This window comes from Myxocyprinus asiaticus, chromosome 29 (genome assembly GCF_019703515.2).
Source record: "Myxocyprinus asiaticus isolate MX2 ecotype Aquarium Trade chromosome 29, UBuf_Myxa_2, whole genome shotgun sequence".
NCBI lineage: Eukaryota > Metazoa > Chordata > Actinopteri > Cypriniformes > Catostomidae > Myxocyprinus > Myxocyprinus asiaticus.
In genome coordinates, this window is record NC_059372.1 from 7,788,943 (window position 1) to 7,913,168 (window position 124,226).

A 124,226-nucleotide genomic window follows, 5' to 3' on the forward strand; every position below is an offset into this window, starting at 1 on the left:
AGGCAACTTTGGGGGCGTGTTGAAGTGAGTTTCGCCCAGGACGCCCTACAAGCTAGAACCGCTACTGCCTCCATTCATATGTATCTGCATAACCTCTGATGGTGCCTTTATTTATTTCCCAAGGCGATATTTCATTAGCCATGCTGAATGCCTGATCTGTTTGTCTATTTACTATATGCTGTAAAGAAAGAGAAAATGCTCTCTGGCAAGAAATTATCATTCATTAATAGTTCCCACAGTCATCTGCCTGTGCAACACTGGCTATGTTAACATGCACTAATTTTCTTAAATCCAAATATATTAAATCCGATTGCAGATTCTGAAAATTCGATTGCAGATTATGGAGAAAGGCTGAGAAAGTGAGAATGGCACCCAAAGTCCGTAACTGATGTTTTTGCTTTGTTGCGATATCTAAAAAAACATCCCAGAAAAGCTTTCTTCTTATGTTACTCACTCTACTCGGCAAACGAAGAATTAGAGGCAGTGTCTAATACCCTGCCTGACTTTTCCATATATTGCCTCATGCCCATTCCTCCTCCAGTCTAACCGCAGGCATCTCTAGATGCAGGTATTTAAGACAGGTGGGTGAGAGATGTCCTTAAAGAAGTTTATAGATGTGGAATGGAAACAAAATAATAGGGACTTTAAGCAACAGCTGTGGATGGGACACTATGCAAGAAATCACTAAGCAATAATGACGGCGGAACAGAGCATTTAATCAATCAAGAAAAAGAAAAAAGGTAGGCTATTTAAAACAGCAAGAGAAGTGAGGCTCGCAGTGTTAAATAACTGTCAGAAGAAGAGTTTTACTCTTGTACGATATAAATTTCCTACGTCTAAAACCTAGATATTATTATTAACAGGGCCGGTCAACCCATTAGGCAATATAGGCGAGCGCCTATGGCATAGCTTCGGGGGCACTGATCTACCGAGCACTTATTGGCTCAATCTGTGTCAAACAAAATGCACCCTGTATTTTTCGATGATGTGTTGTGGCGATATGCTACTAATACTGACTGCAGTCTCACAATCTCAATCAATTAATCTCTGAAATCCTCTTCCCTAGCAGTGCAGAATGATAATAGCAAAATTATTTTTTGTCACAAAATAACAGAATACTTAAAGTAAATGAATACAGATGCAACAGCACGACACGGTACGAAAATAATGGGACTTTACAGCTCTCAAAAGATTAAACTCAACGAAACAAACTGCACAGAGTGCCTTCAATGTTGTATAATGGGATTAAACATTCTTAAAGAGACAGTAAGCATTTTGCCTTTGTTCTGAACATTTACAGTCCAAGTAAAAGAAAAGTACAAATGTGTTATTTTTAGTCTTTTATTTCACTCTTATCATTGTAAATTGGCTCGTTTTTGAATGGCGTGTAAAAAAGTAAAAACAATCACTCAACCTTAATTGTTTCACTGGATCTGTTGCTATTTTAATTATCTAAAATATAAAGCACTGACCATTTAAAGTGTGAGCCTGTACATCTTGAAAGAGTTATAAACATTTACAGTTCTATAGTGTTATTATGTGCCTAGATAGTCTTTAAAATAAACTTAGTTTACCCAAAAATTTAATTTCTCTCATCATTTACTCACCCTCATGCCATCCTAGATGTGTATGATTTTCTGTCTTCTGCTGAACACAAATTAAGCTTTTTAGAAGAATTTCTCAGTTCTGTTGGTCCTTTCAGTGCAAGTGAATGGTGATCAGAACTCAGAAGGTACAAAAATCTCATAAATGCAGCATAAAAGTAATCCATACAACTCCAGTGGTTTAATCTATGTCTTCAGAAGCGATATGATAGGTGTGGGTGAGAAACAGATCAATATTTAAGTTTTTTTTTTTTTTACTATAAATTCTCCTCCCTGCCCAGTAGGGGGCGATATGCTTATGTAAATCACCATAAACAGAAGAAGAACTCTTAAGAGAGAAGATTTATAGTAAAAAAAAATATTTAATTATTGATCTGATTCTCACCGCTTCTCATTTACTTGCATTGAATGGACCAACAGTTCTTCTAAACATCTTCATTCATGTTCTGCAAAAGAAAGTCATACACATCTGGGATGGCATGAGGGTGAGGAAATGATCAGATATCCCTTTAACATTCACTTATTTTTACAACACATACAATATTGTCTTATGACAAAGTGAAAATCTTAGTGAATGCCGTATGTGGTATAATGACATGGAGAGCTTAAATAATTTTCAAGTAATTACATATATTGCATATTTTTGCTGTGATCTTGTTTTATTGTTATCATCTTCACCTCCAACCCCCCTTTTGGGTGTGGGCTGACTTGGACATGACATCCCGGGCTGAATATAAATCCCACTCTGGCCCTGGTGCAGGCTGAATTGTTTGAAGCTCTTTGTTACACAGTAAAACAGTAAATGGGATGCTTTAGAAGACAGAGAACAAAAACAATGCTGAATAAAGTGAATACAGTATTTACTTACAATTAATTGAAACAAAAGCTGCAGCTGCATTCAATCATTTGCCAGTGATGAAGATCATGTGCGAGTGCAGCCTGTGAACGATTGTCTACTGCAGGTAAAGATACTTTCTAAATAAAAGTGTATCAAAATATGTACATTACATGAAAGCGCTTAAAAGTACCAAAACCAAACCAATAGCATGTTTTTGGACATGTTCTTTGGAGTAGCCTTCCATATAAATACCATGATATAGGCCTACTGTACATAATAAAAATACCAAGGTTTTACCATATTGTACCATCACTGCACCATGATACTGCCACAGCAGGCATTAGAGAAAGGTATCTTTGATAAACTTTATCTTATGCTGTGTAATGTGCTACTGAAGAAAATGTTCAAATGATGCTCCTAAAATCACCAGAAATGAATGCTTAGGTGCTGTTTTTGCTAAATGAATAAATAAAATATAATTTTAAACCACCCTACAACATCATAGTACAATAGATTGTGTACTTGATGGTCCCCAGTAATGATGAAAGCCTATAAATGTGCCTGTACACAAAGTACTGGAGGGTCTCGCCTAGGGTGCCAAATGGGGTAGGACAGACACTGATTTTTAATAGTCTACCGATATTTTTGAGGTTTTTTATTCAAAGCCTATAACCGTTTATAATTTACCATAAGTTTTCAGGAGGATGATTAGGCTATTTACTGTGTTCACTTTGCATCATCTCTTGTAAAACATATTCTAACATTTACTTTCCTAATCTGCAATGTACGATTGACTGTCACAATGGCAAAGAAGAAATGCTTTAGAAATTATAATTTGTCAGGAAGTGAGTGAAGTCGCATACACGCAATGGAACACAGAACGCCTTAACCGCACCTGCTGCTTAAAGTCCCTATAAAGAATGACACAGCGTTTTTTTTTTGCTTTATGTGATGTCATGAAAGAACATAAGTGCCCTGCAGAATATTCAGTGGGAACCTACATACCCTTAATAATGTTTTGTCATTGCTTTGTAGGTTCCAACGAAGAGTATCATGTATAAGATATGCACAGGGTTGGGAGGATTACTTTTGAAATGTATTCCACTACATATTACAGAATACATGCTGTAAAATGTAATTTGTAACATATTCCGTTAGATTACTCAAGGTCAGTAATGTAATCTAAATACTTTGGATTACTTTTAGATTTTTTCACTTGTTTTGCCTATAATAACTCTGCCAGTACAGTAAGACAAAATACACATGTTAAAAATACATTCTCTGAAAAAACTAAATATCTTACTGTATGCAGTGTTGTTTCTAAAACAAGATGAATCAAATTGATCTTGTTTTAAGGATTTTTTATATATATTTTTACAGGAAAACAATACAAAAATAATTATCAAGAATACGATTTTTGCCCTAATAACAGAGGTTATTATGATCCAACGTGAATTTTCTTGATTAAAAAAATATGATCGTGCCTGGTAACGTGCATGTAAAATGGCTAGAAACAGCATTTTAGCTTAGCGTGAAGCTGACAATTTATACAAGGTTTATTTCTATTTATCTACTTCAAACTCACTTCTTTGTCTGCTCGCATGAATGTAACACATCATAAGAAAGTGTTTCACCGCTGTTCAAATGCACTTTGGATCACATCATTTATAAACTCAGCAAAAAAGAAACGTCCCTTTTTCAGGACACTGTATTTTAGAGATAATTTTGTAAAAATCCAAATAACTTTACAGATCTTTATTGTAAAGGGCTTAAACAATGTTTTCAATGCTTGTTCAATGAACCATAAACAATTAATGAACATGCACTTGTGGAACGGTCGTTAAGACACTAACAGCTTACAGACGGTAGGCAATTAATGTCACAGTTATAAAAACTAAGGACACTAAAGAGACCTTTATACTGACTCTGAAAAACACCAAAAGAAAGATGCCCAGGGTCCCTGCTCATCTGCGTGAACATGCCTTAGACATGCTGCATGGAGGCATGAGGACTGCAGATGTCGCCAGGGCAATAAATTGCGATGTCCTTACTGTGAGACGCCTAAGACAGCACTACAGGGAGACAGGAAGGACAGCTGATCGTCCTCGCAGTGGCAGATCATGTGAAAAAACACCTGCACAGGATCGGTACATCCGAATATCACACCTGCGGGACAGGTACAGGATGGCAACAACAACTGCCCGAGTTACACCAGGAACGCACAATCCCTCCATCAGTGCTCAGACTGTCCGCAATAGGCCGAGAGAGGCTGGACTGAGGGCTTGTAGGCCTGCTGTAAGGCAGGTCCTTACCAGACATCACCGGCAACAACGTCGCCTATGGGCACAAACCCACCTTTGCTGGACCAGACAGGACTGGCAAAAAGTGCTCTTCACTGACGAGTCATGGTTTTGTCTCACCAGGGGTGATGGTTGGACTCATGTTTATCGCCGAAGGAATGAGCGTTACACCGAGGCCTGTACTCTGGAGCGGGATCGATTTGGAGGTGGAGGGTTCGTCATGGTCTGGGGCGGTGTGTCACAGCATCATCAGACTGAGCTTGTTGTCATTGCAGGCAATCTCATCGCTGTGCGTTACAGGGAAGACATCCTCCTCCCTCATCTGGTACCCTGGTATTTGAATACGACTGAGAAAGCAGTGGGATTCAAACGTTTACATAGCTAATATTTTTATTTTAATCTGATTATTTTAGGTCTACACCACTCCCTTCAATCGAATGGAAATTTAATTCGGATCCAGCTCAGTAGGATCAATTTTGTGTTTACATGAAGGCTTTTCAATCCAACTGAGCTATCAGTCAGATTCAAAACGGATTATTTGGTTGCATGTAAACGTCGCCACTGTGTGAGGAAAAGTTTGCAAAGAGTAATAAACGGTAAAACTATATTGGGTCTGAACCATGTGCTTATGAATATAATAATGAACGATAATTATAAGATGACATATTTTTCCAGCCTGCAGTATAAAGCAGCATCATTTTGTATTTTTGTATGGCTAAAATAGCTGAAAGTGCAATATACCCGAAGAAGTCCACATTCAAGGTTGATAATGGCTGCACCCAAGATAGGTTGAAAAATAAGGTGGACATTACAATGAAGTGAAGAGTCAGCTTCAGTGTCTGTTCTCGTCTGTTTGTAATCTTGCATTTTGTGTAGTCAGTACAACACAAAACATTGGATGAGGGGCTTTCAACAGAGATAGAGAGAGAGAGAGAGAGAGAGAGAGAGAGAGAGAGAGAGAGAGAGAGAGAGAGCTCCACACATTCATCCACAACAGTCTGACTTGAATAACTCACAGTAGACTGTTGAATAACTCAGAGTAGACTGATGAAACTCCAGAGGATGTTAGAAGCTTCTTAGTGCTTTAACAGGTGGCGGGTTGAGGGTTTCAGTCTCGGGCAGCATGAGCGCTGACTGCGAGGCATATTATAACGCGGAGAATGTGTTTGTTAGTGCCTTCACGTGCCCGAAACCCGACAACGATGTGCACGCGATCTATTGCTGCGGGTTCAATGATGTCAAATACTGCTGCGACGATCCCAATAGCTTTTTCCCTTACGAGTATGGATACATGTGGTGGCTCAGGTAAATAAAACAATATACTGCATATTTGTGATTTATGCTTCACGAAAACTTACCATGGTCCAGATCAGTTTTACAGACTGTCATCAAAATATTAAATAAATTGATATTAAAATAAACACAATGACAGGAAAACATGTATTTCATTGCATTATTTTTATACTGTAGTAACTGAAGTAAATAGTATTTTGGAACTACCATAGTAGAGTTTCCAATAAGGAGAACTGTTAAAAACCTGTACCATTTGATTGATTGATTATATCATTAAACAGATCAATAACTTGAAGAAATTCATATACTTACTTTCATGTTTATCCAAACCTATGATTTTCATTTTCTGTGGAAGAAAATGAGATATTTTGCATAAGATGTTTTTTTGTTTGTTTGTTTGTTTGTTTGTTTTTCTGATTGGATGGTGATTTATACTGTCTTGCTCCAAAATGGACAAAAGGTAGCCCATATGACTTGTGCACTTTCTCAAGTCTTGCTAAAACCATATGATAGAAATTTGAGTTGATATTCGCAAAAACTCTCAGCTGTAGCTATCAAATCTCATTCGTAATGTGTAAAACATAAAACATTCAAATGCACCTAGTAGTGAACAGTGATGTTTGTTGTCAAACTTAGCACAACGTGTCTCAAGTTGCCATGCTTGATGCATGATTTTCAGTAAAAACAACTTGAATTTTCATCTGCTCCTATTATTGTATGACTTTAGAAGACATAGGCTCCGAATGTAGTGCGAGTCAAGAGAAGTTCAGACAATCTACCTAACATTTGCTATTGTATTACACTGAAGAAAAAAAATGATACAGGTTTGGAATGACATCACGTTTATCACGTGTGAAACCAGCAAAAATATAATTGTCAAACAGCCTCTTTTAAATGCTGAACTTTATACTATGTGAGGCTTAAGTTAAAATGAAAATCACTGCTAAAATTATATCCATGTCCATTGTGAATTTTCAGTGTAGCTGTGTACCAAGCACCGCCCAAACATAGGTCACTGCCAAACCAAACATCTTCTAATTGGTCAACGCAATGAATTCAAAAGTTTAGCACACTTGAACTCCACGTGAAATCCGTGAAGGGAAATTATTTTCACAACTGTGCGGATTCCCATTAAATTGACTGTATTTCGCCTGTGGAATGTGTGACCATGCCTTTATGCCATTTGAACGATTCCCACAAATTTAGTCATGTATCATCTAGAGACCTTCCTGACCAAAAGATGTTTTCAGATTTTTGATTTGTCAGTCCGTTTGGCAGATATGAGCTGATAACATTTTTGGGTGTGGCCCATTTTAACCAAATGGCCTATATCTCCTGAACCAGAAGTCCAATTTGCATGAAACTTGGTGCGTATTAACAACAGGACATTCTGAGGACGCACACAAAATTTCGCAGAATTCCGCTAATAGGTATTGCTTTAGCTAAAAAATGCTTTTAAATCTGCAACTGTTTGATTGAGGAAGTTGAAATGTGGTGTGTTGCTTCTTTGGTACAAGAGCTGCCATATCCTAAAATATCAAGTGGACAAATCAACAAACATGGCAGCAAACAGACAATCAAATTTCAGCTGCCATTAATTTCAATTGTGAATGCCAATCATAATGTATCATCTAGAAACCCCCATGACAAAATTAGTTTTTTGATTTATCAATTCGTTTAGCAGATATAAGCCAATACAATTTTCGGGGGTGTCCCATAAAAACTTCACAAATTCTTACACTGATTATGCTTAAGCCGACAATGTTTGTGGTCAAGGAAACAGTGACGAGTGGTCAAGTGGCTTTCCTTTATTTGTGTAAGGTCATAAACGGCTTGAGAATAAACCGATCGACATTTATGCCATTTGAACGATTCCCACAAATGTAGTCATGTATCATCTAGAGACCTTCCTGACCAAAAGATGTTTTCAGATTTTTGATTTGTCAGTCCGTTTGGCAGATATGAGCGGATAACATTTTCTTGCCCATTACGCCGATTTTGCGTTGCATGTAAACACTTTAATTTAGTTTAATGGCTAATCCAATGTTCGCATGTGTTGTGCACAAGCCTCTTCATGGTTTGACGTCAAAAGCAGAGAATAATGTGACTATTTCAAATGTCATTTAAACACGGATATCTAGATTTGTCAGATTTTTTAAAAACTAGCTGATTTTTGGGAGTAATCTGCGTATTTGTGTGCATGTAATCGCGCTTATTGTCACCAGGACAGTCAAAGGATGCATGCCAAATTTAATCCATTTATGATAGTAGGGGGTGCTAAAATTAAATAAAATCAAATTAGGGTTGGTTTTGGGTTTAGTGCTAGGACTAACTGGCCCATGTCTTGAAATGTCTAAATGTCTAAACTTCACAAAACTTGGAACACAAAGGAACCAGGGCAATCCGTATCAAATGTAATTAATTTACAATGTTAGGGAATGCTATAACTTAAGACAATCTTCCAAACTGCTCCAACAATTATATTCAAATGTATCTAAAGCATTCAAGGATCTTTTCTTTTAAACTTGGCAATTTAGGTCAAATTTAACCATAAATTTCCACTTTTACTTCCACATTCTTCTCCTTTTGTTTTTGGCTATTCACATTCTTCATGCATATTGCCACCTACTGGGCAGGGAGAAGAATTTATAGTAAAAAGGACTTAAATATTGATCTGTTTCTCACCCACAGGTTATGTGCTTTTTGACCTTCAAAGTTCTGGCCACTATCCACTTGCATTGTATGGACCTACAGAGCTGAGATATTCTTCTAAAAATCTTAGATTGTGTTTAGCAGAAGAAAGTAACACATCTAGGATAGCATGAGGGTGAATAAATCACGAGATAATTTTCATTGTTGGGTGAACTATGCATTTAATTTGAACCTTATTGGTGCAACCCACCCTATGTTCAAAGTCATAGTAGTATATTGTCATCCAGCAAGTCGAGTCAAGTAATCCTTATTGCTGCAACCCACCCTTAAAGGGATAATTCACCCAAAAATGAAAATTTGCTGACAATTTACTCACCCTCATGCCATCTGAGGTGTGTATGACTTTCTTTCTACTGCAAAACACTTTTGAAGATTTGTAGAAAAATATCCAGGCTCAGCAGGTCCTTAGAATGTGAGAGGATGGTGATTAGAAATGTGCAGGTCCAAAAAGCACAGATAGTCAGCATGAGAGTAATCCATCCTATCTCCAGCATTGACATTAATGTCTTCTAAAGTGAATCAATCACCTTGTGTGCGAAAAAGAATGATATTAAAGCACTTTTTAACAATAAAAGATCGCTTCCAGTCAGGAAGCGATCTTTTATAGTGTTTTGCAGAAGAAATAAAGTCATACACATTTCAGATGGCATGAGGGTGAGTAAATTATCAGAGAATTTTCATTTTTTGATAAACTATTCCTTTAATGTTTTTGTCTTTATACCCCAGTGAGCAAGCCCAGGCTGACTGTGGCAAGGAAAGAAAAACCCCATAATATGATAGTGGAGGAAAAAAAAAAAACTTTGAGAAACCAAGCCTGTCCCCTCTACAGCATGAATATATTTTCCAATATCAGTTAGCTATATGTAATACAAGTCGTATAATAATTGTGTAAACAGTAGTGTTTTTGGTAGGCAATGTTTAAAACTAAACAATATTGATTGAATTGTAACATTTATGAAAATGTGTCTTTTTTTTATTAAGTCCTTCCTGAATTGACTGCTGAGGTGCACATAGATGTAGTGTCCTTTGCTGTTTGGATGGTAGATGCTTTTTTTTTTTTTGCATTAGTAATTTATTGTCTATGCATTCCATTTTAAGAGAGAATGAAGTGATGCAAGCAGTGGTCAGTAAAGTTACTCGCTGGCAAGTACTGTGGTTGATAGCAGATTATTCTCTGTGAAGTCTATCCAAAGACCGAGATGATGCAATCAGTGGCCAGTGAAGTATCCCTTGCTGCCTGGCTGGAAGTTGACAGCAGTTCATCCTCTGTAATTTAAATCTCCAGCATGTTTGGAAAATAAATAAATTAATGCTACAGTGTCTTCAGGAACCACCTAACAAAAGACAACAGATTTTTAAAAGACATTTGTACTAATATATATATATATATATATATATATATATATATATATATATATATATATATATATATATATATATACAAATTTCTATCGGATTGAGGTCAGGGCTTTGTGATGGCCACTCCAATTCCTTGCCTTTGTTGTCCTTAAACCATTTTGCCACAATTTTGGAGGTGTGCTTGGGGTCATTGTCCATTTGGAAGACCCATTTGCGACCAAGCTTTAACTTCCTAGCTGATGTCTTGAGATGTTGCTTCAATATATCCACATAATTTTCCTTCCTCATGATGCCATCTATTTTGTGAAGTGCACCAGTCCCTCCTGAAGCAAAACATCACCACAACATGATGCTGCCACACCCATGCTTTACAGTTGGGATGGTGTTTTTTGGCTTGCTAGCCTCACCCTTTTTCCTCCAAACATAACGATGGTCATTATGGCAAAACAGTTTTTTTCATCAGACCAGAGGACATTTCTCCAAAAAGTAAGATCGTTGTCCCCATGTGCACTTGCAAACTGTAGTCTGGCTTTTTTATGGCAGTTTTGGAGCAGTGGCTTCTTCCTTGCTTAGCAGCCTTTCAGGTTATGTTGATATGGGACTCATTTTACTGTTTATAAAGATACTTTACTTACAAAGGTCCTTTGCTGTTCTTCTGGGATTGATTAGCACTTTTCGCACCAAACTATGTTAATCTCTTGGAGACAGAAGGCTTCTCCTTTCTGAGCTGTATGATGGCTGCGTGGTCCCTTGGTTTTTATACTTGCGTACTATTGTTTGTACAGATGAATGTGGTACCTTCAGGCGTTGGAAATTGCTCCCAAGGATGAACCAGACTTGTGGATGTCCCACTTTTTTTTCTCCTCTCTCTCTCTCTCTCTCTCTCTCTCTCTCTCTCTCTCTCTCTCTCTCTCTCTCTCTGAAGTCTTGGCTGATTTCTTTTGATTTTCCCATGATGTCAAGCAAAGAGGCACTGAGTGTGGCACTGAAGGTAGGCCTTAAAATACATCCACAGGTGCACCTCCAGTTGACTCAGATTAGCCAATTAGCCTATCAGAAGGTAATTTTCCAAGCTGCTTAAAGGCATAGTTAATTTAGTGTATGTAAACTTCTGACCCACCGGAATTGTGGTATAGTCAATTAAAAGTGAAACAATCTGTCTGTAAACAATTGTTGGAAAAAATACTCATGTAATGCACATACACTACCGGTCAAAAGTTTTGAAACACTTACTCATTCTTTATTTTATATATATATATATATATATATATATATATATATATATATATATATATATATATATATATATATATATATATTTTTTTTTTTTTTTTTTTTTTCACATTTAGAATAATAGTAAAGTCATCAAAACTATGAAATAACATAAATGGAAAGACTATGGGAATTATGTTGTGACTAAACAAAATCCAAAATAAATCAAAACTGTGTTATATTTTAGCATCTTCAAAGTAGTCACCCTTTGCCTAGAATTTACAGACATGTACTCTTGACATTTTCTCAACCAACTTCTTGAGGTATCACCCTGGGATGCTTTTTAAACAGTATTGAAGGAGTTCCCATCTATGTTGGGCACTTATTGGCTGCTTTTCTTTATTATTTGGTACAAGTCATCAATTTCAAAAAGTTTTTTTTTTTTAATTAAATTTTAGTTTTATAATGAAATAAATTAATATGGTGGCACAATTATATTTTTGTCTACAAAACTAATTTCAAACATTTAAGCATACGCCTTCAGATCAAAAGATTTTTAAGATCATGAGAAACATTTCAGTCAAGTGTTTCAAAACTTTTGACCGGTAGTGTATATATACACTGGCAGCCCAAGGTTTGGATTAATATAAAGATTTTGCTCTTATGGAAAGAAATTGGTACTTTTATTCACCAAAGTGGCATTCAGCTAATCACAATGTATAGTCAGGACATTAATAACGTGAAAAATTACTATTACAATTTGAAAAAAAAATTCAGAACTTCTTAAACAACTTCAAAGAGTTCTCATAAAAAAACAATAAATAAAAAAAAATCCTCCACGTGCAGCAATGACAGATTTGCAGATCCTTGACATTCCAGCTGTCAGTTTGTCCAGATACTCAGGTGACATTTCACCCCACACTTCCTGTAGCACTTGCCATAGATGTGGCTGTCTTGTCGGGCACTTCTCACGTACCTTACAGTCTAGCTGATCCCACAAAAACTCAATAGTGTTAAGATCCATAACACTCTTTTCCAATTATCTGTTGTCCAGTGTCTGTGTTTCTTTGCCCACTCTAACCTTTTCTTTTTGTTTTTCTGTTTCAAAAGTGGCTTTTTCTTTGCAATTCTTCCCATAAGGCCTGCACCCCTGAGTCTTCTCTTTACTGTTGTACATGAAACTGGTGTTGAGCGGGTAGAATTCAATGAAGCTGTCAGCTGAGGACATGTGAGGTGTCTATTTCTCAAACTAAAGACTCTGATGTACTTCTCCTTTTTAGTTGTACATCTGGCCTTCCACATCTCTTTCTGTCCTTGTTAGTGCCAGTTGTCCTTTGTCTTTGAAGACTGTAGTGTACACCTTTGTATGAAATCTTCAGTTTGTTTGGCAGTTTCAAGCATTGTATAGCCTTCATTTCTCAAAACAATGATTGACTGATGAGTTTCTAGAGAAAGCTGTTTCTTTTTTTTGCCATTTTTGACCTAATATTGACCTTAAGACATGCCAGTCTTGCATACTGTGGCAACTCAAAAACAAACACAAAGACAATTTTAAGCTTCATTTAATGAACCAAAAAGCTTTCAGCAGTGTTTGATATAATGACAAGTGATTTTCTAGTACCAAATTAGCAATTTATCATGATTACTCAAGGATAAGGTGTTGGAGTGATGGCTGCTGGAAATGGGGCCTGTCGAGGTTTGATCAAAAATGACTTTTTTCAAGTAGTGATGGTGCTGTTTTTACATCAGTAATGTCCTGACTATACTTTGTGATCAGTTGAATGCTACATTGTTGAATTAAAGTACCAATTTCCTTCCGAAACAGCTAAATCTGTACATTATTCCAAACTTTTGACCGCCAGTGTATATATATATATATATATATATATATATATATATATATATATATATATATACACATATACAGTAAATACAAACACTTTTTTTTACAAATTAACATATAGTGACAGAGCAATGTTGCACAGAGGTACTGTAGAAACATGCTAATACAGCGGTTCTTAACCTTGCAAGTGCGACCCCTTTTTAAGAATGACAATGTCCCCACCCCACAACTCTGTGAACCTCTGCTTCAGGACCATTTCTGTTGCCATGTCAACCAGTGACTTTTCCAATTCAACTGACATTCCTGTCAGTGGTCTTTGCCAAAGGGTTTCTAATCCATTCTTCTGTTACAGACACGGCTTGATTTTCAGGGAAATACTCACGGAAATGCATTAGCATTTTTTTGACACGGTGCTCTCATTCAGAAAATCGTACAGTAAGGGGAAGCATCAAAGTTATCAATGTTTTCTGATCTATTCCTCAATTTCTTTCAGAAAGAGTGAAGGGCGACGTATTTTTACCCTGAAGTCCTACGTTCAGATCATTAAGTCAGCTGAAAATGTCAACTAGGTAGGCCTGAAGGGCAAGCCAGTTTTCATCGGAAAATGTTGGAGCTAGCGGGGAGTTTTTCTCCAAAAGAAAGATCCTCACCTCCTCTCGGAGCTCATAGAGTCGACTGAGAACTTTTCCTCTGGAAAGCCACCGTACTTCACTATGAAGCAGCAGCTGCTGGTGTTCTCTTGACAAAGAACTTTGAAAAGTTGCTGTGCGTTGACTGTGCGGACAGCTTCATCCATCACTTGTTTTAGATCAGGTGGCATTTTCTTTGCCGCAAGGGCTTGTCTTTGTATCAAGCAGTGTATCCACACTGCAAGTGGAGCAACGGCCTGTTCTTTTGTCACCAATTCACTGTGTTTACCTGTCATTGCCCGTGCACCGTCGGAGCAAATTCCCACACAGTTCTTCCATTCAATGTCATGTTCACATACAAATTAATCCAGTGTGGCAAAAAGTTGATCACCTGTTGCATGTTCAAGACGAGAGCGACAGAACAAAAAATCCTCCTTAAATTTTCCTTATTCAACAAATCTGACAATACGTGCGCTTCTCCGGCAATATCAGTGCTCTCATCAAGTTGGAGAGAAAAAAAATGTGCTTGATTTAATTTTCATGATTATCTGCTCTTTCACATCTGTTGCCATTCGCCCAATACGATTAGCCACAGTATCGTTTGACACTGGAATCAATGCTAATTGATAAGCATCACTTTGTCCACACATAACAGAAACAGTCTCTTTAGCACAGGGTAAGAAAAAAATCTCACCTAAATTGTATGGCTTCCCAGTTTTGGCAAGAGCCCTCTCATTCACTGTAACAGCTTTCTGCAGGAGTGATTTTTGACCACGTAGCTCCAGTAGTTTTTGCTGGAGAAACTCAAGTGGCTTTGTCTGCAGCGATTCAAGTGTAGTTTTCAAGTGCCTTAGCATCTTGGAAGGTTTGAGGCTCTCCTTCACTAACACGTTGCCACAAATCACACACTGTGGTTGAGGATCCCCCCATCGCTGGTCTGAATGAAGCCATATTCCAAGTACTTATCATCATATTTCCTGCATTTGGCCTTCTTTCCTTTTGACTCATTCTCGGCTGGACACTTTTTTAGTGTCAGCACCAATTAGAAATCGCTCCATGTCTAATCAGCAGTCCAACTATGATGGGAATGAACCACAAATTGCTAAGCCCATGTGACTTCTTCCAATCAGCAGTTAGCTTATTTCATGTCGCCAGTAGGTGGTGCCATTAGGCGCGTATTTTATCCTTCAAAATAAAAGATTTCCCGCGACCCCCCTGCAACTGCTTTGTGACCCCCAGGTTAAGAACCGCTGTGCTAGTGCAAATTGTAGGTTTAGAAAAAGCAGCAATACAGGACACAATATGTAGGTTGCCACAGCTCAGTGAATGTCTAAATATTGTGCGGTGTATAGTTGTGTAAGATCTTAATCACAAAGTTGTTCTTGCTTTCTAGTAAAACATCCTAAAACAAGATAAATGTACTCAATAAGCAAAATTGTACAATATATTTAGAGCAGTTGTGTTTTGTCTTGTTCTATTTTGCTTCACAAATGAATTTATCTTGTTTTAAGGATGTTTAAATTATTATTATTGTTTGTTTGTTTGTTTGTTTGTTTTTGTACTTCACAACCATTCACACAAAGATATTCATTAAGAATCAGAGTTTCTAATGTAGAACAGACAATATGAACACAAACATTACGACAGAATTGAAACTGAACATTGATGTCTGTTGTCCGCCAAGGGAACAGGCTTGATGGATCTGTTCTTAACCTTGCATTATAATTGATTGGAAAGGAGGATCACAGGGGAAAAGGATAATTCTTCATTACGGTTCTTCATTATGGTTCTTCGTTGATTATTTAAGTGTGCCATTACCACAGTAAATAGTTTCAGTTCAGTAGTATAATTATGCTCTCTGTTCTTAATCAAGTCTTAAATGGATGAACACCATCTGCACAGTGACTTGAATTAACATGAGTCAATGATTGAGAAAATAGTGGCAGAAGATCTGCTTTGGAAACACATCGTGTTGCCACCAGTTGTTTTGATTAAAATGTCCTGCAGGTTGTCGTAGCCAATTTTTTGCATTTAAGTGGCAACATTCTTGTATATATCCTGCTTGATTAAGAAATAATTAAGAAAAATGTTTTGCTAAAAGAAAAAAGAAGCCTACTTTAGGACCTTTAAGATTGTATATGCATTTTTTAATGACGTAAAATGACTGTTGTGGGGTCATTTTGTAATTTATTTTCAAATTGTCACAGTGTCAATTAAAATCTTTCCCGGTGTTCACCGTAATATCCACTTCTTGTTCTAACAGGGAAGTCAATGGTGATTGTATTCTGAACCAGCCACCATAACATGACATTTTAGAGAGCTCTGTGGACAATCTAATAATAGTGAGTCAGACACACCGTGGGTTAAATTCTGAGATTGTCTGCTTTCTTCTAAAGCTGGGCGATATGGCCAAAAATATTATCAGGACATTATTTTTCATATCGGTTGATATGAATATTTATCACAATATACATTCACATTTGCAAATTGCACATTCTTTGGAATTTCCAAGTTGGCAGAAGAAAAGAAGAAGAAAAAAAATCCTAAACAATCATAATAGTCTATACAAAACTGCATTGGGGGCCCAGAGACAGCCAAAGCAGTGGTGTCTGAGGGATCTTCTACCAAATTATTTAAATATTTTATAGAGTTTATCAATCGAGTGCAGTTGGATATGAATGTTAAAAGATCATCTGTTTGTTTTGAAGCATAATGACAGCATATAATTTTCACATTCAAATTATTTTTATATTTCATTACAATCAGATACCCAAGTATGGGGGCATAGAAGCCCTTGTAACTGAGGAATGATACTGTATGGGGGGGTTCAGGCATATCCTCTGAGAGAATTTTTTTTTTTAGAAAATGTAAAGATTTACCATTTTTATATTTTCATTAAAGTGAGAAAGACTAGGCTACAAACTAGTAACTAGTAGTCTTTCCATGTCATGCCAGAAATGATGACATCTGATTAATTTCACAAAATTAGAACAGAAATCTATTTGTTTATTATTAAAGGCTTGTAACATGCTGATTAATAAAGCTACATTTAGAAGGAAAAAAACGTTATGGTCTAAAGGCGCTCTGGAACTGTTTTTACTTATGCGGCACCTCATGTCTACTTACACACAAGGAAAAGAGACAAAGCGTGCAGAGCGGGACAGGGCATAAATGAAGCGTGTTCGATGTTAGGGAAAAATATTCAAGAATACAGTGCAGAAAGATCAGGCATACACAGCACTGTTGTTTTGTCGCACTGCTCACTAGAGACGATGAGAGAGCGCAACCGTCGTCATGATGTTTTGCGCTAGTCACCACGGTCTGGGTCCGGACCCTGGATTGATTCCACCCTGACCGCGGTGACTGGCGTAGCCTAATCGTTAGCAAGGCAGTTTGCGTTAGCATTTTCATACAGTCTGAGAAACCCAAACTGCTTGTGTTTTCAGAGACACGCACCTGATCGTTTAGATGTAGAACAGATATAGAAAATTACTCCAAAGCTTATCATCGATATCGTGGATTTTTTTAATCGTGATAAATATCAAGATCGTTTAGGTGTTTTAGAACCTTCAGTGTAAAACTTTGCATCTCCACAATATCAGATGCTTCTCACATTTAGATGAGATCTGCATGTCACATTCTGTGAGGCATGGCTGATACTGGTGGTTAGTTTTGAAGAGAGATTTGTAAATATCTAGTTCATGTATTTTTTGCTATTCTGTTTTGCGCTGTTAGTGGCGGAGAAATTACACACTTCATCTTCAATGAGAGAAGTGCTATTAGTTTGTCACTTAACATATACTTGTAAAGTACTAAACTACAATAACCCATGATGGCTATTCAAATGCATTTCTCTATTGATGGTCCACTGCTTTTAGTGCCTCTTGAAACTCGCAGTCTTACATTCGAAACTAGAATGAGAATTCATCAATTAACATTGATTTATATAAGAACTCATTTTCTTTTTCAAAGCTGGTTTGAATTTGTTTTTTTCTTAGAAGTATGAAGGCATCCTTTGATCTTCTGAAACAAAGTCATTTGAGCTTTCATTAATGATCATGTTGGGCAGGCGAAGTACATTTTAAATGAGATTGGCATTAAATAAACCAAAACAATATCTAACTAAATAATTGAATTATGAAAGTGATAGTCCAATTATCCTTATCACATAATGAATTTCATGGACTGTAAGAACACCATTTGAATATAGATATATATTCAAATATGTGGGTTTTCTTGCAAATCTACTTGCCTTCTGAAAGTCCCAATGGAATTCAAAGGAGAAGTTTTATGGCATTTGGTCACTGTTTCTTAGCCATGAAGCCATCTAAATGCTAGAGTACTCTCTAAAAGTTGACAAAAGTAACTCTTAGAAAACATTTCAAATTTACAGTCTTTCTCTTCCAGGAAAAAGGGTCAAAAATATGAATGACTTATCTTGTTCTCTAAAATGAGAATGACCCCTTCATCTTTATTATACTGTGAATACCACCTCCCTCTGACTACCAATAGCCAGTACCAAATTGTGCTTCATTGGTGTGTCTTTAGTTGCATAAAAACACTCATACCTTATGTCCTTTCCCAACCATCAACAGGTCATTTCTAGAATTTGAGCACAACTTTCGTGTATGGTACAAGCGGTCAAATGTGTTTTTGATGGGCTGTGATGTAATTAAAGGCTATTGGCTTTTTAAGGATATAGAGAGAAGCCCATGTTTACTGTTTCAAAAGGAAATATGTTAACACAGGAACAAAAATAGGAAGTGTGCCTCAATCTTGGAAAGTCTCACGTGAGTCTTATTTACTCTGGGATGGGAATTGTAAGGAATTTAACAATTCAGATTCCTCTTAACAATTCCAGTTCCTTAATGGTTCCTGTAATGATTATTTTAGTACTTTTAAGGAAGAATTATTAAAAAAATAAGAAATGTCATTTTTATTGCATGCCTGTTGCCAAATTATTCAGATTTCTACAAAGGAGATATAAAAAATACATTGAATTCTTGTAGGCATGTTTTCACTGATTAAAAACAAAACTTATATGTATCTTTAACTGCACATTGTCCTTTGAACAAACAGTCAGTAACTCCACTGCCTGAGTCTCTTAGGTCTGAAGTACATTACATAACAGTTAAATTTCTAGAGACAGTTTAGACTGTGTTTTGTAGCCAAATGTTAATGTTTGTGAGACTTCAACATTTCTTATTTCATTACGAGTTGGACATTCATAATTGCACATTAGTACAATATGAATTCAGTAACCGCTCCGACTGATGAATTAGTGTTTTTGATTAACTAAAAAGAGGCAGTTCCTACGAGTCTTTGTTCGAAAATCGAACACACTGGAAGCAAAACATGTTTCATCCTGTACTCTAATTGCATATTAACAGAACCGAAAGTCACAAAAATCATACGGTTCTGGCATTTAAAAAAATAAAAATAACTGGTTCTGAACAAGAACTGGTTCTCGGTTACCAACCCTACTGCTACCAAGGTTAGATTTAGGATTAGGGGTAAGGTTAGAGATTTTAGAGTAAGGGTAAAATTTAGAAGTAGGTGTAGATTTTCTAATAAATCTCATAAAGACTCCAAATAAACAGTGTCGCATACGACTCTCATGAGACTTTGCGATAAGCAAGGGATGCCTTTAAGACACCACCAAAAAACAGTGCTCATCATATCATTTTATGGGGTGTTTAATATTGCTTTAAGACAACATACATGCAAAACTGTTTAATCTCTCTCTGCTCTCTCTCTCTCTCTTTAGTTTGGGGGCTCTAGTTGGTTTGTCTATAGCTGCTGTGGTGTTATTAGCCTTCATCATCACACTATGTGTGCTATGCTACCTGTTTATTGCCACTAAACCCCGGGGTTTGGACAACGGACTGCCTCTACAAGCGGCAGGTAAGGGTTTAAACCAGGAATACACGCACCTAAATAACACCCCCGTGTTTGCTCATGCACAAACCAACTGTCAGGATCGTGTCACCATTGTCAGTCAAGTTTATTGTGGTGACAGGATCCTGACACGTATGTTCTACATCTCTGTATGAGCGCACGGCTCTGGTTGTTTTCCTGGCCGTGTGCTCTTCTGTCTAGTCTGTGTCTTATGTTCAGAGCATGGTGTCCGAATCCTGACACTTCGGCCTGGTTCGGTCTTGTTTCTGAGTCAGGATCCGGACACTCATGATCCATGTCTTGTCTTTTTGTTTGAGCACATGGCTAATGATGGCTTCATTGCCATGTGCTCTTTCTGTCTGGTTTGTTGTGAGCACATGGTTCTTGTTAGTCGTTTGCCATGTTTTCTCCTGTCTCTCGTCCTGACCCTGCCCTCTTGTTACCTCATTATTATTCATTTGCTTCACCTGATTTCCTGATTTCCCTCCTCGTTTTCTTTTACTATTTAACCCCATTGTGTTTTTTGTTTTGTGCCAGTTTGTTGTGGTTTATCACTCTGTTAGGTTCCTGTCCTCTCCTGTCCTGCCCTGCCCTGCCCTGCCCTGCCCTTTCCTGTGTGACCGTTCCAGCCCTGAGCATTGAACCCAGTCTGTCCTGTAGTGTTCTGCCTTAGACCTTGGAGTTTTCCACTTTGGGGTTGTTTCGGTTTGTTTTATTTTTTGAATTAAATAAAGCCCATCATCTCACCTCGCTACGAGTTCTCACCCTCTTTTCAACTGAACCTTGACACCAACGCTTAATTTATTAATTTAATATCTTCTTAATCTAAATCTACTGGCTAAAATTAGGTTTTTTTTGTTTTTTGTTTTTAAATACTGAACAATAAATTCTACCAATAGACATGAGCTGAACTCACTACTGTGTGCATAAATGTTAACGATGCAAACAAATGCATTTGTTAAATATTGTTCTTTTGTGAGTAATCTTTCCATGTGGGGATGTGATCAATTCATTTACAATAATTTGCTAGATTTTCTTTCTAAAGTGCAAAAACAATTTAGTCTGATGGAATATAGGTTAATATGAAGCTTACCAATTTATGCAAAAATTTAACAACATCACTAATTTTAGCCTTTAACCTAAAGCGGTTCAAAACCCGAAGAGTTTAAAACCCTTGTTTCGGCACAATGGTTGATTGACCAATGAGTAGGCAGTCTTTCACTCTTGTCCATTAAAGGGGACATGATATATTCTCTTTTTATTTATTTTTATTTGTGTTATTATTATTATTATTTTATAATCTTCCCTGACGTCCACTTATAATGTTAGTAAAGTCTATTTGTACCAAACAGTCATAATTTAGTCATATATAATACTTTTCTGGCCCTCTGTCTGAAACACTTAGTTTTAAAGGGGCATTCAGTAGTTCTCTAGCTAGCGTTAGCATTGCTCTTCTTCGTGTACTTTAAGTACCGATACGACAGTGGTGTTAGACGCTGTACTGCCATCTATCGATGTGGATCAGCATGCTCGTCTCTGCTGCCCCCGCCAGCTCTGGAATAACATTTGCATCTGGAAAATATCGGGAGTTTGAGGTAATTTCTAAAGTTATTACTACTATAATATAATTGCTTTGCCTAAAAACAACGTTAGAATTCAAGGAAACAGACAACTACAGTTAAGGACAGATTATCATTGTCCATCATATCAATAGTCTTTGGAGACCGTCTACATTTCACGTTATTTCTAAAGACAGTTGTTACCTTTATTAGAGAACTGCTTAGCATAAAATAAACCTAAGCTATCTAACGATACAGAATGACATGGAAAATGAAAGATTAGAATTGTTTTTGATGATCAAATTTAGCATGTCCATGAATATTGTATTTGATGAACTTGTTTTGTTTCCAAGCAACCAAAGTCATGGTTTACCCAAAATCCACAACAATCGCTACTGAATCTCCTGTTGTCTCTGCTTCTAAAGCACGATAATTAATATGTTCCATTGTGTTCTTTTCGCATCGCCAAACAACACTGTTCTAAGCATAGCCAAGCGTATCTACATAGGCGGCAGCCAATGAGCGCGAGGATTCTCTTCTTTGACGTTTAGTGAAACAGCGGGTCATGTGATTTCACCCCACCATGTATGATAAAAACACTTTTTATAGAAAACTATTATGAGTAAAGTCTTTATCTCAAGTGAGTGTACACCATTCAGATTACTCTTCACAAAAACACAATTCATTCGTTAATGTGTAAAACTTTTTAAATTAGCCCCAAATTACTGAATGCACCTTTAAGCTGTCTAGCTGTCAATGTTAACACCCACTGTTGTGATTGTCTAACTTTATGCAGCCCTTCCAATACAGCCATATATGAAATTGAATCTGAAGAAAATTAACAAACTCCACACAACATTGTGAAACTACATTTCAGGGTTAGCACATAACGTACACCCAACAAATTTCATCTGAATGTATCAAACTGTTCACTCAAGCACAGCATAAACGATCAAACAGTCATGACATTTAAAAAGCATTCGTGAATAAAATTGGTTACTTATGGTTATTCGTCCAATAGTCCAATTTTAATCACCAAATCTTTCCATAAACGTTCCTTTACGAAGCTTGAAACATACTGTGACTGTTTCACAAGCAATCCACACTGAAATCTTCTGAATACGCAAACGTTATAAAATCCTCGGTGATGTTGGGTGTTTTTGTCTCACATTTTCCCATTTTTTTTACACACAGGACTGCATGTGTTTCTCCCAGTCAGTGGCAGCAGCAGAATAAGACGCATTTTTTAAACTTTTGTTGAGCTTGTACTGCTCTTAAAATGCAGCGCACATCGCCGGAAGCACATAAAAATGATCAAAGACGTCCATTGAATGCATGTTTACAAAATACCAACAGCTAAAAATAGCACAGATGGGTGCAAATATGGTCTAGGACACCTTAAAAACAGCACAACAGCAAGACAGCGCAGCTGAATGAAACACAATGGGGGATCCTTTTTAGAGTTATAACTTGACGTCGCATCTTTTAAAAGTGGTGCAAGATGTATGATAACGGTCACGTTTATGTTGAAAGACATTTAAACCCAGACAGGCACATGAAGGTGTCCTGTGTAAGTCCACTTTGGATGAATTTCCCACGACAGACCCATCTCTCTCCCCTTCACCTGTGTGACTGACTGAGCACCAGTGGGCGGGGCCAAGGGTGCAATGACGAAAAATAGACATTGATGTCTTGGCAGGGGCACCGGAACCGCCTCTTTTAGCCTACACCTCAACTGAACTTCGGCTGACATAAAAATATGCACGTTTTTCGTGCACACGCAGGGTCCGAAATTAACACCCCCCCCAAGTGCCAAATGTGGGTAAATTTTCTATTTGGCTGGTGAATTTCACAGTGTCACATGCCATTCTGGCAGGTGCTTGCAAAATAATGTAACATGTTCCAGTTTTGTCCTTAAGGGGGCTCTGTAGGCCTACAACCAGTAATGTTGCAGGCGTTGACATAAATGGCTCTCATTAGATAGTACCGCTGTTCATCGATAGTCACAGTTAGCTGTAAATCTAGAAGCAAGATAATGGCAATGTTCAGGAGCGTTCGTGCCATCGGGGTGAAGGGAAGACCATTTTTGGATTTCCAGTGGGTTAGTTTTAATAACCCAACACCACACATAAAAATTATCTGGTAATGATTGCATTATAATACAGGAACCGAACGATTTTCATTACATTCGGTTTCATTAATGGTTCTGGAACGTGCATTCTTCTGGCGATGCGGACAGAAAACCGGAATAAAGTACTCACAGTGTTTCTTGTACTATCATTAAGCGCCGCAGCAACCCTAACTGCTTTCTGTTTATCTTCAGCACGAGACATAAAGCTCATACTAGAGTAGACCGATTTCTAACCAAATGCCTCGTTTGAGCAGATTATTTTGAATCTACAGCATGAGACATAACATGCGACAGTAGTCTGATTCCCAAAGAAAGTATTCCTTTGAGCAGGTTCTTTTTAGTGAATCAACAACTACAGCGCTACCAGTGTTGATGAAATGAACGACTCTATGAGCCGGCTGTTTTTAGTGAATCAAAGAATCAGTTGGAGCTGACTGAATTAATACACTCCAAATAAACGTGTATCAAACTGATCAAGTCACGTGATTTCACTAGTGGACGATTTGTAAAAAAAAAAAAAATCAAGGGGGGTGGTGGTGTCAAACATTTTTATTTTATTTATTTTTTGGGGGGTAATGCTTATGGGTCATTGACAAATAAGGCTGTTCGATGTGTTAAAAATAAGAAGTCTTTTCAAAATCCAGTTTAAAACACTTGTGCAGTGCTCCAGACAAAAAAAAAAAAAAAAAAAAAAAATGACTTAGGAGCCATTGGCTCCTAAACTGATACATTAAGGAGCCAAATGGCTGTTTTAGTCACCAAATCATATAATTGCTCTATTTAGAATGTTGTTCAGAAACAAGATAGTAAGCAGAAGAAAAGGAAGACAGCTGATAACCCATTAATCAGAAGTTTAATAAACAGTATATATAGTTGAGAAGATACATAAGTTTGCATTCACCTTTTGTCTCATCAATGTTCACACCCCTTTCATAATTTATACAAATATAAGAGATAAAAGATATTTTGTATTTAGTACTGCCCTTCAGAATCTACATAACAGATATTTACATAAAGCATAGTATGCATATAGTAGTGTTTCCTTCTTGAGCATCAATGAATGTTTGCTCCTTGTGTAATAGTTGTGTATGAGTCCATCAAGTGTCAAAAGCTGGATCTCATATATATGTACACCGATCAGCCACAACATTAAAACCACCTGCCTAATACTGTGTAGGTCCCCCTCATGCCGCCATTTTGGCCACCATTCTGAGTAAATCGTTGTGCGTCCGAGGCAATCAGCAGTAACAGAAATACTCAAACCAGCCCATCTGGCACCAGCAATCATGCCATGGTCCAAATCACTGAGATCACATTTGTTCCCCATTCTGATGGTTGATGTGAACATTAACTGAAGCTCCTGACCCATATCTGAATGATTGGGTAGTGAGGGGCAGTCCTGCAGATGGAAAACCCTTGTTGAAGAGAGAGGTCAACAGAGAATGGCCAGACTGGTTCAAACTGACAAAGTCTACGGTAACTCAGATAACCGCTCTGTACAATTGTGGTGAGAAGAATATCAGTGCTATTCTGAGATGCGGGCTGGTGCTGTTTTGGTGGCACAAGGGGGACATACACATTATTAGGCAGGTTTTAATGTTGTGGCTGATCGGTGTATATATACACTTCTAATATATATATATGTCAATAAATAACTAGTCAGTCACCGTGATTTTGACAATCTTGGAACTGGTCTGGTATAAACTGTTTGAGAAACAAACCGAAATCTGATGTATTATTAAGTGAAACTCTTCACTGTCCGTTGATCTCCTGTGTGCATTTATGAGACGGACTGCTTTAGAGCTACTGGCACGAGAGTAAACCCTTTAATATGGTGTGTTGCTTTATCTATGATTAATGACTGTTTGTGTAATAATTGTTCAAGAGTCCCTGCTTTGTCCTGAGCTGTGAAGCTGCCCACTTTTCTTAAGAAAAATACTATACATTATTTGGTTTCCCAGCATCTTCTGCACATTTGAGTTCTTCCCAACAGTGGCTAAATGATATAGACATCCAACTTTTGACATTTAGGTCAACTGATGGATACATACACAACTATTATAAAAGGTGCAAACATTCATTGATGTTCAAGAAGGCAACACAAGAACCAAGGGGATGCAAACTTTTGAACAGGATGACTTGTGTAAATTACAGTACATTTTGTGTAATGTAGCTTTTGAAGGGTAGTACTACATAAAATACATAATCTTTTATCTCTTATATTTGCATTCATTCTGAAAGGGGTGTGAAAACATATGGGCCTAAAACAAAAGGGGTATGCAAACTTCTGCAATATATAGTTTGTGAAAATGTATATTTTATTTTTTTTAATTTTGTTCACTAATGTATAAAAAGCACATTTTAGCTTTTTTAATTTACAAATTCCATGTAGTCTGTTCTATCCATATAATTTCATATTGCATGTGTAATTATGAGTAGACTTGTCATGTCAGGTACACATTTTAACACAAAATTCACAACATTGGAACCTAAAATAATTGACATTATATCATCATGGCAAAGCAGTTGTAATATTGGATATAACATTACACAGGAAAGGTTAGTAAGTGATTTTATCACGCTAAAATCATGTTTACACGCATATCCTTTATGTCTTGTGGCTAAACTTTTGAAACAGTGAGTATTTTAACGTTACATATTTGCCACATTCACTTCCATTTTAAGTGCCTCACTGGAACCAAGATTTTTGCTCTTTTTAAAGAAAAGGAGGGACAAGTCAAAATAATGTTTTGTTGTCGTCAACATTATGCCACAAATGCTGTTGATTGAGCTTAACTTGTACTGAACCCGGAATATTCCTTTAAGTGCTTGCACTATGTAAAAAGTGCAATGTAGCTGTCTGAACGTGACACTTGTCTGATTTACCTCCTACATTTTCACATGTTGCGCGACTACATGGAACGTCTGCTTTTAGCTCGTCGTTGAAAACGCATTTTTGCATTATTTTGGCCATTTGCGCTGACTGATAGGATGACATAGAGCGCAAAGCGCATGACGTCATTGCCATGGAAACTAGATACATTTACAGCTGATTTGCTGAAGACTAGAATGAGTGACAGACAGACAGACAGATAGATGACAGACAGACAGGCAGACAGACAGATAGATAGACAGACAGACAGTCAGCGAACGATACCAGAGACAATAGCGAGAAGGACAATGAAGAGATTTAATTTAGAAGAAAAAAATCAGAGACCCTACCAAAAACCGGGACTGTCCTGTGTAATAAACCGGCACGTCTGGTCACCCAATCTATAATTAAATTATAAACAAAACATTTCACTGCCCAAAATAACTTCATATTTCTTTGTGCATTTTATGGTGAAAAAAGCTTGTCAATGCTTTTAAAATAGAAATACAATAAATAGGTGCTGTTTATCTGTTTTTTTAGAGTTGCAGTCTGCTTTAGCAATAAAAAAATAAAAAAAGTCCTGACTATTTAAAAGGTTACAGTTAATTCATCAAGGACAGGTTTAAGTTGACAACACTTAGTGGACCACAGTAGACTACAGATGCCTACATGTGTGGATACATTACATCTAAAAAGACTTAATATCCAATATTAATAATATTTTTCTGAATTTTTATTTAGTGTGATGAGGAGGAGGGCAGAGCTGGGCCGTGAGTGTGCACAGCCGGCTTCCAATCGGCCTAGTCAGCCGAGGAGGTGGATAAAGCCGGATGCGGCAGTTCGGGAGAGAGAGAGCCACACGCAGTTTGTGTTTATGTTTGTGTCTTTTTAAGTGTTCATTAAACATTATTTTGATGGTTCGTCCGGTTCCCGCCTCCTCCTTGCCCATTTTAAACCCTGTTACATTGGTCCCAAAACCCAGGAAGTCGCTCCGCCTCGCTCATTCCCTCTCCCCTTTTCCCTCCCCTTGTCTCCCTCCCAAGATGGGGAAAGCCTGCCGGCAGGCGCAGCCAGTAAGGTGACACCCCCCTCCTCACAAAGGGAGGGGGGTGGGGGGGGTGTACGTCATGCCGGGGGTTCCCCAGCCTGAGGCAAAGGAGGGAGGAGTGTGATGAGGAGGAGGGCGGGGCCGTGCCATGAATGCGCACGCCCCCAATTGGGCTAATCAGCCGAGGAGAGAGATAAAGACGAGCTGGATGCGGCAGTTCAGGAGAAAGAGAGAGAGAGAGAGCCACACGCAGCTGCCGTGTTAAAGTTTTTGTTAAACATTATTTTGATGGTTCGTCCAGTTCCCACCGCCTCCTTGCCCATTTTAAACCTTGTTACATTTTGATATGTTGTTGACTTGACTTTATGAAGTTCTTAACCACGACGAAACCATGATGCGAGCACCATCTTGGCTGCACAAACGGCGTGTGCGATTTTACCAGTTGTCAGGTCCCGTGCCATGTGAAACTGCCTTGTAATTTCTAGTACATTGGCTACATACCTGTCTTTATGCGTTCGTCATGCCAGCCACCTTGGTAATCGAGGAATACATAAGTAAGGCATTCGTAATTTTATAGTCATTTCAGCTATGAGGGTTGGTGAATTAGTCTGTCAATGAGGCAGTTTTTTTTCTCTATGAAGTGAACTAATGACTCGCTGTACACTGAAAACCTCCAGAGACCAATCCGGTGCCAGGGCATATCAGGGAACTATATACAGTATATCTCTAGACGTAAAATGCATGGGCCGCCACTGGGATAGATGGATACATGGAGTGCATTTACAACTTTCCTGTTATGTAAACTGTCCATTTTAATTTACGCAAGAATGATTTTAAGACTGATTTAGACCATTTTTGTCTGCTCTTGTTAAATTATTGAAGCACAGTGTGCAGACATATTCTTTGAAATAATTTTTTCTCACCATCTGACCGTGATTACTTCAGCAGAAAAGAAAATGTATTTCAGAGGAGAGAAATGTATTACATTTTGATTAAGAACGATTCGTAATCTTCTAAGAATAACACACGAATATCTAGGAACAATTTATAAGAAAGTAAATGGGGTCAATTTTGATTTCTTGTTGACATTAACTGCACTTACAAAGTATCCTATTAGAGTCTTGTTGTCACACTGAGATGAAGAGCTCAGACTACATGAACTGACTGAGAGCAACAGAGTGATGAACGATTGGTTTAATGAGACGATCAGAGGGTTTAGTCACAGATGAAGCAGAACATTCAGCTCTTTGTTGAGTGCTAATGTCCTCTAGAGAGCTGAAGGGTCATAATTACTGCTGTTAAGATTTTAGCATATGCATGATCGCCTGTTTGTTTCTCCACTTGTTAAAATTAAGTGTCTTTCATGGTAACTACAAAAATTAACAGAGTGGGAGAGAGACCAACATTTAAAAATGAACACTGTAGGATGGTTGAGTACATTAACAGTAAGTGGGGTGCAATTTGTCACCTACAGTACTAGTGATCCATCAACCTTTTAAACCATTAGATGTTCCGAGACTGCTTCCTAGAAGAACCCTATAGAATTAATCTGGTGCTGAAACAGGCACTTTTGACATACATGTTTTTCTAAAGCACTTTTACAAAAAGTATTGCCTTACAATCCCCCAGTGAACAAGCCAAAGGTGACAAAGAAAAATCCCTAAGGGGCTGTTCAGACCAAACGCATTCTTATGCTAAAAGCTGGAAAAACAGCTGAACTCGGCACACCAGACAATAATGTCCGTCTAGCGTAGTGGTTTCCAACTCTTTTCCTGGAGGCCCCCCAACACTACACATTTTGGATATCTCCCTAATTAAACACACCTGATTCACACCTGAACTCATCAGCTCATTAGTGGAGACTCCAAGGCCTGAATTGGGTGTGTCAGAAAAGAGAGATATACAAAATGTGCATGTTGGGGGGCCTCCAGGAACATGGTTGGGAACCACTGGTCTAGCACATAGAAAAACAATGGAAAGGGGCACATAAAACAAAAATGCGTTCAGTGTGAACATTTCTAGGTCATATTTCACCCCAAAATTAAGTGAAATTAAAAAAAAATGGTAATTTTGCATAATAACATGATTTTGCATTGTGACATTATTTGAGATCTAAATAAGCCTGTCTCACTGCATTACTGGTCCTCCACTGTGATTTATTGTTGATTATGTGAAATGGTTTATTTTCTGTATAATTCTTTTTACCACATCTAGTGTTTGTTGCCAAAAAGCTCGTCCAACCATACATCCCAGTTCCAATTAGGCTAATGTTTATTGAACACCAGATTCTAATGTTTGTACATTGGGGATGAGCTTCACTACTAATTGTAATTTGAGGAACTTCCAGTTGTAGTTAAGGGTGTAAATATCATATCGCATTGTATCGTACAATATGACGCTCACATTTGATATCATATGTATCGTACAATACATAAATAAATATATAAGTGTGATTAAAACCAAGCAATGCAACATTGGGAGCTGTGAAACAGTCTCCTCCCTGGAAAGGCAGTGCTGAGCACTCACAGGAAAACAGAGCAACTAGTCTACATAGGCGAGTTAAGAGCTCAAAGACGGATGGAAAACGGCAAGTATATTGTAGTGTTACAGCTTGTCGAATTTTCCAAACAAAGGTATCATGTCCCAGTGCTACAGTACATCAAACATGTCATTTTATTTATGCCGACATTACTGCAAAAATCGGTGGAATTGCAAGGCAGTAGAGTTGCGCAGTATACTGGTACTAACGAAATATCACAATACCAAAAAATTTATACTGTACAATATCATCTTGTTCTTAATTCCATTACCATATTAAAGTATGCTGTCATTAGCAAAATGTAAAGTAATGTGAGAGTTTTGAGATGAAATCAAAGACCATCTGAAAATATTAATAAAAATGCTTCTATATATGGCCAAGTGTGATCATTAAACAGCAGAAGGATGTCATTTAATGAAATAAATATAGTCACATGCGCTGCGCACCACAGTAAGAATTAGAGGTGCCTCTCTGCTCTGTCATCTTCTTCAGGCAGACACACTACTAATGCTTGATTTTCATGCAGTTTGTCCAGTAGTATCCATCTGTAGAGCCACAGATCAGTGTGAGTGTATAAACAGCTGTGAACTCTATAATGAACTCTTTCTCTGTTACAGCTCGGAGATTTCAGCTTGCGAGTCACGGGAAGCTTTATATAACAAACTCTTCACAAAAAGGAAGAACTTCAAAGATCTTTCAAAATAAAAGTCCCACTGAAATGAGAGCCAAATTCAACTGATTGCGTGAAATTGAAGACATTACGACAGAAAAATATTACTACTGTATAAAAGTGTAATATTCAAAGCAGTCGCAATAATACTCATTGTAACAATAATATAATATTAAATGGTTATATTATTAGTAGTATTATCTGTAAGCAATATCACATCAGGAAGTGTACTGAATATCAGCATGTTGTGATTCAGCCATAGCAGTCTTTTGCCTCAGGTAATCAGATTGTTTTCATTTAGTGTTTTCATTAATACTGTAAAGCTCTGTTGTGCATTTTTTTTTTAAACAAAAATAATATATATATATATTTGTTGTAAAGTATTATATTTTCATTTGAATAAAGCTGTACAGTATGTACAATTTGATCATAACATTTAATTTAATTAATGCAGTTCTTATAGACAAGTAATTTTCTGTGCAATTTCATCAAAAATCTGAGTTTTTTTATTTGTTGCCTAAATATCAAGTTTATTTGTTGCCTAAGTATTGATACCGAGGTACCAGGGCTGGTATCGTACCAAAGCCAAAATTTTGGCATCGAAGCAACACTACAAGGCAGAAACAGCAGCAGAAAGTTGCACTTAACAGCCAGCCTCTCCCAGCCAACCCTGAACATGATCACATGCACAGCAAGACGAGCATAACTATTCCGCAATTACATGAGACTTATTATTCTCTACTTTTGACATCGAAATGTAAATGGCTATGAGCACAACACTTGTGCACACTGGATTAGCCTGGCCTTCTAAAAATTTTTGTTTGTGTTCAACAGAAGGAAGAATTGGACACTAAAGGGATGGCACAAGGATGAGTAAAGGATGAGAGAACTTTCATTTATTTGGTGAACTATCCCTTTAAGAGTTTAACAGCATTCCAAACTTTTAAACAGCACATACTGTATTTTGTTTCAAGTGAGTCATTTTTTATTAATTACTCAGCATCTCCAGTTGGCTAGGTGCACAACATGGCACCTGTGAGCTTTCGCATTACGTGTGCGTGCATGCTTACTTCCGGTCGTATGAGTGCTCATTGAAACTGAGTGAAATTACACTGTGTGATCACGGTGTGAGCGGGGCTTTATTGTTGCTGTGAGACTTGCAAAGGAGACTTGTTAGAGATTTGGCTGAACCCAGCATGAGCGTGTTTTCAAGTAAAGAAAGAAAGGAGAGTGGTCTATTAGCAACAGGAGATCACATCCTCTTTACATTGTTGCATACTTCTGCCAGCCACAACGAGCTGACCAAAGGTATGAAAAAAAAGTATTAAAACTGTGGATAACACTTAACAATAAGGTTATATTCGTGAACATTAGTTTATGCAATAGCTATTGTAAAATAGCAACAAACAATATGTTTACAGCATTTATTAATCTTGTTTAATGTTCATTTCTATGTGTACTAAGAATTTTTTTACATTTTAAGTAGTATATGTTAACATTAGGCAATATACACTCATGAGCACTTTATTTGGAACACTATGGCCCTAATAAAGTAACCGACGTGGTCTTCTGCTGTTGTAGCCCATCCGCCCCAGGGTTCAACGTGTTTTGCATTCTGAGATGCTATTCTGCTCACTACAATTGTACAGAGTGGTTATCTGAGTTACCGTAGCTTTTCTGTCAGCTCGAACCAGTCTGACCATTCACGTTGACCTCTCTCATTAACAAGGCATTTCCATCTGCAGAACTGCCACTCACTGGATGTTATTTGTTTTGGCACCATTCTGAGTAAACTCTAGAGACTGTTGTGCAATCCCAGGAAATCAGCAGTTACAGAAATACTCAAACTAGCCTGTCTGGCACCAACAATCATGCTATGGTCGAAATCACTGAGATCACATTTTTTCCCCATTCTGATGGTTGATGTGAACATTAACTGAAGCTTCTGACCCATATCTGCATGATTTTATGCACTGCACTGCTGCCACATGATTGGCTGATTAAATAATAGCATGAATAAGGTGTACAGGTGTTCCTAATAAAGTGCTCAGTAGGGGAAAACAGCGTGAGCTGTGAAACGGTCCTTATTATTGTTCATGGCGGCAGCTTCTCAGGGCATAGGCATCTTAGAAATAATGCGAGTTACAAGATGTTGGTGTAATTCAAACATCTTTATTAAATATCTCCCGATTAAATGGCATTAACAATAGTCCAGAAACTTGTGCTCTTTCTCCACTTCCCTTTCATCTCTTGCCCTCATAAGAGAGCGTGTGTTCCCCTCATTAAAGTTCCAGCAGCAACAAAATGAAAAATGAACTATTAATACAATCTTCCAACTAAATGAAAAGGCAGGGAAGGAGTGTATAAATATAATAATTCTTTAAACAATATTAAGATACTATAATGTAATGTATTAAGTATAATGCAAAAATAAATTAGAAATACAATAAGAAATAATAATAATTATATGAAATAATGACAATAAATAAATTACCAAAAATGTCACATTAAGTTTAATTGCATCTATGGGTTATAAATCTTCAGTTTGACACTAAGCTTCATTTTTTTATAGGGCTATCTATCTTAATATAGAGAATATTTTGTTAGCCTATACTTGTGTTAATGTATAAAAAAAGTTTTTTTTAATAAGCCTTTTAAACCTTTTTTTTGTCAGCAAAAACTAGGCAAAGTGATATTACTGGGAAGAGGAAAATTAAATTAAAACTGACATTGTGCAGAAACCTTACATATAGCCAGTTTTGACTGAGATCCTAATAAAAGGTGAAATGTTAGTATCGGACGATCAGTTGACAATAAGATCGGTGATCGGTATCAGCTGTTAAAATCCTGATCGGAGCATTCCTAGTGCTCAGAGTGTAATATGAATGTACAGTAATGAACAATAAATAATAGTATATTTAAATGAAACATTGAGCCCGTTTACGTGCACATCAATACGCTGATTACTCTCTAAAATCAGCTTATTACAAAATCTGACAAGGCAAAAAATCCGCATTTACATGACATTTGAAATAATCACGTAATTCTCTACTTTTGACGTCAAACCGTGAAGAGGCATGCGCTCAACACGTGCACATTGGATGAGCCGGTAAGAACACCGGGTAAGATGTATACATGGCACACGAAATCGCCATAATGGCCTCCTTGTTTAAATATTTTATATATGTGTTTTGATACACATATTTAATCAATATATTAAATATAATATTTTGTTTACAAGAGATGCATGAAACTGTGAGTGAACTTCTGTTAAATTTATATACATTTAAACAATGAGTATAACATATATTTTGTATGTATTAAATGAGGTAAACATGGAGTAATTATATACAATTAAGACCAGTGTGAACATGTTACTGTGTATGGGACATGTCTGAACATGTTGTACAGACAAAATGTTGGACAGAGGAGAGAGAGAGTGTCAAGAGAGAAAATGGCTTAAAGAGTTCAATTTATGAGTCAGGTGCAAGCTGAAGGCTGCACAGAGTTGAAGTTGAGGTCAAAAATATAAGGTCGAGACTGTTTGGCTGTACAAGTATTTAATTTGACTAGAGAGAAATATGTGTATTAAGTTAGACCAACTTTATATATATGTAATATTATATTATATGTAGAAGTAAGAGAAAGATATATTTCCATAGATAGAGCGTAATGTTTTGCAGGCAAGGCGTCGTGGATGGCAGCAGAGAAAAACTCATCGTTATCACCAGAGGAGGCAAAGCGAAGACTATTTAAAGAGACTTTCGGAGGCGGATTTGAAGTTACAACCTACATCACCAATGGGGCCATTATTGATAGACAGGTCGTTTATAAAAGACTGATGTAAAGATCATTACATCAGACGTTGTTCGTTTGAACAGTATCTCCGTAGCTAGATGCCTTGCTGAAATTGCTTTTGATTGAAAAAACTTTTTTTTTTTTTTTTCACTTTGTGTTTACCTAGAACGTTTTGACTGCTAGAAAATAAATTGTAACTATTCAATTTAATTTGATTGATTACAAGAAATTCGTGGCTTTGATTTTTGATGTTTTAAGATTGTTAGCGAAGAGCATACCACAAAGTGGTCCTCTGTCCAGGTTGTAAGATTTTTTTTTTTTAAGATGCTTATAATTTAGGCCAGATTCGACATACTTTACCTAACCTGAGAATAATAAAAATAAGCTTAAAAGGTGTTAGATTATGCACCGAGTAACAGTTCCATTACCTTTCTATCGCGACCTGCAGCAGAATTGCGCTTCAATAGTGGGCTTTCCCTTTCACGGAAAACTCTGGGATTCCCTTGTGGCAGCGGGGGCATGGTCGGGCGTCCGTCCGGAGAGAGAGAGAGCAGTAAGGGCACTTGCACCTGAGCTAGATTATGTGTAACACCTGTCTCTAATTCCAGTGAGCATGGGGAGAGCGGCATATAAGCAGCCACACCACCAGCAGAGAGTGAGAGAGTCTGGCACAAGGAAGGCCACGGTGCTCCTGAAGCTGCTACGTTAAATCTGTTATGTTTGTGAAGCTGATGTGTTTAAGTTACTAATGCCTGTGAAGCTAATGAGTTTAAGTCTGCGTGCCTGTGAAGCTGACGAGTTTGTGAAGTTGTAAAGCATTGAAGTGGCCGATTAAAAGTCCTACCTGAGCCTGGAAAAACCTGCTTCCCTGTGTTCTCCTTCCCTTCTGTTTCTGAGCTGTTACATCCCTCAATGTACGAGTGTATATACGCGAACGCGAGGGACCATCGATATTTTACAGTGGTGCAGTTTATAGTATATGTGCTTTTCCCACTGTATTCCCAAAAATTTTATGTTGATTTATTGTTGGGCTCCACCCTATGACATAGGTGATCCTATGTTATTTGGTCTGTTCCACGCACATGTGCACTCTTCAAAAACCTGTTAGAATGCCACTTATGTGTTTATATGGATACATAAGCAGCTTTCTCCTGGAGAAACCTAAGGGGTGTCCCAAACCGCACACCTCTGCACTATTCTATGCTATTTTGCAGTGTAAGTAGTGCGAGTAGTATGTTAACACTAAAAATACAGCAAAAAGAAGTGTACATGTACGTTAAGTACCCGTATGATGCACTTTTTCAACCGTCAAAATGGAGTGTGGAATGTTGGACACTCCAAACTTTCCAAACAGCTTATGATGATGTAGATTGCAAATTTAAGTAAATTATCTAAAAATATGAAGTAAGTAAATACAGAAGCACTCTCGTTGTGAAATAAAGCGGAGCCGGAGCTGCCTTTCCGCTTCAGTAAAACTTGCGTGTCAAGCGGCTTTAAAGGAAATGCTATATCTTTAATGCATCCTTTATTAAAGTTCAAATAAGAAGGAAGCAGGTCATGTATTTAAGTTCAAACTCGGAAACTGCTGTTTCTCTGTGCAGTCAGTGCCGCTTCTATGAGTCGTGTGAAGTGACCTGATCTAAGGGGGGGAGATTGAAACTCCAACTGAGAATGTTGAATATAATATTAAATATTTTTAAAATATCTAAAAATCCTTAAAACAAGATACATTTACCTGAGATATCAGTATATCTTGAATATATTTTGTCTTTAATGCACTGGTAGAAGAATGAACAAGTGAAAAAATACATTTATATACAAAATAAACTTATATTCATAATACATTGTCTGAATGCAATTCTACAAATCTTCCGAGCCTCCCACAGCTCCGCCTTCCGCGCCTCCCACAGCAGTGCACACAGCCATCTGGAAGAGGAGGAGAAAAAGGGCTCCTATTCCCCTGTCACTGCCAGTGCTCACGGCCGCGAAGGCCATTCCTCTGTCACTGCCTGTGCCACGTCCACGGAGGTCGTCCCCCTGTCACTGCCCATATTTACGACCACTGAGGTCGTTTTCCTGTCACTGCCAGGGCCCATGGCCATGGAGGCCGTTTTCCAGTCACTACCAGCACTCCCAGCCATGGAGGCTGTGTCCCAATCGCTGCCAACGCTCCTGAACATGTCTTCCACATCTCTGCCCTCAGAGTCTTCCACGAAACTGCCCTCAGAGTCTTCCATGACTCTGCCCGCTCCTCCAGAGACTCCTCCTCCAGCGGTTCCATCCGCTTCTCCTGTGATTCCTCTTCCAGCGGCTTCGTCCGCCTCCTCCAGCGGCTTCCCTGAGGTCCACTGATATATGTTTTTTTTTGCACCAAAACAGTCATAATTTAGTAATATATGATCATTTTCCACCCTGTCTCTGGCCCACTGTCTGAAACACTCGGTTTTGGCCTAAGCGCCTCCTTAAAACTTCAATGTAAATGGCCACTGTTATGATTGGCTAACATCATACTGCCCCTCAAATACAGCCATATTTGAAACTCAAACAGAATTTAACCAGGTCCACAACAATAAAAAAAACTACATTTCAGGGTTTACACATAACACACCAAACATACTGCATCTGAATATATTATATTGGTTATCTCAAGCACAACTGTTAACACTCAGTTATCTAACAGTCATGACATTTGAAATATTCATGAATAGAACTGTTTACTTACTGTTTTGCTATCGGTTCCAAGTGTTTTTAACTTCCTTACCCATCAATAACAGTTCCTTTGCAAAGCTTGAATCGTTTTATGACTGGTTCACAAGTAATCCACACTGAAATATGCTGAAGACAAACCTGCATGTCGCACATCGCAAATGGGCGTGAGAATGCATCCACGTTTGTGCTCAAAACAACAAGAGGCAGCAGCTGAATGAAACCGAATGGCTTCTCCTTTTCAGAGTTGTAACTTGACACTGCGTCTTTTAAAAGCAGCCTGAGATAAATAACAATGGTCAAAGACATTGGTATAGTGCATGTTTATATACCAAAATAATTAAAAATAGTCCAGATGGGTTCCCTTTGGTGTTCAGGAATAGTGAGGACACACTAGGCCTGTGTGTCTTGCTCCCTCTCTCTCTCTCTCTCTCTCTCGGAGTACGAATTGAGCACCAGTGGGCGGGGCCAAGGGTGTGAGGATTTTAAGTAGGCGTTGACATTGTTGCTGTAGAGGCGGTCATGAATTAATGGGCCCCCTAATGACGTAGGGAAGTCACCGAAGAAGAGAACGAGGCGTCTTTGCAGCTTGGTTTCAATAAATGCTTTTATTGCATTGGGGATTATGTTTTCAGTTCTGAAATTAACAGTATGTTTTAATAAAAGAAAGACCACTTATTTGTCAAAATATCAAGGAAAATTTGATTCCTCATGACATGACCACTTTAAGTCTCTCCAATCACTCTGTGAACTTCTTCTCTGATAAGAAAATTGGTTAAACTTATAAACTTATACTATATTATTTCCATTTATGTGTTTATTTGGTAAGTAGCCATGTAATAAGTGGAATAATTTACAATCAGCCAGCCATAAGGAATGTAGTGATGATAACTGTACATTATCTCTGTACATGTTTGCAAGATTTAGAACTGTACAATTCCTAAACCTACATCCAAATCCATCTCAGAGGCCCACACTAATAAAGTCTGAGACTGATGCAGTCTAGAGGTGCCACCCCCATGGCTTTTACCACCTCGTCTATTCTTGTACTTGTGTTTAAACTCAGCGAGGAGAATCATTTTACAGAGATCCCATCTATTATGCTTTAGTTTTTTCTTTTTCTTTTGTACATGAAAGGAATTTCATAAGAGGTTTGGAGATCGATGTGTAAAGGTACCACAGCGAGTTGTTTTTCTTTTATTTTTCTCCTTTTAAAAAATCTAATTTCTGCCATCCTCTCTCCTCTCTTTGCCGCAATATACAGTTGCAATTGAAATTATTCAACCCCCCCAAAACAGTAAGGATTTACAAAGGTAAGCTTTTCTGATGATCCAGAATTTTTAAACTTTACATCTATATCAGTTGAGTGACACATTCAAAGTCATAGTGTGAATATATAACCTAATATTTGTAAATAGCAGGAGTTTTTTAAAAATACAGCCATGTCATAATTATTCAACCCCTATTGTATGTAGCTGTTTCTTAAATATGTAAGGCTACACAAGTAATTGTTTTTTGAAAAAAATTAAGTCATCAATCTGCAATGGCACTTATTTAAGTTTTAAAATGTAAGTTTAGCGTTGTAAGCAAAAATGTATTTCTATGCAAAAAATGCAATTAAAAATAAGCTGTCTCAGAAGCTAATAGAGGAGATTATTTCATTACACAAGAAAGGTCATGGCTAAAAGTACATTTCCAAGGCACTTTAATTTCCAGTAGACAAAGCTGGCAGCACCATTCATAATTTTTTTTTTTTTTTTGGGGGGGGGGATTTTTCCCCTTTTTCACCCAATTTGGAATGCTCAGTTCCCAATGTGCTTTTAAGTCCTCCTGGTCGCGTAGAGATTCGCCTCAATCCGGGTGGTGGAGGACGAATCCCAGCTGCCTCCACATCTGAGACCGCCAATCTGCACATCTTATCATGTGGCTTGTTGAGTGCATTGCCATGGAGAAATAGCACGTGTGGAGGCTTCACGCCACCCACCGCGGCATCCAAGCTCAACTCACCACGTGCTCCACTGAGAATGAACCACATTATAGCGACCACGAGGAGGTTACCCCATGTGACTCTACCCTCCCTTAAAACCGGGCAAATTTGGTTGCTTAGGAGACCTGGCTGGAGTCACTCAGCACACCCTGGGATTCAAACTAGCGAACTCCAGGGGTGGTAGCCAGCATCTTTTACAACTGAGCTACCCAGGCCCCTCCGTTCATACATTTTTTAAATACGGTACAACAGCAACCTTCTTGGGGTGTGGAAGAAAGCAAAACTTCAAGTGAAATGTTAACTTGAATATTCAAGAAGTAATAGGAAAGAAGTAGGAAAGACCTGTGGAGTCCTGGAAGAAGGTTTTATAGATGTATGACACTAAACTGAAAATGAGTTTTAGACCCATGGGTCAGCAGTACGTCTGGAGTAAGATGACAAGGTGATGACAAGAATGACATCATCCCCACAGTCAAGCATGGAGGTGGGTCAGTCCTGTTATGGGGGTGTTTTGCAGCTGCAGGAAATGGCTATCCTGACTATGTGACTGACACCATGGATTCTTTCAGGTATCAGGCCATTTTGGCATGAAAAATGTGATGCCTTCAGTGTGTAAATTGAAGCTCAGTGATCACTGGACTTTCCAGCAAGACAATAACACCAAGCATACATCCAAGTTGTCCAAAATCTGGTTCAGGGATAGGTCGTGGAATGTCCTTAAATGGCCCTTTCAGTCCATCATTAAAATCCCATTGCAAACCTTTGTTGGGATTTCAAGGAAGCAGTGGCAGCACAAAAACAAGAAACACAGATCAATGATCTGGAAGCTTTTGCTCATGAGAAATGTGTACAAATTCTAATAGAGAGGTGTCCGAAGCCTGAGAACACTTACATGAAACATTTATTTGCTGTTATAAAGGATAAAGGATGCTCCACAAATGATTGACTTTGGGGGTTGAATATATTTGACATGACATTTGTGGAGAGAATTAGTTATTTTTTATTTCAAAATTTGGGTAAACGGAACTCTTTGTTCTCAGAATTACTCAAATGTGTATTAAAAACTTACTTTGTTTACTGAGGTTTTAGTTGATGTGTTTTAATTCACATCACCAGAATGTATTGCTGGTCAGGGGGGTTGAATAATTTTGATTGCAACTGTATATATATATATATATATATATATATATATATATATATATATATATATATATATAGTTATTAGCCGATATTAGCCTTTCACAGATATATCGTATCGGTGTATATGTTTTCCGATATGCGCAGATATGAAAAAAAAATTTCAGAACATATAATGCAGAAACAATGCTTGGGGTGATTTAGAATTGGTGTCATAACGTAGTTTGTCCAGCAGAGCGCGCTCCTTCTCCATTGTTTGCTGAGCAGACATTGTTCTACAGACAGTGCGGAGTGAAGCGGTGTCTTCACGGTAAGTTGCTAACTAGTTTGTGAAATACATGCTGGAAAGTTAATGAACAATGACCTCATAATTTTCCCTTTTCAATATAACTAATATAACGTTAACCCTGTCCCTGACAACCATGTCACTCATGTTTATCACATCTGTTTGCTACGTTAGCCAGCTATAGTTTGTCAGTGCAGTCAGTAACATAGCAGATTGATAGGTAAGCATCAGAGCATCATTTTGCAACTCAGCAGACAACGGTGCGGGGGTGGATTGTGTCTGTTGAGTGATGATTTCATGCTACGTTGTTACCTTGTTGGTGAGATGCAATGCTGGAAAGTAAATAAATAATGTCCATCTTTTACTCTTCATGACAACAAGCTTATAGCTAACTAGCTAACCACGTAGCTACTTTCATACCTTGTCAGCTGAGTGGCAGCTAATGTGTAAACTTGTATTCATCAAACTGTTTTGTTCAGGATTCGCAGTTTGTTACCCCCTTCAACCGAACAATTCCAGTTGTTGCATTTACAAAATCTAATATTTAAAAGTCTGGTTTTCCACATTTGAAAGTTTTCCCTGAACTTGTATAGAAGAATACGGTGTAACACTGCTGCTGCTGTTTATCTCTTGACTTGGCAGGTGTAAATGCTTCTTGTTTTATAACCTGCCCCTAATTGACTGGCAGTATTAAAATAGTCAGCATTTGACTGATACTAAACAGTACTACTGATGTTTATTTAGCTATTTATTTTATTTTTATTTATTCTTTATTTAAATGGTCAGCCATTGATTGATCCTAAACATACAGTATTGATTTTTATTTAGCTATAATTTAATTTATTCTTTATTTAAATGGTCAGCAACTGACTGATACTGAACATACAGTACATGTTTATTTAGCTACTTATTGTATATTTATTTATTCATTATTTCCGCAGTGTTCATTTCTAGAATTTGTTGACAATGTATAATAATAATGTCAAATATTCTTTGATAAAAAATAGAAAGCAGCCTTCTGAGTACCTTTGCATAGTCATATCTGTGCAAAATTGGTGCACAATCCACATAGAAAAGGTCTGTTTTCATTCCAGCTCAAACATTTACTATATCGGCCACCATATCTGTAATCTGTGAATTTTCCCCCTCTAAAATCGGTATCGATCTCAAATATCCCATATCAGTCAGGCTCTTATATATACAGTTGTGCTCAAAAGTTTGCACACCCTTGGAGAATTGGTAATATATGTACCATTTTTAAAGAAAACATGAGTGAGCAGGCAAAACACATTTCTTTTATTTCTTATGGGATTCATATTCAACTGTAGGTTATAACAGAATGGCACAATCATAAAACAAAACATGGCAACAAAGAAAAAAATGAAATTACCCCTGTTCAAAAGTCTGCATACCCTTAGTTCTTAATACTGTGTATTGCACCCTTTAGCATCAATGACAGCGTGCAGTCTTTTGTAATAGTTGTCTATAAGGCCCCAAATTCTTGCAGGTGGTATAGCTGCCCATTCATCTTGGCAAAATGCCTCCAGGTCATGCAAAGTCTTTGGTCGTCTTGCATGAACCGCACGTTTGAGATCTCCCCAGAGTGGCTCGATGATATTAAGGTCAGGAGACTGTGATGGCCACTCCAGAACCTTCACCTTTTTCTGCTGTAACCACTGGAGGGTCAACTTGGCCTTGTGCTTAGGGTCATTGTCATGCTGGAAAGTCCAAGAGCGTCCCATGCACAGCTTTCGTGCAGAAGAACGCAAATTGTCTGCCAGTATTTTCTGATAACATGCTGCATTCATCTTGCCATCAATTTTCACAAGATTCCCCTTGCCTTTAGAGCTCACACACCCCCAAAACATCAGTGAGCCACCACCATGCTTCACAGTGGGGATGGTATTCTTTTCACTATAGGCCTTGTTCACCCCTCTCCAAACGTAACTCTCTATTTTGGTCTCGTCACTCCAAATTACAGTGTGCCAGAAGCTGTGAGGTGTGTCAAGGTGTTGTCAGGCATATTGTAACCGGGCTTTTTTGTGGCATTTGCGCAGTAAAGGCTTCTTTCTGGCAACTCGACCATGTAGCTCATTTTTGTTTAATTATTGTCCTATTGTGCTCCTTGAAACAACCACATCTTTTTCCAGAGCAGCCTGTATTTCTCCTGAGGTTACCTGTGGGTTTTTCTTTGTATTCCGAACAATTCTTCTGGCAGTTGTGGCTGAAATCTTTCTTGGTCTACCTGACCTTGGCTTGGTATCAGAGATCCCCGAATTTTCCACTTCTTAATAAGTGATTGAACAGTACTGACTGGCATTTTCAAGGCTTTGGATATCGTTTTATATCCTTTTCCATCTTTATAAAGTTCCATTACCTTGTTACGCCGGTCTTTTGACAGATTTTTTCTGCTCTCCATGGCTCAGTATCTAGCCTGCTCAGTGCATCCAAGTGAGAGCTAATAAACTCATTGACTATTTATACACAGACATTAATTGCAATTTAAAAAGCCACAGGTGTGGGAAATTAACCTTTAATTGCCATTTAAACCTGTGTGTGTCACCTTGTGCCTGTAACAAGGCCAAACATTCAAGGGTAACTTTTGATCAGGGCCATTTGGGTGATTTCTGTTATCATTATGATTTAAAAAGGAGCCAAACAACTATGTGATAATAAATGGCTTCATATGATCACTATCCTTAAATAAAAGACAGTTTTTTTTTTTTTGCATGATCAGTCATATTTTCAAAATCAATGCCAAAATTTCAGTTTCTGCTAGGGTATGCAAACCTTTGAGCACAACTGTATATATATATATATATATATATATATATATATATATATATATATATATATATATATATATATATACCACACAGATTTATTATTTGCAAACTATAGTTTTGGCAAGTCATTTAGGACATCTACTTTGTGTATGACATGAGTACTTTTTCCAACAATTGTTTACAGACAGATTGTTTTACTTTTAATTGACTATATCACAATTCCAGTGGGTCGGAAGTTTACATACACTAAGTTAACTGTGCCTTTTAAGCAGCTTGGAAAATTCCAGAAAATTATGTCAAGCCTTCAGACAATTAGTCAATTAGCTTCTGATAGGAGGTGTACTGAATTGGAGGTGTACCTGTGGGTGTATTTTAAGGCCTACCTTCAAACTCAGTTCCTCTTTGCTTGACATGGGAAAATCAAAAGAATTCAGCCAAGACCTCAGAAAAAAATATTGTGGACCTCAACAAGTCTGGTTCATCCTTGGGAGCAATTTCCAAATACCTGAAGGTACCACATTCATCTGTACAAACAATAGTACACAAATATAAACTCCATGGGACCACATAGCCATCATACCGCTCAGGAAGGAGACTCATTCTGTCACCTAGAGATGAACGTAGTTTGGTGCGAAAAGTGCAAATCAATCCCAGAACAACATCAAAGGACCTTGTGACGATGCTGGAGAAAACAGGTAGACAAGTATCTATATCCACATTAAAACCTATATTGACATAACCTGAAAGGCTGCTCAGCAAGGAAGAAGCAACTGCTCCAAAACCACCATAAAAAAGCCAGACTACAGTTTGCAAGTGCACATGGGGACAAAGATGTTACTTTTTGGAGAAATGTCCTCTGGTCTAATGAAACAAAAATTGAACTGTTTGGCCATAATGACCATTGTTATGTTTGGAGGAAAAATGGTGAGGTTTGCAAGCCGAAGAACACCATCACAACCATGAAGCATGGGGGTGGCAGCATCATGTTGTGGAGGGTGCTTTGCTGCAGGAGGGACTGGTGCACTTCACAAAATAGATGGCATCATGAGGAAGGAAACTTTATGTGGATATATTGAAGCAACATCTCAAGACACCAGTCAGGAAGTTAAAGCTTGGTCTCAAATGGGTCTTCCAAATGGACAGTGACCACAAGCATACCTCCAAAGTTGTGGCAAAATGGCTTAAGGACAACAAAGTCAAGGTATTGGAGTGGCCATCACAAAGCCCTGACCTCAATCCAATAGAAAATGTGTAGGTAGAACTGAAAAAGTGTGTGCGAGATAGGAGGCCTACAAACCTGACTTAGTTACACCAGTTCTGTCTGGAGGAATGGGCCAAAATTCCAGCAACTTATTGTGAGAAGCTTGTGGAAGGCTACCCAAAATGTTTGACCCAAGGTAAACAATTTAAAGGCAATGCTACCGAATACTAACAAAGTGTATGTAAACTTCTGACCCACTGGGAATGTGATGAAAGAAATAAATGCTGAAATAAATAATTTTCCCTACTATTATTCTGACATTTCACATTCTTAAAATAAAGTAGTGATCCTAACTGACCTAAGACAGGGAATGTTTTCTCAGATTAAATGTCAGGAATTGTGAAAAACTGAGTTTAAATGTATGTGGCTAAGGTGTATGTAAACTTTTGACTTCAACTAATATATATACAGGTGCATCTCAATAAATTAGAATGTCGTGGAAAAGTTCATTTATTTCAGTAATTCAACTCAAATTGTGAAACTCGTGTATTAAATAAATTCAATGCACACAGACTGAAGTAGTTTAAGTCTTTGGTTCTTTTAATTGTGATGATTTTGGCTCACATTTAACAAAAACCCACCAATTCACTATCTCAAAAAATTAGAATATGGTGACATGCCAATCAGCTAATCAACTCAAAACACCTGCAAAGGTTTCTTGAGCCTTCAAAATGGTCTCTCAGTTTGGTTCACTAGGCTACACAATCATGGGGAAGACTGCTGATCTGACAGTTGTCCAGAAGACAATCATTGACACTGTTCACAAGGAGGGTAAGCCACAAACATTCATTGCCAAAGAAGCTGGCTGTTCACAGAGTGCTGTATCCAAGAATGTTAACAGAAAGTTGAGTGGAAGGAAAAAGTGTGGAAGAAAAAGATGCACAACCAACCGAGAGAACCGCAGCCTTATGAGGATTGTCAAGCAAAATCGATTCAAGAATTTGGGTGAACTTCACAAGGAATTGACTGAGGCTGGGGTCAAGGCATCAAGAGCCACCACACACAGACATGTCAAGGAATTTGGCTACAGTTGTCGTATTCCTCTTGTTAAGCCACTCCTGAACCACAGACAACGTCAGAGGCGTCTTACCTGGGCTGAGGAGAAGAAGAACTGGACTGTTGCCCAGTGTTCCAAAGTCCTCTTTTCAGATGAGAGCAAGTTTTGTATTTCATTTGGATACCAAGGTCCTAGAGTCTGGAGGAAGGGTGGAGAAGCTCATAGCCCAAGTTGCTTGAAGTCCAGTGTTAAGTTTCCACAGTCTGTGATGATTTGGGGTGCAATGTCATCTGCTGGTGTTGGTCCATTGTGTTTTTTGAAAACCAAAGTCACTGCACCCGTTTACCAAGAAATTTTGAAGCACTTCATGCTTCCTTCTGCTGACCAGCTTTTTAAAGATGCTGATTTCATTTTCCAGCAGGATTTGGCACCTGCCCACACTGCCAAAAGCACCAAAAGTTGGTTAAATGACCATGGTGTTGGTGTGCTTGACTGGCCAGTAAACTCACCAGACCTGAACCCCATAGAGAATCTATGGGGTATTGTCAAGAGGAAAATGAGAAACAAGAGACCAAAAAATGCAGATGAGCTGAAGGCCACTGTCAAAGAAACCTGGGCTTCCATACCACCTCAGCAGTGTCACAAACTGATCACCTCCATGCCACGCCGAATTGAGGCAGTAATTAAAGCAAAAGGAGCCCCTACCAAGTATTGAGTACATATACAGTAAATGAACATACTTTCCAGAAGGCCAACAATTCACTAAATTTTTTTTTATTGGTCTTCTGATGTATTCTAATTTTTTGAGATAGTGAATTGGTGGGTTTTTGTTAAATGTGAGCCAAAATCATCACAATTAAAAGAACCAAAGACTTGAACTACTTCAGTCTGTGTGCACTGAATTTATTTAATACACGAGTTTCACAATTTGAGTTGAATTACTGAAATAAATGAACTTTTCCATGACATTCTAATTTATTGAGATGCACCTGTGTGTGTATATATATATGAAAAATCTAATTTTTCTTGGTATTTTCAGATAAATATTTTATTGGACTATGAAAACACACTGTACCTTACAAAACTCATAATGTCCTTGCTAGTCAAAAAATACCATTTATTGAAATTAAAGGAATACTTCACCCAAAAATTAAAATTCTTTCAGCATGTACTCAACCATATGTCATCTTAAACTCAAATTACATTCTTTCTTCAGCAGAAAACAAAGAAAGATATTTTAATGGAGGTGCTGTATGATGTCTGTTTTTCCATACAATGAAAGTGAATGTTGACCAAATTTCCAAACTTCAAAAATGTCATAAAGGCAATCCATAAGACTCCAGTGGTTTAATCCATGTCTTCTGAAGAGATCCAATAATTTTTTGGGTGAGAACAGACCAAAATGTAACTAATTTTTCACTATGAATTTTGAAATATTGAGCTTGAAAATTTGGTCACCATTTACTTGCATTTTATGGACAAGCAGACATCATATGTCCATTAAAATATCTTCGTTTTTGTTCCACGGAAGAAAGAAAATCATACTGCTTTGAAATGACATAAGGGTTTGTTAATGAATTGGGTGAAAGATTTCTTTAAGCTAAAAAAATAATTTTGTTCTTGTCACTTTGGATAAAAGCGTCTTCTAAAAGACTAAATGTAATCATCAGCTATTCTGTGTTCAGATACTTGGCCTGCCCATTCACAGAGCGCTTTTATAGTACATGTACACCAGTATGCTGATAACTACCAAAAAACATTATATTCATAATTTGTAGTGAGGTAACATAAGTACCTTAAGTGCTGTTATTTGTGCTATTATTTGTTAATCACCAGAAAAACTAACGATAAGTGTAATATGTGGAAAGGACATAAACAATAAATTGCTTGTAAAGAAACTTTTTGCATTGTCTTATGAATGCTTGTCTTGTCTGCTACAGTAATGTAATGCATTTTGATTATTTGACTTATATTTATTTTATTTATATTTTATATATTTATTTAAATATAATTATATATTGAATTATTGTTATTTGGTGGACTTTCTGGCGAAGAATTGTGATTAATCCGATTAATTAATCGGCATGTCATGTAATTAATTTGATCACAAATTTTAATGGATTGACAGCCATGATAAAAATGCATGATATAACCCCTTTAAGAGGATAATGAAAATCTTTGGAGAAATCGTTAGTTTCACCATGTTAATAAATGAAGATCATTGTATCCGTTCAGAAATAGAATAATCAACATGCCACTTTTGCCTCAAGAGTTTGTTTGAGAGAACAAATTACATTCATTTGATTAGAAACATATACGCCTCTTCTTACATCTTTTTTTCCCTATCTGTCTGTCCTTCTATAATGTCAACACAAAAGCACCACTTTTATAATGATCTGATGATGGAATAGATTGAGGATGAATAGGCACTGATCTTTAAATATTTGTTAGAATACTCAAAATTCTTGTTCTGTGTGATGGATTGTTATACTCAATATGGTCGTGCTGAGATTGCAAGGTGGTGACTGTGTTTAGAGGATTTTTTTGAGCTTGACTGAATAAACCACCATTCAAATCAAATCAAATCACTTTATTGTCACACAGCCATATACACAAGTGTAATGGTGTGTGAAATTCTTGGGTGCAGTTCCGATCAACATAGCAGTCGTGACAGTGATGAGACATATACCAATTTACAATAACATCAAATTAACACAGCACAATTTAAATGTCTGATATACACAGAATTACACACAACAATATACAAATAATAACATACACTGTACAGTATACAATACGCACAATATAGATACACATTATTCAATAAAAATAAAAATATATAAAAAAGTATATATAGTAGTATATATAGAATGAACAGTAGGTTGTATTGTACTGTATTGACATTCAGGCTGTCGGTTGATAGTGAGTTGTTAAGAGAGAATATAATATATAATAATCTAATTTATGACAGTCCGGTGTGAGATATAAGAGTAGTAAAGTGCAGTGCTGATGTATTTTGATCGTGGGAGATCAAGAGTTCAAAAGTCTGATTGCTTGGGGGAAGAAGCTGTTATGGAGTCGGCTGGTGCGGGTCCTGATGCTGCGATATTGCCTGCCTAATGGTAGCAGTGAGAACAGCCCATGGCTCGGGTGGCTGGAGTCTCTGATGATCTTCCAAGCTTTTTTCACACACCGCCTGGTATATATTTCCTGGAGGGAGGGAAGCTCACCTCCGATGATGTGTCTGGCAGTTCGCACCACCCTTTGCAGTGCTTTGCGGTTGTGGGTGGTACTATTGCCGTACCAGGCTTTGCGGTTGTGGGCGGTACTATTGCCGTACCAGGCGGAGATGCAGCCAGTCAGGATGCTCTCTACAGTGCAGGTGTAGAACCGTGTGAGGATGTGGCGGTTCATTCCAAACTTCCTCAGCTGTCTCAGGAAGAAGAGGCGCTGATGAGCCTTCTTCACAATGACTTAAGTGTGGATGGACCATGTGAGTTCCTCAGTGATGTGGACATCCAGGAACTTGAAGCTGCTGACTCTCTCCACTGGTGCTCCATTGATGGTGATGGGACTGTGTTCTCTGTCTTTTCTTCTGAAGTCCACCACAAGCTCCTTTGTCTTACTGACGTTGAGGGAGAGGTTGTGCTCCTGACACCAGTGTGTCAGAGTGTGCACCTCCTCTCTGTAGGCTGTTCCATCATTGTCAGTGATCAGACCTACCACTGTCGTGTCATCAGCAAACTTAATGATGGCATTGGAGCTATGTGTTGCCACACAGTCATGTGTGTACAAGGAATACAAGAGTGGGCTGAGAACACAGCCCTGTGGGGCTCCAGTGTTGAGGGTCAGTGATGAGGAGATGTTGCTGCCTATTCTAACCACCTGGCGTCTGCTTGACAGGAAGTCCAGGATCCAGCTGCACAGCGAGCTGTTTAAGCCCAGAGCCCGGAGTTTCTCATCTAGCTTGGAGGGCACTATGGTGTTGACTGCTGAACTGTAGTCTACAAACAGCATTCTCACATAAGTGTTCTTTTTTTCCAGGTGGGAGAGAGCAGTGTGTATTGTAGATGCAATGGCATCATCAGTGGAGCGGTTGTTGCGGTAAGCAAACTGCAATGGGTCAAGAGAGAGAGGCAGCACAGAGCAGATGTAATCTCTGTGATTAGTCTCTCAAAGCATTTGCTGATGATGGGGGTCAGAGCAACAGGACGCCAGTCATTTAAGCAAGTTATTTTTGATTGCTTTGGAACAGGCACAATGGTGGATGTTTTAAAGCATGTGGGGACTACAGACAAAGAGAGGGAAAGGTTGAAAATGTCTGTAAAAACACCAGCCAGCTGGTTCGCACACGCTCTGATGACGCGGCCCGGAATGCTGTCTGGGCCCACGGCTTTGCGGATATTCACCTGTCGGAAGGATCGGGTTACATCCACTACAGAGACGGAGAGTGAACTAACCTCTGTAGCTTCAGCCGCGAGAGCTCTCTCCGCGAAGACGGTGTTATTTCCCTCGAAACGAGCATAAAAAGTATTTAGCTCATCCGGGAGAGAGGCAGGGGTGTTCATGGCGGAGTTTTTATTCCCTTTAAAGTCCGTGATGATGTTAATTCCCTGCCATGTGGTTCTAGAGTTGGTGGTGTTAAACTGTCCTTCAATCCTGCTCCTGTACTGGCGTTTTGCTGTTCTGATAGTTTTTCGGAGGGCATAACTGGCTTGTTTATGCTCCTCCGCGTTCCCGGAATTAAAAGCGGAGGTCCGCACATTAAGTGCCGCGCAAACATCGCTATTTATCCATGGTTTCTGGTTCGGATAGATCCGGGTTGTTCTGGTCGGAACCACGTCCTCCACGCATTTTTTGATGAAACACATTACTCTATCAGCGTAAAGCTCGATGTCGTCAACAGAGGCGGACCGGAACATCTCCCAGTCCTTGTGATCAAAACAGTCCTGTAGCGTAGAGTCTGATTGGTCCGACCAGCACTGGATCGTTCTGAGGGTGGGTGCTTCCTGTTTCAGTTTCTGCTTGTAAGCGGGCAGAAGCAGAATGGAAGAGTGGTCCGATTTGCCAAATGGTGGGCGGGGGAGGGATTTGTAGCCATCCCGGAAGGGAGAGTAGCAATGGTCCAAAACCCGGTCCCCTCGTGTGTTGAAACTGATGTGTTGGTGGTATTTTGGTGCGACTGATTTGAAACTCGCTTTATTAAAGTCCCCGGTCACAATGAACGCGGCCTCAGGGTGCGCAGTTTCCTGCTCACTTATAATCCCATACAGTTCCTTGAGTGCCCTGTCTGTGTCGGCTTGTGGCGGGTTGTACACAGCAGTGATAGTGACCGCTGTGAATTCCCTCGGTAGCCAGAATGGTCGATACAGAAGCATGAGAAATTCCAGATCAGGAGAGCAGAAAGACTTGATAGAATGTACGTTCCTCTGATCACACCAGGATTTGTTGATCATAAAACATACACCACTACCTCTGCTTTTACCTGAGAGGTCTTCCGCTCTGTCCGCTCGGTGCATGGAGAACCCTGCGGGTTCAATGGCTGAGTCTGGAATCTCCGCAGACATCCAAGTTTCTGTAAGGCAGATAATGCAGCAGTCCCTCGTCTCTCGTTGGAAAGAGATCCGCGCTTTCAGCTCGCAGAGCTTGTTATCCAGAGACTGAACATTTGCCAGTAGAATACTGGGTAGCGGGGGTCGATTTGCGCAGCGTCTTACTCTGATGAGAACGCCAGCTCTGTTTCCCATTTTCCTCCTGCGTTTCCGCGGCCATGCAGCCCAGACAAAGGGCTCCGCTTGCGTGTTTGTAAACAGCGGGTCGACATTGAAGAATTTGAAGTCCGGTTTACGGTGTGAAATTGCTGAACCAATGTCCAAAAGTGTTTGTCTGTCGTAGACAATAAGGCAGACAACATCCAAGACAAAAAACATAAGAATTGTGAACAAAACAAACAAAACACTACTATGTTGTGTCGGAGCTCGCAACGCAGCAGCCATACTCGGCGCCATCTTGAGTTACACTACTTGAGTTACTACATTCATTGTTGTTGTTTGAGGAACAGCACACTGCAAAATGTATCCTTTTTTGCTACACTGAAGAAACAAAGTCATATGGGTTTGGAACAACACGAAGATGAGCGAACAATGACAGAACTTTTATTTTTCGATGAACAATCCCTTTAATTCTTCTTCTCATTTGAGGTCACTTTTGATACACTCGCTGCTTCATTACAGCAAAGCAAACTGTCATTGGTTAACTGACGATAGCAGTGTCCTTTTTCCAGCCTGACTAAAATCGACCCTCAAAGCTTTTACTGAAGTAAAAACTTTACAAGATGCACTGTTTAACTCCAAGACATAAATGTTGAGAAACATTATAATTGGTCTTGGGATCGATGCCATTTTCACGCATCGATAATTGGAAGATTTTCCTGATGATTGATTATTGATAGAGGGCTGCTCGTTGCACAATAGTCTTAGTGTTTTCTAACATATTTCTCAGCACAACTTTGGTAAAGTGTGAGCGGCAGGGTTAATTAAAATTGGGTTGTGCACCGGACGTGTCTGACGACGACATGGCATGTTCTAAAATTCAAAATAATTATTTTCTATAAAGGCACATACACACCCCGGGCTTGGCGTCTCTGGGGGCTGTTAAAAAAATTCTGCAACACCACAGAGCTGAACTCGCACAGTTTTCCATTAAATTCGACCCAAATCATTATTAAACAGATTATTTACTCTAGTCATTACTGGATGATATTGCATATAAGCATCTTTCATAAAGCCTACACAATATATTTTCAGTTACAAGTACTGTATGGTCTTTTGGTGGTTTGACAGCTTAAATGAAGCCTATTCAAGGTTTCATTAAGAGAAATTGCTAAATAAACATCGCCATTTCTGATTGTTCAGTTAGCACATTTACACCAGTTTCATACACTAAACTGCAAACTCATCATGTCTCTTTGTTAATTCTTGAAGTACAAAAACCTTTGTAACTTTGGACTGCCATCAGCATGTAATGTGTGTGTAATAGTTGTGCCTTGTTCATGCCACGACTGGCTTCAGTAAATGTTATGTCACCCCCTTGTGGGCTCCCAATGTATTACGTCAGACATTTAATGGAATGCAACTGGCAGTGAATTGAAAGCACACAAATTTCTAAAGGCTTCTAATTAAAATGTTGGCTGATGTTAATATCAATGCCTCAAGAATGTATTGATAAAATAACATAATAATGATATTTTATGACATCCCTAGTTATGATGAATATAAACAGAAGGTTATACATATGTGTGTTTGTTGGGTTGTGAGAGATGAACCAAAAGATGAATTATGCCATAAAAGGGGTCTTTATGTAACTCACGAGAGGAGGAGAACAGAACACTTTGATCTCTGTGTGTGTGTTTGTCAGAGAGAAAAATTTAGATTAAACCCAACTGCAAAACACCCTAAACAGTTTTCCACTAGCTAAATGTTTAGTCTCGGAGGAATACTGCTTTTTGCTTAACATACAGAATACTGCTTAATATTTTTTACATTTAATATATACTTTTTTTTATTATTTAGCAGATGCTTTTATTCATAAGCAACTTACAAATGATAATTAATCAAGCAGAGGTGATTAATCAAAGGAAGAAAACAAATAGTACAAATAGTGCTAGCATAACAAATTTCAATACTCGAATAGTTCAGCATGTTTTAAACAGTATGTAAAATACTTAACAGTATAATAAACATTCTGAACAGTAATAGGCTACATTAATGGCACATGATGTTATTGCAGCAAATGATGTTCAGTTGTTATCACTGAAATAAAAAATGGTTACTTTGCATTTTAAGAGTAGTTTAAAAATACTTTGCATGACTTTACTTGTATATGTTAAATATTCCTAAGAGTGAGCTCAGGTTGTATACTTATATTTTTGAGCAGTGCAATAGAGCACAATAGCCTAGTTCCAGAAATAAATATCTCATTCATTTTCTTCATAAACTAAATACATTTTAACTTAAAAACCTTTAACCCTAGAAAGCATATGTGGGTCAAATATGGCCCAGCATCCAGTTTTTAAGGCATAATTTTTACATGAAAATTGGTCTTTTGAACTGCCACTCCAGGTATTGCTTAATTAAGCTGTCTTCTATCATGTGAACTGAATATTTTTTCTGAATTATAAGAGAATTTTCATCACTACCCCTAGAAGGCATGTGGTTTGCTAGTATGTGTTTCCAATGGTATCCAATTAATTTAACTCTGGGATTATTTTTTGTATGTTTTCAGTTTCAATTTGTTATGTAATTAAATGTATGTTTAATACCATGTTCACTGTGGTCAAGTTGACTTTCAGCTGATGCATTTATCCAAAGTGCTTTAAATTATACCTATTTCAGCAACAGTCCTCATGGAGCAACCTGCGGTTAGATGCCTTGTTCATGGCAAGGGCACAATTTTAATAGATACTGGACCACTTCTTAATATATTTGAACCTGCATCTTTTCTTTTTTTCAGTATGCCTCACCAAACTTCCTAATAAAGTGTTAGGTGAGTGTATATGTATATTTTTGTGTGGGTAGTGTTGGTAAGGCATTTCATATTTTACCAACATACATGGAAATTGCCCATATTTCTGTAATAAAGACTTTTTTTACACTGTCACCCAAAACTCCTACTTCATTTCAACCTTCCACCCATCCCTGAGCCCTCGCGGCTTGACGATTGGTTCCTGGGTTCGGGGCGCCACTCATGGCCCCTGAGACGGACGACCCGAGGAGGAAGATGTCCGCCGGAACCCTGGAGCTGTGTCCAGAGAACTCCGTCCCCCGGTGGAGGGCCAGGAGGAAAATCTTTTGTTCACTTTTGTCTTGCGTTCGCTGCACCCCGGACGGGCTGCGGTACCCACATTGTCAAAAAAAGAGCGGTTTCCTCTCTCCTTGGGTCACACAGCCAGCGTTCATGGCCGCCATTATCACGGCGACCGGACACCGAGCATTTGCGGCCAGGGCACTACAAACGCGGGCCCCCACCTCCAGTCAGTGCTGAACTGCCTGAAGTCATTCAAGCGGAGAACAGCGATTCCACTGAAACACTTTCAGAGGCTCCTGGGGCATATGGCATCCTCGGCGGCGGTCAAGCCACTCGGGTTGATGCATACGAGACCGCTTCAGCACTGGCTTCAGACTCGAGTCCCAAGATGGGCATGGCGCTGCGGCACACATCGCATGGCCATCACGCCAATCTGCCGCCATTTGTTCAGCCCTTGGACAGACCTTGCATTTCTGCGGGCAGGGGTTCCCCTACAGCAAGTGTCCAGGCGCATCGTGGTCATGACCGACGCCTCTAAGCTAGGCTGGGGTGCCGTGTGCAATGGGCATGCAGCTGCCGGTTCCTGGACAGGACCACAACTTTGTTGGCATATCAATTGCCTCGAGTTGCTGGCAGTACTGCTTACCCTGCGGAGGCTTTTGCCGTTGATCCAGGGCAAGCACGTGTTAGTCCGTATGGACAACACAGCGACGGTAGCGTATATAAACCACCAAGGCGGCTTACGCTCACGTTGCATGTCGCAACTTGCCCGCTGTCTCTGACTGAGGTCGCTGCGGGCCACTCACATCCCTGGCAACCTCAACACCACAGCAGACATGCTGTCGCAGCAGGTGATGCTCAGAGGAGAGTGGAGACTCCACCCCCAGGTGGTCCAGCTGATTTGGAGTCGATTCGGCAAGGCACAGGTAGACCTGTTTGCTTCCCGGGAATCCTCCCACTGCCCACTCTGGTATTCCCTGACGGGGGCTCCCCTTGGGACAGACGCGTTGGCACACAGCTGGCCCCGGGGGCTGCGCAAGTATGTGTTCCCCCCCCCGTGAGCCTATTTGCCCAGACCTTGTGCAAGGTCAGGTAGGATGAGGAAAAGGTCATCCTCGTGGCACCGTACTGGCCCACCCAGATCTGGTTCTCGGACCTCATGCTCCTCGCAACAGCCCCTCCCTGGCGAATTCCCCTCAGGAAGGACCTTCTTTCTCAGGGACGGGGCACCGTCTGGCACCCACACCCAGACCTCTGGAACCTCCATGTCTGGCCCTTGAACGGGATGCGGAAGACCTAAGTGGTCTACCACCGGCGGTGGTGGACACGATCACTCAGGCCAGGGCTCCCTCTACGAGGCAGCTATATGCCCTGAAGTGGCATTTGTTCGTGAATTGGTGTTCTTCCCGAGGTGAAGACCCCCAGAGATGCGCAGTCGGGTCAGTGCTTTCCTTCCTGCAGGAAAGGCTGGAGGGGCGGTTGTCCCTTTCCACCTTGAAGGTGTATGTGGCTGCCATCATCAGGTTCCTGAGAGGCGCCAGGAGACTGAATCCCCCTAGGCCACGCCTCTTCCCCTCATGGGATCTCTCCGTGGTCCTTCTGGGCCTTCGGAGAGCCCCGTTTGAGCCTCTAGAGTCAGTCGAGCTGAAAGCCCTCTCCTTGAAGACGGCCCTCCTGACTGCGCTCACCTCCATCAAGAGGGTTGGGGACCTGCAGGCGTTCTCTGTCAGTGACACCTACCTGGAGTTTGGTCTGGAGGACTCTCATGTGGTCCTGAGACCCCGACCGGGCTATGTGCCCAAAGTTCCCACGACCCCTTTTAGGGATCAGGTGGTGAGCCTGCAAGCGCTGCCCCGGGAGGAGGCAGACCCAGCCTTATCATTGCTGTGTACGGTGCGTGCTTTGCGCACCTACTTGGATCGCACGCAGAGCTTTAGACGCTCTGAGCAGCTCTTTGTCTGCTTTGGCAGACAGTGGAAAGGGAACGCTGTCTCCAAACAGAGGCTTGCCCACTGGATCGTGGATGCCATCGTGCTGGCATACCAGGCCCAGGCTGTGCCCGCCCCTTTGGGAATATGAGCACACTTTATGAGGAGTGTGGCATCCTCATGGGCACTGGCCAGTGGCACCTCTCTAGCAGACATCTGCATGGCAGCAGGCTGGGCAACACCCAATACCTTCGTGAGATTTTGTAATCTCCGGGTTGAGCCGGTTTTGTCCCGTATATTGTCAGGTACGAACAGGTAAGTGTGCGGGACAGCTGGCAGGGTGTATCACTTGCGTACAGCACCTTTCCCCTCCGTGAGGCGAAGACGTGCACTCTTTTCTCCCATGTGAGTTCACGAGTCCGTGAACCCTGGATGTCTTTCCTCCCTAGCCCTGTGGCTGGCGAATTCGGTGAAGGGTTTCCTAGCCAGACCCAGTATGTGTGCTAGCGTGCCCTGTACTGGGGTAGGTGCTCCACAGGTGCCGGTTACCTCCAGTAGCCCCCTGTGATGTATTTTCTGCGGTATGGTCTCCCTATCGGTCCACCCACGTCTCCCTTGGGCAGAGCCCTCTCTGCCTCCGGTCGCTGTGTTTGTAGAGCTCCTCTCCTTCCGGCAGGACCTACCACTGCACCTCTTCCGAATGCAGCTCGTGAACCCACATGACGTATTTGCCACATGATAACCTCCCATTCAGGCAGGATGTGGTCTTTTCCCCCTGAAAGAATAGGAAGCAAAAAGAACACCTTCCCCGGCATGAATAATAGCGTTAGATGGCCCCAGCCAAATCTAGATACTCTGTGGAGAAATAAAACATAGAGAGAAAAGGCCGCAGCTGGTGCGGCCTGCTCCCATACTAGTTACGTCCCCCCCCCCCAGGGATGTGGGGAACTACACGACGTCTTTTGGGGCATTGGGGGAGGCTACATGCAGACCGGTGCACCTGCTATTACGCTCGCAGCAGCTTGCTTGCACCTGCATCGGCAGTCCACGTAACACAGTTAAGCTAGTTGTGGCATTTTGTATAGGGTCCCCTAGTGTCACTACATCAACACAACGTCGAGTGAGTGACAGATAGGGAACGTCTTGGTTACTGTTGTAACTTCCGTTCCCTGATGGAAGGAACGAGACATTGTGTCCCTCTTGCCACAACACTGTACTACCTGCTGAAATGTCTGGGACCCTGTCTCGGCACCTCAGCACAAAACCTGAATGAGTGGTTGCGAGCCAGCTCCTTTTATACCCGTATGTGGCATGCAAATTCCACTCGCCAATTCTCATTGGCCTTTTCTCAAAGATCAGAGGTGTCTCGGGCTCCCAAGAGTGACCCCTAGTGTCACTACATCGACACAACGTCTCATCCCTCCATCAGTGAACGGAGGTTACAACAGTAACCAAAACGTTTTCAAAGGTGCTGCTTAAATTGCAAAGTAGGCCCATGGCACCATCATGTGCTTGACCAAAATACTTTACTCCATGAATAAAAGCAGCAACCAAATAGCTATTTAATTAGCCAATTAGTTCATTGCTAACTCTAAAACTCACCCAATATCATGAACTGTTTTAAGACATGGTAAGCACGCCTTTCCCTAAAATGTGGCTATGACGAGTTTAATGTACAAATAATCTACAGTACATAAATTACATTTTGTTTTTTGTGCATTTTAATATTTTAATGAATGAAAGTGTCAGATATCACACATCACAATATCCGTTCAAGTAAAGCAATCCGCTTTTTTCTACACACTGTAAATACTGTACAAGTCACTGAACGCACGGCCCTTAGAGTGCTAGGGCAGGTTATTGATACAGATTATTCTATTCCATTCCAGTTCACAAACGTCCGATTCGATATCGATTCAAATGGATACATTTCTTTTACAATGTCCATTTAGCATACATAAAAGAGAAATTCTCTCTCAGCTAATGCTCTTAATTATAAAATAACCTTCTAGGCAACCCTTCTAGGAACAATTCAAAAATAATAAATTTTCCAAATTATATTTTATAATTAGTTTTTGGTCACATTTTAGCACAATTCATTTCAAGATTGATTCCATCTTGAAATTGCATATATAATGTTGCATATATATTTTTGTTAAATTTGTATTGTATACTTGCATAATTTGTACTATTTACAAGTATTTACATTGATATGTAGACCACCTGCTTAATCAGGCACTGTCTCTTTAAGACTAGCGTCATCAGCCAGTAAGCACATATAACAAGAGAAGACTTGCGTGGTTTCTTTAGCACAACCCTAAATGTGCCATGTTGGGGGGCCTCCAGGAACAGGGATGAGAACCACTGCTTTAGCACATCCATGTGTGATTAGAATTAAATGTTTCTTTTTTTGTTGTTGTTTTTAAAACAACAACTGACAGTAAAAAACGGAAGGGGTTTTAAAGAGACATTATTTAGTAACATATGGATCCATGGATCTCATCTTTGGACACACAGAATGAGATAAACCAAACTTTTAATCTCAACACGCAGATAAAGAATCTCTGGGCTAATAACGTTTCCTCGGCTATACTACTCAATCACTGGTGAGTAAAATCTGAACATTTACTAGCCAGTGGTTAAACTTAGACATTTTTAGTCACATACTGTGAGATTTGATTGCACATGTGAGTAATTTACTTGTATTATAAAGTGCTACATAAAGTGAAAGATCAATCTTGGGATTTAAGAATCAATATCGAGATAATTCAAACGAAGATCGCGATGCATGGGAAAATCGATATTTTACCCAGCCCTATAGAGCTTTACTGAAGTCATGCTTCAATGGCAGAGGCCTGTACCATTCAAATCAATAGCGAAAAGATCGATGTTCATTGGACGAGAGGCTCTAAACATGTCATTTTGGGTCCAGAGTTTTCGGCGGCTCGGAGATACACGTACAGTGATTTACAAGTTGACTAAATGCATTTATTTCAGCTTTCATAATCAGATATTTTGTTGCATTTTTGACCTTAGTTAATTATTTTTGTGAAGACACTTCATTGAGTAGTAGTTTGAGCACCAACAACAATTGTCAGTGCTTCCCCACTTTTGAAAAGCACCAGCCGCCACTGTGATGGAGACGCGCATATTTATGTATAGTTCTCTAGGTATATTAATCTATGTTAAGTCGCATCTTTATGTGTCTTTTATGTGTTTCTCATTTCTAGGGATCGAGCCGAGTCCTCAGGAGGGTCCGAGCCAACCCAGTGTGCCATCAGGACCACAAGGGTTCCGCAAACATTTCCTAAGGGCAAAACTAGACTGTGACAACCAGCCACCTGATCCAGACCGCCTGTTCCAGCGCTGCTTCATGGCTACGGTCACCACAATCAATGTAGAGGGACCTTCATAAACACTGGAACTTGTGAATTATCCAGTCTTTTTAATTGTTTTATCCAATTATCATGTTACTGTCGCAACATTGTTAGCCTAGCAAATATGATCTGGGATGGAAATTTCTGCAGCCAAAACAAAACTTTCGATTCCATCATCTACAATTATCTTGCGTTTTACATTTACACTGTTCTCCAAAGTGACTTGCAGTGTATACAATCTAACCCATGACCTTGGGTCTGCTAGAGCCATGCTCTGCCAGTTGAGCTACAGGAACTATAAGTTGAGTGATATCAATGCCGAATTGTCTCAACATCACAGATGAAGCAGCTTGCCTTTGAACTAACTGAATAAAAAGCTCTATTGTTTTGTTTAAACAAACATCACACTTTTTACTACTCATTACAGTTGGTGCGCAGTCTCAGCTGTAATGTTTTTGAACCAAGAATCAAATTCAACCTTTTACAATGATCAGCACTTGAGCATTTGTGACTCTCTGAAGGCAAACTCACTTAAAAATTGTGCCACTTTTGCGGTCGGTTATTTCTGCGCAAGATCCTATGGATTATGCACTGAATACCCACAATCTAGTTTAACTGTGGGCTATCTGTGTTGGTTTACCACTGTATTTAATGTATTTAAGTATTAAAATAAATTAAGAATGTAACAATTCCGGTTCCTTAATGGTTCCATTAATGATTCTTTTAGAAATTGAGGAAGAAATATTTGGAAATAAGAAATGCAGTTCTTATTGGATTTACTGCCCTCAGCAGAATGTTACCAAATGACGAGATAATTTAGGATTTTAACAGAAGAGATTCTTGTATCGCACTGCTGATTCAAAAGAACCGACTCTTCAAAAGAACCGTAATGTAAGCATCATTCGTTAGAGAATTGTGCTACGCTGGTTGCACTGTATGTTTCGCACTGCTGATTCAAAAGCGGTGTTGCAGTGCTGCTGAATGGTAGTGCAGGAAACACTGTCAGAGTATCTTAGTATGATGGCGGAATAATGCACGTTCGAGAACCGCTAATGGAACCGCAAATCATTCGGTTTTTGAATGAATAGGAACCGGTTCTCAGTTCCCAACACAATGGTTCTCAGTTCCCAAAGGATAGATTGCACCTTATTTGCAAAAGTTTTAATGCTCTTGGCTTTATCTGTAAAGCATTTCATTGTTATCCATGAAACTGAGCCGTGCTTTGTTTGGGTGCCACTACGGCTGAGCCAAAGAACTCAATTTAAATCAGTGAAAGACTTTCCTTGTGTTGTTTCACAGTTGTGAGAATTATAGTGTTTCAGACACAGGGTTTACAAAGCCGATTACACCAGCACGTCCGCTGTGGCCTCTGTCTTATTTGTTTCAATGTCTTCAATATAGCTTTGAGCACAGTCTGAAAAAAATCTAAAGTTGGACTGTTTTGGCTTTAGTCTTCTGCTTCCGTATGTTTGTTTGGGACACACTATGAAATCTGTGATATTTTGTAGTTATAATATGTTATAATTATTTTAAATTTGTATTGTATTTGTATAATCATTTTTTTATATTTTTGTCACCACATTTGGAACTAGAAGTGTTGCAATCTGCTTTACCCAATGTAAAGATATCTGATTAGAGCTCTTATGCATCTCTACAAGACATTTTTAACCATTCAGGGGTGCATTTCCCAAAAGCATCATTATCCAACTATGGTCGCAAGTTCCATCGTTACCATCATAGTTCAACGATTTGATGTTTCTTACAACAGCTCCTCCACCTGTGGTTAGAAGCATAGTTCCTTGTTAGTTTTCTGAGTTGAAATCATTTGACTTCACTGAGGCTTCTATATCTTTCATTCCATATATATCATTAATTCTGTCAAGACTTGATGCGAATGCAGCCTTTTGAGGGATTAAAGGCCATTAATAGAAATCTATCTGAAAACACGGCTTGTTTATGTTAACAGATAAGTGCCGTTAATATGTTTTTGAAGAGTGAGCATGTGCATCTGCTCAAGTGCATCAGGGGAACACCGAAGTCTAATGTACACTACCGGTCAAAAGTTTTGAAACACTTGACTGAAATGTTTCTCATGATGTTAAAAAATCTTTTGATCTGAAGGCGTATGCTTAAAATGTTTGAAATTAGTTTTGTAGACAAAAATTCAATTGTGCCTCCATATAAATTTTTTTCATTATAAAACTAAAATTTTATTTAAAAAAAAGGTTTTTGAAATTGATGACTTTTACCAAATAATAAAGAAAAGCAGCCAATAAGTGCCCAACATAGATGGGAACTCCTTCAATACTGTTTAAAAAGCATCCCAGGGTGATACCTCAAGAAGTTGTTTGAGAAAATGTCAAGAGTACATTTCTGCAAATTCTAGGCAAAGGGTGACTACTTTGAAGATGCTCAAATATAACACAGTTTTGATTTTGTTTGGATTTTGTTTAGTCACAACATAATTCCCATAATTCCATTTATGTTATTCCATAGTTTTGATGACTTTATTATTCTAAAATGTAAAAAAAACAACAACAACAAAAAAAAAAAAATTATAATAAAGAATGAGTAAGTGTTTCAAACCTTTTGACCGGTAGTGTATAGGGAAACCCCACTATTGCAGCGCAATGCATCTGCCGCATTACAAAGTGCATGCCGCTTTCGTGTCTTCAGCAGCTTTCTCGCATTAAACGGCTTTCTGGTGTTCGTGTAAATGAGCTATTATAATTTAATATTTGCTGAAGTTATTACTCCATCCCCTGAGTAATGTCATTAACGGCAGCTCAACCAACGTGTTTCGAACGATGGATGTGCGACATATTTACTACGATTTCGTGACTAGCTATTTAATTTTTTCAATGATGCATCGTACTATGGTGGTTAAGCAGTAATTTATGTCGTTGTATTGAAAATGCACCCCCCTGGGTGTGAAACTGTGATCAGTGATTTCTTTTGACCCTTGCACTCCCTTCTGTATGCACCAAGAAATTCTGCCATATTTACCATTATCCTCTATTGTTAACAGCAGTTAACTTTCTTAAAATATATAATTTTGGAGTAAAAGTATATATATATATATATATATATATATATATATATATATATATATATATATATATATATATATATATATATACTTTTTTACTTTGTGATTTAACAGTTCATGCATCAGAGTGTATTGTTATTATATATAATATGTATAATTTAATTTATGGCGAACGGTTTGGAAATTTGCCATTTGTTATGCCAAGAGCTGTTTAAATATCATAATTGGAGTTTTGTGGCTTTAAGTCCATGTTTATTTGCTAGTAGGTCATCTCTATGCTAGTGCACTAAATGAACTTTTAGCAAATATACTCTTTTAAAATTTACAGTATTTCTGTTCTAGGAAAATGGACCAAAAATATCTCACAGAAAAATCAGATTTTTTGTCCAGTAAAATGCAATCTAGAAAGATGTTCTCTCTCCCTTATTCTAATCTTGGTTCACGACTGAAACTAATATGAAATACGATATGTTTTTAATAGAAAAATACATCAAAGTGGGAAAAACAACTGCACTCATCATTATGGGGTCTTTAATGTCTTCTGCAATGTTTTAAGCCTATTTTACACATTGAATTGTTTTCAGTATGCAGTGATTAAACACTGTTGCCTTTTAAAGTACAGTTAAAGAAAGAGCCATGGCATAAACACGCTTTGTTTACAATGTTTGTCAAAGAGCGTGGCTTATTTTTGTTACGTTTGTATTGAACTTTGCTAATGTTTGTTTTGTCTGCACTAAAATCAAAGATGAAGATTTGCCTATTTAAGAAATGTGCTAGACAAAATATTGTGTGTTTTAACTGTAGCTTTTTATTTTTGTGCAACAAGATGCTGTACAAAGTTGGATAAATTTGTCTAGTTCTTTTCATTGTCTTTCATGGTCAATTATTTTCATAATCTATTTAAAGAGGATTGCTTATTCAAGAGCCAATATGTAGTTCAACACCAGTTCACATACTGAGAAATCAAGTTTTTTTTATGGTATTAGTACCTTATTTCTGAGCCTTTTTTTTAAATTATTATTTACACATATTCATTTAATGATTCAAAAGTGCTTGCCGGCTCATGATAGGATCTCCTTTGAACGTTAAAAATATATGTTCTCAGCTTGTCAGAAACGGAAACTCTAACCTCTTTATTTTTTCCAGCCCATTAAGCAAGACATAATACATTTAAATTATTTACAAATATCGTAAATTATTATAGAGATTATATCACCTCAGGTAACTTTCACTCATACTTCAGGCATACTTTATACGAAATCGAAAAGCAAACGGTTGTGACGTCATTAAGAACAAAATCTGGTAAAACGAAGGTGTTGAGTTTGATTCGGTGGTTCGTAACTGTAAGGGGGTTCAGTGGAAAGGAGGAGGCGAGAACCAGCTTAACAACTTAAATAATAATTTAATAAACAACTTAACCAAAAAACACACAACCATAAACACACAGTACAGCTGACTGTAATTCTCTCTCTCGAACTGTCGTCCCCGTCCGCCTTTATCCCTCGCGCGCCCCATCAGGCTGATTGGGGACCGGGCGTGCGTCATTCCAGCCGGCCCCGGCCCCGCCCTCCTCGGCTCTACACTCCTCCCGGCGTTGCCTCAAGCCGGGAAGCCCCCGGCATGACGTACATCCCCCCTTCCTCTCCGGGGGGCGTGCCTTGTGCCCCGACTGCTGGCGGGTCATCCCCGCCTTCCTCGACCTGGGAGGAGACAGGAGGGGAAAAACAACAAAACAAAATAGGCGAGGGAAAAGCCAACACGGAGCGATGAGGAGAGAGAGAAAAAGAAACTCACCGGTTCTCTGATGAGCCGTCGCGTGGTCTTCGATCACACCTCCACCCTCTCAGGCAGACGGCAGCCGCTCCTCCCCGGGCGGACCGGAGTCAGACCTCTGACCCCCAGCGGCCAGAATGCCCCTCCGCGTTCCCGGCGTCCCGTGGGGACACTCCTCCACCCCTGGCAGCGGCCCTACCACTCCAGGCAGTCAGGGAGTCGCTTCCCTCCTCCCCCCGCGGACGGCGGTCTTCTCTCGACCCCTCCGCGTTCCCGGGGGACGGCAGGGCACTCCTCCGCCCCGGCAGCGGCTCCCTCACTCCAGGCGGTCGGGGAGTCCCGTCCCCACTCGCCTCGCGGAAGGCGGCCGTTCCCCGCGTCCGGGTGGTCGGGCTACTCCGTCCCCCATCAGATGGCAGCGGCATTCCCCTTGGTGGACGGCAGTGTCGAGGACTCTGCGACAGGAATCCCTCCTCCTTCCCGGGTTTCGGCACCAGTGTAAGGGTGTTCAGTGGAAAGGAGAAGGCAAGAACCGGCTTGACAACTTAAATAATAGTTTAATAATAAACTTAACCAAAAACCACACAGTACAGCTGCCTGTAATTCTCTCTCTCTCGAACTGTCATCCCCGGCTGCCTTTATCCCCATCAGACTGATTGGGGACCGGGCGTGCGTCATTCCAGCCCAGCCCCGCCTTCCTCGACTCTACAGTAACATTTCGCCAGGGCTAACTTTTAGGGAAACTTACTGGCTGCTAAACACCTTCTTACTGCCATTAGTCCACGTCATCAGTACATGTGACCTGGAGCTCAACCTTAATTTGAGGCCGACAGCTAATTCCCGTTCAGTCAGTTAAGATCAGTCGACATGAACACATCGGTGTGCAGAGTTATTAGCGAACTGGTGCAAACTTTCCTACATTGGTACGATCGTTCATGTAAAGACATTTTACAAGAACATGCCATACCTTTTTGTTGTTGTTGTTAATTAGTCTACAAAAGGAATCAAATCTACTCTAATACTCTTAAGTGCCCATTCACTCATGTGCCATCTTCAGCCGATAGCCATTCACACATCTGCCCAAAGTAAGATATTCCTATCATTATTCTTTTGTCTGTATTCTGCCCATCAACACTCTTTTATACATCCATTTTTGCAGTATTATCAGTGACATCATAAATTACAATAAAAGTGTAATCGGTGCATATTATGGCCACATATATTGTGTTAGTGCATTAGTGCCATATTTTCAAAAGGTAAATATTACAAATGACACATTGTCTACTGCATATTCATTTTATTCATCATGGAGTGGTTAATTCAGCTTCTTTTACTGATATAGTGTGAATTCTACTCATAGAATAAGACATGAAGTCACTGATAACACATATTAATGTCATATTAGTTGGTGTTTTACATGTAGTCGTGTGCTTTCTCATATTTATATGTTCCTCTAAACGCCTCCCCCAGTAGTGGGATAGGTGTTTGAATGTTCACAAAGAGTGTATCATTGCTCAGCTGTTTTGAAATTATTTTTAGCTCTGAACTAAGAACAAAAAATAACTTCTCCCTAAAGGCCTCAATATACTTCCGGAGAAGTTATTATTCGTTCTTCGTTCAGAGGTAAATAGAAGTTCTAAACAGCTGACCAATGGTATACTGTTCGCGAACATTCAGATACCCGCCACACCACTGTGGGAGGCGTTTAGAGGAGCATTTAAATATGAGGGCACTCAGTAAAACCTTAAATAATGTTACATTAATATGTGTTATAAATGCCTTTATGAGTAGAATTTACATGAGGTCAGTAAAAGAAGCTATTTTAACCACTCAGTGGTGATTTAATGTAATATATATGCAGTAGAAAATGTTTAATTTGTCTTGTTTACATTTTTAATTTATGGTGCTAATGCGCTAACACACTATACGTGGCCATAAAACAATAGTGAACAAAAATATTGGCACCCTTGGTAAATATGAGCAAAGAAGTTTGTGAAGACAAATCTGCATTGTTTATCCTTTTGATCTTTCATTCAAAATATTCACAAAAATCTAACCTTTAATTTAATTAAAACAATTGAAACGGGAAATACCTCATTATTAAAAAAATAAAATAAATTCTCCAAAACGCATTGGCCATAATTATTGGCACCCTTTTATTCAATACTTTTTGCAACCACCCTTTGCCAAGATAAAAGCTCTGAGTCTTCTCTTATAATGCCTAATGAGGTTGGAGAACACCTGTCAAGGGATCTGAGACCATTCCTCCATACAGAATCTCCAGATCCTTCAAATTCAGAGGTCCACATGGTGGACTCTCCTCTTCAGTTCACCCAACACATTTTCTGTGGGGTTCAGGTCAGGGGACTGGGATGTCCATGACAGAACCTTTATTTTGTGGTCAAGGGACTATTTTTATGTTGATTTTGACGTTAGTTTTGGATCACTGTCCTGCTGGAAGTTCCAACCAGGGCCCATTGTAAGCTTTCAGGCAGAGGCAGCCAGGTTTTGATTTTTTATCTGTTGGTATTTGATAGAGTCCATGATACCATGTATCCAAACAAGATGTCCAGGACCTCTGGTAGAAAAACAGCCCCATAACATTAAAGATCCAGCAACACATTTAACCATGGGCATTAGGTACTTCTTCATCTCTGTGTGCCCCAAACCCATCTCTGGTGTTTGCTGCCAAAAAGCTCTTTTTTTGTTTCATCTGACCATAGAACCTGGTCCCGTTTCAAGTTCCAGTAGAGTCTGGCAAACTGAAGATGCTTGAGTTTGTTGTTGGATGAGAGCAAAGGTTTTTTTTCTTGAAACCCTCCCAAACAACTTATGGTGATGTAGGTGATATCTGATATATACATATATATATATATATATATATATATATATATATATATATATATATATATATATATATATATATATATTTTTTTTTTTTTTTTTTTTTTTTTTTTTACTTTCTGACCCCAAGACCCAACTAATTTCTGCATTTCTCCAGCTGTGATCCTTGGAGATTCTTTGGACACTTGGACCATCCTCCTCACTGTGTGTGGACACAATATAGACACACGTCCTTTTCCAGGCCGATTCTTAACATCTCCAATTGATTGGAACTTGTTAATTATTGCCCTGATGGTGGAAATGGGTATTTTTAATGCTTTAGCCTCTTCCCATTTTGTGAAACTCAACAACCTTTTACTGCACATCAGAACTTTATTCTTTAGTCTAACCCACTGTGATTGATGATTAAGGGAATTTGGCCTGTGTGTTACCTCATATTTATACCCCTGTGAAACATGAAGTAATGGCTGAACAATTTCATGTTCCTAGTCACCCAGGTGCACTTAAAAATTTAAAATATGAATGGGAATATACTTAAGATATATTTTACTCATAAGAATTTCTAGGGGTGCCAATAATTGTGGCCAATGTGTTTTGGAGAAAAATATATATTGAGATATTCAATTGTTTTACTTCAATTAAAGGTTAAATTTTTGTAAATATTTTGAATGAAAGATCAAAAGGAGAAACAATGCAGATTTTTTTTTTCACAGCCTTTTTTGCTCATACTTACCAAGGGTGCCAATATTTTTGACCAAAACTATATGTGCTGGTAACATTCTGTTCTTGTAACTTATGATGACACAAACTGCTGCAAAGATCAGAGTATAAAAGTGTGAAAGTGCAGAATAAAGACAAAATAATGATGATAGGCGTACTTTGGGCAGATATGTGAATGGCTTTCACTGATGATGGCACATGAGTGAATGGGCACTTGACAGAATTTAAGTAGATTTGTTTCTTTTTGTAGACTAAAAAAAAAAAAAAAAAAAATTGCATGACATGGTCTTAAAAAAATTCTCTACATGAATGATCATACAGATGTAGGTAAATCTGCACCAGCTCACTAATAACTCTGCACGCCTGTGTGTTCTTGTTGACTAATTTTGACTGACTCAACAACATTAACAAAATAAGCTGTCTGCGCCAAGGTAGGTGGCGCTCCAGGTCACACCTACTGATGACATAGACCAATGGCAGTAAGAAGGTGTTAAGTAGTTGGATAGAAGTTTTCCTAAAAGTTTGCCCAGGAGAGCTGTTACGAACCACCGAAATGAACGCAAAAACCCAATCTTTTTGGTCAGATTTTGTTCTAAATGACGTCACACCCGTTCGTTCTTTGATTTCGTATGAAGTATATTCGGGCCTTTAGTGTGCAGGGTCTTTGGCTAAATCATAAAAAACCCTAAACAAAGTTTGTAGAATAACAGTATAACAACATAAAAAAGTTTCATACTGTATATGTAAACAAACATCTGTGACCGTATGAGTAAACTACAACACATAAAAAATTAAAGACAACAAATATAAGGACAATTTTCTTATTAATATCTGACAAGTTCTTTTTCTCTTAATACTGCTTCCAATTATAATAGAAAAACAGGAAACAAGGCTTTAAAGTAAACATGAAACAACATTCAGAACCCATTTTACTTCCATAACATAACTTATTTCTGAGTAAAACAGGCTAATCGATGAGGGGGGAAAAGGTAAGACAGGACTTAATTTTATCCATCGGGTATTGATTGGATCGTGAGCAGGATGTTAGCAGAAATGAGTCAGGTGTTTGGACGGATGGGGTTGAAAAGTGAGAGGGATTTGTGACATCAGCCGAAATAAAAAGTAATTTCAGAAGCGAAGCAAATCCTTACATTTTGATGAAAGACAGCAAAGATTTTTTATCTCTTTAGAATAACATGCACCAATAAACAGAGCACAAAAAGACCAGGACGTGTATATAAGACATGTATTAATATAGGGTCAATTTTGAGTTATATGGAGATGTTACATGCATGAACAGACCAGAGGAAAATGCAAAAGTTTAAAATGTAAAAATGTATTTGCACTGGGTCTGAATCGATCTAGTCCATATTTATGAAGCAACCTTTTATAACTGTTTTATTATTTTATGCCAGTTGTAAAAAGTTCGTTGCCATAGCCGATATCCTGCACCTGAAGCTTGGACAGGTGAGAGAAAGACTCTTCAGATATGGAGTGAACTGATAGAGAGAGAATAATGACAGAATGTTACTTTTTGGGTTGCTTAAATATAAAGGAAGATTCATATAAAACACCATGAAACTTTTAAACTTTTAATTCAAGAATATCGCACGAAAATCCAGCAACTCAAAAAAAAAAAAAGAAGAAAAAAATAAATAAATCTCAGTTAGTTTTGAGGATGCCATCTTATTCTAGTCTATTTTAAAATGCCTTCCACCATTCTTGGAATGCACAGAGTGAATTCTCAGAAAAGCTGATTGTTCATATCCGGACCCATAATATTTTTCTCTGTGTTCTCAGATCAAGACAGCAATTCAGTGAGGACAACAAGCTTACCATCCCAAACTGTTATAAATAGATTGGCTAAATTGCTAAAAAGTTGCATTGACATGGATTCTAATGGTTGAGGCATGTCCATTAAGAAACTACCATCGAGACTGGAATGACGTCCACCCCACCCACTTGAGACCGAACACAGTGCTTTGTATTGACGCACATGATTTCATCACTTTTTATTAAGAGAGACAGTAGAGTAGGGGCCAGAAATGATGGACAAATGGGAAACAGGGGCAACAGGGACAGGAAACGTCACAGGGGTCCATGAACGATGTGTTCATTTTTGCTTTTTGTTTCGAAAGTATAAATTATGCTTTGAATGTTGGTTTTTAATCTCAAAGGAAATAGGCAAAAATAAGAAAACGGCTTGATCCGTGTATGTTGCGTTCTTTTGTTTTTGTTTCGAAATTGAAAAACAAAATATAAACCAAGATTTGAATGTTGGCTTTTCATTTCAAAAGTAAAAAAAAAAAAAAAAAAGAAAAAAGAAAAAGAGAATGGCTTTGTTAAATATTTTTTTTCATTATTTGTTTTATATTTGATTTGCATGTGTGGGTGGACCCTAGACACGCTTGCTCAGTCTGCGCTGTCATCTGTCCTGCTTTAATCAGGTTTATTAGAAAAAAAAGTTAAACACGAAAAAGCTCTGCATTAATTAAGAACATTAACTTTCTTCCAAACGTTTGGCAGTTGCATATTCACTGAAACTCTGACAAGTGCACTTCTGAACTTTAAGACAATGTTGTAATTAAGTTTCATGAACAAACTTTACATTCCCTTTCTGTTATCATTACTTCCTGTTGTTATTCTTAATGAGTTTTAAAGGGTTAGTCACCAAAAAAAAAACTAAAATCTTATGCAGTTAAAATATGGCACATCAAGATGCATCATGCAAAGTTTGACATCAATAATGAGACGTGTGAGAACCAATAATGTTTAACATAATTGACAATCTCATTCAATTCAAACATCGATTCAAGCATGTCTAGACCAGTGGTGACAGGTGTATTTTAAAAGTGGGGAAGCAGACTATTGTTTTGTTGTCTGCAATGTTGCTCCCAAAAGCTACTCAAACTATTACTCAAACAGATACATTTCTTAATTACCTAAGCTCGAATCTATTATTGCAACAATTCAAAGTGCCAATAGTCAAAATATCCAATTATGAAAGCTGAAATAAATGCGTTACATCAAATTACAAATAACTGTGTGTATATTTCCGAGCCAGCGAACACTGTGCTTGACTGCTGTGCTTTTACATTTCAAACAATGTCGATCACATACTTACTGATGACTGCTCATTATCCAGATCATTACAAGACTACTTGCCAAATAAATAAATAATTGTACATGAAACATTTATTTGAGAGATTGCAGAGTGATATGAGAAGTAGGACAGATGACTCGCAATACCTGGATGACCGGTCTGATATCACTTATTCCCCAGATGTGCAGTTGTTCTTCAGAAATATCAGGCCGCTATGGCGCAACTGACCAATCAGAATCGAGTACTCCAAAGAGCTGGGTAATAATGCAAAATAAACCCCAAAAGGGTGATCAGAACCTCAACACAAAACTGAGGGGTCTAGTGCCACCCTGAAGGGGTTTATTTTGTGATAACGACAGGCTGATTGTACATTATCCTGGTTTTAAGGCCTTAATTGTAGGCCTTAAAACTACCTGACCTTACGCCAAGAGACCTGGGGGTCTTATTGGTCAGCTCGTGCGGCCTGAGGCTTTGGAGTCCCCTGGTAGTCCCGAATGCCATGGGGCCCTGGCCCCACATGCCCGGTCTATAATCCAGCCCTGTGTTACAGCTGCATTATGTGTTGTTCAAAAATGTATCCCATTCACAGCACTTGTGAGTCATGGGTCACCATAAAGAGCCATTAAAAGAGCTGACTGTGACATTCCCTTTTAAAGCTGTGATCAAGGCCTCAAGCTTTTCTCCTGAGAGTGAAGAGGGCCACAGAAAAGTACCTGTATAACAGTGTAAGGTGATAGTACTAGACATGGAGATGAAATGAGTCTAGATATATAACAACTACTTACACTTCCAAGACTTCCTCGCTTATGGCAGATAGCACCACTAACACTGTCACCTTGCACCTCACAAGCTACAGCTAACAGTGTCATTGGTGCCTTTTGTCATATGTAGTTATTAAACTTAAACAATATTTCAAATAAAGGCAGAAAGGTTTTCAGCAATGAGCATTAATGATGAGTTACATTATTTTTCACATCCAGATTTCATTTACGCACCCTAACAGTACTTGGTTATCTCATGTTTTTAAAAGTTGTGAAATGCACTCTACGCAAGTATGAATGCAGACGCTTCTAGTTATACAAGCTACATAATCATAATGCAACACAAGTACACATTGCTGCAAGGCATGCTCATTAGTGTAAACTGTCTTTTGCTACAGTCAGTTTTCACTTCAGCTACTGTCATGATTTCAAAATAATTGGAAAAAGTTGTAAAGAAGCTACAAAAAATATACTGTTCTGCTAATCAATATCAAGCTTGTTTGCTACCATGTGCCTCAAAAAAAGTTTTTAAATGTTTTAATTATATAATCAAATCAGGGTCCATTCACTTAGGTCGTGTTTGCGTTTATCTGCACTGTTTTGAAATAGTTTTTTTTTTTTTTTTTACTGAAAATGCACCAGACAATGGGCTTCATTTTCTTAACCGCACTAAGCGCAGCGCTAAGCGCAACGACCGTACGCTACATCTTATCCAATTTTTGTGGTCATGCTAATTCTAATTGCCAATTTCCTGCCAGCACAAAGCGCAAGTTGGCGTAAGTGGAAGTGTTGATGCTGTCTGTGGATGTATTGTATGTTTGTGAAGTGGCCTAAAGGGCAATTTGCGCTGAGACATTTGAGAACCACGTCAAATCTTGGTGCAAAGACACTGGCAAGCAGGACGAGAGCTAACCATCCCAGAAAGGCCGATAGAGAACATACAACACATACATCATGGTCTGGAGCAGCACAGAAGACAATATAGTCACAGAGCAGGGCATGTATTGCATTGAATGGGATGTCTTCATTTATATTGACACTGCTTTACATGAAATGAAATATATAATAGGACACAGACGGTTCAATAACCGGAGAAGAACCTCATAATTAAATTGCACTTGACCCAGCCCATTAGCGCTTTGTGTGGGCAATTTCGCCAACCCACTTGTGCCTAGACTTAGCGCATGCTTGCATGAAAATATCATGTGAGTTATGGTGTAACATGACGAAACACTACATTGTCCACTGTTTTGCCCATGCAGCTGCCGAGCAAACTGATTCAGTGATCAAACACGCTTCCGTAAACCATCCTCTCTCACTTAAGGGAAGTCCAAATTATTCAAGTGAATCGGTTCTTTCAGACAGTTAAATGAACCGGTTAAAATAAACGATTCACTAATCCACTTATATGTAGTGTTGGGAAGACCAAATGAATTTCTAGTGAATTCAGATGGTTGTATTGAACCAGTTCAAATAAACGATTCACTGATTCATTTGAGCCCATGTGTAGAATTCACTGCGTCTCCTTTTTTAAAGTAAAATATTTAGGATATTGCTGCTGTTTATAACAATGTTCCCAAATCAGTTAATATAAAAGTGTTTTATTAATAGTGTTTAGTAATTAAATTAATAAATAATTAATATTCAGCTTTAGAAATGTAGCTTCATGTTTAGAATTAACATATCCAGTTTTATGGCGTAAATGTTTGAAGGTAACTCTATTGCCCCCCCCCCTTGAGTACCCTTGAGTTTGTTACCGCCAATGTAACTCAAGAATGCACATTATTTATGTTCAACCAGACCATGCGTTGGCAGTGTTGGTCAAGTGCTTGGGTCTTTATACATGTATTTGCATAAAGTATGTTTCTGGCTTAAATGTGGTGAATTTTTGTTAGGCTGCATTTGTTTGTGCAGTGACACTGCTAAGACACTTCCCATCTTCACATCCTTTTTTTCAGTGGGGTTGTGAGATTACACAGGCCAGTGTTGTTGTTCCCGCAGGCATAAAACCAGCAGGATATCTTTCTCTTGCTGTAAATCTGTTTTAAGTCTGTGAGCTACAAATCTGTCCAGCGTACGCTCTGTGGAAACGGCTAGAGGTCGACGAGTCTGCTTTAACTTCCACCGCCTGGCGTGCACAGCTGGCTGATTAAGAGGGAAAGCTGGCATGGTACATCCACAGACAAGAACATGAGTGTATATGTGTGTGCATTTCAACCCGTTGACTGTCTCCTGCCCAACAAAAATATCAAACTTTATTTGCCAGCATCAGTCAACTTTAATCAGACCTGGGAGTGACTTCAGCGAGTGAATGGGTTCTGGAAAACAATCGTAAAAGTCATAAGTGAGTCATTCTCACAGGCCGTGGCCAAACATGGTTTCAGCATAAGTCATCATTTTGAAGGTTTACGTGTTAAAATACAACTAATTTCGCTTTTAATTACTCTCCAGGTGTTTGTTACCAGTGTGTGCTTGCTTGCTGAGAAAAACTGCAATTAAATTGTACCATTCTGTTATTCAGAAGTGGGTGATTATTATGAACAGTGAAATGAGAAACACAATGAAGTATAATTGTAATTCATAAGCATACTGCATAATATCAGAGGAACTCTCATATGATACCATTTAAATGTTTGAACACTTCAACAACAGTTTCATTGAATGCAGGATTCATATTTTAGTGTGATGTAACATGCACCCATAGACCTTGAAAATGATGTGTAACTCGTCTCACACATTTGCACCACAGACATGAATAATACATCAAATTGTGTTGCTCGTTGAGGAGAGGTGTGCTATTACTTTTCTAATTGATCTGACTCATGATTTTAACAGGCAAACAAATCCTCCAAAGTCTAAAACTGAAGGAGGGACCTGAGCCATATATAGAGACCAGAATATCATGGAGACTAGGACCAGAAAGCAACCACATACAGTAGCAATGATCTAAAAAAAACCTTGGTTCACTTTAGCAACCAAATAGCAATGCCCTGGTAATCACACTGTTAGAATTGTAACACTGCTAAATTTACAGTAAAATACTGGCTGCCAGAAATTCACCATAAAATAAAAAATGACCATGTTTAAGGCATTACAGGATGCAATTTTGGTGCCATGTCATTTTTACAGTTCACTACCATATATATCATTCTATGATATACACTCAATGAGCACTTTATTAGGTACACCTGTACACCTACTTATTCATGCAATTATTTAATCAGCCAATCGTGTGGCAGCAGTGCAATGCATAAAATCATGCAGATGCGGGTCAGGAGCTACATCAACCATCAGAATGGGGGAAAATAAATGTGACCTCAGTGATCTCGACTGTGGCATGATTGTTGGTGCCTGATGGGCTGGTTTAAGTATTTTTGTAACTGTTGATCTCCTGAGATTTTCACACACAACAGCCTCTAGAGTTTACTCAGAATGGTGCCAAAAACAAAAAACATCCAGTGATCGGCAGTTCAGTGGACGAAAAAGCCTTGTTGATGAGAGAGGTCAATGTGAATGGCCAGACTGGTTCGAGCTGACAGAAATGCTACGGTAACTCAGATAACCACTCTGTACAATTGTAATGAGCACAATATCATCTCAGAATGCACAACACATCGAACTTTGAGGCGGATGGGCTACAACAGCAAAAGACCATGTCGGGCACTTTATTAGGACCATAATGTTCCTAATATAATAATCAGTGAGTGTAATATTAATATGCCAACCTGCTGGAACCTACTGGAACTTTTAAATATATTGTTAACCACCATAATGACACATAATTTCACATGATTGCCCAAATTTTATCAGCAGTGGCCCTTCCAGGAGAAATAGCCAATAGATATGTATAAACACTGCACAGTGTCATTCATACAAACACCAATACCATCAGGGTAACACACGTTACACTGAAATAAAATAATGAAATAAACTAACTAAACAACTAGCAACAAAAACACCCCATTATGCTGTACTGTACATATCCAATTTCAAAAAAAAAAAAAAAAAAACATATATATATATATATATATATATATATATATATATATATATATATATATATATATGTGTGTGTGTGTGTGTGTGTGTGTGTGTGTGTGTGTGTGTGTTTATATATATATATATAATATTTACAATATTTTGCTGTAAAATTACATGCATTGTCTTTTTAATATAAAATATAAGGTTTTTAGGTTCCAGTTTTTTTCTGCAGCATTTTTTCTTTCTTTAACTGTCAAAATTGCTAACATATTTTAGAGTGCACTTACAACATCCTTGCATAATGGCAGGCAGTTTAACAAGGCCATGCGCAACTCAAATGTAAGCTGTAATTTTTGTAAGTTTGAATTGTAAGAGTCAGAGAGAGGGTGGAAATGGTCTTGAAATATTAATTAACCATTTTATTGTGCAAGAAACCTTGAGAAACTTTATATTTGGACTTCAGAGAAAAAACAGAGCTGTGTCCAGCTTTGATTGTGATTACAGGATACAGAGAGGGAGATAAATGAGAGCACAACACAACACAATTATCAGAAGAAAAAGTTTTTTGTTTTTTTTTTTAAATACAAATGCTTATTTTTTCCTGAAGTGCTTTTTTTTTTTTATCAGAATTCTTACTGCACATAAATTTAACATTTCCAAAAGTATATGTAACAGGGTAAAAAGGAAAGGAGGAGGTGAGAACCGGACAAAGCATCAAAGTAATATTTAATTAAACAAAAACACACAAACATAAACACATACAGGGCAGCTGCCTGTAGCTCTCTCTCTCCCGAACCGCCGCCTCCAGCGGCCTTTATCCCTCTCGTCAGCTTGATTAGCCTCATTAGAGGCCGGGCGTGCGTCATCACAGCCCAACCCCGCCCTCCTCCTTGCCACACTCCTCCCTCCTTTCTTTCAGGCCGGGGAGCCCCCGGGTGTGCCCTTCCGGCCCCGCCTGCCGGCAGGTCTTCCCCGTCTTCTCGGACCTGGAAGGGAGACAAGGGGAGGGAAAAGCAAAAAAAAAAAAAAAAAGAGAGGGGAAGGCCAACACAGAACGACAGCGGGAGAGAGAGAGGAGAGAGAGAAAAAAAAACGTACTCGCTGGTTCTCTGATATCCCGTAGCCTGGTCCTCGGTCACTCCTCCACCCTCTAGTGGATGACAGCTGCTCCTCCCCGGGTGGATCGGAGGCAGTCCTCCGGCCCCTGGTGGACGGAACATCCCGCCGCATTTTGGTGGATAGTAGGGGTCTCCTCCTCCCCTGGCAATTGTTCTTCTGCTCCAGGCAGTCGGTAGTGAGCCCCTCCCCGCTCGCAGACGGCGGTCTTCCCTTCAACCCCGCTGCGTTTTAGTGGCCGGTAGGGGTTTCCTCCGCCCCTGGCAGCGGCCCGACCACTGCATGTGATTGGTAAGGAGCCCCTCCTCCCCTCACAGTCGGCGGTCGTTCCTCCGCTTTCAGGCGGCCGGGCTCCTCCGTCCCCCGGCGGATGGCCGCGGCTGCTCCTTTGGGGTGGATGGTATAGTGAGGACTCTAGTACGACGCATCCCTCCTCCTTCCCGGGCTTCGGCACCAATGTAACAGGGTAAAAGGGAAAGGAGGAGGCGAGAACCGGACAAAGCATCAAAGTAATATTTAATTAAACAAAAACACACACAAGCATAATCACATACAGGGCAGCTGCCTGTAGCTCTCTCTCTCCTGAACCTCTGTCTCCAGCGGCCTTTATCCCTCTCGTCGGCTTGATTAGCCTGATTAGAGGCGGGGCATGCATCATCACGGCCCGGCCCCGCCCTCCTCCTTGCCACAGTATAAAATCAGTTTATATTAAAAAAGGGACTTTTCTAGCATACATGGAGTCTCTTCTTTTTAGATTTCCACAATGGAAACCCATTACATCTCTGACTCTGACATCTCTTCTTCTTCCGAGCAGACTCATGATTTTGCATGCATTGTGTCTGTGTTCTGATGTAGGCATGGGCAGAGGTAGGCTGAGCCACCCCAAACGTGAGTCTTGCCCACCCAATCAAACTTCAGGCACACACAGTATTAACTAAAATATTAAATTTTTTACGATTTGTGCATTGGTTAAAAGCAGTTTGTGTGCGGGCTGTGTGTTGCAAACTTTGACGGTGAAATGTAGTCCACCCCAACCAATCATAAAACAGCACCTGAAATTAGTAGTATTTTTCTACTTTTGTCATTGGCCGTAAGTAATGACATGTTCTACACTCAAGATGTGGCTTCACTCTGCTGCACACCAGAGAGTCAGAGACAAGCGGTAATAAAAATTATTTTTGTGCAATAGGTTTTTGGTGCCCATAAAGAAGCCTACAGTGCTTCGCTCAGTGACCATGTGGCTTCTGTTTATGTACTGCAGGCTCCTTTTTCCCCAGCTCCTGCTCATCATATATCTCCCTCTCCTTCCACCTCAGCTCCCCAAAATAACGCTGCGGGTGCTAGTGAAATACTGGACCTGAATTCTAATGCACCATCCTAGCCAATATTAGATAACTACAAGATAATTTGCGTTTTCACACTATGTTTTCTCTAAAACTCAGCATATGAGTCAAACTCATCTGTCACAGGACAGATCATTGTCTAAGAGACCTGATTTCAGTCATACCTCAATTTTTCCTCAAATTATATTACATTATTTCTTCTTATATTAATAATTCTCTCCATGCCATCCTCACATACGCAGGGACTCTGATTTGTCTTTGTAATTTGCATTAAGTTTGTAATTACTCTGAAAGTGTATTGCTGTCATTTATTTCTTAGTAATGGTGGTAGTATACCAAGAATAAGGTCATATATATATAATGTTTATCTGTTTGCTATTTATTCATTTCAATATATTTTTAATATGGGGAAATAGCACAATCATGTGCTTCCATTGAAGCACAGGATGCTCTCATGAACATTCTCAAAATCAAGCTGGAATAGCATGAATCATCATATTTTGCACAAACATGTGGCGTGCATGCCAGCTCAAGTGATGCTGTCATTAAAGAAAAAGGGCGACATACCCAACACTAAGCAAAGTTTTCTATTTAATTTTTCACTCAAAATTGTAATAAAAACTTTGTATTAAATACAAAAAAGTGACAAAACTGAAGCTGCTTATCTCAGACTTTTGGGTCCCGCTGTGTATTGTATGTGTTCAACTTCTTTGCCAAATAATAAAAAGCCTCATTTTAATGAAGAAAATGTAGGTTTTGAGACAGAAAATACACACATGCTCTTCTTAAAGTTTGAAGTTAAAGCTAACTGTAACTTTAAAACATCCTCCACAGGTCAAAAACTACAAAACATCACTACAACACTATGAATTATCAACATCTACACTGACATTAAATTTTATCGCATCCAATAATATTTGCATAATGTTTGACAAAGCCATTTGTCTGTCAAAATCGACTACATACCCAATCAACATGTTTGTCCCAAGTGAGCGAACTATCTATATAGACTCCGAGATACTTGAAGGACTGCATTTGACAAATTTCCTGGCTATGTATGAATACAGTGCTATGGTCACCAATGCCTCTAGGATCAAATATAATCTCCTTCGTTTTGTTTGTATTTAAATGTAAAACAATTGGTATCACACCAACCAACAAACGACTCAATTTCAGTATGATAAATAGAAGTGCTATCATGTTTGTTTAATAAACTTAATATTGCAGTATTGTCTGAATATTTAAGAATATAATTTTGGGAGTGCCTGCTTGAGCACTCATTCGTGTAAAGTGTAAAGAGGACTGGAGAGCTAATACAGCCCTGCGGTACACCCGTACTGCAGTATTTTAATTTCAACAGACTGTTGTTTACTTTGACGCACTGAGTTCTATTTGTTAGAAAAGAATTATACCAATATATAATCACAGGGTTAACACCCATTTGATTCATCTTTCTAATTATGATGTGTGGCTGAATAGTATTAAACGCAGAGCTAAAATCAATAAAAAGCGGCCTGGTGTAAGTACATGACTCATCAAGATGTTTTAAAATTAGGTGCATTAAGATATTGATGGCATCACCAGTTCCTCTGCCTTGCTGATAAGCAAACTGGAATGGATCCAGTTTGTTTGTAACATCTGTCTTTAGCATTGACACCATACATTTCTCGAGACATTTCATCACTATGGAAGTTAGAGCTATAGGTCGAAAGTCATTATTTTCTAAAGGATGAGCTATCTTTGGCACAGGAATAATAAGAGATTTCTTCCAAAGAGATGGTACTGTATAAGGACTGTTGAAATATATGGCACCATACAGGGGACAATTCCTCTGCACATGTCTTTAACAGAAAGGATGAGATGCCATCTGGACCAGATGACTTTTTTGGGCACAGACGTTTGAACATCAGCTTGACATAATCCGAGTCAATCATTAATCTACTCTCATCTGAGTCAGACATAGCTAATGACTTCAGCTCCAAATTACATTCAGAATCCAATTTGGAAACATCAAACCTTAGGTAGAAGCTGTTCAGATCATTAGCCTTTTGTAAATCATCAGTTGTAAAAAATCCCTTCTTTACTGATTCCATTTTTGTGATATGTTTCATTGATTTCCACATTCTTTTAGAATTTGAATTATAAAAATTCTCTTCTAAAATATTTGATTGTTTATTCCTAGCAGCCTTAAGCAAGTGATTTAATTCCTTCTGAACAAGCCTCAATGCCACACGATCATTATTTTTAAAAGCAATTTTCTTCCTATTAATAAAATGCCTTGTCTTTCGTGATGTAAGGTTTATTGTTTGGGTAGATAATTATCTGTTTTGTAGAGATTACATTATCTGTGCAAAATGTTATGTAATCTGTTACTACTTCAGTGGATTCATCAATGGCACACGTACATCACCCAGATGTCTATTTGATGTGTATGTTTACATCTGGAAGACATATTTTTTTAGTTTGTTTGCTCAACTGCAATACGTCTATAAGATGTGTTCTCTTGGATGTCTATAGACATTCATCAGATGCCTTTGAGATGTTAATGATTTAGAATGTTTGTAAATCTGATCTTTTTAGGTTTGTCTACATGACAAATATACATGCACATAAAGGGAAATGCTAAAAAAAAAAAAAGAAAAAATCTTTCAGCTAAATTTGTACTATAAAGATATATACGTTCACTCACTGTGTTTATTAAAGCATACTGTAAACCTGTCTTTCTGTTTGATAAAAATTATTTCATCGGACAGAAGATATGGAATAAGAAAAGATGAAAACTATTCATTGCTGTTGAACATTTTAAAGAAGCCTTTTGCCATGCTGTATATTTGTGTTGATAGTTCAGGATACTTTTAAACACATTCACATGCCCTGCAGGCAATTTAATATGCCTTCACATTCAATATACTACTGCTGAGCGAACACATAATGTTTTAAACACACCACAGGAAAGCATTTTAAAAAATCAGTATACACAGAAACAAATTAAACCCATTTTGGGGAGCCAATTATAGGCAAACTGTATCAAAGTTACAAATAAATCTAATCAAGGGCAATATTCATTTCATAGCACATCTTCTGTGCACCTCTCTCAGGCTGCTGTGATTCATAATTAAAGCAACAGCTAACTCAAAGATTACAATTCTGTCATTTTTTACTCACCTGCATGTAGTTCCAAAACCCACATGCTGTTATTTTTTCTGTGAAAAACCCCCCCACAAATCATAAAAGTAGTCTGTATGACTCGTGCGCTATTTTCTAAGTCTTATGAAGCCATAAGATAGCTTTGAGAGAGGAACAGACCAAAATTAAAGTCATTATTCACTGATAATCTTCCCCTCCCTTTTGGAGCTTGACATTCGTGGTCACTATGAACAGTTGTTGTTGCAAATTAACTAGGTAAAGATTCTTCCAAAATATTCCTTTTGAGTCCACAGAAAAAAAATAACAGCTCAGTTTCAGGAACGACATGAATGTGAGTAAATAATGACAAAAATTTTCATTACTGGTTAAACTACTCATTTAACTTGACTCCTGTGCAACTACGCTAGTGGAGTAAACTCTGTTGGAGGAGCTCATCAAGGCCCCGCCCACTGGAGGCAGAGCTTCTCACAGCTTAGCTTTGCCCAGCTGCGGCTGCAGGTTTTAAAGCTTCATGGCCATGCAGAATACAGTTTTCCCTGGAAGTGCGCCAGTGTGAACAAAAGAAAAAGTTTGTGAAATATGGGAAAATATGTACAGGTCACACTCCACCCAAAAGAATCATACAGAACAGAAAATAAGAAAATATATTTTGCATAATGACACTGAAGCCTTTTTTAACAACCATTAAGATTTAATGAGATGACAGTTTGGTACCCCCAAAAAGTATGAGCACTCAGACTTATCTGAAAAACTTTTCTATGACTGACAATTTCAACAATCTTGACGTGTTTCCTGTATTTCTGACGGCTGTGTAGAATCAGAACTAGTAATGCCTGAGTTTTTATTTTTTTTAATTTTTTTTTTATAGTGAATTAGCCAAACAGGTTGGCAAAATTGACTTGCGATTCAGTCAACTTTATTACATTATTGTTAGGTTTTTATGTCCATTTTAGTTTTAGTACAGTAATACTGTATTTTATTTTTATTAATTTTAATTGAATATAATAATACACAGAAGCTCGTAGTCTGTATTGCCATGCACAGCCACATAGGCACCTTGTACCTTTAATTCGATTTTTTTTTTTTACTGACACGTTGTTAACACTGACATTGTAATAACATTTTGTTTGCTTAACCTAGCATGCAGCATTTATTTCATTTTTATTTTTGATTAGTAACATTGTTTAACCAACACATTCATTAAGATTGAATTAGGCCTATATGAATCTTGTCTCAGACTCGACATCTTTTTTGTCTCAGATTCGACCCTCTTCTGGTCTCGAACCTTGATGAGCTGGTCTGGACTACAACAATGCTGAATGTATTGGGGAAAAATTCAAAAACAAAAATACAGAAAAACGAGGAGAAGTTGCAGCTTGCAAAGAAAAAAAATGTGATAGCCTACACTCTTTAGAAAAACGGTTCTAAATAGTACCAAATAAGGGTTCTTCGGCTTGTAACAATAGCAGAACCCTTTTTGGTGCTAAATAGAACCCTTTTTTAAAGGTTCCATAAAGAACCTTCTTTTGAAAGTGCTATTTAGAACCTCAGTAGTGCTATAAAGAACCTTTTTGATGCATTAAATGAATATTATAGCCTAAATTATGGTTTTACATTAAATATAACCAACCAAACAAACAAATAAATAAAAGCAAGGCATGTGTGTCAATTAAGAACTTTTATTTTCTATTTAAGTGAAAAATTGTAGAAAAAATAACAATGCTTTTACAGCAATCATTAGTTGAATACATTTATAGATTATTGCGATTAAATATTTCAAAATGCAGAAATCACACACATTGATAAAAACATCAATAAATATATAACGTGAAAGAGTCAATAAATGCATATGCAAATGAATTAGCAGACCCCTACATTGCTCCACACTTTGAGGCGGGGATAGAAACTTGTACATTCTTTTATCTTTTATATAGAGAGTATTTTTCTTTCATACTGACAATCAGTCCTTCAAGGAAGAGCAACATCCCATGGATACACAAAATAGATGTAATGAATGCTAAACTAAACTGAAGGCTTCACTAAAATATCTGCATGCACAATCCTCTACAGATGTATACACCATCCATCACTGTATATTTTGGTGTATTTGAGTGGCAGCTCCTCTCTGCAGAGTATACAGTTCGGTTCAGAGTCAGTGTTTCAGTATATGTGGACAATGTAAGTGTGCCATTCACAATGCATAAAAGAAAAAGTGAAATAAGGCGTGATAGTTTATTTTTATTGTGTTTATTTATTTATTTTGGCCAAAATGTTTATGCAAAACCCAAGTAAATAATTGAAACATTCCAAAAATCTATATGGATAACAAATTCAGTCTTTATCGCTCACGTGCTTAGTGGAGAAGGGGAGAGAAGTATATTTATCGAACACAGCTGGAAGACAAAGTGTAGCTTCTTTTTAACTGTAAACACATGACACGAAGAAATACATTGTATTAATTCATTACAGTGTTTAAATGAATGGCAAAAATAGATATGAAAAAGAAAGAGTGATAAAAGTACTTAAAACTCACGTAATCTGACAGTTTTTAGGCAGACACACACACACACATACAAATACACACACACACACATTCTGTGTTGAGCAACCTTTTGTGCATCGTCTTTCCATGTACACTCTTTAAGTAATATTTAAAGATCTACTTAAAGATATTATGTTGCGTACGTGCTCATTTGAATCGGCATACTCTGCTGTAAGTTACAATATGTCATTGTCTATGTTTTAGGAAGCAACAAGGAAAAATGTGACAAAAAGACACTCCTGTTTATTATATTTATGTGTGTCAGTGGGAATTTCATACACTAATACTCACTGCAGTTTGGCCTCTGAGTGAATCAAATTTGCTCATTGCACTTCACTAATTGAGACCTTTCTATATATATAACACATGGTTATCTCATCTTTTTTATGGTTTTACCAACTCGAAAAAAGTTGTGATAACAAATTGTCAAATTAATTGCCAAATGTATTATTTGTCAGTGAATTATAAAGCATTATTTAGGAATAGGTAGAATCAGCTATATGCATTGTAAAGTCCAGGTTCTAGGCTTTAAAATGACACCTATTCTGTTTAGATCAAGCAAGTGGTTATTCATTTATTATGTAATTATTTTTATTTTATTTTATTTTTTTCTTCAGGGAGTGCCCCCCACTGGCCAGGTATAAGCCCAGTTCAATTAATCCTTTAAAATCAATAAAAATATATAGTTTTTTAAAATATATACAAAACCCTACTAAAAAAGAAGTTGATAAAAAGATCTAATACAATATATTGTTGTTAATACATGCAATTGATTGAACTGCAATTGAGATTTATAAATAATCTTGGTGGGTCGGTCATTTTTGACCGGGAACACAAAATGTGTTAGCACAAAACGAACACAGCACAAGGGTTAAGGGAAAAAAAAAAAAGCTCCAGGCATCAATGGCATAATAAAATTACATATAAATCAGAAATATGCATAGCTACCTTTAACTGTTAAAGCCGCTGCCATATTGGTTCTTTTTACATGACATCAAGACTGTCAGAGCTTTCATAGAATTCCGAGTTTACAAATTGTAAAAAGTTCTACAAAGTCGTCAATGCTTTTTACAAGTCGGAGTCTCATAATTACAGTTATATCAGCATGGCATTAATGTCCTCGGTACTCTGCTTGCGAGACACATATGTCTTTGGGTCACTTTAATGGCTTATAGATATATATATTTAAAACTTTTTTATACTAATTATTTTATAATAATTGGGTATATCTTCAACACCTGGAACGTTTAACTCTGTGAACTTCTAGAAAATTCTGGGCATTATTTTAAGAGTGCTATGCAAACATCATATGCGCAAAGTCAGTGGGCATGGCCATGAAGTTTTGATAATTTCGTGCAATCATGCGCTAAGTCTAGGCGCATGTGGGTTGGCAAAATCATACGCACAATGCGCTAATGGGCTTTGTCAAGTGCAGTTTAATTCTGAGGTTCTTCTCCAGTTACCATCTGCATTCTATTATCTATTCCATTTCATGTCAAGCAATGTCGATATAAATGAAGACAGCACATTCATAAGAATTTGATAGTGTACCAAAAATAAATGATGATGCCTGTTAAACAGTTTTAATTCATATAACAAAAAGGGGGGGAAAATAACTAAATAAATAATTAGTTTGTTTTAATAAAAATCAACCCGTTATATGAAATTGCCCAAAGTTGAAGAAACACCCAATTATGCATGCAACTTTTATAAACTCATATTAATGAAGAAACTTCATGGAATATTTCTACTTTTAAAAATTAATTTGTCACAATGCAGGACCATTTACAATGAACTAGTTGTGGCAAAAAGATGATTAAAAATGGATACATTTAAATACTGACCAGTAACAGGACATAAAATATACATTCATATACATTAATTTACATTTAACCTAAAATCTTGACTTTGATTAACAAAAAGCTTGAAAAACATTTTATGTGTCAGCTACCTGTTTTGGGGGAATATCGACCTACAACTGCAGGAAAGGAGAGCAAGTGGGGAGCAAGAAATTGTTTACGGAGAAGAACACAAGGTGGATTTGAAACAACATTTAAAGGGAAGGTTGGAGCTCCACAAATCTGAGCTTCTGAATGCTCAACCTTGGCTTAAAATGTCTGTACTTTGTTCCATTCAATTGCAAATCACAGAAAACAACATATTTACGAACGGCACTCTTGCTGTGTACCTAAAAGGCAATAGCGCTTTGTATTCACCCCCATATACACAAGTATACAGCAGTCTTAATGTGTGTCAAAAATAAATCTGCATCTGTAAGTATTGTGTACTGGCATAAAAGAACAGCTATTAAATCAAGAACGTAGATTGAAACAGAGTGACCCAAATGCTGCCCGAATAAGCCATGATCATCAAGTTCACATGGGAGGAGGTGGTCATAATCATAACCAGGCTCAAATGGAATCTGCAGAATTGTGTGGAATGGATTTAAACAGTAATGTTTAATTATGTTAAATGTGTTAATAGAACTGATACTACTACAGTTCTACTCTTATTGATAGCTGAAAGCATCATCAAATTAGCCAGCATATTTAATAAACAAACATGCAAGGGTAGGGCTGTGACGATTATGAAATATGGTTGACGAATAATTGTCAAACAAATAATTGCGATTATGATGTCGAATTATCAGTTTTAGGGCTTTCACGATTATGATGATACAAATCCTAAGACTGTTATTCATATTTATACAACAGTTAGTTCCAATTCTCCAATCTGATTGGACAGAAGGCGTTTCAAGAGTGCCGATTTAGGACCCCAACTGCACTACATTCAATTACACTTTGGACGAAGGGGAAGGAAGATAATCGAAAACTTAAACCGCACTCATTTGTTCTAAAGCGAGTTGAAAACAGTTCAAATTATTTTACAATGACTTTCGACGAGGAAACAAAAACTATTATATAAACTTATAAATATATGAAAAATAAAATAGATATCGGTCCATATTGTGTGTATGAAAAATCAGTTATGTGATTGTATTGTTTATTGAAGGAAAAAAATAAATGTACTGTATGAAAAATAAATATCCAACCATATTGTGTGTGAAATGTCACTTATGTTAACTTCTGGTGTATTGAAGCATGAAAAGAAAATAATATATATATATATTTGTTTATTGAAAGACAAAAAATAAATTTATGAAAAATAAAATATCCGACTACATTGTGTGTAAAATGTCAGTTATGTTAACTTCTTATTTACTGAATTGTATAAATGCTGAATCACCGCAGACGCAGGTAATTACCTGCTCAATTGCGCACACTCACTCTCTCTTTCTCTCAAACACACACAAACGCATGCCTTGTTACCCGAATAACTTCTCAGAAACAGCTCAAGCTGTTTTGGCTGTGATTACATGCAGCCTCATGCCCACATCCGATTCACTGGCGTGCTGATATTCAGCTATAACAGCACACTTGCTCGATGTGATATTGCTTTATTATGCAATATCAAAATATTTCTGTCCTAAATTCTTCACTTTCACACGTTATCTTAAGGCTCTCCGATCAAACTTACTGTTTACATTTCACCGTGAGATCAGTCTGGCAATTCTGTGTAAATCTGCGGAGTTTGCAGTGGAGTTCCACCGATGCAGTTTTTGTCTGAACCTGATCATAACCATACAAACCACATGGAAATGTTCAAGATCTGCTTTGGAGGCGTACAGGGTTACCCTTTTAAAGACAAATTTCATGTGACCGACACTTTGCAAAACAGCATTCGCAATCCATTTTACTTCTGTAATGTGACAAGATATTCAATGAGAAAACATTTCTTAAAAGTCAAAATAAATTTGTTTTATTTCCACATAATTGGACTTAACACTATTATTGGCCTACTTCTAGGGAAAGTTAAGTGTAGTTTGAATCTTTGAAAAACACGTCTGGAGAAACATGCATTCTATTGTGCTCCATCCAGCTGTCTTTGAGTTTGAGTGCAAAAGCAGGTCTGTTGAAGGCTGTGCAGCCTGCTTCATGGTTTGGCGAGGCATGTTGCCTGTACAGCACTGACTGCCCCCTACTGCCACAAATTAATAAAAACATCAAGGAGTTACCATCGAGCTTAAAGGGATAGTTCACCCAAAAGTGAAAATTCTTTCATTATTTACTCACCCCTCATGCCAACCCAGATGTGTATGACTTTCTTCTGCAGAACACAAACGAAGATTTTTAGAGAAATATCTCTAAAGATATTCCTTTAGAGGAATATCTATAGGCAGCATAAAAGTAATCCATTGGTTGAATCCATATCTTCAGAAGTGATATTATAGGTGTGGATGAGAAACAGATCAATATCTAAGTCCTTTTTTACTATAAATTGTCCTCCCTCCCCAGTAGGTGGTGATATGCACAAAGAATGTGGATCGCCAAAAACAAAAGAAGAAAAACTCCAAGGAAAGAAGAGCACTTAGGAGGGCTGTTTGAAAGTGGAGATTTATAGTAAAAAAAAAAAAAGAAGAAAAAAGAAAAAGAAAAAAGACTTTAATATTGATCTGTTTCTCACCACACTTGCTTCTAAAGATTTGTATTTAACCACTCGAGTCGTATGAATGACTTTTATGCTGCCTTTCTGATTTTTGTAGCTTCAAAGTTCTGGACCCAGTTGGACTTACATTGTATGGACCTACAGAGCTGAAATATTCTTCTGAAAATATTTGTTTGTGTTCAGCTGAAGAAAGAAAGTAATACACATCTGGGATGGCATGAAGGTGAGGAAATAATTTTGGGTGATCTATCCCTTTAAATTAGTCTGATGGTAGGACCATTCCTTACAATGGAACTTACATATGGATCTGTGGCATTGTTCATTTGTTTAAACATTATTTTTTATGACAAGTTCAGTTAGGAAACTCTACATAGCACAGTTGATAGGTCAAACAGGTGCACCTCGTCCTACACACCTAATCAAAAGCTTTTCCCTTGTGTAAAAACATATAAAGCTGCTACTCACCTCATGAAATACACCGTGAAATGGCAACAGCAGCACAGTGTGTAGTGTTATACCTCCATCTCCCCAGCACCACCTGTCTAGATCTGCTTTATGGGGGGGCTTATCTTGATGTTGGTACAGTAGCATCAGCATGCCTCTGTCTCAGCACCATCATGTTTTCATGCAGACAGCAGCAGCATACTGACTCATTTCAAGCAGCAGCAGCATGCGTAAAGCAGATCCAGCCTGCCAACTAAGCTATCTTCACTGTCATTATAATCAATAAAAAATTGTAATCTATCTCCGAGAGTTGTCCTAACTTAAATAGAATTAAATGTTATAACACTATAAAGTTACAGTCTAATATAACAGTTCAGTCAAGAGTATCCAAACTTTTTACTGGTACACTGCAAAAAAAAAAAAAAACAATTCCTAATCATTAGGCCTATCTTTGTCTTGTTTTCCAGTAAAAAAACAAACAAAACTAAAAAACATCCTTGAAACAAGCTAAATACTTGAAAAGCCAAATTGTGGGAGATATTAAGCATATGTCTTCCAATCAAACAAAATTTAGTAAGGTTTATGCTTAAAACAAGCACACACACACACACACACACACACACACACACACAAAAGATATATTCTCTGAAAACAAGCTTCTCAAGTATATTTATCTTATTTTAAGGATGTTTAGATATTGTTTCTCATTCGGACACACAAACACGATTTTTGTTTGCTCTTATATCCTCTCATTCACACATCACCTAAATAAAAATTTCCACCAAGGCACATCAAAGTCCTATGCCACACACCCACACAAGCTACATCATGATGGCGCCGCGGATGGCCGCCTCGGTGTGGAGCGCTCCTATTGTTTTGTTGTTTTTGTTTGTTTGTCCTGTGTTTACTAATCTTAATCTGATACAAACTGCTGAACATTCGACAGCATATACCAGTCAATCTTTTCTCGGATTTCGAATATTCTGACGTTTTGTTAGACATTTTAGTCGGAGGCGCGGCTGTGTTGTTTAAATGTGCTATGAGATGCAGGCGAGGGAGAAAAGCAGGCGAGCTGGTCAGGCTCCGTCGGCGCGGCTTTCGAACAGCGCTGCCGAGCATTCATCTTGCGAATCTCTGTTCTCTCCCTAACAAAACAGATGAACTACATCTCCACACCTGCACAAACAAGGACTTTTCAACCTCTGCTGCCTTGTGCTTCACAGAAACCTGGCTGAGTGAAGCCATTCCGGCCAGCGCGTTACATCTGCCGGGCTTTCAGCTGTTCAGAGCGGATCGCATCACGGAGTTAACGGGGAAAACGACAGGCAGTGGAACATGCTTTTACATCAATGAAAGTTGGTGTACAGATGTAACAACGTTAAAGAAGATGTGCTGTCCTAATTTGGAAGCACTCTTTATTAACTGTAAGCCTTTTTACTCGCCGCGGGAGTTTTCCTCGTTTATTCTGGTGAGTGTGTATATCACGCCAAACACGTGTTTGAACACAGCGCTGCAACAGCTGGCTGATCAAATCAAAGATCAAAGATCAAAGACAGATCAGATCATGTCTTTGATCAGATCAAAGACATGGAACAACAATACCCAGACACAGTTATTATTATTCTTGGGGATTTTAACAAAGCAAACCTCACACGTGAACTGCCCAAATACAAACAGCACATTACATGCCCAACCAGAGACAGAAATATACTGGATCACTGCTACACAACTATAAAGGATGCATATTGCTCTGTTCCTAGAGCGGCTTTGGGACTATCTGATCACTGTCTGGTTCAACTTCTTCCAACCTACAGACAGAAATTAAAATCTGCTAAGCCTGTAGTAAGGACTGTAAAGAGATGGACCAATGAAGCAGAGCTGGAACTACAAGCCTGCTTTGACTGCACTGATTGGAGTGTTTTTGAAGCTGCAGACACCAATCCGGATGAGCTCACAGATACTGTAACATCATATATCGGTTTCTGTGAGGATATGTGCATTCCTACTAGGACTTATGTAACATTTAACAATGACAAACCATGGTTTACAACAGAACTCAGGCAGCTTTGTCATGCCAAAGAGGATGCTTACAGAGTTGGGGATAAAGTCTTGTACAATCAGGCCAGGAACACACTGAATAAGGGAATCAGAGTGGCTAAAAGAAGATACTCTGAGAAGCTGACAAACAAGTTTTCAGCTGACGACCCTGCATCAGTGTGGAGTGGCATGAAACAACTTACGAATTACAGGACTCCTGCCCCCAACCCTGTGGTGGACCAACAACTGGCTGATGACCTGAATGTGTTCTACTGTAGATTTGAAAGGCCCAATCTCACAGCCCACACCCACCTTGACCTTCACTTCACACAAACACCAACACCTCCTGCAACCCCCCTCCTCCCCCCTCCTGCTACTCAACCTGCAATTAAGATCTGTAAAGATGATGTGTGCCTTGTCTTTCTAAAACAAAGGATAAGGAAGGCACAGGCTCCAGATGGCTTTTCACCTGCATGTCTTAGATCCTGTGCTAACTAGCTGGCCCCCATCTTCACACAGATCTTCAATATATCACTGGAGCAGTATGAAGTCCCATGCTGCTTCAAACATTCCACTATCATCCCCATCCCAAAGAAGCCAAAAATCACAGGACTTAATGACTACAGACCTGTCGCCCTGACGTCTGTGGTCATGAAGTCATTTGAGAGACTGGTGTTGGCCCACCTGAAGGACATCACTGGACCCTTTCTTGATCCCCTTCAATTTGCTAATCAAGCAAACAGGTCTGTGGATGATGCAGTCAACATGGGATTGCATCATATCCTGCAACATCTGGACAGACTAGGGACATATGCAAGGATCCTTTTTGTGGACTTCAGTTCGGCTTTCAACACCATCATCCCAGCTATTCTCCGGACTAAATTACACCAACTCTCTGTTCCCATGTCTATCTGTCAGTGGATTACCAGCTTTCTGACAGACAGGCAGCAGCTTGTGAGACAGGGGAAATTCACTTCCAGCACCTGTACAATCAGCACTGGTGCCCCCCAGGGATGTGTGCTCTCCCCACTGCTCTTCTCCCTCTACACCAACGATTGCATTGCCAAGGACCCCTCTGTCAAGCTCCTGAAGTTTGCAGATGACACCACTGTCATCGGCCTCATCCGAGATGACGATGAGTCTGTAGACAGAAGGGAGGTTAAACAACTGGCTGTCTGGTGCAGTCAAAATAACCTTGAGCTGAACACGCTCAAAACAGTGGAGATGATTGTGGACTTTAGGAGGAACCCCCCAACACTTACCCCCCCTCACCATTCTAAACAGCACTGTGGCAGCAGTGGAGTCATTTAGGTTCCTGGGTACTACCATCTCACAGGACCTGAAGTGGGAGACCCACATTGACTCAATTGCGAAAAAGGCCCAGCAGAGGTTGTACTTCCTTCACCAGTTGAGGAAGTTCAACCTGCCACAGGCGCTGCTGATACAGTTCTACACAGCAGTCAGATATCAGAAGACTACAAAGGACAGTTTTGACTGCTGAGAGGATTACTGGTTACCCCCTGCCCTCCCTTCAAGAACTATACACTTCCAGAGTGAGGAAAAAGGCTGGATAAATCACTCTGGACCCCACTCACCCTGCCCACTACCTTTTTGAACTGTTGCCTTCTGGCCGACGCTTCAGAGCTCTGAGCACCAGAACCATCAGGCACAGGAACAGTTTTTCCCCCAGGCTATCCATCTCATGAACAGTTAAAACTGCCCCTTTGAGTAATAATTAATGTGCAATACACAGCTTAGTCTTTTTATATTATCCAACACATCCTATCTCTTCTGCCATTACATTCCCTTGCACTGTATATAACCGATTTGTATTTAGATTTGTATATATACACGTATGTGTATGTGTATGTGTATGTGTATGTATGTATGTATGTATATGTATGTATATATATTAATATATATATATATATATATATATATATATATATATATATATATATATATATATATATATATATATATATATATATATATTAGTCTATTGTGTATTCTATATATACTTTTTTCTTTTCAATATTTATCTATTTTTTATTCAATTTTAATTATTTTTTAAAAGTCGTGTTGCTGTTTTTGTATTGTTGTGTACTGGAAGCTCCTGTCACCAAGACAAATTCCTTGTATGTATAAGCATACTTGGCAATAAAGCTCATTCTGATTCTGATCATTAAAACATGGTACTTTATACAGCTTTAAGACCAGTGTGTAACATGAAACAGCATTCACAACCCATTTTTGTTCTGCAACATGACTGTGACGAGGACGACGGTGGGGCTGTAAGTGCGCATGCCCAGCCCCCAATCGAGCTAGTCAGCCAAGGTGCTGGATGTGGCAGTTTGGGAGAGAGAGAGTCACACATAGTTGCCATGTGTGTGTATTTATGTTTGTGTCTTTTTGTTTAAGTTTTCATTAAATATTACTTTGATGGTTCGTCCGGTTCCCGCCTAATCTGCTGATTAGCCCGACTGGGGGCCGGGCTGTGAGTGCACACACCCTCCTCCTCGTCACAATGACATTCCGAATTGAAAAGTTGTTCAACGAGAAAACAATGTAAGCAGGCACTTGATTTTTTATTTATTTAATTTTTTTAATAAAATTTTAAAAAGCTTTTAATTTTAATAGTCTTTCTTTTATATTAACTAATGTAGTTTATGAGTTTTATTATTTTTGTACTTAATGTATCTTATTAATTTTAAATGTATTTAAAATATGAATCCAAATTTTTTTGTGCATTAAGCAATTAATTTGCTTTTTTGTATTTATTTTTTGATTTGAGAGTTTATTTATTACTTAAATCTATTTAAGTATACCCGGTCTTTTTGACCAACAAATTTTCATGAATTTTCCATAACCTTACCAGACATTCATGATTACTGGATACAGATTTTGAAAAATCATTTTATTTCAGACTGATTTGCTAATTAATTATTTAAACTAATTCATTTAAAATAAAAAAAAATACAAAATCACTGACAAATCGGACATCACTATCTGACATCAGAACAAGCAAGTTTACTCTACACAAAAGCAACATCTAGCTCATGAAATATTCATAGCAGAGAAAAAATCCTAAATTAATTTTAAAATTCCCTGATATTTGGGGACCCTGATTTTAGCAAAATGTTATGTTTGAGAGAAGTGTGTGCATGTGTGTGCTCAGAGTGAGAGTTGTTCTAATAACTGTTTTTCCAAGTTTTCAGAAAGAGTAGAGTGTCATAAAACATTTTGGGAGCTAACTTTTTTTGGGAGAAAAAAATCTCCCTTCCTGTAAACTATATCCAGACCTCAGCCAGGCAGTTCAATACTCAAGATTTTTACAAGCAGTGAAATGCCATCTGTTCACAGATAAACACAATGTTTATCCTCTGCCAGAGATTCTAACAAAAAACCTTTCGATCTTCTTCACAAATTGCTTGCCATCTGTTTACACACAAACACACACACCAGGGGACATCAGTTCCCTATCTGTCACTTACTCGACATTGTGTCAATGTAGTGACACTAGGGGTCGAACTTGGGAGCCCCAATCACCTCTGATATTTAAGAAAAGGCCAATGAGAATTGACGAGTGGAATTTGCATGCCACTCCCCTGGACATACAGGTATAAAAAGGAGACAGCTTGCATCCACTCATTCAGATTTGTTCTTCGGAGCCGATCAGTGCAGAGCTTCTCACTGGCATTTCATTCACCTCAAGAATTGTTCAAGCTGTTGAATATACGACGCATTTACAGCAGGTTCTCTCTCCTCACACGGATAAGTGCAGAGTGGGTGCTTCAGCAGCCACACAACTAAAGAGCAAGTTTCTCTAAAAGAGTAAAGCACTGTCGGAGAGCACAATTTAAAGTTGCACAATTCCTAGTTGCAGTCGGTATCTTTCATCCTCTGATGGCCACGATTGCTGTCTCACGTGTATGGGCCGTAGTCATGCTGAGACAGCGTTGAAGGATGGTAAGATGGTAAGTACAGGACAGTGGATCATTGCTCACATGATTAAAGCTGGGTAATAACACTATCCTAATTCATACCCATCTGGCATCTCGGGGTTGCCGCAAGCAGAGGCTTTGAGTTGTTAGGAGGCTTTATCGCCACTGGATGAATTCAGATAATTTAACCAGAGATGTGCTTCTTGTACCATTTGCAGCTTCTTATTGATCTCCTGGAAGCAGCGTAAGCTTTGAAGCCCTCTAGTCCTGAAGCATTTCACGTCTAGATGTGTTTTTGTTCATGTTTTGTGTTAATGTCTTTTATTTTGAAAAGTGTTTCCATGTCATGTTATTTCCTGTTTCCTTGCCATGTCATGTGATTCCCTGATTCCATGTCAATTCATGTAATTATCCTGTTTCCCTCATGTTCATGTGTCCTGTTCCTATTGGTTATAGTCTTGTTATTAGTTCTGTTATGTCATTGGTTCATGGTCATTGTCTTATCTTGTTTATTAGTTCAGTCTTGTGATTGTTTGTCTTGTTTACATGTTACCCATGTCTGTGTATTTAAGCCCTCATGTTTACCATTGTCTCTGGTCAGGTATTGTTTATGTAATGTTGTTTGGAAGTCAAGTCTCAAGTCAAGTCCATGTTTCTGTTCACGGTTTTTGGATTTCACATTTATGAATAAACTGCATTTGAGTTCTTCACATCACCATCGTCTTTGTCTGCCTGTCATTGCCAGCATTCGTTACAAAGCAGCGCTGGTCAACACTGCCTGGATTCTTGAAGAGTGTAGAATAAGAGATATATACATATCAGAAGAAGTTCAGAATCAGCTTTATTGCCAAGTATGCTTACACATACAAGGAATTTGTCTTGGTGACAGGAGCTTCCAGTGTATAACAATACAAAAACAGCAGCAAGACATAGATAATAATACAAAATAAAAAATAGTTATACACATATGTACATACACACACAGACACATGCACACATACACATACGTAGTGCAATCTAATACAAATCTGTTATGTACAGTACAAATATTTTTTTTTATTTATTTATTTATTTTTCTTCCAGAGGAATGAAATGGCAGAAGAGGTTGGATGTGTTGGATAAATATAAAAAAAGATAAACTGTGTATTGCACATAGTTATTGCTCAATGGGGCAATTTATCTGTTCATGAGATGGATAGCCTGAGGGAAAAAACTGTTCCTGTGCCTGACGGTTCTGGTGCTCAGAGCTCTGAAGCGTCGGCCAGAAGGCAACAGTTCAAAAAGGTAGTGGGCAGGGTGAGTGGGGTCCTTTTTCCTCACTCTGGAAGTGTATAGTTCTTGAAGGGGGGGCAGGGGGCAACCGATAATCCTCTCAGCAGTCCGAATTGTCCTTTGTAGTCTTCTGATGTCTGATTTCATAGCTGAACCAAACCAGACAGTTACTGAAGTGCAGAGGACAGACTCAACGACCGCTGAGTAGAACTGTATCAGCAGCGCCTGTGGCAGGTTGAACTTCCTCAGCTGGCGAAGGAAGTACAACCTCTGCTGGGCTTTTTTCACAATGGAGTCAATGTGTGTCTCCCACTTCAGGTCCTGTGAGATGGTAGTACTCCACTGCTGCCACAGTGCTGTTTAAAATGTTGAGGGGGGTCAGTGTTGGGGTGTTCCTCCTAAAGTCCACAAACATCTCCATATGAATGATGTTTGGAGGGAAGAGTTAACTAAATTATTCTAATTTAACAGTTGTTTGAACTAGTTGTTTGAAACTAGCATACAAAATCACTGCTAGGGAAAACACAAATTTGCACAATTGGACTTTTGATTCCAAATCATATTGTTACTGAGATATATTCCTTGTGACAGCTTCCCCGTGTAACAACTAGCAGTCTCCGCTATGCCATAGTTCTGAGTGAAAGAAGATGCAAGTAGATTTTGAATTGACATTAGGTGGAATAACCGATGATAATGCTTCAAGATGGCGCTGAGTATGGCTGCTGCGCTGTGGGCTCCTACCCAAAATTGCAGTTTTTTGTTTGTTTTGTCTACAATTCTTCTGTTTTTCGTCTTGGATGTCGTCTGCCTTATTGTCTACGATAGACATACACTTTTAGACATTGGTCCTTCAAAAGCACACCTAAAACTGGACTTTAAATTCCTCAATGCCGACCCGCTGTTTTCAAACATGACAGCAGAGCCATTTGTCTGGGCTGCCCGGCCGCGGAAACGCAGCTGGAAAAGGGGAAGGAGAGCTGGCGTTCTCATCAGACTAAGACGTCACGCAAATCGACCCCAGCTACCCAGCATTCTATGTTCAGTCTCTGGATACAATCTCTGCGAGCGAGAGCACAGATCTCTTTCCAATGAGAGACGAGGGACTGCTGCATTATCTGCCTTACAGAAACTTTGATGTCTGCGGAGATTCCAGACTCAGTCATCGAACCCGTGGGGTTCTCAGTGCACCATGCGGACAGAGTGAAAGACCTCTCTGGTAAAAGCAGAGGAGGTGGTGTATGTTTTATGATCAACAAATCCTGGTGTGATCAGAGGAACGTACATTCTATCAAGTCTTTCTGCTCTCCTGATCTGGAATTTCTCATGCTTCTGTGTCGACCATTCTGGCTACCAGGGGAATTCACAGCGGTCATTATCACAGCTGTGTATATCCCCCCACAAGCCGACACAGACCGGGCACTCAAGGAACTGTATGGGAGTATAAGTGAGCAGGAAACCACACACCCTGAGGCCATGTTCATTGTGACCGGGGACTTTAACAAAGCTAACTTCAAGTCAATCTGTTGAATCTGTTCAACAGACGAGGGGACCATTGCTACTCTCCTTTCCTGGGATGGCTACAAATCCCTCCCCCGCCCACCATTTGGCAAATTGGACCACTCTTCCATTCTCCTTCTGCCCGCTTACAGGCAGAAACTGAAACAGGAAGCACCCGCCCTCAGAACAGTGCTGGTCAGACCAGTCAGATTCTATGCTACAGGACTGTTTTGATCACGTAGATGTTCCGGTCCGCCTCTGATGATGACATCGAGGTCTACGCTGATACCGTAACGTGTTTCATCAGGAAGTGCATAGATGATATAGTGCCAACCAAATCAATACGGATCTACCCTAACCAGAAACTGTGGCACTAAATGCGCGGACCTCCGCATTTAATTCCGGGAACACGGAGGAGCATAAACAAGCCAGTTATGCCCTCCGCAAAACTATCAGAGCAGCCAAACGCCAGTACAGGGACAAGATTGAAGGACAGTTCAACACTGACTCTAGAAGCATTTGGCAGGGAATTAACATCATCATGGACTTCAAATGGAATAAAAACTCTGCCGTGAACACCGCTGCCTCTCTCCCACATGAGTTTAATACTTTTTATGCTCGTTTCGAGGGAAACAACACCGCCCTCGTGGAGAGAGCTCTCACGGCCGAAGCTACAGAGGTTAGTTCATTCTCCGTCTCAGCAGTGGATGTTATCCAACAGGTGAATATCTGTAAAGCAGCGGGTCCAGACGGCATTCTGGGCCACGTCATCAGAGCATGCACGTACCAACTGGCTGGTGTTTTTACAGACATTTTCAACCTTTCCCTCTCCTTGTCTGTGGTCCCCACATGCTTGGCCTGTACCAAAGCAACTCAAAATCACTTGCTTAAATGACTGGCATCCTGTTGCTCTGACCCCCATCATTAGCAAATGCTTTGAGAGGCTAATCAGAGATTACATCTGCTCTGTGCTGCCTGCCTTACTGGACTCACTGCAGTTTGCTTACCGCAACAACCGCTCCATTGATGATGCCATTGCATATACACTACACACTGCTCTCTCCCACCTGGAAAAAAGGAACACATATGTGAGAATGCTGTTTGTAGACTACAGCTCAGCATTCAACACCATAGCGCCCTCCAAGCTTGATTTGAATCCCCGGGCTCTGGGCTGAAACAGCTCGCTGTGCAGCTGGATCATGGACTTCCTGTCAAGCAGACGCCAGGTGGTTAGAATGGGCAGCAACATCTCCTCATCACTGACCATCAACACTGGAGCTCCGCAGGGCTGTGTTCTCATACCACTCCTGTATTCCCTGTACACACATGACTGTGTGGAAACACCTAGCTCCAATGCCATCATTAACTTTGCTGATGATACTATGGTGGTAGGTCTGATCACTGGCAATGATGAAACAGCCTACAGAGAGGAGGTGCACACTCTAACACACTGGTGTCAGGAGCACAACCTCTCCTTCAATGTCAGTAAGTCCAAGGAGCTCCAACAGCAAAAGAAAAAAATCAATGGTTATGCTTTCACAGCTTTGCAAAAGAAGATAAAAGTATACAGTGCTGGAGAACAGCATTAAGAAGAGAGAAACAGACCAAATTTTCTGTCACTTACTCAGCAGCTGTGTTAGAAGCTTCATCGCAGCTATGGTAGCTATGGTATGGTATGTTTTTTACATTTTTTAACTTAAATAGTGTTTGATAGTGGAATTCATGGTAAACAATTACATTACCCATGGTACATCAGAGAAAGATCCACCAATCAGAGAACCGCGACCGTCGAAAACCGCAAAACGTGCCTCGGCACGACCGCGGTTTGGGGGCAAAGTGGCAATCCTGCGTTGTGACTGGAGCAGAGATGGGAGGTAGTGATGTTCATTCTGGAAGTGAACAGGAGATGGAGGATGGATTGTTTGGTGGGGAGTCTGAAGGTGGTTGAATTAGCAATTGGACATTAGTGGAAAGTCAGAAAAGGAAAAAAGGTTCGGGAAAGGCTTCAGGAACGGACAGCGGAAAAGAAAATCGACAGGTCAGGAGAAGAAGAGTATAAGGTAATGATAAAATTTCTATCAGAGTCTGTGAACACATTAAACCCAATAAGAGTAACTAAAGCATTGAAGAAAGCTGTTGGTAAGATTGAAAATGCTAAAAAGATGAGAGATGGGAGATTGTTCATATTCTGCAAGGACAATAAGCAACAAAAAGCAGCATTAGGATTAAAACCTTTAATGGGACTAAAAATGTCTAGTGCAGTAATGGAAGAAAAGAAATGGGTAAGAGGAGTAATAACAGGGATTCCCATGGATGTGACTGATGAGTCGGTCAAAAAGAATCTGTCTGAGGCGGAGGTGATAAGTGTAAAATGCTTGAAGGTGATCAGGAATAAGGAAAGGATGAACAGTCTCTCAGTTATGATACATTTAGATGAGGAAAGATTGCCTGATAGGGTATTTCTTGGTTTTTTAAGTTATGCTGTCTGTCCATATATACCGCCACCGATAATATGTTTTAAGTGTCAAAAGTTTGGGCATGTGGCGGCTGTATGCAAAAGAAAACAGCATTGCACTAGATGTGGCGGAGAGCATGAATACAGAAAATGTGGGCAAGGACTGAATCTGAAATGTTGCAACTGCGGAGGGGCATCTAGTGCTGGATATGGTGGATGCCAGGTCAGGAAGGAGGCTGAGGAAATATAAAACAAAAAGGTTTTACGCGGAACCAAGCAAATGTATTCAGAGGACAGCTCAGCAGAAAGAAAAAAAGGAAAATGGCACTCCAGTGATGGAGAGTTGCAGTTATCAGTGTAGAGTGAAAGAAAACTCAATGGTAGTAGATAAGGTATCATTCATTGCATTCATGGCAGAAGTGGTTAACTGGTTAACAAAAAGTAGGTCTGAAGGGATTAGAATAATTTAAGGGTGGCGGGGAAATACTTGGATGTTGAGGGAATAACAGTGGATAAAATTAATGAAAAACTAAAGGTACAGGTGTCAAACTCACAGGCGGCATGTGGTGGTTCATAATGGTGTTCAGAATTCTTCAATGGAACACAAGAAGTTTAATTGCAAATGAACTGGAATTCAAGAAATTTATAGATGAGTTGGATGATAAACCTCAAATAATATGTGTACAGTAGTCTTGGCTTAAACCTCACTGGAATTATGTGGTGCAAGGATATACTGTCAAGGTCCTGTCACTCTGTCAGTGGCGTTTGCCTCGCGATGTACACTCAGGTTTCGTTTAGTGTGAGAATGTATGGTATCGCTTTGTTTGGCATTGCTACGCATTCTCTCATCTTGTTTGTCAGTTGGCATGGGCGTACATTGCCTTATTCTCTTGATGATGTGAGTTCATGCTATTCAGGTGTTTAGTTGTCTTGTGAGAGCACGTGGCTTGTTTTGTTTCTATATCGCCACGTGTCTCTCTGTCTTACGTCATACCCCGCCTCCTTGTTTGCTTATTATTAGTTTATTAGACACACCTGCCCTGTCTTGCTAACCTGTTGATTTCGCTCCCTATTTTAGTCTCCTCGTGTTTGCTGTCCAGTGCCAGTTCGTCTTGTTTCAAGTCTTGTGTGCTTGTTTATTCCAGTTGGTCTGGCCTGTCAGTTTCCTGTCTTGTTTGATCCTGTTATTTCCAACCCAGTCTGGTTGGTCCTGTTCCCCACTGCCTTCTGCCCCAGCCCTGGTTTATTCGTTTTCCCCTACTGGGTTGTTTATGTTTCTTTTCCCCCTTGTGGGAATTTTGGTTTGTTTTTGCCCTTTTTGTTATATTAATAAATCCTCTGTTTTTTATAACTCCATGCTTGGGTCCATTTCCTCTGAATGTGACATTACGAACTGGTCCAATGGACCCAGCAGAGATTTTTTTTCAACTGGTCGCCAGCACACTGCCCAAGTTAAGCAGCTTTACGGGCTACGGCAGGAGGACAGGTCCGTGTGGGGCATGCCCTTGAATTTGTATCTTTTTCCTTGGGTCTGGGATACAATCAGACCTGCCTAATTGATCTCTTTTGGCCCACGCCTGCCACGGTCAACGAGCCAGCGTCCATGCCTGCCATGATCAGTGAGTCAGCGTCCATGCCTGCCACGATCAATGAGTCAGCGCCAACGCCAGCCACGGTCAACGAGCCAGTGCCTGAAGCCTCGTCCATCCCAGAGCCTGTGCCTGAAGCCTTGTCTGTCTCAGAGCCAGCTCCTGAAGCCTCGTCCGTCCCAGAGCTGCGCCCGAAGCCTCGTCAATCCCAGAGCCAGCGCTCCTGGCCATAGAGGCCATTCCCCAGTCATTGCCAGCACTCCCGGCCATGGAGGCCGTTGTGGGGACAGGAAAGTTGGAAATGGTGGTGGGATGATTACTTTTATTAAACTAGGAATAGGTTCGGAGTTTGGATGTGAAAAATGAATGTGAAGCAGTGGTGGTGGAGGTATGGGTTGGGGCACAGAGTAGTAGAGTAATTAATTTCTACAATCCATGTGAGAGATTAAGTAGTGAATCATTATGAAAAATTGGGGGTGAGGGAAATTAAAGGGTGGTGTGGAGATTTTAATGCACTTAGCACATTATGGGGTAGTTTAAACACTTACCAAAATGGAAAAATAGTGGAGGAAATTCTTGACTCAATAGAGGGTGATTCTCTGTAACTGACCTGACAATTATCTTACAATGTTTGGCTAGGGAAAATGTATGGAAGGTGGTTTTGGATCACATCTCTTTGGGAAGTGACCATTTTCCCATAATTTGTAAAATTGGGTTGGAGTTAGCAAAAGCGGGTATGGAGAAAATCCCAAGGTGGAAGTTTAAGTCTGCAGATTGGAAAAATGTTAAGAGATAAGTGAGGAAAGATTACAGGGTTTAAGTGAGGCCATAGAAGACATAGAGGAGCTCAATAACAAAATTAATGGAATTCTTTGTGGTACAGCAGTAGAGGTGATTGGTAAAAGCATAGGGATATGAGAGAATAGAGTTGTGCCATGGTGGACAGATGATTGCAGTAAGGCAATTAAAATCAGAAACAGATTATTAAGAAAAGTAAGAAAGACTTTCATTCGATGATTTCATCATGTATAAGAAAGCTCAGGCAAATGTTAATATAATGGTTAGAACTGCTAAAAGAAGGCACTGGAGAGAATTTTGTGAAAATATAGGTGAGAAGATAGATATTAAAGAATTGTGGGGAATGATTAGGAAGATGGGAGGGATTCAAAAGCGCAATAATATTTCTGTCCTGATAAGTGATGAGAAACAAATGATCACTGAGAGCAGAAAAGCAGAAGGGCTAGCTGAGACTTTCATTAAAGTGCATAGCAATGGAAATATATAAGATGAAATGAAGAAATGTAAGGAACAGAGTATGAGAGAGAACCTGGAAATCTTGGATCAAAAAGACACCACTGGAGGTAATCTCGATGTTCACTTCTCAATGTATGAAATGCTCTTGTGGGGGTGAGACATACTTCTCCAGGGAAGGATGAAATCTGTTATATCTTTCAGATTTTTCATTAAACATCATTTTGGGCCATGTGGGCCATTAATAAGGTATGGGAGGTAGGGAAGCTTCCATCCTCCTGGAAGCATGGAGTTGTCATACCTATAGCAAAGCCAGGGAAAGATCATTCAACTCCAATGAACTACAGATCCATAGCTTTAACATCCAACCTATGTAAGTTAATGGAAAAGATGGTAATGTCATGCCTGATTTATGTTCTAGTAAGGGGCTTTTATATCCACACCAGAACAGTTTTAGAAAGGTCCGAAGCACAATGGATTCGGTTCTTTGTCTTGAGAATGAACAAGTGAACAAAGAAGTGCTTGTGGGGGTGTTCTTTGATGTAGAGAAGGCCTATGACATGATGTGGAAGGAAGGGTTATTAATTAAACTGGATAAAATGGGAATAAAGGGGAGATTATATAACTGGATTATGAGTTTTTTAATAGATAGGATAATACAAGTAAGGGTGGGAGCATCATACTCAAAAGTATATTGGATTGATAAAAGAAGGCCTCAAGGTAGTGTTTCAAGTCCCATTCTTTTTAATATAATAATTATAATAGTTTAATATAATAGTGAAATTCTTTCAAGAATTAGGCCAGAGATAGCGAGATCATTATATGCAGATGATGGAGCATTGTGGAAGAGAGGAACAAATGTTAAAAAGTGGAGAAAAGAATGTAGGAGGCAATAGATGAAGTTGGAAATTGGCCAGATTGTTGGGGATTTAGATTCTCTGTATCTAAAATTCAGGTAATATGCTTTTCAAGAAAGAAAAAAATCCTAAAGTTAAATAAAAAATTATGACCAGTTATTAGAGAAAGTATCAGTGGTTAGGCTTTTGGGAGTAGGGATGGACTCAAAATTGACATTTGGCACACACATTCAGAAAATAATTGACAAATGTTAGAAGGGAATTAATATTCTACATTGTTTGGCAGGAACAGACTGGGGTGCAAGTCGTTACTCCCTAAGGAGAGTATACTGTATCACAGATTAGATCTACAATAGATTACGGAAGTATTGTATATAGCTCAGCATCAACATTATGGAAGAAAAAGATTGACGTAATCAATCCCAGGCATTAAGAATTTGCTGCGGTGCATTTAGATCATCACCAGTAGTATTAATACAAGTGTAAATGGGAGAAATGCCTTTAGAGTTATGTGGATTACAACAAAAAATGGTTTATTGGACATCAGTAAAAGGACATGCATGAGTACTCTCAGTTGGAAAGCTTTGGATGGACTGCAGGTGAAGAGGCTCAGCATATGGGAATTCTTGGTGTTGATGTTAGTCCAACTGTGGCTGTGCCAGTTCCCTATCTGTCACTCACTCGATGTTGGTGTCGATGTAGTGACACTAGGGGTCACTCTTGGGAGCCCGAGACACCTCTGGTCTTTGATGAATGAAAATGAAAATTGGCGAGTGGTATTTGCATGCCAGTCCCCCGGACATACGGGTATAAAAGGAGCTGGTATGCAACCACTCATTCAGATTTTCTCTTCGGAGCCGAACGGTAATGCTCATTGAGCTGAATATCACTGTTCATTCACCTCTGCTGGATCTGACGGCGCATTTCAGTGGCTTCTCCCTCCTCTGCACTGGTGCACTGCAGAGAGCGCCCCTGGGCGCTCCGGCAGAAAAACTAGAGAGTATATTTTCTGAAAGAGCATTTTTCCCCTCTAAAAGAGTATATTTCTCTAAAAGAGCGCACACACGGAACGTCTTTTTAAAGACGCGTCTTTCTAAAGATGCCTTTCCGATTGTGTGTTATTCCTGGTTGCGGTCATTATCTCTCAACCTCGGATGGTCATGATCGCTGTCTTTCGTGTCTGGGCGCGACCCACACGGAGGCAGCGTTTGTGAATGGTTCATGTTCTCACTGCAAGAACATGACCATGGCAACGTTGCAGTCGCGGCTTGCTTTCGTAAGAAATCAAGCCACCCCAGCGGCTCCCCGCCTCGGTCCTTCTACCTACGGGTATGAGGCCAGCGTGGCTAGCACTGGGGCCGATTTGGGGACCCCAATGGGATCATCTCCGCCGGGTATCCCCCCGCGGACCTCCCATTCCCCAGCATGCTCGTCTGCCCCAATCGGGCTTCCGGATGAGTTCGCCAGCTCGTCGCACGGCGAGTCTGGCTTCTTGTTCGGAGCTCACGAAGATGATGAGCTCTCGAGCGCAGCATCAGAGAGCGGGCTTGTCCAGTCGGATGCAGAAGCCTCAGCTGGGCTTCCCCCTTCGGGGACGATTGCCCAGTCACAGGCCGATGCCGAAATGACGGACATGTTTTCCCGGGCGGCCACGAGCGTCGGGCTAGATTGGAACCCTCCGCTCTCCCCTGAACCCTCGTGGATTGATGATTGGTTTCAGGGCTCGCGGCACCGCTCAAAACAGCCGCGCCCCGCTCCAGTGCCATTCTTCCCGGAAGTGCATGAGGAGCTGACGAAGTCGTGGGAGGCACCTTTCACTGCCCGGCCCCGACTCTGCAGTTCCCCCGCTCTCACTACCCTTGATGGCGGGGCGGCCAAGGGCTATACGGCGATTCCCCCAGTGGATAAGGCGCTTGAGGTGCACTTATGCCCGCAAAGTGCCGCCACCTGGCATGGAGGCCCTAAGTTCCCATCCAAGCCCTGTAGGCTCACCTTGTCCCTGACGGCTAAAGCCTACAGTGCTGCTGGACAAGCCGCCTCTGCCCTGCACGCCATGGCTCTCCTGCAGGTCCACCAAGCCAAGGCACTGAAAGAACTGCACGAGGGTAGTTCCGCCCCAGATTTGATGCAGGAACTGCGCTCGGTGACCGACCTCACCCTCCGGGCGACGAAGGTCACGGCGCGGTCTCTTGGGCGGACGATGGCCACACTAGTGGTTCAGGAGCGCCACCTTTGGCTCAACCTGGTCAAGATGGGCGAGGCCGACAAGACACGGTTCCTTGCTGCCCCCATTTCCCAGACGGGCCTATTCGGCGACACCGTTGAGGACTTTGCCCAGCAGTTCTCGACGATGAAGCAGCAGACGGAGGCAATCCGGCACATCCTGCCCCAGCGCGGCTCAAGATCCCGCACCCCGTCTGCTCGTCGCCAAGGGCGTCCCCCTGCGGTGACTGCACCGGCTCCGCCGCAGCCCGCCCCTTCGGCCCGGCCCCGGCGTGGAGCCCACCGCAGGAAGCCGATGCCACCCGTCTCACAGCCGGCGCCGAAGAACCCACGGAGGTCCTCGAAGCACCCCTGAGACGGGCAACCCAGGGACGAGGGAACCCACTCACGTGGAGCTGGTAGGAAGACCACTCCATCCCCCGGTGGAGGGCGGGGTGGAAAATCTTTTGTTGCCTTTTTGTTTGATTTCGCCGCACGCCCAAGTGGCTGCGGTACCCAACAGTTCAGCAAAAGAGCGGCTTCCTTCCTCCCTGGGTCACATACCCGGTGTGTACGGTCGTCACCATGACTACCGTCCATGGGCTTTTTCTTGCAGGATTGGCATTCCAGCGGTGCCCTTTCTGCCCCTGAGTGCTCAGCTGTGGCACACAGCCACCCCCGATGTGGCAGCCTCCACGAGTTATGAGGACAGGCCTCTTCCTCCCCCGTCCCAGGCTGTTCTGGGGGTGGTCACAAGGAGCCAGGTAAGTGCTTTGATGTCCCTAGACTCAGCACGGCCACAACGTGCTGTGGCATCTCGCGCTCTGCCTCGCCGCGAGGCCCCACCTGCCAGTACGTCCAACGACGTTGTCTCCTTGGTCCCCCTCGCACAGAATTTGGACACGTGGCTTGCGCTTTCCAATCCGTCGTGGTGGCTGGTCCGGACCATCTGACTCGACTACGTGATTCAGTTCGCCAGGCGCCCGCCCAGGTTCAGCGGTATTCACTTCACCTTGGTCAAGGGCGAAAACGCTGCCACCCTGCGCGCGGAGATCGCTACCCTCTTACGGAAGGACGCGATAGAACCTGTCCCTCCAGCCGAGATGAAGAAAGGGTTTTACAGCCCCTGCTTCATCGTACCGAAAAAGGCAGTGGGTTGCGGCCAATCTTGGACTTGCGAGTACTGAACCGGGCTTTACACAGACTCCCGTTCAAGATGCTGACGCAAAGACGCATTCTGGCGAGCGTCCGGCATCAAGATTGATTCGCGGCGGTAGACCTGAAGGATGCGTACTTTCACGTCTCGATCCTTCCTCGACACAGACCCTTCCTGCGGTGGTAGACACGATCACTCAGGCTAGGGCCCCCTCTACGAGGCGCCTGTATGCCTTTAAGTGGCATTTATTCGCTAAGTGGTGTTCTTCCCGACACGAAGACCCCCAGAGATGCGCAGTCGGATCAGTGCTTTCCTTCCTGCAGGAGAGGCTGGAAGGGAGGCTATCCCCCTCCACCTTGAAGGTGTACATTGCCGCCATAGCAGCACACCACGACGCAGTTGACAGTAAGTCTTTAGGGAAGCACGACCTGATCATCAGGTTCCTAAGAGGCGCCAGGAGGCTGAATCCCTCCAGACCGCGCCTCGTTCCCCCATGGGATCTCTCTGTAGTTCTTCAGGGTCTACAGAGAGCCCCCTTTGAGCCTTTGCAGTCAGCTGAGCTTAAGGCACTCTCCTTGAAGACTGCCCTCCTGACTGCGCTCACTTCCATCAAGAGGGTAGGTGACCTGCAAGCGTTCTCTGTCAGAGAAATGTGCCTGGAGTTCGGTCCGGGTTATTCTCACGTGATCCTGAGACCCTGACCGGGCTATGTGCCCAAGGTTCCCACCACCCCTTTTAGGGACCAGGTGGTGAACCTGCAAGCGCTGCCCCAGGAGGAGGCAGACCCAGCCCTGTCGTTGCTGTGTCCGGTGCACACTTTACACATCTATTTGGATCGCACGCAGAGCTTTAGAGTCTCTGAGCAGCTCTTTGTCTGCTTTGGTGCACAGCGGAAAGGAAGCGCTGTCTCCAAGCAGAGGATCGCCCACTGGCTCATTGACGCCATAACTATGGCATATCTCGCCCAAAACATGCCGCCCCCGGTAGGGCTACGAGCCCATTCTGCCCATGGTGTAGCGGCTTCTTGGGCCCTGGCCAGAGGTGCCTCTCTAACAGACATTTGCAGAGCAGCGGGCTGGGCAACACCCAACACCTTTGCAAGGTTCTACAACCTCCGGGTGGAACCGGTTTCGTTCCAGGTAGTGGCACGCAACACAAGCGGATAAGCCCGGGATAGCTGGCCGGGTGTATCGCTTGCACATAGCGCCTTCCACCTCCTTTTGAGCTGAAGACGTGCGCCGTTAATTCCCAGTAGTGTTCACAAAATGTGTTCCCTGGTTGACTTCCTCCGAGCCCTGTGGCAGTCGAGTTTTCGGAGAGACTCACTGCCGGCCCAGTACACGCGCTAACTAAGAGCCCTGTTCTGGGTAGGTGCTCCGCATGTGGTGGTTCCCTGTAAGGCTAACCCCATGCGATCTATATCCTCCGCTAGTTCGTTTCCCTTGCTGGCAAACTGCGTCTTCCTTGGGCAGAGCCCCTCTTCCCCAGTCTCCATGTTTGTAGTAACTCCTCCCCCACTGGGCAGGATCTACCTTGAAGGCTCTCCACATGGTTGGAAAGACCATGTGATGTATTCTTCCACTTAAATATCCCCCCTCTCTTGGGGTGAGGTGTGGTCTCCGTGGTGTCTTCCCCTTGAGAGGGACACCCCCCGACTAGACCTGGCGGCCCAGTCAGATAATCCCCCTTCTTTATTAGGGAGTGGAAAAAGAGAAGGGGAAAAGAGGCCACGACTGGGTTAAGCCTGTCTCTATCTTTGGGTAGTCGACTTGTCCCTAAAAAGGGCCGTTTGACACTCATAACTGTGTTGGGGGAGGTTACGTGTTGACCTGGTGTGCTGGCTATGAGGCACACAGCAAGTCTACCCACCACACACCGCCAGTTCACGTAACACAGTTCAGCCTTGTGGCGTTTTGTATAGGGACCCCTAGTGTCACTTCATCGACACCAACGTCGAGTGAGTGACAGATAGGGAACGTCATGGTTACTGGTGTAACCGCCGTTCCCTGATGGAGGGAATGAGACGTTGTGTCCCTCCTGCCACAACGCTGAACTACCCGCTGAAATGGCCGGACCTAATATCGTCTCCTCAGCATAAAACCTGAATGAGTGGTTGTATACCAGCTCCTTTTATACCCGTATGTCCGGGGGAGTGGCATGCAAATACCACTCACCAATTTTCATTGGCCTTTTATCAAAGACCAGAGGTGTCTCGGGCTCCCAAGAGTGACCCCTAGTGTCACTACATCGACATCAACGTCTCGTTCCCTCCATCAGGGAACAGAGGTTACATCAGTAACCATGATGTTTTACTGCCTTGGCTATTTCCAATGCTTTCAGTCGATCTCCAGCTGCTGGACAATATTAATAACAAACAAAGGTGTATTTCAAAGCAGCAGGTAGTGAAGCAATATTTAGACCAGAAGTATTTCCATTGTTTACAAATGTATACAGATGGTGCAAAAGACCCTGATTCTGGGCGTACAGCTGCAGCAGTGGTTATTCCCTAATTCAAATATAAGATCAACAAAAGGACATCAAATCGTCTATCAGATTTTGGAAATAGGATATTCTTCAGATTTTTGTAAGGTTACACCAACAGGGAATAGGAATTTGTTTTTTATGGGTACCTGCTCATGTAAGGGTGGAAGGCAATGAAGAAGTGGATGATATGGCCAAGAAGGGTTTAAAGCATCCAGAAATATATATAGGTGCATCATTAATTAAATCAGAAATTAAAGGGTTTATTAAAGGGGCTGTAAAGGGAATGTGGCAAGAAATGTGGGACAGGGAGGGAAAGGGAAGACATCTTTACAGTATTCAAAGGGTAGTAGTCACAAGAGAGTGGCTGATGGCAATCGAAGGGATGATACTGTTATTTCACATCTTCGTATAGGGTACACTGCATTGAATCAGTAACTATATATTATTGGTAAACATGACACTGATTTGTGCAACACGTGAACTACTGGAGACGGTAGAGCATGTGCCATTATAGTGCATTGGATATAATAAAGAAAGAGCCCAACTCGCAGAAGAAGTTAAGTCCTTATGTTTAAGTGGTATGACAGTACAGAACTTAAGGAATTCTTCAATAGTATCTAAGGCTCTGTTAGATTATTTAAAAGCAACAGATCTGATTAATAGAATTTAGTTTTTTTTTTCTATCTTTATTTTCCTTCAACATCAATGCTTCACACTCCTTCCCAGTAGGTGGCGGAAATGCACCAAAGGTTGTTTGCCAGCCACCATAAAACCCAAAAGAAGAAGACGGAGTCTTCCCATGACGCACTGTAAATGACGTAATCAAGTCTGTCTCCCTTCACCCTTAAACTACTAATATATTTGTACATTTCTGAATATTTTCCAATAAACGTAAACTATATTGTTTCTATACCTATAATCAACAACGTAAAATAAATAGTTTTATATATTTCCATAGTTTTATATTCAATGACATAATTCACAATGCTATATGGGATTGTAGTTTGTGCCTTCATGAAAGATGGTAAGTACTCAGCCTTGTACCTTTGTATTTATGTCCGATTTTCAAATACTTTTTTGCGGGGCCTTGGTAGCTCAGCAAATAAAGACGATGACTACCACACCTGGAATCGCAAGTTCAAATCCAGGGTGTGCTGAATGACTCCAGTCAGGCTTCCTAAGCAACCAATTGGCCCGGTTGCTAGGGTGGGTAGAATCATGTTGGGTTAACCTCCTCGTAGTCGTTATAATGCGGTTCTCGTTCTCGGTGGGGCGCGTGGTGAGTTGTGCATGGATGCCACGGAGAATAGCGTGAAGCCTCCACATGCACTATGTCTCCATGGTAACGTGCTCAACAAGCCACATGATAAAATGTGCAGATTGACAGTCTCAGAAGCAGAGGCAACTGAGATTCGTCATCCGCCATCCGGATTGAGGCAAGTTACTATGCCACCACGAGGACCTAGAGTGCACTGGGAATTGGGCATGCCAAATTGGGGAGAAAAGGGGAGAAAAATAAATAAAAATACTTTTTTTTTTTTGTTGTGATTCACCTCGGAGCTGGTTGGTTTGGTTCATGGCTTACAAGTCTTTTATGAAGTTTTTGTATTAAAAGTCCAGATTATCCACCCTGATTCTACTGGACCTTTCTGCAGCCTTTGACACAGTCAACCATCAGATACTGCTGTCCACCTCTCTACTCTGGGCATTACAGGAATGCTGAAATGAATGGGGAAAAAACTTCTGGAACCCAGATTGCTGAAAAAGTGGGCAGTCACTGTTTCTCTCTATAAAGTGAGTGAGTTCAGGGTTTTGAAAAGATGGGGCGTGGCTAATCCAACAGCTCAGTTTGTGGAAATTCTAGAATGGCTCAAATCGCTTACAGCCAGGGGTGTAAAATGTACTCGAAAATTCTACTTGAGTGAAAGTATGGATGAGTGAAAATTTTACTCAATTAAAAGTCCAAGTATCTAGCCAGAAACATACTTGAGTGAAAGTAAAAAAGTACCACACTGAATTGTACTTAAGTTTTAAAAAAGTAAAAGTAACATAGAAAGAATAAAAAAAGATTTGAAAATTTCCTTGGTGAGTGGGAGACAAAGGAGACATGTCATCTTGTATGAATCCTTACTAACTCCACTAAAGGAAAATAACTCACTAAAGTAGGGCCTAGGGTTGGGTATTGATACAGATTCCCCGATTCGATACGATACCGATTCATAAGCTTTCGGTTCGATTTCGATTAGATTCATATGGGTATATTTCAGTTATAATGTCCCTTTTGCTTACATATGAAATAAATTCTTTCTCAGCTAATGCTGTGAATTATACAGGGGACCTTCTAACTAGGTACATTATAAAAATATATATTTTTCTAATTATATTTTAGTAGTTTTTCATCATTTGTCACATTTTGGATTTTTAAAACTGAACAAACCAAAGTATTTAAACAATAAATATGATACTATATTGCATATATTATATTTTGTGACATGTTTATTGTTTAACTGCATAATTTGTACTATTCACATGTATTTACATTGAGCTGTTGAACACGTGCTAAAAAACAGTACTGTCTCTTTAAGGAAGCCCAGCATTTCTGTACAGTAATGCGAAATTTGGTTGCAAATGCTAGTGATTTATTCTCATTGTAGTGGAGGGTTGCACATAAATAACATTTAACTTAAACTAGGCATCAGTGCAGTTCGATTGGTTTGTTAGTATTAAGCTAAGATGGAAGAAAATGATCTGCAAAAATGTAACGAGTACTTTTTAAGTCTAAATAAAATTGTAATGAGTAAAAAGTACTATTTTTTTATTTGAAAATGTAATTAAGTAAAAGTACAAGTATTCAGTTTAAATTGCACTCGAGTAAAGTACAAATCCCCCAAAGCAATACTTAAGTATAGTAATGAAATATAATTACTCAAGTACTTTACACCCCTGCTTAGAGCACCTTTAATATGTGTCCTATTTGCCAAATAAGGTCAGTAGATATCAGTTTATATTAGTATTACCAATTGATATTACCATGATTCATGTCCAAAGAACCATGGTAATACCATTTTGTTTGTTAAAACCATACAATTTAGGGGCCTGAGTAGCTCAGCGAGTATTGACGCTGACTACCACCCCTGAGTCTTCAACTCAGTCAGAAACATATACAATTGTAACATTTTTAGCTTTACTTATTTTTCATCAATGTGTACAACACAAAATATTAACTATAAAGTGAATTGGAGAGATACATAAAGCAAAATAATAATTCCTTGAACTTCTTTGCCCTAATAATCCATAAAATTAAGATTTTAAGTACTACTAACTCAAACGATCAAGTACAGAAATGAGGTTGTTGGGAATACTTATAAATCCTTGCACATGAAGAATTTTAGCATGTTTGTTTGGTCTAAAAGAACTTATTGGGGCATTTAATTAGTTGTTATTTAGAATTTAGAGATTTAAGCTCTTTTTAGTATTATTGATGTTGTTTTATTGTAAGTAGTTAGTGTTCTCTTTGGTGAAGTTGGATCTTGTTCATGCCATGTAATTTTTCTTTGCGCGTGTGATTGAGTGTGGCTGAAGAGAAGCTTTATCTGCACTTTTTAGGGAATCAGCTGTTTAATGACTAACTTCAGTCATTATTTTCTTTAAATTAGGTAGAAACAATAATATTAAAGTTAATTTGAAACAACCTGCTTTTTGCTGAGCGACTCCAGTCAGGCTTCCTAAGCAACCACTTGGTCCGGTTGCTAGGGTGGGCAGAGTCACCTTGGGTTAACCTCCTTGTGGTTGCTATAATGTGGTTCTTGCTCTCAGTGGGTCACGTGGTGAGTTGTGCGTGGATGCCGCAGAGAATAGCGTGGGCCTCCACACGCGCTAGATCTCTGCGGTAACGCGCTCAACAAGCCACATGATAAGATGTGCGGATTGACGGTCTCAGACGCGGAGGCAACTGAGATTCATCCTCCGCCACCTGGATTGAGGCGAGTCACTACGCCACCACAAGGACCTAGAGCGCATTTGGAATTGGGCATGCCAAATTTTGACAATGCGCATAAGAACTCCTGAATGGAAACGCTTGATTTGTGAATAAAAATGTACATAAACTTTTATGCGCTTGGAGGAGGTGGATTTTCTAGAGTTTCACATTTGTTAAAATGTGTATTAAAGTGATGGAAATGGCATATTCACATGAACGATGACATGTCATGACCATATTTAAAGCGCTGTGTCAATATGCTCGTCGGATGGTACAGGTGTGCGAGAGCTTGACGTGACTGGCTCAACGAAAGGCCCGACCATGGCACACAATTCTTCAAACATAGCCCTAGTTAGTCGAAAGTGCTTCACCCACAGATCGTTGTTATATCTTCTCCAGGCCAGCACGTATGACACCGCCCAGCACCTGGCTCCCTGACGTACTTCGGACCGACCTCATGGTGGCTGAGAGGAGATGGCAGAAATCTAAAGATCCAGCAAATCTGAGTAAGTATCAGTCTTTGCTTGCATCTTTTTCAGATAACATAAATCTGCACAAACCTCCTATTACCAGGACAAGATCAACAGCACCACAGACACTCGCAGCCTATTTAGAACATTCAACACACTTCTCTGTCCTCCCTCTCCACCGCCTGACACCTCACTGACAGCAGATGTCTTCGCCACATTTTTTACAAATAAGGTTACAGCCATCAAAAAAACACTCTCAGCACCACACCCTGTCAAACATCCATCTCCTGTATGCAGCTCTTCTATCTCTATGTTCTCTCCTCTGACTGACACTGAGGTCTCTAAACTCCTCCTCTCCAACCACCCCACCACCTGTTCCCTTGACCCCATTCCTTCCCACCTTCTCCAAGCCATCTCTCCGTCCATCCTACCTGCACTCACACACATAATCAGCACATCTTTACTCACAGGCATTTGTCCCACTACATTTAAGCAGGCTTGAGTAACCCTGTTGCTTAAAAAACTGCACTTAACCCCACACAAGTAGAACAATACAGACCAGAATCTCTCATCCCTTTCATGGGAAAAACACTTGAAAGGGCATTTTTCAATCAGATCTCTGCCTATCTCTCGCAGAACAAGCTGCTGGATGACAATCAGTCATGCTTCAAAAGTGGACATTCCACCGAGACTGCCCTACTGTCTGTCACTGAGACAGGCGAGAGCTGGATCCAGATTATCCATCTTGATTCTACTGGACCTTTCTGCAGCCTTTGACACAGTCAACCATCAGATACTGCTGTCCACCCTCTCTACTCTGGGCATCACAGGAACTGTGCTTGGCTGGTTTAAGTCTTGTCTCTCAGGTAGGTCCTTCAAGGTAGTCTTGAGAGGTTAGGTATCCAAGTCACATCAGTTACTTTCTGGGGTACCTCAGGGCTCAGTGCTTGGGCCACTTCTCTTCCCTATATACACAATATCACTGGGACCCATCATTCAAGCACATGTGTTCTCTTACCACTGCTACGCCAATGACACATAGCTCTACTTGTCTTTCCAGCCCAACGACACCACGGTGACTGCTCGAATTGCTACCTGTTTGGCAGAGATCACGGCCTTGATGAAGGAATACCACCTGCAACTTAACCCAGTGAAGACAGAGCTCCTTGTCTTTTCAGCTAACCCTGCTGCTGAACACAACATCACCATTCAGCTGGGTTCAACTACAACGCCTTCCAAAATGATCAGAAATCTAGGGGTAACCATTGATAAACAACTCAGTTTCACAAACCACATCTCAAAGACAGCACAATCATGTAGATTTACACTCTACAATATCAGGAAAATAAGATCATTCCTCTCTGAACATGCCACTCAACTTCTTGTTCAGTCACTTGTCATAACTAAACTGGACTACTGTAACGCTCTCATTGCAGGCCTCCTTTCATGCACATTTAGGCCCTTTCAAATGATCCAGAATGCAGCAGCACGTCTGGTCTTTAATGAACCAAAGAGTGTGCATGTCACACCACTCATTGTCTCTAAAAACTGGCTTCTGGTTGATGCATGTATCAGATTCGAGGCTCTGAGGATGGCATAAAGAACAGTCACTGGGTCTGCTCCAGCATACCTAAAATAATTTCTGCAGAGCTACATACCCACCAGCAGCCTGCGGTCGGCTAATGAGTAACACCTTGTTGTACCAACACAAAGAGCCACCAAAACACTTTCCCGGACTTTCGGTTTCACTGTACCTCATTGGTGGAATGAGCTTCACAACTCCATCCGTGAAGCAGACTCACTCTCTGTCATATGACTAAAAACAGATATTTTCCATGCACTCATTTTATATATATATATATATATATATATATATATATATATATATATATATATATATATATTGCTCTCTAATCTGTCTTGGATGCTACTATTCTGATGCTAGTGAAACTTTGTAATGCAGCACTTTTTGTACCGCTGTCTCCTTAAGATGAATTGCTTATGATGTATTATTCATCTTTTGTAGTCGCTTTGGATAAAATTAATAAATGCCAAATGAATAAATGTAAATGTAAAGTGGGTCCTCACAATCCACCAGAACTGTTTTGTGCGGGAGCACTCCCAGGTATATGGAGGCTGTCAGCGAATGGGAATAGCCATTTGAGCCCTCATTATGTGAGCTATTGCGCTTATTCTGCAACGTCTCCTGGAATCATTTAATAGCATAAAGTACAATTGCTTTATTACAGCAAATACAACTCTCACCGAAGCAAAGAGGTCACTCAGCTGCTCCTTGACAAAAAGAAGGCAGGCTCCCTCAAGATGCGCATTTACAGTTCATTGAAACGCGCAATGTTTTGCATTTTCTTTAGTCGAATTTTCAGAAATGCACATTAAAAATGCGAAACATTTTGATGGAAACCCAGCTACTGTTCCAACAAGAGTGCTGAGGACAACAAGTTTTTCCTGTTCAAGTTTTGAAACAGTGTGATAGCAAAATAATGAAGACATCCTTCATGAGGAATCATAGCATTGCTCCTTGTGTGAAGCATTAACTGAAGAAACTGCAGTGCGTCTTGCTGTTTGATGAATCTCAGATGAACGTGCACATTAGGTTTTTGGATGTAGTTGAAAACAAGGTCTCCACACATTACTTGGATTGTGGGCACAGTAAGGCCAAGAACTATTTGGAAAATTTTACCAAATGGACTCGTGTCATGTGTGTGCTGTTGTCGCATTGCTTCATTTAGGGGAAATACCCAACTATGACATCAAAAATTGTTAATCAAATGAATTTTTACAAGTAGAATTTCAAAATTTTCATACATTGAATTACAACTAGTAAAAACACCTAAAAAAGCACCATAGTAACCACCCAGAACAACCTAGCAACACCCTAGAAGCAACTCATTGCACCTAAGCAAAAACGAAAGTAATGAGGCTAATTTTGACATAATAGCAGCAAATTTGCACAGCCAAGCATGGCACATTTTCTGCAGAAAGTATAAAAATCTAGTTTCATGATTGTTGTATGTGAATAAACAACAAAGTAAACTGAGAATTCAGGAAAACATTTTTAATGGAGCCACTCATAAAAAAAAAAAATAAAAAAAAAAAAAAAAAACACATGGTATTCAAATATATTGCTTTGATTTTTTTTTTTTTTAACAGGTCACAGAAGAAAAAATGATTATGGTAATATAAAAAGAAACAATTCTATTCCACATTTTCAAGACACTGTAAGCTTTGCTGCTCCATTAGACATTACATGTAGTGTGTCATTATGTACGTCAGTAATGTCTGAGCGTGAGTAATTGGTCATTTATTATTTATTAATAAAAGTTGTCTTTTCTTGCTTTATTCCTCAGTGCTTTTGAACTCCATATAAATGTGAAAAGAGACAAATCTGATGCAGCAAACCTGAGAAAAGATTTAAAAACTGGAAGAAAGAATATAGCGCAAGTGTTCAGGCAGATTAAAGAGTTAGTTCAACCAAAAACGAAACATTCTGTCAAAATGTACACACCACTGTGTCAGTATGATTTTCTTTCTTCCGTAGAACACAAAAGGAGAAGATGCAGAATGTTCACACTGCTCTTTTCCATACAATGAAACTGAAATGACAAAAAGCACCATAAAAGTAGACCATATGACTTTTGTGCTATATTCCAAGTCTTATTAATCCATATGATAGCTTTGTGTGAGGAAAATAACTAAATTTAAGTCATTATTCACTGATAATCTTGGGCAGGAACTTCTCTTGTTGTTATAAAGAATGAAAGTTAAAATGATTTGGAACAATTTGAGTTGTGTAAAAGATGAGTTTTCATTTTTGGGGAAACTATCCTTTTAAAGGGGGGTTGCACTGGAGGTATATCACTTTGTGCTTTGAAGAAGCCTAAATTAGCATTTGTTTCTTCAAAGACGTGTCTTAGATGTCTGAGTGTCAACAGTTTTTTCCTTTGTAGCAGATGTAACAGACTAAAGCTCCTCTTTCCTCTTGATGATAAGCTTCCGAACCATATCCGCTATCTGGGGGCGGATTTCCTTGACGGAGACAGTGGGACCCCATGCATCAACCACTTTACCATCGGTGTCGATGAGGTACTTCCAGAAATTCCAGGTTGGCTCTTTTCCAGAGGTCTCTGAAATCGAGTGTGACAGATGTTTAGATGAGAGAGCGTAGCATGACAAATTAATTAGCCATCAGATTGTGAGGCGACAATTAAATGCTTCCTCAAACACTTTGTTTATGACACAGACATTACACGTGAAAAGTTCATGGATGTTGCGAATACAAAAGAGATTATGTAGACAGAGTTATTGACATGTAAATTTGATAAAATTGTTGTTTGTATACCTGTAGTGGCCCCATAAAGTACTTGCGTATTAAATTGCTAAACGAGCGCAGTTCTTTTTTCTGTGTTGATGTAGTTACAATTTAAATGAGTTTGGGAGTGACATATTTAAGGGCTCGTCCCTTTTATAATTATATAAAAAATAGGCTTTAGTTGAATCACTGCAATGAACCGAGCCTGATCTCATGAAAATTACGTGACTACAGCGTTTTTCATCTATAACGGCAGTACTGAAGTAAAACGTCCACTTAGTCGCGCTAAACGTGAGTTGCATTCTCTCCCAAATAGACGAGGTTTTCAAGGTTACTGCTCTATCGAGTTTTAAATCAACAAAACAGACCTCCCTACCCTAAACCTTAAACCTAAACCTGACCAATAGTTTATATAATGCAAATGTTAAAATGTGTCACCTTAGAAATAATGCACTAGTAAAAGTGTTCAGATGTCATAAGTTAGCATTGTGTTGGGAAGAGGGCAAAAAGTAAGTGTTTATAAACTGATAATCTGCTGTTTTATATGTGATTTGTGTGAAAGTGAATAAAAGTCGTTGTTGTTGTTGTAGCGCCTCTAGTGTTCATTTCACCAGGAAACAGCCACGATATGTGCCATGTGAAAATCATTCAGCTTAAAAGTAGGAATGGTAGCATGATTCTACTACTAGTTGGTAGTGAGTTGCAGGCCATATAATGAGGAGGGACATTCTCATTTTAGAGAGCATTTGACTAGGGGAACATTTTTCTTTTTTTTTTTTTTTGTATTGCAATAGACTAGAGTCATCAAAATGTTGGTCTATTTTCCCAGAAGAGAAAGACTGCATTGCAAAAATGGCTCAGAAAAGTGAAGTTAGTTCAGAGAACAGCTCTAGCATCATTTGGTTTGATATTTTGTTTTGTAATGCAATTACATACATGCATTGTAAGTGTGTCTTAAAGGAATGTTCCGGGTTCAATACAAGTTAAACTCAACCGACAGCATTTGTAGCATAATGTTGATTATACCACAAAAAAACAATTTCGACTAGTCCCTTGGTTTCTTTTAAAAAAGGCAAAAATCGAGGTTACAGTGAGGCACTTACAACGGAAGTGAATGGGGCCAATTTTAGGAGGATTTAAAGGCAGAAATGTGACACTTATAATTTTATAAAAGCACTTACATTAATTCTTCTGCAGCGTGAAGCATTTACCCATGTTTCCATTGATCATGGTATAAATAACGGGTGGTTGTACTTGCTTGTTTTTATTACCCCTTATGGCAATGAAATTGTAAAATTGGCAATAACTTTACACAAAAAAGGTTAACAAGCGATTTTATCACACTAAAATCATGATAACACAAATATTGTTTATGTCTTGTGGCTATACTTTTGAAACAGTCAGTTCTTTATGGTTACGGACTGGCCCCAGTCACTTCCACTGTAAGTGTCTCAATGGAACCCAGATTTTTTTTTTTTTTTGCTTTTTTTTTTTAAAGAAATGGAGGGGCAAGTCAAAATAATTTTTTGTGATTATAAATATTTTGCCAAAAATGCTGTTGACTGAGATTAACTTGTATTGAACCCGGAATATTCCTTTTAAACTGTCCGAATACTTTTTGGGGCCACTGTAGCATTACTATTTTACATGTGCATGATTATTAAACCTGTTATAACTGTACACTCACCCACAAGATATTTGTAAGCATTATTGGCTCCTATTCCAACCACAGCGATCTTGCTGAAGATAGGAAAGGAAGCCCCATAGACTCGCCGCACAAAGCTGTCAATCTCTTTATCGCTGCCGGGTTCCTGCTGGCCAAACTGGTTACAGGGAAAGGCCAACACATTGAAATGGAATGGCCCGAAGTCTTTTTGGAGCTGCTGGAGATCTTTGTAGTGCTCATCAGTGTAGCCACACTCACTGGCCACATTCACAACCAGTGACACCTACACACATACATTGAATATAATGGAATAAATAGATCACAGAATTGGTATTTTAAGTAGTCGTAGTAGTAGCAGAGAGAGTAGATAGTGTAATAATACAGTGTAGAAATGTTGTCTCACAGTAACATCTAAATGAACGGTTCATTCAAGTCAGAAATATTTCATGTAACTGAATCAAGGGTCAGATGAGGTAGAAAAAGATTCTTAAGGGGACAACTGCATGTACTTTTAAAATAAAATATAATATGATATAATATAATGTATTTTGTTGGGTCTCTGGAGACTATTAGCAGGGGCGTAGATGGGGGGGGGATCAAGCAAGTACAACCCCCCCGCAACATTTATACCATGTTCAATGGAAACATGTATATTCTTCACACTGTTTCATTTTTGGATGGGATAGTTTCTCTCATCATTTACTCACCCTCATGCCATCCCAGATGTGTGTGACTTTCTGTCTTCTGCAGAACACAAACGAAGATTTTTAGAAGGATATCTCAACTCTGTTGGTCCTCACAATGCAAGTGAATGGGCACCAACATGTTTTAAGTTCCAAAAAGCATATAAAGGCAGCATAAAGGTAATCCGTACTCCAGGTGGTTAAATCTATATCTTCAGAAGCGATATGATTAGTGTGGGTGTGAAATGTAATCATTTTTCATTATAAATCTCCACTTTCAGTAGCACATTCTTCTTCTTTTGTTTTTGGCAATTCGCATGCTTCGTGCATGTCACCACCTACTGGGCAGGGAGGAGAATCTATAGCTATAAAAGGACTTAAATATTGATCTGTTTCACATCCTATCATATCGCTTCTGAAGAAATGGATTTAACCACTAGAGTTTTTTGGATTACTTTTACGCTGCCATTATGTGCTTTTTGGAGCTACAAAATTTTGGTCACCATTCACTTGCATTGTGAGGAACTGCAGAGCTGAGATATTCTTCTAAAAATCTTTGTTTGTGTTCAGCAGACGAAAGAAAGTCATACACGTCTGAGATGGCATAAGGGTGAGTAAATTCAACTATGTAATGCACCATCTATGCAGTGAACCACAGACAGTCAAACGACCCTTAACCCTTGTTGTTAAAATTGGCAGAACTTGAAACTTTAAAACAGGAGTATGAACAATAAGTTCCTTTTAAATACTTTTTAATAAAGCCTCATTACTAAGTCATAAACAAACTTTATATAATGCTAAACAGTTTATGTGCATTCAAATTTAATTAAAGTTTAATGACATCTCCAAGTATTGGAATACAGTCTACATGCATTGCTGAAATCTAAAGCGTTAGATATGCAATAGTGTTTGTTAAAGTTATGAATGAAAGTTTTTAAGTGTTTCCAAACATAAAATATGCTGCTCAAAACTCACACAAATGAAGCAGCTGAGATATTTTGCAAGAAGAAGGATGCCACGTAGACACACAGGCGCAATGAATGAACGCACAACTCCAGGTTGCTTGTTAGTGTTTTATTAGAAGAACATTTCTGGAAGTGAGGAAGTCATATAATACCATTAAAGCATGCACGCATCCAGAGAAAACCAGAGACTGATGCAACATTAGTATTAAAGATGTTTCTTACATGCACGTTAGTTGCATCTAGTGCCTGAATGCTCATTTCTTCCTGGAGACTTACCGATCCTCTGTATTTGTCCAGAGAAACTAACCTCCCTCTGCTGTTTACCACCTTAAAGGTGTAAAAGTCTCTCTGTTTGGCCTCAGTCAGACATAATAATGTTGACAGTAATGTAAGCGCTCGTAGAATCATCTCCATACTGCTGCGGGATTCCTTTGATGTGGAGAAGATGAGGCGGAGAACGGGACGGGACGGCTGAAGACAGAAATCGATGAAGCGGGAGCGGCATCGGCACTCTGATGGACCGGCACGGGTCTTTGATCGTGGCCCAAACAACCAATCAGAAACGACTCCTCGACATTCGCCAAGACGACCGTTTGAATATTATATTATATTATATTATATTATATTATATTATATTATATTATATTATAAAAATATGGATATTATTATTAATATATTATTATTATTATTATTATTATTATTATTATTATTAATATTATTATTAATCAAGCACTCAATTTTAGGTTCATCAGAGAAACATTTTTAACGTTTTTATTTTTCATTGAAACATAACTTTTACATACACATATTTTAATATGCATATTGATATTAGAAAAGGCACAAAATGAAACTTTCCGTAGATTGACAGCAAAACTAGAATAAGCTACTTTATTCATGTATTATTATTAGTAGTAGCAGTAGTAGTTACGTTTGTTATAAAAATGTTATTGTATTAGTATGTTTTCTTTTACTTTAAATTCTCAAGGACAAAATTTCGGGTGCATCAAGCAAACATAAAAAAACATTCAAATACGTTTGTATTTTTTATTGTAATATAATATAAATATTCCATAGATTAAAGGCAAAAAAATAATAATAATAATAATAATAAAAAAAATAAAATTAAAAAAAACAGGTACGCTACAATTTTAAAATCAGTATTATTATTAGTAGTAGTAGTAGTAATATGCTGTAATGTCATGCTGATATTATAATATACATATATATGATATATATAATATATATATATATATATATATATATATATATATAAAATTACTTTTATTATTTAAAGGTGCACTCAGTAAATTTTGTCTTTGTGTCATCTTGGACACTGACACCTAGCGGCTTGGATGCAGCATCATTTAAAATCAATAGTTTTCAGTTTCAGATGCCATTGTAGAAATTAAAGTCCCCATGAAGTACTTTGAAAACCACAGCTTACATTACACTGTTGACGTATTTCCTACTGAAACATGAAGTTTGGCGGGACTTGTTGAACGCTTGTGCCATTTTTTTAAAATAGCTAATAAGTGCAGTCATACAGACACACAAACACACACACACACATAGAGTGAAACTGTACAGAAACTGAGCGATCTCAACCTAGTTCGGCCGCTTTTCCACTTGAGATCTGAACAATGATCAAACTGACCCTGTTACAAAAACAGCGCATCGCGGATTTCACTAATGACAATGCAGGAGCTGTTGTGCAAGTCATGAAGATGAATCAGAAACAAGCGAATAAAACATTACAACATATCAAGGTATTGAATCACACTACACTAAACAGAAAGAGTAAAGGACACTTACTCATTATGTACATCCCAAGAAACCTCTGAAAAACGTCTGCATTAAATTATTATATTGTAAAATTACAATTCATGTCTTTAGGAGTTAAACTTTTTTTAATGAGTGCTTTTAAAAACTTTTTTAATGAGCTTTTAATGAGTGCACCTTTAAAAGCTCAAGGCACAATATCTGGTGCATCAAGGAAACTTTTTTTTTCTATTGTTTATAATATAACTTTTACATAACGTTTGCATATTATTACGGAAACTCTGAACCACACGGTGAAAAAAAAAATAAAAATAAAATAAAAAAATAATAATTTTTAAATTTTTCCTAAAACAAAAATTCTCTCTTCAAAAAAAATTTTTTTTCTCTCTTCAAATTGTTTTTCTCTATTCAAAAAAAAAAAAAAAAAATTCTCTCTTCAAAAATTTTTTGTTTCTTCTTCTTCTTCAAAAAAAAAAAAAAAAAATAAAAAAATACAAATATTCTCTTCAAAAAAATGTTTTTTCTCCTTCAGAATTGTTTTTTTCTCTCTTCAAAAAAACTTCCCTACATATTAATATTGACAACGAAACATTCCATATATTGAAAGCAAAAAACTATATATTTTTTAATGATATTATATTAACATTACTACGTTTAAATTTAAAATGATTGGTTGTGTTTTTTGAGCCACAGCGCGCCCCCTACA

The 124,226-nt window shown here is 39.4% G+C and overlaps 2 protein-coding genes across 3 annotated transcripts; one reads left to right on the top strand and one right to left on the bottom strand.

Annotated features, from left to right (window-relative positions):
- The first annotated feature begins 5,853 nt into the window (after nt 1-5,853).
- LOC127420555 (protein shisa-like-2A) lies at nt 5,854-59,801 on the top strand. Its single transcript, XM_051662930.1, has 3 exons — nt 5,854-6,047; nt 19,558-19,694; nt 59,429-59,801. The coding sequence occupies exons 1-3, from the start codon at nt 5,866-5,868 to the stop codon at nt 59,611-59,613; spliced, it is 504 nt and encodes a 167-aa protein (XP_051518890.1). The 5' UTR covers nt 5,854-5,865; the 3' UTR covers nt 59,614-59,801.
- A 57,412-nt stretch (nt 59,802-117,213) lies between these two features.
- Nucleotides 117,214-122,204, bottom strand: LOC127420554 (glutathione peroxidase 7-like). 2 transcript variants are annotated; one of them, XM_051662929.1, is made up of 3 exons: nt 122,018-122,204; nt 120,115-120,376; nt 117,214-118,242 (listed from the first exon to the last, which is right to left on the bottom strand). In XM_051662929.1, the coding sequence occupies exons 1-3, from the start codon at nt 122,153-122,155 to the stop codon at nt 118,079-118,081; spliced, it is 564 nt and encodes a 187-aa protein (XP_051518889.1). In that variant the 5' UTR covers nt 122,156-122,204; the 3' UTR covers nt 117,214-118,078. The 2 variants fall into 2 exon arrangements, with proteins under 2 accessions (XP_051518889.1, XP_051518888.1); XM_051662928.1 differs by having other exon boundaries at nt 121,964-122,204.
- Nucleotides 122,205-124,226: the final 2,022 nt, after the last annotated feature.

Excerpts from the sequence above, each read along its gene's own strand:
- LOC127420555 (XM_051662930.1), top strand. The coding sequence starts at position 5,866 with ATGAGCGCTGACTGCGAGGCATATTATAACGCGGAGAATGTGTTTGTT. Across the intron at positions 6,048-19,557 it reads GGATACATGTGGTGGCTCAG|TTTGGGGGCTCTAGTTGGTT; the intron begins GTAAATAAAACA and ends CTCTCTCTTTAG. Across the intron at positions 19,695-59,428 it reads ACTGCCTCTACAAGCGGCAG|GGATCGAGCCGAGTCCTCAG; the intron begins GTAAGGGTTTAA and ends TCTCATTTCTAG.
- LOC127420554 (XM_051662928.1), bottom strand. The coding sequence starts at position 122,155 with ATGGAGATGATTCTACGAGCGCTTACATTACTGTCAACATTATTATGT. Across the intron at positions 120,377-121,963 it reads TAGATGCAACTAACGTGCAT|GTGTCACTGGTTGTGAATGT; the intron begins GTAAGAAACATC and ends GTATGTGTGTAG. Across the intron at positions 118,243-120,114 it reads TGCTTACAAATATCTTGTGG|AGACCTCTGGAAAAGAGCCA; the intron begins GTGAGTGTACAG and ends ACTCGATTTCAG.